We start from the raw sequence: 144,179 nt of genomic DNA, 5'->3' as shown, positions 1-144,179 counted from the left end.
CGAGCTTTTTCTCCCAGTCCAGCTCAATTTCTCCTCAAGCACAGAACTCAACCATTTGTGCGTGCAGTTAGCCAAACTTTTACAGGAGACTTTTGTTTAAAGAAGGGATGCTGTTTGGTGACTCGCACCGTCTCGAGTCACTTGTAATTTTCTGTTTTAAACTTGCCGTTTGGGGAGCACAACCCGTATCACAACATCTGTCCCCCTAATAAAACAACAGCTGAGGTTTAAAGATGCTGTCTGGTGTTTGTTTACTCTCCTAATGACTCCGCCAAGATCTCACACATGTCTTGAGCAGAATGTCAAATTACACAACTGGCAACCCATCAGCTATGGCGGGAAAAATAGGCTTCATTAACTTGTTTAGTACCATACATATAAAACCAGCAGGAAAAAACAACACATAACATTACATAAATGACTTCCAAAGGGCAAATGTGTGTGCAATGTTGAATAAAAAGTTTGGAATAACGTGTTCTAATGCACTTGTACTCATATCGACTCACCGCAGATCCAGGAGGAGACGGAGATGTGGAAAATGCGAGGCTGGGAGGTTGAAATGTCCCACCCCAAACATTTGTCCGATGGAGACAGTGTGAGGTTAGACACAAGAAATGGCAACCCTCTGCGCAAAGCCGCTTTGGAACTGGGTCTCGCGTTATATTGCCAATGTCTGGCAGTTCATTCTGTTGTCTTGCCTCTTTTGATTTACTGACAGGAGGCGAAATCACTGCCATCGACTCTCTGATCCACCCAGAGACCAAAGCAGAGCTTCAGAACACGATGACAGAGAGGCGCACTACTGGACTCGGAAACTGTACGAGTTTGAGGCCAAGGATCCTGACAGGTACACTGTAAATCAGTTATTAGCCTAAATAGTTTGGCTAGAAGTCAATGACTTCCCAATTTAAAACGTAGCTAAAGGAATGAAGATGTTTAAATTAGCCCCAATTCCACTGGCCAAAAAACATGTTTTTTGGTGGCGGTGGAACCTGCTCACCGAGCCGCGCTGTTGCGCGACAAAACGGGTCAAACAACCCGGCAAGCGACCTCGGTGATAATCGGCTCCGGTCGGCACCGCACCGATCGGCTTGCGATGGAATTGGGACACCCGGGACAACACCACCTTTTTTACCTGCCGCACTGTAGCACTTCATCATGCGATCTCAGCGTGATGACGTCAGCAGACACACAGCGGTGAAAGCGGAGGGGGTGCAGCTTGCCGGCGGGGGTGACATCCCGCTGGGTTTGGTGCGTGGAGACGGGACTCAGTGCCGATCGCTTCCGCGACGTCCCGCGCTCCAAAAAACATGGTGACATCCCCCTAATTTTAGTGGAACAGAGACTAAAGTCTCTCAAGGTCATTTTCACAGACAGTAACTATTCATTTACAGTAGTGCATTGCAAATGCTAACTATTAGCTTTTATCTTCCATTTTCACCCCACAGGTGGGGACACAGTGGTTTCAAGGAGCTTTATCCAGAGGAGTTTGAAAGTGACAGGTAAGCAGCTATTTATCTCCGTATGATACAAACACAGTAGCAGACTGAGATTTAATAATGACCAACAAAATAATTTCTCTGATGCTGCCAAACCTTTTGAAACACACATTAAGCAAATATTTAATGACAATAATTGGGATAAAGTAACATTTTTGTTACTTAGTGATTTAGTTTAGTGACTGTGCTATACCTTCAATCTCACAATCCCTTGCCAAAATCTAATTAGTTCATATTTTTGCTCTCCTTTTTTTTTTTAGTGACAAAAGCTCTGCCAAGAAGAAAGCCAAGCACCGAAAAATGAAAAAGTCCAAGTCTGACACAGAGGAAGGCTTCTCGAAGCGATCAAAGAAATCCTCCCGGAAGAAGAAAAAGAAAAAGAAGAAGCATGAGGGGGAAAAGCAAAGAAAGGCGGAGAGCTCGAGCAGCAGCGACGACGACAACAGCGCTGACAAAGTCAAGGCGAGGCGAAAGAAGAGCAAAGGTAGACACAAAACCAATAAATATGCAAGAGCCAGGAAGCGAGATGAAGGGAGCAGCTCGGAGGACAGTAATGATGAAGAGCGGCGGACCCGCAGTCACAAGAAGCGGAAGCTGGACTCCCGCAGAGACTCAGACTCCGGCTTGAGTCTGAAGAAGAGGAGGACAAACTGGAAAGCAGCGGGCGAGGAAAGTTCGCACGGCACTTCTGGAGACTAAACTATCCCGACGTGACGCGGCGGGCAGGAAAACCACCAGCTTCGCCTCCGTTGCCTCCGCACATCATCACAGGACTTTTGTCTGCAGGCCGGTCTGAGTCGCTCGGACTTCAAACCAGAGCTGCAAAACTGTCGATGGTGGTTTGCGTGGGCGAGTTCGTCCACCTCTACAAAGGCCCGGAGCCGCGCAGGAGTGCAGAGGGGATGTTGGCAGATCCTCCTGAACAGGAGCTCTGCTGGCAGCGCGCGCAATCATTTCATCAGTGACTTTTATCTTCCCTGGTTGCGTCAGAAAAGCAGAAACCAATGCTGTTGGTTTTTTAAAATTGTTATATTACATTTTTGTTTGAAATGAGGAAACACATTGTCAACATTATTTTTAACCGCATAATGACATGATGCTTTTTCTTTTTTCTTTTTTAACTATTTATATGCAGCCCATTGTGTTGCACCTTTTTGTAAAAAAACAACAACAAACAAAGAATATTTTTGGTGCTAGAAATTTTTTATGGATTTTTGTTTTTTTAAAGAACAACTCTGGTGTCACCTTGTGATATCAAGCCTTGGCGGCTCAATGAACAGTTGCAAGTAATATCTGTTGAGAAGTCGTGTTTTGTCATGAGTTGTAGGAATAATAAGTAGGATATAACATCAGTGTTATATTTGATAAGAGCAGAAGTGTACCGTTTCTCCTCATCACTGCACTCCACATTTAAAGTAAGATAAAAAACTGACCTCGTATATACAAACGTTTGAATGAATCTGTCAATTGTAAAGTTGCAGTTTCCTATACACAGCCAGTATTTTACCTCGGAGACTTTCTTTCCTTTTGACAGTGTTTTCCAGGCGGTGTTGGGGAGAAAAACGAAACATATTTTAAATAACACGTTGCACAAGTTTGTAACTTTGAACGAAATGGCCTCCTTTCTTTTGTTGACAATGTGAAATTTATCTTCTGCATCCTTTGATAACTTTCTACTGACGCAAATTTATTCCGATCCCGTCAACTTCAATGCGCCGGGTTTCATCTAAACAAGCTACACAATATCACCAGCCTTATCCTTCAAAAGAAATGAATAAATACATTTGGCCAATCAAAGCCTTCCATTTTATTTCCCAACACGCGCTCTAATAAGAAACTAAGAAGCGTTTTTCTCCCGAGTTCAGAGGCAAAAATGGCAACGCAATTAATAGAGTGGGGAAATTGAGATAAGCGAGTTAATAATTTAAATTTAAAGACTTGGAAATAACCCCGGGAATAAGAAGGAAAAAAAAAAATAGACATTTCCAATTTGAGGTCTTGTGGGGTTCCTTTGAGTTTTTTCCCCCCCTCCCTGTTTGTAAGGATCAAAGAAGTGGGGCCAGCACTGTCCTAGTTCACAGATGCAGCCTTATTATGATGCAGGAGACGCGGACATACCTTAACAAGCTGCTATTCATGATCAAAGAGAATAACGCTTGTGATGAAGCAGAGGTGCTCTCAGCCTGCGCGGCTGGTCAAAGAGGTCGAGGAGCAGCGGGTTTCCATCTGACGGAAGTCCTCATTACTGATGGGAGGTCGTGCGTCAGGTGAATTTTACTGCCTGAGGAGGGTTTAATGAAAAAAAATAAAAAGGTGCGGGTGGTAAGGGGGGGTGTCCGACATGAAACACAGCTCTAAAATTAAAAGAAATATACTCAACCCTGTGCTTTCATAAACATCACCATTCAAACATTATTAGCGTGACGGGCCGTGCCGCTGGTCTGCATCCTCTTGACACACTTGTCAGACCGATGCCGAGGTCTCACTGGAGACCTGCGTATTTATAGATGATGTGATGCTGAGGAACGGGTTGTTAAAACATTCTGAAGGGTGTGCGTGCATCCATGTGTGCATGTGTGTGCGTGTGTGTGTGTGTTTGAAGCCTGCAGCACTTTTCGGAGTCTGTGTCAATAGGCTAAGTGTTCTCTCCGAGCGGCGGCGAGTGGGCTGCGCCAAAGCTCGGCTGCAACGGCCCGAATCTTGGAGGCAGAAAAAAAAGGCACGTAAAAAAATTCCGCCGGTCAAATCAGTATTGATGGAAGCTTTTAAAGCAGATTTTCAAGACTAATAGGCTCCAGGCGGCAGGGCAACAGCCAGAATTGACATAATCCCAAAGGTTAATATATCCAAAGACACCTCATTCATAACAATTATCATAAGGCATTGCTATAAGTGTTGAATTGGTAAAATCTGTGTGCAACTAAGTGCAGCTATGCAAAAAATGAAAATGAAAGCCTGCAAAACATTCCTCATGCGTCTGTCTTTTGTTATAACAGTCGAAAAGCTTGTTTTAGCCTGAACAAAAGTTTGAAAACTAAAGTGCAAAAAGATGCTTGTCATTTTGCCCCTTTGACCCACTTAATGTTTCCATATCATCCATCCACCCATTTTCTGTTAGCGCTTCTCTTGCAGGCATAGTCACAGGGGGTGCTGGAGCCAATCCCAGCTGTCTTGGGGTCGAAGGCGGGGTTACACCCTGCACAAGTCCCCAGTTTATCACAGGGCCTTTTAAAAGAAAAATGTTCTTCACAAATTTACACATGCAAGCGCCTCACAGTCTGTATTTACTCTTACTGCTCACGATAAATATGAATAAACATAAGAGAATTATTTAAAAGCAATAGAGCTAAAAATCCTTATCAGTATCCTCCTTCATGATCCTATCAATTGGCGCTCCCTTCAGGGGGGCAAACACACTGAGCAGGTTCAAAGCTGTTGGAAAATTTGAATTTTTGGATCAAACACTTGCACATTGGACTCGGCGTGGGCTGTGTTATCATTTGCAGAGTCTGACAAACACCGGCGTCTGGTTCCACCACAGGTGGAATAATGTTTGCCGACAGCTTGGCACAGACGTTTTACACCTCATACCTGCTGAACGCCGTCCAGTTTGGACATCTGAAGCGCACCGAACCCATAAACAGACACACAGTGAAAGAAACTCATTTACACAAAGCACCTTTTTGTTATTTCGCAGCCACTCAAAGGTCCGGATGAAAAAGAGACACGATGCTCTTTTTCCGTGGCGGCTCAGTGGCTGGTCCCGGGTCTGGCTGAACACATGTTGTGTTGCACAATGGTTACTGAATGAGGTGCGCACAGATATCCCTCCTGCAGGGAGAAGTGGCACATATTCAAACTGTGAACCACCAGCCGAGGACGAGGACAATGAACAACAGTGGAAATATTAGTGCTGCAATAACTGGCAGCATTTAAACCCCCCCTCATGGCCCGGGACAAAACGATTGAGGCTTTTTGTGCTTTTGGGTGAAAATGTTCCACTTCACCCTGCCTTTAGCAGATTTAAGCAAGATTGGACAGTGTGATTATGTGTGTGTGCGCTCGGTGTGTTATCTCCTGGTTGTCCGCACAGCTCCGTCTCATCTCAGCTTGTCCTGACGAGATGTAATCAGAGACAGAGGGCAGGTTGTGTGGGGAAAAAAAGAAAAGAATCATGATTACAGATGCATTTTCTTTTATGACAGCACAGCGATGCGCTCTACTGCAGAACAAAACGGAATTATTAATTCAAATCAAGCAACTGGGACTCTTCTATGGCGGTACACACAAAACGTTCTCGTGTGACTGCCACACAATTTGTTTAGGAAAGCCTTTGAACAGTTCCATTTCAAAAGGGTTGAGAGATAGTAACATAAAAACTTGAATCCACAATGACTGCACATACCCATTTTTTTAAAAAACCTGTTTAAGGAGTGTGCTTGCGTTGACTGGTGAAGAATGTGGGAGTAAAGGCTTAGAGCTGGAAATTTAATAGCTTCGATTGTTTAAAAAAAAAAAAAAAAAAAAATCTAAATTAAAACCACTATTTACAAATTAACAAAGCAAAAACTAAGTAAACAAACAAAAAAAAAATACAAAGCTGATACCTGCTGGCACAATATGGCTGCCTGCCTTTCTGAATCAAATCAAACCCTGCCAATGCTAACACGACACACTGGTCCTTGGTCCTTTAAATGTGTCCGCAATAAGACGAAGAAGAAGAAGAAGAAAAAAAAAACAAAAACAAAAAAAAAAAACAGGTTACCTCAGCAACCTGGTCGTGCAATAGTCCGCAAAGTAACCGAAAACGGCACGTTGTCTCCCCCTGGTGGGAGTCCAAGGCAACGCGAGCCATGCTAATACAACAGCTGGCTACTTTCAAATTCAGCACCGCGTCTAGTTATCGCGTCCCTCGTCGACTGGCCCTCAGCACCGCCGCCGCCACCGCCACCACTCTGCTCCTCGCTGCTTTCGCAGAGGCCTTATAAATAGTCCTCCACAATCAAATATTTATCAGCTCAATTCCTGGGCCCTCCCTGAACCGTGGAGCCGCTCCCGAGGCGCAAGGGAAAGAAGAGGAAGAAGGAGAAGGAGACGCCGGCGGTACAGTTAACCCACACAAAAAAATTTAATACCCTTCGTGAGGGGAATAAATGGTCCAAACTTTGACATACTAAATAATGACAGGTGCAATGACACAGGTTTTTAATGTAAAAACTTGCGGCCAACACCCAAATGCTTTGTAAAAAGTCATGTGACATATGACTTACTTACTTACATAGTTAGTACACATACACCAATTTTTTTTTCATATACTTATATACGTTGTTTTTTTCCTTTGTTTTCGTTGATTTTTTTTTTGTTTATCTAGGCCAGCCAGATACAGTACCGATTAAAATACAGTAACATCTGGAACAATACCTATTCGACATTTGTTAAAGTCCAGTCTCTTCCCAGGAATCCACGCTGGGCTTCCAGGTCCGTCCTCTTTGACCCCTGACCCCGGACACTGGAAATCGCCACATGTAAAATCCTCCTTTTGTTTTCTCGTTTCGATATTATTGTATAGACTGGTGGTGATACATGTCCTTGTATCTCGTGTCTTCTGTGCAAAAGTTTTTGTTTTTTTGTCGTCGTTGGTTCATTTTTTTTGTTGTTGTTCTTGTTGTTGTCGTTTCGTTGTCTTTTTGGAAAAAAACAAAACAAAAAACAAACCTAAAACGTGACTGACGTGATGGGACACCTGGCTGTTTCACTTTACAGTTGATGATGACTTTTTTTTCTCCACGTTTTTTTTTTTTTTTTTTTAAACAACTAAACAGTCACATCCAAACGTCACACTCCCTTGGCATGTCACAGAAGGAAACGGAGAGGAGAGGAAAAACCCGAAAACGAACAAAACAAAAAAATCGGAACAAACGCTCGTCAATACCGGGGGGGGTTGTGAGGCGATGACAGAGAGGAAGGTTTGTGTGTCTACAGTGAGCAGCATCCTCCATTCGTACCACTTTGTTTTTTCTTGTTTTTTTTTCTCAGAATAAGGCACCGCTGCATAAAGAAACATGGCCGACAAACCTCTCTGGGAGAATGACGAGGAGGCAGGATGGAGACGCTGCATTATTTCCGGTGACTCAGCTCAAGTTCGCATTGTGTGCGTGTGTGTTTGTGTGCTGTTTGTTTGCGTGAGTAAATGTGCTTTGTGTTTTCGGCAGAGAAACAAACGTGCGCTTGTTGCGTGTGGACAGTTTCCCACTGGACACGTCTGTGTTTTCCACTTCTTCTAGTCTCGTCTCGTCTCGCCTTGCCTGGCCCCGCCCATCTCACCCCACACGCCCACCCACACACACCCACACCCACACACGCGCACGCTCGCTCCCTCAGACCGTGCTCTCCAGCATCCACTCGGTGCTGCTGAACGTGACCCTGCGGCTGGCGAGCGGCGACGGCTCCGTGTTGAGCTGGTTGGTGGACTTGTGCCACCTCGTCCTCGCCCTGCGCGGGTAACTGTGGCTCTGGAATATGGAGTAGTCGCCGCCGTCGAAGGAGAAGCGGTGACGAGTTCGCGCCAGCTCGTTGGGCAGCAGCCCCACGGCGGCCAGGGCGCCCCGCTTGTCCTTGAGCCGCGGCGCCTCGGTGGCGCCGGCCGTGGCGCCGATCAGACACAGCGACATGGTGGAGCCCATCAGGCTGCCGTCCGTCTGTGTGTCCTCGGAGGGCGGGCCGGAGCGCTGGCCGTCCAGACTGCTCCTCCGCTTCATTTTGTCCGCCCTCAGCGGAGGCAGCTCCACCTCCAGGACGGCGGCGGTGGTGGCGGCGGCGGCGGCTGCCACGGCCACTTCCTGCTTCTTCTTCTTCTCCCCGCCGCTTTCGCCGCCCTGCACCAGCGCCTTGCACTCCTTGGGGGGCGGGGCCTCGCCCTGGCCCTCGTCCGACGGCTGCTTGGAGGCGGAGCGATGCAGCCGCTGCTGGCTGCCGTTGACCTGGCAGTGAACGCCGGACTTAGCCTTGGCCTCCTCGGGGCCGCCGTAGGCCTTGTAGCGGATCATCAGGATGATGATGAACACCAGCACCGACGCCACGATGATGCCCCCGATGATGATGATCATGGTGCCGCCCAGGAAGGGGCTGGTGATGAAGCGGCACTGGCTGACCTCGCCGGCCGTGTGGAAGTGCACGCAGCCGACCACCCGCGTGGCCGTCAGCGAGTTGATGCCGTCGTCGTACACGGCCAGCACGCACAGGTCGTAGTCGCGGTCGGCCGCCAGGTCGTTGATCAGGAAGTTCTTGTTGGCGGACGGGATCATCCTGCGCCCAGAGAGGGAGAGGGAAAGAGAAAGAGAGAACAAGAGAGAGAGAGAGAGCGAGAAAGAAGAGGGGCGGAGATGCAGACGATTAATCAACAGGGACGCACGCCCGCGCGGTGCCGATTTGCATAAAGCTGTCTTGAAATTACGGAAAAAAAGGTGTCACGTGACAGAAAGACAGCAGGGGCCAACGCGGCTGCCGCGTTAAAAAAAATCACTCACTGTGGGGAAAAAACAGCGGAAAAAAACCCCAAAAGAAAGCGCAACATTGTATTAAAGTCGACTTGGAAGAGAATATTTCATGACGGAGCGGGGAGGGACGCTGTGTGCGAGACGACAGGGAGGAAGCGGGGAAGTTGATAAACAAAGCAGAGGCGGCTCGCTGTTTAAGAATATGCCACAACAGCTGCGGGGCTGCAGGACAAGTGACGCGCGGGCGAGCGCGAACAAACGAAGGTCACGTCGGGTTGGCGAGCGGCACATTAGACGACGCTAAACAAGGCGGGCTGGAGGCATTGTCTTCAGGTCAGCGCCGGCACTGTTGGTATAATTAGCAGCTATGTTGCTTTTCCCCAGGGGGAGCCCGCGATGGTTATCATTTGTAGGTAATAATGTAGCACCTAAAGACAAAACAACACTCTCAGCTCGGTGCCAAACTGGATGAGAAAATTACACAGGCGTCAAAGTCATTATATATGCGATACTAAGCGCAGAGTGGAAGAGAGACAGGAGCGGCCGGCCATCATTTTTCAATCAATTTGTGGCCGTGTGGATATTCCGACATTCCTGCTTTTACATGATCACAAACAGGTATTTCATTTAACACGATGCAGAAGGTGAGTTATCCAGCCAGGGTACTGGGCAGGCAAGTTAGTCAACAAATGTCACCTTATCGAAGTGGCACAATGATGTGCCAGCTGCTGTTAGAAGCCCCTAGCTAGCTAACATAGCTGTGAGATCACATCTCAATCATGGTTGACATTATGGTCAACGTGTGATTTGCAATAAAATAACAGTCAAGATTAGTGCGCTACTAGCATCTTTTCAGGAAAAAACCCTAGAGACTTTTCTGGGGTGTTGGGGAGGCTTGCAGCAGAGTTTAGTCTTGGCCCAATACAAAATCTTCATCAGCAGAAGAAAAGCAAAGATTAGAAAAATGTCTAAAGTGACCTTTTTGGGGAACCATGAAAGTTTTCAGTAATTGCAGGATTCATCTGCTTAACATTAAACTGAGTCGTTTTAACCTTTATCCTCCTTGAGCAGCTCTAGAACAATTCTAGGATGCTGTGAATCAACACATCTGACTTTAAGGTTGAGCTCAGGACTTAGAACTTTAGACGCTGGACACTAATGGTGAAATGTTGCTGATAGAGCACGTAACTCATTTGTGAGGTCTTCTTCCTTTGGTGCTTTCATACATTAAACCAAAGATGCGAATGCTCCCTCTGCCAGGGCAACCAGGCTTGATGTTAGACCAGTGCACCTAATCACACGGCATGTTTGGACCAATTAATCCAGACAGCTGCTAATGAAAACAGCAAAACACTTACTGTACATACTACAGTTAAGGAGTTCAGGCCCTTGGCATTTTGTGCAGTAACTTGGTAATAAAACAAACAAACAGGCATAGCTACAAGATAAAATAGACTTTCCATGGTTACAGTACAATACCGACGGTGAATGTGGATTTTAATTAATGGCGGGGATGGAAATTAACTTTCCTGGATAATCCCCCCCGATTGCACTCTCGGAGTTGTGTTTATTTCTCAGCATTCCTAATCATGTCGCGTCTTCGGGATTTGTCACCGTGACATTCTGTACCGGTGTGCCGCCGAGCAGATGGCGACTCCAGCTGCCTCACCTTTCTCATGTCTCTGCTCCCCTCCCCAACCGTCCCCACCCCACCACACACATGGCACGGTCTTACCTGTACACCAGAGTGTCGTCGGCGCTGCTGTTGTACTGGATCTGGTACATCCTGATGCCGGGGATGTGGCGCTCCGACGGCCAGCGGATGATGGCCGAGGACGAGTTGAGCCCGGTCACCACCACCCGCCGGCCCTGCTTGTCGTAGCCCTTGGTGTCGTTGGCCGACTTGGCCGAGGTGGTGATGTCGGACAGGCCCGGGTCCTCGCGCATGTGGCCCGTGTTGTTGACGAAGAGCGGCAGCGGGATCATGCTGACGTCGACGGCGGCCGTGGCGATGCCCGCCGCGTTGGACGCCACGCAGCTGAACGAGCCGCTGTCCTTCAGCGTGGTGATGAGGATGTCCAGCGTGCCGTTGTCGTACAGGACGGTGCGCGAGTTGTTGTGCACCAGCTTGCCGTCGGGCGAGCGCCAGTGGATGTCCGGGTCGGGGTCGCCCAGCGCCTTGCACTTGAGGGTGACGCCTTGGCCCTCCATCACGAAGGGCTTGGTGGAGACGTTCTTGGTGATGAGCGGCGGCTCGCAGATGAACTCCTCCTCCTGGATGGACCAGAAGTACTTGTCCGTGAGGTGCTCGGGCGAGGCGCACGTCTCCAGGTCGTCCTCGCGGGTCAGCCGGCGCAGCCACAGCAGCTCGCAGTTGCAGTGCAGCGGGTTCCCGCCGAAGCTGACGGCCAGCGTGGACAAGCCGGATCCCTTGGCCTCGGACGAGATCTGGGCGTGCTGGAAGAGGCTGTCGGGCGGCAGCTTCTGCAGCCGGTTGGAGGTCATGTCCAGGCGCACCAGCTTGGTGAGCAGCGTGAACGTGCCGGCCTCGATGTGGTCGATGAGGTTGTGGTCCAGCGTGAGCGTGTTGATGTTGGTCATCCTGGCGATGGCCTCCCAGGGCAGCCCGCGCAGGTTGTTGTTGGACAGGTCCAGGTCCTCAATGGTGGAGACAAACTCGTCGAAGGAGGTGGGCGCCACCAGGTGGATCTGGTTGTTCCCCAGGATGAGGTGCCGCAGATTGCCGAGGCCCTTGAAGTGGTCGGGCTTGATGGCCGTCAGCCGGTTGCCGTCCATGTGGAGCGCGCGCAGCGAGCGCAGGCCCAGGAAGGCGTGCGGCGCGATCTGGCTGATGGTGTTGCGCGACAGCGTGAGATGCACCAGGCTGGTCATGTTCAGGAAGTCCCTGCGGCGGACCACGGTGATGAAGTTGTCTGTGAGGCGCAGCTCCACGGTCTTGCGGTCGATGGTGGGCGGCACGAAGAGCAGGCCGGTCTTGGCGCAGAGCAGCGTCAGGGTCGGGGAGAGGTGCTGGCAGATGCAGCGGCCCGGGCAGCTGTAGCCCCTCACCAGGGCTGTACACAGCAGCACGCAGAGAACCAGCCGCTCCATCCTCGATTGGCGTCTGGGGGAGGGGGGGGGGTCCTGCGAGCAAGGCAGATGGAAGAAGAAGAAGACGATGAAGAAGAAGCAGAAGCAGAAGCAGAAGCAGAAGCAGAAGCAGAAGCAGAAGCAGAAGAAGAAGAAGAAGAAGAAGAAGATACAATTAACTTAGGAATAGTGAAACAGATCATTTCATCAGTAAATACTGAGCGGAGATGCCTGTGAGAACAGAGCGGCAAACATTCAGAGTCTAGCCGAGATTGGCAGCACTGCCACGAGGTATCAATCACAAAATGAAACAGAGCTTTTCTGAAGTAATGACACCTGGGATGATGAAAGGCTTCGCCAACCCTGCTGAGGAGCCGCGTCTCCACAGAATCTTAATGGAAATAATGGCACATTCACTGCACAAACAGGCCGCTAAAAGTCTCCCACCGTCAACCGGTCTTCGCCAAACGGTTTTCCCCCGCATGAGATAAATGCAGACGTTCTATTTGCGTTTCCCGTCAAAAGCCCCGTTTGCTTTTTCTTTCCATGAATTCCACACGGGCGGACTCCAACACGAAAAGGGCACTTGTCACCCGCGCTCGCACAATCGCTGTATTTTTTTTCTTCTGTTTTGTTGTTTTGTTCCACATGACCTTTTGCGTTGCACGATGCTTTCCACATGCTTCCGGGATGCGCCGTGAAATTAGACGGCAACTTGTCATGTTAATCAGGCGGAAGGGAGAGCAAAGGTGAAAATGGCACGAAGACGGCGGCAGCGGCGGCGAGGAGGCGACGGCTCTGTTTTCAAATTCATCCAATCCAATGGGGGCCGCAGGTGGAGGCGGTGGTGGTGTTGGTGTTTGGGGGGCGGGCCCTTACATTCACAATTAGGTGCATTGATTTATTGACTCAGCGCCCGAGAAAATGCCTTGCGGTGACATAAGTGAAAAGTGATCCTCGTGCTATAATAAGCGGACGAGACCTCCCCGGAGCAGCGATGGGGATGTGTTGACGCCACATTATCGGCGTTTTTTACCCTCTTTAGTGCTCGTCTTCCACTGCTAATACCTTAAGCTCGGCTGCTGATAACAAAAAAAAAAAAAAAGGTGACAAGTCACTGTGCCTGACAGCGGGGTGGAAGCCACGCAAGGATTGCCACGGCCCAGAATCTTGGGCGTCCCCACAGGGTGGCACTTGTGATTCCTGTCAGATGTGTCGACAGCCACTTCTCTCTCTCTCTCTCTCTCCCTCTCTCTCACTCTCTGTCTCTCTCTTCCTCCCTCCCTCCGTTTCCTCCCAGAAATTATTTTAATTCCAACAGTGCGAGCTGGCAGTGGATTCCGATCATAAATTGAGTCTGATTTCACAGTTTTTTTTTCAGTCCAATTTGTCAGGACTCATTTGAGAGGCCATTCTTCTAATTTTTGCCATGTTGAGGCCATGTTGTTCTCATCAATGGGACTCGCCCCTCATTTGGCCCCCAAAGCCCAAACCGCTGATTTTCTTTTAATACTAAACAATGAAACCCAAATTGGAATTAATTCACAAAAACGCGCAGAATATTTCCGTGCCTCATTTCACCCCGGCCAGATGAAAACAAAAGGGTGAGCTCTTATCTCACCCATCGCCACCACCACAAAAACACCTTGTTTTCGCATCTTTGGAAGAAAAAAAACAAACTTGTGGTTGATAAAAGCTGTAATGCGTGTTCAACATAGTGAGAGGACTGCGGAGACGAGAGTGCAGCGCTGTCATTTTACATCAACCTGCAGTGCATTTGCCAAAGAAAATAGCTCTTTCCAATGCACTCTCGCACGCACGCACACACACAGTCAAGTTGTCTACAACCTGACAGTCAGCAACAGCCTTGCACTTACCATGAAATGCTGCCGTCCCAATCAGAGCTCGCACTGTCGACTATTTATGTCCGTTATGCTGATTTTCTTTAGTTTTGCAGAAATGGTGTTTACACTTTATCCGCCTCTGCACACGCTGTGACCTTTCCCACTGGAAGAAAACCACCTTGACTGCTTAAATTGGAAGAAAACATTTCTCCTCCGCAAGTGATTAAACGAGTATATGCACAAAAGCAAAAAAAAAAAAAAAAAAAAAGCCGTCCCGGTGTGCAAAAACACACGCTTGTAGGTGCACAGTGCTGAGAAACTCTAAATCCCCAGAGAGAACTTATTTATTTAGCACCGCTTCTTTAATGTTGGCAGCGCAGTGTCTCTGCCTTGTCCAAACGAATTCCCATGATATCTTGTTTAAAAGGCGCTGGCACAACTAAAACAATGCAGCAGGGGAGAATGGTGCAGATCATACACCATACACTCTCCTATGGAAGAGCGGAAGACAGGACTTTCAAAGTGCTGAAGTCCTGGGCGGAGATTTAAGTGAATAAATTTAATTCTGCTGCCGTGCCCCCCCTCCCCAATTGCCCCCCTTTATTAAATTTCAATATGACTGTAACCTCTGGTTGATTGTGTTAGTTTTCAGTCGCTAAGTAGGCCACAAATCTCATGGTTTCTCGGAGAACCATCTGCGGCAGAGCATTTACTGACATACCGTCGAGGATGCTCTATTGATCTTTCAGCGTCTCGGGGAGGGGTGGGGAGGACTTTGTTGCTACGGCAACTTTGGTGTCGAATGTAGGTCTATGAATTGAATTAAGAAGATGTTGAGCTGCCTGAAAAGGCAGGGCCGCCATGCATCTTAATGGGCGGTGAAGAGGCAAAGACTGACATGATTTGATATACGAGTGGCCGAGTCAAATTAAAAGAAAAGGGCATTTCGCCGCCTCGCATTTCTATTTCTGCTTTATGGCTCTTTGGGCGTGGCCTGCCGAGGCAGTGCGCGGAGACAACAGGACACGAGGTGAGCGGGATTCAGGTTTCAGTCGAGAGTGAGTGAGAGGCACGAGCTCTCGCAGGGAGCGGCAGATGCATTTGGAATTAAAAGCAGCGTGCGTTTCCATCGTGGCACACACAGTAAATAGATATAAAACTCATTTACATAGTCCCAAAGGAACAATCACATGTACATATGTGCCATGAATATGGAGCGACTGACAAATTCCCTTTGAGACGTTGAGGAACTTTGTATGTAAACACCAACTATGTTGATCCCCATTTACTCCTGACTTTTAACGATTTTCATTTTGAAATTTGGAACCTCGCCACCCGGACGCGGATTCATGCCGTGCTCTAAACTCCACTGAGCTTCCTCTGACATCGTTGCTGTCGGCAAGTAACGAAGAATTAAAATGAGTCTGGATCGTACTTTTTTAACAAAATGGAAAAAGTGCAGGCCTTCAGAAAGTAAATCAGTGGGAAATGTTGCCGAGTTTGAGAGCAATTTGAGCAGATCGTAAAAAGAAATTCAAAGAAATTTCCAAGTTTTTAGCAGGAAAGTAAGAAGCAAATTATTGCCAGTTTTAGTCAAGGTAATAGAAACTTGGAAAACAAAAATAAAAAAAACAACTTTCAGAAGCATAAACAAGAAAAAGCACTTCATATCCAAGGCCAGCACTCCTGCTGATTGGACTGTCAAAAAGCCGCCTTAAAATTGCGCATTAGACTTAGTAAAGACGACTGAAATATGCAGCGGACAGCTAAGTAACGCTCCCCCTGGGCCCCAATGCTGACGCCTCTCCTCTGTATTAAAGGTGCATTTGAGTGGGTGGAAAATGAGCGAGGAGGGGGGTGGGGGAGGAAAAAAAGTGAATTTAAATGCGGGAGGTTGTGCGAGATAAAAAGCCGCATTTCCCGGCGGCTGCTCGAGAGGTCGGCGCTCGTGACTGGGTGTCAGAGGAAAGAGCTGCACGCCCATGTTTACTGAGACAGAGCCTTCAGTGTACAGCAATCACAACTTATTGAGTACGCCGAGTGCACGTAGCTGGATGCTGGTGGTGAAGGATGTTTTTAGGCCTGTTTAATCTACTCGCACGCACCGATCTGTCCTTCAACCCGGCGCGTGGGAGTTCTCTGTCGCAGCGGCGCATTCAGACCTTCACAGGACTGTTTATCTCCATCCAAGGTTGTCGATTGTTCTGCTTATTATTCTGTTGTGAGGCCTCTTGAAATAATAATGATGATAATAATTATTTAAAAAACAAAAACGACTGCTGGTAAAACATTAATGACATAACACAGAAAGTAATACGTTGAAGATAGATTAAGATAAATGAGGTGTGTGCTCGCTGATCTGTGCAAGGGAGGGTTGATCCACAGTGTGGCACCTTCCAAAAATGTCCCCAATCGGTCAAACTTCTTTCGCAGAAGGTGGAATAACATTGAGTAACTTGTTTGTTTGTGGTATTTTGCCCATTTCTCTGGCACTTCCTGTGTGAAGGACGCACCTGCCATGTTTCCCTGCAACTGCCTGCCACCCACATTTTTCATTTAAACAACGCTTAAAATTCATTTTCAACAAACAGCGTGAAACGATTTTCCATCAAAGGCGGAACAAACAGGTGTCGCCTCACGTGGCAAAAGATTTGAAGACTCACAGTCGGGACGCACGCCTGCAGGTGGAACTATAAAGTGGGAAAACAGTCAGCAAGAGGCAAAATAAGTAAAGAAAAACTATCACGGCTTCTGCAAGACAAAGCATCTCAAGGGGGTGAGGCTGTTGGCTGTTGATAATTAATTAAATGCCACTCAAGCGTCAGTGTTACCACTGTTTGATTGCCGGCTGACTTGGCTCTACAAACACACCCTCCTTCTAAATTTCTCAAGAGCTGTAGAAACGGAGGCAGCTCATCAGGACAGGTCGCAGACTGCTCGATTCTTCTGATTAAAAAAAGCAGGGTGAAAAGCAACATGAATGATTGAAGATGGAACTCATTGAAATGGAACCAAATTCTTTAAATATTAAGAAAACAGACTTTAAATGTGCCCTGTTATGAAAAACAGACACTTTTTGCCTTCACTGGCATACCAGCTAACGCACAGAAAAACAACAACTTGCATTTGTAGTTGTGTTGGCTTTTCCAGGTTACTGAGCTGAAATGGGCTGTTTTGGATTATGCTCGACTTCCTATTTCAGTGGACCAGATGATCAAAGTAACACCTCTGCAGGTTTTTTTTTTTTTTTTAAACTGTGGACGAGGCTTTCTTGCGCCCTGTCCCTGTGAGCTACCATCTACCCCACTAGCTAGCGCTAGCTAGTGAGCGGCTGGCCAATCACAAGGGAGCGTGCTGCTCCAGGGTGGAGCCACGGTTTGAACAGGTAGGGGAGGGTGGAAGAGAGGCAATCAAGACTCTTTAGGCTGAGAGAGAAAAACACTTGTTTTTTTGAAAGCCTGTACAGTTAAAACTAGGAGGTTTTTTTTTTGATCAAACAAACGTCGTTTATTGTTGGCAGTTGACCAGAATGAATGTATTCCATCAGGAAATGGCCTTAATCAGGCCCCTTTAACATATTCCGTCTTATACAAAACACTATCTCAAATACATGAATATATATTGTAGTGTGCAGCATCTCAGCGTACATAACCTTTGCACAACAAACACTGGATCATTAAATCACACCAACTTCACGTTAAATAATTGAAGCCCCGGCTGCACAAGCGCTGCGATGCTCCGTCTCTCACCAAACAACAGTCACATCACATTTATGTTCAGCCGCAGCTCAGCCCATGTTACGGACACGTGAGCACAGAACATCGCCCACACACAAACACACAAAGATGCAGGCTCTTATCGCACATTCATGAACGAACCGAGTGACAGACCTGCAGTTAAGGACAGGCACACGAACAAAACAACAATAAAAAAAATCCTTCTTCACTCAAAGTTTCTAAAAAATCATCACGGTGCTCCGTTCAATTCAAAGCAGGTCCGCTGGTGTCCTTTTAAACAATCAGGGAACACAACGTTGCGCGAGAGCGCGGCGCAGGTTCCACTGAGCGCTAAAATATTCCGTGTCAAACAGCCGGTGCTATTTTTGACCGCAAAACACTTTTTTACCGCTGCTGCAGGATTTTTCAACGCCGAGCGCCGGCTTTGAGAATTACACAGGACGAGCAGCTGCCAGGGCGATAAAGCAGCATCGCAAGGCCGCCCGGGATAAGTTATGATATCTGTGAGTTTAAGAGTCCAGCAAAATGAAACCCGCTTTGGTCCGTCACCTTCTCAGTGACACCGACATCCTGCCGGACGTTTTAATTAGGACCGTCGGCAATCCTCCGAGGTATTCTCATAATTAATTCATCAGACTTTAACAGAGGCTTGCATAAAAGGAGAAATGTAAATGACTGAAATGTATGTGTTGGTGTTTGCAATACGGGTGTCCTCCACTCTGATAGTGGGTATGAATGTCAAAAAGCAGGATACAAACTGATTATGTTCAACTTTGGAATCACTTTTTCAAACCATAGCTCATTTTTCATTGTACACCAAATGATGGTGTACAAAAACGTTCTTTACTGTGCAGCTGAGACCATCAGTGGGTAACCATTTTTTATGACGGCATTTTTTTTTAGTGTGGCTGTAGACATAAAATTAGGGCTTATTAAATGAGCCATCCTCGCACAGTAGCTCTCTGAGGAGATTAAGGCCCATTGCCAGACAAAACAAACCATTTGAATATTAATATTGGGCAGGAAAAAAAAAAAGATTTCTTCCCACATATTCATTTTAATTTTGCACATTTTTGCACATTTCACAAATGTTTCATCCAAAAGTGGAGCAGTTGCAACTTTTAAAAGAAGAAAACTTTTCTTTTGCCTGCTCTGTAGTTTTATTTGTCTCTATTGAAAGCCAACCCTGTTGCGGCTGCGTTGTTGTCACCGCTGAGGTGGGAGGGATATCAGTGCTTTTTGTGACATCATTGTGACTTCAATAGCAATGTTGCTGATTGTTTCCCCTTTAATTTGCCCTACATGGGACCATGAAGAAGAAAAATGTACTGAACTAAACGGGATTGACTTTAATTACAATAAGAACAATAAAAACAATCATTCAAAGCAGCATTGGTGCAACACTGACGCAGTTAAAACTTAGTTGAAGCATACTTTGGAGCGCCACCGACCACCAACCAGTCGATGCAAACAATCTCTCCTCAGAATAACAGCTGCCCCGAGGTGGCTGCACTGCGAGGATGTTTCCTGGAGACGACTTTGTCAGGACGGCATAAATGCCAATTAGACGGCAGGCGGTGAACTGCAGGCTGCCCTCGCGCAAATCTTGTCAGGACGGCGGCATAATTATTGACAGCTCAAGTTCATCGGAGTCGACTCGGTCTCCACACTGGAGGATGGCCCGACCGACGCTCGGCGCCCCCTGGGATTTATGGTCGCATCGCATCAAGGGGTGGAGGAGGTATCGTCATAAACAGGAGCGTCATTTGCATATTATAATTAGGTCTGCACGCCGGGACCTTCTCCTCAATTACATCCAATTTAAAACTTTCATTGAGGAAGAATTAGGAAGCACAAACTCTTGCAGCTCCATAAAGTTTAACTGCCGAAGAGGGTTTCCTCCACAACATAAACAAAACTGCTACTGCTTGAGTACAACCATGTGTGTCACGATCCCAATAGACAATTGTTACCCCATAACCAGTTTCTTGATTTGAAATGCTCCTCTCCCTTATCCAAAGTTTCAATTAAACATTCCAGCCAGTTTGTGGTTGGAACGTTTAGATTAATTAGAATGAGAAGAATAAAATTCAGTTCTATCGTCTGAGCTGAAAACGGTTCCTCTCTCCTTGACGTTTCCTGCTAATTGATGGCAAACAAGCGGTTTCTTGTAAACAAGGGGAAGGAGGAAACAATGCCGTAATCGATAACGGCCGCACCTCAGACGTTTACCTTGATGGCTGCCGGCGCCTAATGACCAGAGCCGTTCACTCTGCTGATTACTTCCAAGAAACCATCCGTCACTTGTCCCGTCCATGAGCTGTCAGCAGGTGGTAAAAAATGCCCGCACTAATTTCTGACGCTCCGGCTGAAGATGCAAATAATTCAAATGCGCAATCGATTGTGCATTTGCATAATGGCTTTATCATTTGGGGCTCGGTGTCACGGTCCGAGCCATCAATCTAGCGGAGATCACACCTGGTGCCGTACGGGGTCACCGCAGACTGACATCGGCCCGGAGGCGTGGTTCACCCTGCACAGGTCGCTGGTTAATGACAAGGCTGGCAAACCCACACGGGCCGCCTTATCTGGTACACCTGTTCAACTGTGCATTTGATGAAAATATCTTGTCGGCTAATCACATGGCAGCAGTCCAGCGCATTTAGGCGTGTAGACAGGACAGAATACTGATACTGAGCCTCAAAATTGGAGAAAAAAGGGATTCAAGTGACACTGTGTTTGTCGGTGCCAGACAGGCTTGTCAGAATTTAGAGTTTCATGCTCAGTCGTCTCCGGGGTTCACACAGAATGGAGAAATGGAGAAAATAGTCTGTGGGCTGCAGTTGTGGAAGAGGAGAATCATCAGACTCGTTCCAGTTATGACAGTAGTGGTAACAGTGACTAAAATCTCATTAAACTAACCGACTCTTTAATCCGGGGATTACTCAAGACTGTCTCCAGCCATTATCATCCAAAAGCAATTTAAATCATTGACAGATTTAAGGTAATACAATATTGGTAGTGGTAGTGGTGTGATTTCTTGTGGCCGTGTCTGCATGTTAGTGCATGATAATCTCCGCCTCCTCCCACCCAACGGAACAGCTGCCCTACCACCATGATAAACACCAACAAGAAGCTAGCCAGAAGCAACTGCCTCTACACTGGGCAAACACGCCACAACTTCAGAAAACACATGCAAACAGCACAAAGCATGTTTCAAATAGATGCGTTAGCAAGACGTATGCTAGATATAACCCTAAAACCGGACACTTGCCTTCTGTTACAACTGTCAGAGACAGACCTGACATACACAGAACTAAAATCCCGTAAAAGTGGTTTAGATTTGTTTCAACTTTGTTTGGATGAATAAAACTAAACAAAAAGTGCAAAGCCTCTTTGTTTTGCTCAGTAGCGGTGCAACAAAAAAAAAAAAAAAAAAAAAAAGAGCGTATTGTCCCTTTAAGTAGCAGCTGCAGAAGAGTACGCTGGGTGCTCCCCATGTCAGCTCCAAACAGCAAACAGTTCACACCAGAATTGGACAGGGGAAGAGGAGGAAAACCACTGCCTGGTTTAATGAGTCACAGCAGCTGTGGCAGCATTCAGATGGTTGAGTCAGAATTTGGCGTAAACAACGTTAAGGCATGAATCCGTCCAGCCTTGTGTTGAAGGTTCAGCCTGATGTTTGCTGCTGCTGCTGGTTTGATGATGAGCGGAATATTCTTTTTTGTCACACTTGTTCCAGCCGAATATCATTTTGGCCCTCGTTTAGACCAAGCCCGGTTTCAATGTAACATCCTCTATTGTTTCGGTATTCTGCTCAGGTCTTCTCCGGGTTTAGGGAGTGCCTTCACAGCGCCACACCAGGCCTGGCATAAGTACTGCAGCAGTCTCAGTCGTTTGAAAGAAGTTCAGAAAATGGTAATTTAAAAAAAATTCAAAAAAATTACCATTTTTATGTGCACATGACTTTCATCACAGTCAGTGTCAGCACTGCTGCAGACCACGTCCATCCCTTTTCTGGCCACGCTGATCCATCAACTGCTGGCTACCTCCACCTGGTTAACCACCACCATGTCACAGAGCTTGAAACATTAGAGTGACATGATGGTACTCAAACTAACTAAATCCAACAGAGACTTTAGCATGTAGTGGGACACATTTCTTGAGAAAAAAAAATGCTCCATAATGTAGATAGTGAGTGTAAATGTGCATATAAAGTGTATAACCACAGTTTCACAGTCACATATGGCATCACACCTACACTCTCCTCGGAGTCTCTGTTCTACTGAACCTGCCCTGGGCTGTGGGAAGAAGCCGAAGCCTCCCTGAGGGAATCATCACGGGAAGAACATGGAAATTGCCCACGGAGAGCCACTGACCCGACCAGGCATCCAACCCACCAGAAAGTACTGCAGCGCCGGGCCATAAACTTCTCCACTTCAGAATATCTCCCCATTAGTTTTTTACGCCTAATTATTCTTATGTCAGACTACTTATATAGTTAAAGGCGGAATTATTGTCGGGAGCCTTTGAAGTATGAAAAGCCATACGTTTTGCGCGCGCGCGCCACCCTCATTACCGCCGCGTCCGCTGAATTTTTCAGCAAGTGCGCTTATTATTAATCACGAATACCATGTGACGCTTAATGAAATGATTAGATACGCCGTTTCAGCCCATCCACTTTGTGCCCAAATTGCCTCGACGTCGACGACGCTGAAATAACAAAAAAGCTCTGATTGGATTCCATCCGTTAGCCGTCGGGATTAATAGAATAAACAGGCCAATTGGCTGCCCTTTGATTTACAATGGCCACTTGCCTGTTTTTGCATTTGCTGTGAGTTTGTCCCCCCCCCCTTTTTTTTCCCCCGCAGAGACCAAAAGCGAAGTTCACTCTCAAACAGTCCACACTGTATGGATTCGCGGAGGAATTATGATAAAGATGTTTAATAACGCCGGCGGTGAGCGGCGTTCTAATCTTTCCAGTGCAGGAAGAGGAGATTGCCACAGTTTAAAAAAAAGCTCCTATTCCAACCGTTATGAGTGAGGGGTAGAAAAAAAAAAAAAAAAAAAAAACATCAAACAAAAAAGAAATATAAAAGACTCTCTGCAGCTGAGAGTTACATTATTACACATCATAATACCTCCACTCCATATATACTCGGCGTGCTGCTGCTGCTGCTCTTTTCTTCTCCCAGCGATTCCACGGACACCTTTCCTGGGACCGCTAAAGCGCAGCCGGCTTATGTGTTAACGAAAAGAGAGGAAGCTCAGACGAGGAGGCCGCTGATGAAGCTGCAGGCGAAGCCACGCCAGGACAGAAATTGATTCCGAAAGACAACTGGGGCTTCGAGGGATTTCTGTTTTTCGGGTTTATTTATTTAGAGTCAAGAGTCGATGGCTTCCAAATGGCCCCTCCCTCCCACGCCGCTCCTATAAACACAACACTTTGCCTGCGCGTTTTCCTGCGAGCTCGCCTCGTTGTTTGTCACGTGCAAGTATTATTCAGTCCGCCGGGCCGACTGTTTCGTCTCCGTCCCTTCGACGGCGGTGCGCCGCGCTCAGAATGTTGAACTGTCGTCGCCTTGAGATGCCACTTTGTGCTGCTGTAATGCTGAAGAATCCAACACCACTGGTTTCAAATCCTGCCTCCCTGGGCACCCACACCGCATTGATCCTGCACACTTGCAGCCTCGCAGAGGTATTACGTGTATCTCTCCGCGGTGCTTCGTCTGCACAGTCGGAGCCGAGGCTGATTCTCAGCGCCGTGATAAAACGCATCAAACGAGCGAACCGTGACTTTTTCCCTGTTTGAATTGCTTGCTTTTGTTTTATTTTGGAACAAGCCCCCTGTCGCACACTTGAGGCTACGCGACCCCAGAAAGGTTCCGCGCACAAAAACACAGAAGAATGACTCTGAAAATCGAGACCATCTGCTCATCAGAATCAAAACCAACAATTTCCTTTTGAATGAATTAGACTCGCTGGCAACGTTTGGCGTTCGCTTGGCACGCAAAAGCACCAACTCGTTCTTTTATTGGTTTTTTTTGTTTGTTTTTTTTAAATTGGTAAAGCGTTAATTCGAATCAACACACCGTCCCCAAGTTCAGCCGCTCTGCTGTTATCACTGTGTAAAACTTCCAACGACAACAAAAAATAAGATTAATCCAACTCTTTGGTTTATGACCTCATACTCCAACAGACTTGTGACGTGTCCAACAGCCTCGGTTGAATTACGGGCTTTTTCTATTGGCGCTTTTGGCCGTGGCCAGTCAAACTTTGCCGCGCTGATTTATGTCGTCATTACCGGTTCAAATGCACAGCGGTACGCCGAGCCGCTGCCCTCGAGATGGACCGTCTCTGGAGCGCTGCCAGTGCACTCGAAAGCCTTCACGGGCGTTATGTCTTGGCGGCTGCGAGCCAACTGATGGACCCCCTCACCCTCCTCCTACTCCCACTCCGACATCAAAACTCACTTCAAGTGTGACGGAGGGAAACTGCCCTGCTCCTCCCTTCTGCACTTCTTTTGTTTCGCACTTTCAATGTTAACGTTTTCAAGTTTTTTAATTACCAGCGCGACTCGATTCGTGCTTTAAAAATATGTTCACGTCCCCCCTGCGCGTTGCGACGCTGTAATGAAATCAGTCAGATACGAAGATGAAGGAGTTTTTTTTTTCAGGAAATTGCCGCGTTTGACAAGTAATAAGGGGAAGTTTGCTAAGATGCAGAGAGGAAGAGAACAAACAAGCAAATTATAGATGAGGTTTATTTCCTTCTTCGGGTTAACCCTTACCTTATAGCAGGGAGCAAACCGTATCAAAAAAAGAGAGGAGAAGAAAAAAACATCTTATTTCTCTGGGCAATCTGGTAAACATTGGCAAGTTAAAATGTTAATCAGAGACGCAAAAAAAATAGGATGAAATCCTAAATACAATGCAGAATTTACTTCTTTTTTTTTTTTTTTTTTTTTTTTACAAAGTTCTGTATTGTTTTTGTTTTTTACATCTTCAGCTTTTTCCACTTTTTCAGAAAATGTGTGCGGCTATCCTGTCGTACACACATATAGTAAATGTTTGTATCCCCGTCTCCAGAAAAGCGAACGTTGAAACAAAGCGCCACTTTTGGCAGGGGGTTGATTTTGCTAGAGGTCGAAAACAGAGGAACAAATTTATTTTATTTTTTTTTGTAGCAGGACTAATCGCATGAGGTTTGTGTCCACCGCAGTTCAGGATGATAAGTAAATGTGAATGTAAGTTACATTTGGGAACTTAATTATCATTTCAGTCCATGTCGACGTGCTAAAGCGCTAACAAGCTCAAAGCAAAGCTAAAGATGCTGCTAGTTGTAGCACATTCCATCAACGTAAATATTCAGCGCGCAACTTCCACTTCCTGCAGCATCGCTTGATTAACAATTGAGATTCAAACACCGAAGGGAGGCACGTGAACAAGTAGGACTGCAGGGTAAAATTCACACTGCGCTAATTGATACTGCAGAACTCGCACAACCTCAGGTGGAGGCAGCTGTGACTGCACGTGATCCACTCCGAGCACATGAATAATGGAGAGCACGGCTTCAATTTGACACACCTCGCAGAAAAGCCTGCGCAAAGAGGGTTAAGGCAGAACTTTTGTCAGCTGTGTACAGTGGGTATTATATTCCTATATACACACACCACAAGGCATCTGAGCCTTGCTAATCCTGGGGATCAAATAAAGCACCTTACAGTGTTGATACACACACACGGACACACACTCACTCGCACACACATACGCAGGCACACACACACACAGACATACTGGCTAAAGGGCAGGGAATAAACATAAGGTGTGGCTTTACCTATAAATCCATATATTTATGAAAAAAATTGAAGCCCATGGTAGCATCGCTTATTTTTCAGTGCACCGTTTTTTGTGTGTGTGTGTGTGTAAAATCACTCTCAGAATTTATACTCGCATCAATGCAGATTTCAGTCTGGCTGCCCAGTCCTGTTTTACTTGCGTTTGGCCAAACTGAATTCTCCAACGTTCCATTTACCTTGGACATTTTTTCGAAAATGTGTTCCTTCAAATACTATTCCGTAAAAGTTCCACTTGATTTAGTTGCCAGAAGGCCAGGATTGTAGTTCTGGCTGGTTACGCACAATGGCCATTCTAGGCGAGGACTCAATTGCTGTGTTTAGCTGTCTGCTTTAGAGAGTAGCATTTGAAACCATTCCAGTAAAAAATAAAAATAAATAAATCTGTCTGTGTGGAAGGCTGTGGGAGGTTTGTGGAGCCCGTCCAGACGCACAACATGTTGCATTGTGCAACGGCTTTTTTTTCCCCTAAATCTTGACAACAGAGTCGGCATAACCCGTAAAGTCACTATGGAAGCAATAGTGGAAACCGTGCCAAGAAAGAAAAAGTTGGTCTATTAACATTCTATATTTTTTTTGCCAGAACATTCAAGATGTTCTGCACCTGACTTTAATTGCAGTCATGAACTGTCAGTGAACCTTGATAACTACTTCTGAACTTTTTTTTTTTTTTTTTTTAAGACATACTGACCTTTAAATTTCCTGAAAGAGACCGTAGATGTTAATTAGCCAACTCTGGTCCAACGGTTATGCTGTCGCTGACCCTGATGTATAAACTAATTAACCAAAACTAATGATGAACACTGAAAATGATGATGATGATGAAAACTATACATGGCTGCCACGTCATTAGCCTGGCAGTGCGCGGAGAGGAAGCCAACCGGACTCAACCAACAGTCGCATCAGCAGTTTGATCTGGACTGAAACAAGATGATTAGTTATGGAATCCAGTGCAATTTTAAGGCTGATTAAAAACGGTCTCGGCTTGAGGTTGGCATGATGGATGAGTGACGTCTCCAAAACCTCAGCAAACCCACTTCAAACCATTCAAGTAATTGTACTGCTGTGTCTTTTGTCCACCTCACTTACTGTAGATGGTGTGTCGTTCTAACAGCCTCACAACGGATTGCAATTACGTGAGCAAGTTAAATAATTGTGCAGGCCACTGTTCAAGTATGGGAAGATCTTTTTAATATTCTATAGCGAGAGTTCATTATGAGGGTTGCTCTCCCATAAATAATTTGCACGCAACCCCATCTTTTTTTGAGGTGGCATTATTAGAAATCGCTCTTTACTGTCCCTCTCTAGTTAATGACAAATTTTGATGAATTAGCTGCAGAACTGAATTGCAGTCCAAAAGCGACCAAGTTAGGAGCAAATTAGGCCTGAAAAATGAGGCCATTGCAGAACATTCAGTGGGATTGGGCCCAAAAAGTGGCTTTCCTTTTCTGGTGTTGTTCCCTTTTGGCCAGCGTGCGTTTGGTTCCAACACGAACGTCGACGCGGTCCCACATGGTCAAGGTTTCTCAGATGCGGGCAGCTGGATTTGATGTACGATCTGACAGCAGCCTGGGCAGCGCTGTAGGTCATCCGTCTGATCACCCACCCTTCTCGTGCAGACTTATTTTTCTCGGCGTCGCCCGCAGGTGTTTTTTCACTTTCGTCTTAATGAGTTGCAAAGACATGAGCTTGTATATATATATATATATATTTTTTTTCTCTTTAAAGCAAGATCACAACAATCGAGCCTCTCTTTGAAGGCTGCGGCGACGCGACTGGGGGAGAAATCTACTGCGTTTAGGCCCGGGAGTGATGAAGGTAAGGAGCCGTCCGGGATGCCCGCAAACGTCGCACTCAACAAATTCGCATTTGAGCGCCAACGAAAAGAAGCCGCACTCTCGGACAGATGCGCAACTTGCCCCGTGCTTATTATTGCACTTTAATGTGCCTCTGTTCGTGCCACTCGTCCATAACGCCACACTCAGGCAAGCTCATTGTGCTGCCAGGACCACTTAGAACATCCCTGCCTCATGCGCAGCTCCTCCTCCTCCTCCTCCTCACTCTCCTCTGCCTGTGAGCCAATGCAAATTACAGTAACAGCTTGGACGTGAGTATAATCTCAAGTGGTGTGAGCTGGGCTCCATGGCGAGGCATTGCAGGCAGATGGAAGCGGTGGCTCTGCCAGGTCTCTTTAGGGGCTCCCACTCCTTCTCAGCCACGCTAGACAATCGGGCGGGTGGGCGGTTGGGAGGGGGCCGCGGCTCAGAAGCAGCTACTCGCCTGCTACTAGCATGCGGGCTCACTCCCGTACGCTTTGCGGCTGGTGAAACGATACGGAAAGGAGGGGTGGAGGGGGCGAGGGCGCGGCGCTCCTGCCGCTGCCTTGTTTGGAGCGGCGTGCAGATGGACGCCGACGCCGGCCACATGGCACGGCGGGCCACTAGCAGAACAGAGGGCTCGCGGGTAATTGAAGAACGATGTTCCGACGTTGCAGATTGGCAGCGAGAGAGGAGGGGAGGGCCAGGTGAAGGACAGGCATGCGTCACGTTTAATTTGTGTCATTTCAAGTGCCCAGAGGACATTGGTGCGCGTAAGAGCGATTCCAGCTGACGCTCACTGAGACCGATAATATATGTCAATGACGTAAAGGTGGCCTTTAAGAGAATCATAATCATAATTGCGCGTTACTACAGTTACAAGGAATTATCTACGCATCCTGACCATAGCTGTATTTCCTGCCTACGTGTGTTCACAGTGATCATAGAGATCCCATATCCATCATGCTCAGTGTCCACCACGAGGCTGGGGGATCATGGCTAGAAAAATGGCACTGTCGACTCGCTGCTCGGCACTCGGTGTTGAGGGTTGGACTTGGGGAAGGTTGGGCCACCTAATGATTCCTGAGTGCTGCTCCGCTGCTGCTCACCGCTCCCTCAGGGGAGAAGGGTTAAATGCCAGGACAAATGTTGCATCCTCAGGGATGTGACGATCAGTAGGTCCTTAACTTTAACTAAATGTGCACTCAAAGTGAAACCAGATGCATTAAAAAAAAAGAAAAAAGAAAAAAAAAATTTTTTAAGAAAAAGGTGAGCTATAAAAGGTAAGCAATAAAAAAAGGACTGGAGTTAATGTAGGTAGAATCCAAATTGGATCGTTCATGTACAATAAAATAAGGAGTATTCAATACTTTCCTTCAGACTGGAATGGAATGGATTAGATTAGAACATAAAATCTTTATTGTCATTGTTGCTGTGAAATTTGACTGTGCTCTTTTTGAACATGGACCCCCTGGTAGCGGAAACACAGAGTGGTTTGCAAGCCATTGCATAGTTTCACGGGACACAACGACAACAAACTGAGTCAAAATTTAACTCAAAGCTGCAAAAGTGTTTAATCCGACGCGTGCAAACTTTATCTGAACACAGCTACTTCTATAAAGCAGCCAACCTTCCACTGCAGGCCTATTTCAGATGCCACGCAGCCTCCCCTGAAGTCAGCATTCGCACTCGCTCGCTGGTGTTTCTGTGCCGCAGGAGGGTGATTCTTTCCTGTTTGACATGGATGAGGAGACGCCGCTCAGATAATTTTATACACCAGCGAGGAGATTTGAGGTTTCAGTGTGCCACCAGCAACCTGCGCGAGCGCAGACTGCCGTGAGACATTAATCAAAGGCAGGCAATCACCCCCTGGGTTTTATCCTGGGAGAGGGGACACCAACAGGCAGGATAAAACCAGCCATCAAAGCCGACGTGCACCGTAATTTTAGAGGTATGTATAGCCTTGCGGAAGGAAGTCATATAAATGTACATATTTTTCTGTCTGCTTGTAATCTACTACAGTATGTGTCTGGGGACAAAACAATGTAATGGGAATGCGCCGCTAACAAAAACAGTTGCTGCGTCCTTGACGAAGGCAGAAAACGTGCAAGTCGCACAACCAGCGTAGCTTTCTAAATCACAGCGAGATTGTTAAAGGTTTGTGTTCTGTGGAGAAAAAATTATTTTCAGTATTCAAACAGGCTCTCTCAGAACAGGCACACGCCTCGCTGAACCTTCACACATCACCTCTAATGGAGACGTGTACCGGGGAAGCGCATGCGTTTGTCTCAGTTGACTCAGTCAAGGCAGGGAAGCTCACTTGTTATTTGGGAGCGATCCGTTTATAGAATGCGTGGCGAAGGTGTAAAACCTTCGACTCTGAAGGAGCTATTTGCAGAATTCGGCTTATTAAGCTGGTGGGGAAAACAAAAATTCTTGCCCAAAGTACTGACACAACGTGCATGTTGTTCTGCTGGTCCTTATTTACTGGCTGGACCAGTCGTGTGCTTATGTTAAAGCCTATCAGTCTGTTCTTGCTACGCCCTATTACTGGATGCAGTGGTCCCCTCCTTCAGACAGCTTTTACAAAAACAAAATTTAAGACTACGGTGCTAGCGAAATGCTAATCAAAACACAACCTGCTAAAGTGGTTGCCTAAACTACACAAAAAACATTGAAGTAAACCAAGTAAAATCTCTTCAGTACTTCTCTGTTCAATATTGTTCACAAAACGGCAAAGGTACCAAGTGCTGGGGACCAACTTTGATGCACTGTTGCACCGAAGAAAATGCTCTGATCCAATCTAATATTTGGTGCCAAATTCCGACGTCCAAGAAAGTAAATCTTAGCATCTGTGAGCCAAAAAAAAATTTGGCATACGTGTGTCAAGCTCTTAATTTGCTGGCAATTGGCTTTCTTATTTTAGAAGTGTGAACTAAAGACGTTCAAACTTATTTGCATTAGAGATAAAATTAGCGCCACGCCAAAAAAGTCGAAAGTGCGGCTCCACTTCATGAAGGTGGATGAAAATACGCCAAAGTTCCAACATTTGACCTGAGGATTTAACGGCAAAAGACGGAAACACAACAGGCTTCATTTTCGAGTAAATCCTGATTCGGACCACCAGTATAATGGAAAAAAAAAGCTTTGGGCGTTAATTCAAATGTATTTTGTTTGTTGTTCAAATTGGTTTTTCAAATATCTGGTATAAATAAAAATGATATCGTTCGGGTACTGTTTTCTTGTTTTTTTGTAATGCTACAGAGCTGCACAGGGTTTGTTTTGGTGTAAATGCAGTGCAAGCCTACAGTTTTCCGTGTCATTTTTTAAAAAAATTTTAATCTTTTTATTTTTTATGTACGTGGCTCCTTTAGCAGTTTGCATCTTTTTGGATTCTACTGTCTCAAGAAAGTAGGACAACGTCTATTTTCAACAGAACAAGCTCTTGGCTTTGCGCGTCTCTTATCCGATGCTCGGGGAGAGACACTCGTTAATGTTTGCAAACAACGCGCTATTCTCCAACACGGCTCCGCACGGAAAACCGAGCTCCCTTTTTTTTTCTTGTCACTAATAAGGATCCTCAGGGCGGGGAAGGCTGCACCTCCAAGTGTCATTAGCCATGCAACTGAATTTTTAATCGGGCCACGCCGCTCGGAGGAGCGCCTCGGAGGATTTCAGACAATGGCCTCCCAGCTGCACCGCGTACTTTGAGAAAACAAACAGTGCAAAGGAGGGAGGGGGGGGGGAGAGAAAAATATGATGTATAAAGAAATCAATAGAGTGAGTCAGCTGCGTGTCGAGATGAGGCTGTTTAAATGACTCAGACTGGAATGTGTCTGCCAGAACCTGAGAGCATCTGTAGCAACAAAACGATGTTTGAGTGAAACAGAGAGGCAGGAAAAGACGGAGGAGCGGCAAGACGCCGAGTGGCACAACTCCCCAGGAGCCGTACATCCTTTGTATCTGAGTTGCGCACGCACACACGCACGCGCACGAATGCTCGCGCACGCAGGTGCCTTTGATTTGACCACATCCCCCCCCCCCACTGTTGCGTGGAACAGCTTCAAATTCACAAAGACCTTGTTATTTTCGGAGAGGCGGATGACAGAGCGTGTTTCCAACCCCGCCTCCGGATGATTACAGCGCCGGTAACGAGAAAACCCGAGCGGCGGAGATGATATCGCAAGGAGGAGGCAGCGACGTGCGCCGCCGCCAAAGCCTCGGGAGCGGCACCGGCAGCAGCCCCGACGGACGCCGCCCGTCGTCGACTTCAACGTTTTCCCGGAAAGCGAGACTGCGAGGCTCAGATTACGTTGACGATGTGACGGTGATACACAAGGGAGGCGGGGTGGGAGCAGAGGGGGGTGGAATTTTTTTAGCACCTTGGGGTTAATAACTTGACCTCTGCCGCCTCCGCCGCCCTGATGCCTGATTAAAAACATGTATTTGCCGAACGCTTACAAAAAGCGGGGGGCGGCTTTCCAGGAATCCTTTGGTTAAAACAGGAACTGCTGTCCAATGTCACGTCCGAGATTAAAGGGACAGACCAACAAAAAACTGGTTATCTTTTATTGAAAAAAACAAAAAAAACAACCTTTGGTAGAACGTCCCTTTTAATCGCATTTGAAAGAATGACGCGATAAAGACTTCACTCAGTGAATCATCTCCGCCCAAGATGCTTTTATGCTGTGGCTGCCGGATGACTGTTTCACTCTCTCTCTCTCTCATGGACGATTCATGTAATTACGCCACTTTATTTAAAGGTAGGACTGGATGTCTCTGCCTCGCCGAGGACAAAATATGCAAACACATGCCTGACTCTGGGCTGTTTTACATGACGCGTGCTGCAGGGAGAGGCGGAACACCGAAGGGGACCCCACTTGTGTTCCATTCCGAGGCACAATCTGGCTTATTAGCATTGCCCGGCCATTCCCTTTGAACCGGGTGGGCGGGGGGGACAAGCGGGAGCCATCGTGGTTCTTTGTTCTCAGCATTGCGCGGAGGCCGCCTGACCGCAGGAAACCCCCGCGGGTCCTGTCCTTGGAGGGTCCGGCCTGGCAGAACAGCTTCAGCCTTTAACCCTTTCGGGTCGCTGTGCGCTGCCCGGCCCCGACTCCCTCCCATCGAGAAGAACCCAGACCTTTCCCCACAGAGGCCCGACATCAGCAAACTGCACTCCCGCTAGATGTGGTGCAGTGCAGTGACATTTTTCGGATGCAGACCGGCTACGAGCAGAGCAAAGCAGATGGATGTTGCCGAGGAAACAGGTAGCGAGTGCATTTCAAATGCACACAATTATTCTCGGCCGAGTGCCCTCCAAAGACGCGACACAGATCATTAACTCCATCCTCTGGTGGACTGGGTTTTAATTAATAGTTCCACGCCACCTATATAACACGCAGGCTGACACGTGAAAGTGGGTGTGCGGGGCCTTTTCACAGCGTTTTATGGCATATTCCACTTCTGTTATGTGCGGTTAATCAGACCATAACTCTGGATAGAACCTCTCTTGTGTCACACACGGGTCAACAAACAAACTTGCCGCAAAATGTCAGGAGAAATGTGTGCAACTTCTTGGTTATAAATCGTCCAACACCGGAGAGCCTGTTCATTTCCCCATTTGAGGGAGTATTTGTGGGTTGAGCAGTGGAGCTGAGTGAGCCGGTCGCCTCCTCGAGAAATTCGGCTGATCTTCTCAGCCAAAACCAACCGGCTTATTGTGCTACTGACTCTTAACGGGCCGTTTGAATGATTGGAGTCCGAGGGAACGACGCATATTGGCAGTTTAACGTTTCCTTTATTTGACAAACACGAGCCTCAGTGGTGTGTTGAGGTACCACACACAGGGAAAGAAAGCCTGGCACGTCCTCCACACACCAGGCTACACGCCCAAGCTGATCCCAGTGGAGGTTCGGACCGCTGGGGGGGGTCTTTGCGTCCCCTCCCCTTCCAAAATCCAGGGGTAGTCTCGGATAAAACCCTATTTTTAACATCTGAGTCCCAGACTGTGGAGATGTGGGATTTGCACTGGTTGCAGAATCTCATCTTAATATCTTGCTGCATTCAATCAGGCAACTGATCTTTAGCACCTTGCGCTACCCGAAGAGTCACAGCAACGGCAGGAACACTGAGCTGCTGCTCCCACAAATGAATGATCCCTACTTAGGCGCAACCGTTTTGAAGGGAAATGCACAGGCTTTTCCAGCAGTATAGGATTTTAATGCAACCTCAATGTGAACAGACATGTTAGCCGTGTCAGACTTAACTCACCTGCTGCACGGTGCATCTTGCTTTTGTCATCATTGTCATATCAACTTGCGCACTGCACAGCACACACATTGCAGAGGCCAGCATTCACTGCAACGAGTTCAGTTGGATTGCAATATGCACATCTCAAGGGGAACTGCCTGCTATCTCTCATGGAGAGTGAGATTAGTTAAGAGACCTTAACAATAAAAAAGTATTGTTTGTTTGAACAAAACAAAGAGCAGAAAACACATTTAGGGGGTATTGAAACATTCCCTGTAACTAAATTGTTTCAGTGTCAATATAGCAGCTGCAGCAGGGTGGGTTTCTCTCAATAAAACAATGCTTCTGGAATGGAAACGACCATTCTTGTTTGTCAATAGCTGCAGTCAGCTCACTTTCTGGGCTCTAGTAGACTACCAAGCAAAGGCATACTACGGTGTTATTAAGCATTTTGGCGCTCATCACAAGTCATATCGCCAATGTTCAATTTGCACTCATATCGCATGTTTTTCCCCAATATTGCGCAGCGCCACTCCGGTTTGACAGTCATCATCACCACGTGAAGGTGGAATGGCTGGTGAAGCACATGGTGCAAAACACATTAACGACTAACACTTCAATATAAAGACATCAGCAACAAAATCCAACCATCAACACTCACATGGACATCCGTGTCCACTTCCTGTTTACTTTTATGGCGAGCAACATCAGCGTTAGTATTGTGGGTCAATTCACACCAAAGTCAAATGTGGGCCACATTGGGATAATAATGTGAACAGCCACATATATTGACATGAATATTGAGATCCGGGAATGAAAAACGAGGGCGTCACGTTGTGAACGCAGCCTTGGTTTAGCAGGCGGCACAGACACCGTGAGGGACAGCTCCATTAGCGCTGAAAATTACTGGTGTGACTCAAGCAGGTCAAAATCACCTGACACGCTGGCAAGCACGGCTTCAGCTCCAGAATTTTGGGAGGCAGCGCGCAGTTTTAGACGCCAGTCAGAGCAACACGCATAAAGTTGTCATGTCCACTGAAAACGCATCGGGTTTGAGCACATTACTAAATCCAATCCAATTGTCAAATAAGGGACACGTAGATGGAGAAAGAGACAAAGTTTCCTCATAAGTCTGACAAGATAAACCTTTTTAAAATTACAGAGAATTGAATTTTAAGAAGCGGAGCTGTGATCATCAGACTTCACAAAGTAGGCAAGAATTGTGTCCGGCAGTTAAACTCGTGAATTGATTTAAAATTATTATTCATGCATACCAGAATCCCCATTAAAGAAAAGGAATATTTTAGCCGTATAATATGGTAATCAACCGGACTTTTTGTTTTTTTCCTGCGTTGGAAAGATGTTTCAGAAATGTGCAGTAAACCATGTTTTTAGGGTATTTTAACCCCAATGGTGGTGGTTTTCACACACACACACACACACACACACACTCACTCACACACACAAACTCACACAATTAAATATTTATACATTTATACTATGCATCAGTTTACATATTAATATTGCATCCTACACCACTGGACAATTTGCTCATTTCGCTTTTCGATGACGTCCCGAGAAACTTCATTAAACCTGGGCAGGTTCATCCGCACGGTGCTAAATCTTCCGAGGGTGTCAACAAGAGTGCGAGGACAAGGACGACACCGCCATACCTGAGGAGCTACCGCGCTCAACGTGAATGCTAAAGTGCCGCCCCACAAATTGCGCAGTTAGATGCGCATATTATCTATTATCAGCCATAAAGCCGCTGATGTATGCACATAAATTTACCACTAACATCCGTTGTGAAATATTTATCCGCCCCGCACTGGCAAACTATTTGTAAGCCTAGCAGACATGTCGTCTTTGACATGTTGTTTACGCAGTCTATTTCTTAGACAGACAGTCTGTGCATAATAACCATATGGTCTCCTCCCTCTGTTTAGCCTCTGTCTTTAGCTGCGCACCAAATGGAGTGTTGGGGAGGAGAGTGCACGAGCGTGCTAAGAGCATCTGGAAAACCTGACTCTGATCCCGTGTCTGCATAAATGTCTGGCTAATACATTCCATTCTGACGGCAATGGCCCCGCCCTCGTGGCTGTTCCGACAAACACTGCCCAAGAGGAGGAGAGGAAGAAATACATCTACCCAGATTGACCTATTTTCACTGGAGAACACCTGCAGTTCCTCAAGTGCTTCCTCAAAGGAGAGGAAAAAAATAATCCCAGCGGTGGATCTCCAATCAGCTGACACTGTTACCGCATTGTTTGCACCATTCAGTTGCAATACACTTGCGCGCACGTGTGCGAGAGGCGTGGCCAAAAGGACAGACTCACCAAGTTACCAGGTCCTGGTCTCCATAGCACGTTTCACATCAGCATCCAAGTCAGACGGCAGTCGAAGGAGTTGAGAGCTGCGGCCGGAAACTCCAGGCAGTGTCACAGGAGGGCGCCACCTAGAGGATGAGACGCGGCGTTAGCTGCTCAGTCAAACTCTCTGGCGGGAACTCCACTCCACTCCACTTTGGGGATGTTTATCGCCTCCTTCCAGGCGGCACTCTGGTCGAGGCGGCGACATTCCTCGACGCACGGAAGAAGAAGTCATACATTCATAATCTCGTTGAATGAACTTGCTCCCCCCCCCCCCGGCTTGGCAGCCTCGGGTGAGATATGAGCGCTGATCTGATTATGAAACAACAGGAAAGAGGCGTGAGCAGCAGGCGGAGGCACCGCGGAGAGAAAAAAAATAGGAAATAAATGAGAAAAGAAAAACAGAGCGGGAGATGCCACGACGATGAATGTGTGGCCTGCCATTAATATTTCACTGCATCATCGCAGCTAAAGGAGAACAAAGTGTAAAGGGGGCGCGGGGATGAAAAATTTAGCATATTTTGACACGGTTTCGGAATTTATCGTGGGCGAAAAAATACAAAGCGGGTCTCCCGCGCTTGCGATGAGATAAGTGTCTGGGGGGGGGGAAATAAAGCGTCCCAAGTAATAGCTGCTCGCGTCGATATACAGCTACCTGACTTATTTTTGTAGCTTTTTTTTTTTTTTTTTTTTGCTCCAACAGGAGAGAAGGTGACTTGCCAAGGTCGAGAGCCCTCAGTTTCTCACTTGTCTCGTAAAATTCAAAACAAGCTACATGATCCGAAGTGCCTGGAGGACAGCGGCACGCAACCCGGGAGAGATTAGCATATCGCTCGCGTTTTGTCTGCGGAGAGCCGTCATGCATTCAGAAACACCGTTCCCCACTCAGCCGCACTCACTCCCCCTCTCGCAGCCATACAGTACGCACATTTGTATGCAGAGCGGGGGCCTTCGGGCTTGTCACCTCCAGGTATTCATCCGGCCTATGAAGAATTTATGACGCAAGATTTTGCTTTTTGATATGTCACTCCGGCCCTTTCGCAACTCATCCCGCCGTCGCCGCAGCCGTGTCAAAGTTTAAGAAAAGAGGGGGATGGAAGCGGAGCGGGAGTGCCGCTGTCTTGAGTTTTCGGTCTGTCTTTTCACAGGAAGTCGTGCTGCACATATTAAACGCGCTCGCTGCTCTCACACCCCGGCCAGCGAAACAATGGGAGGTGCGACTCCAGCCGGCTGGGCGCTGCATTAAGCACATCTGATTCCTCGCGCAGCCCTCCGCCCACCCACAAGGGTCTGGAAATGGATTTTTTCTTTCAGTTTTATCTTGATTTCCAAGAGTCAGAATCATCACCTGGCCCAGCGTGATAAGGCCGAGGGCAGCCCGGGACAGGGCCGTCTCACTCAGTCTCCATTAAGGCTCACTTACGCCTCGTCAACCGATTGATTTTCCCCACTCCATTTTTCTCTGACTGCAACACAGTTGCACCTTCTATTTTTGCCTCTTTTTTTAATTAGAACAAAAAAAATAAATACACATACACACAGAGAGAGAGAGGGAAAGAAGCGGGAAGAAAAAAAAAATCCCCCAGCACCTTGAAACTTTTGCCAAAGGAAACGCTCCATCAAGTCATCATCCTTCACAGCGACTCCCCTCCATCCTCAAACGAGACGTAGAGTTCGGCGGGCGCTCCTCCTCCCGCGCTGCCAGCAGCTTTGTTACCTAAAATACTTGAACAGGGGCTTACGAGGCCTCCCTATTTACCTCGCTGTGATTGCATTCTGTCTGTCAATCCACGCTGAAAGGGCCGCTGTGGTTCCCTTCACACACGACGGCAGGGAGCCAGCTGAGGTTTTGGTTTCAGCCAAAAAAACAAAACCGACTCCTCCTTATTAAGAAAACAAATCAGAAAACTTTTTGTTTCAAACTGTAGCAGTTTGGGGATGGGAATGAAGATCCCGCTCCACTCGGGAACCGCTTGCGACGCGCTCGATCCGGTGACATCAATAGCCTTTAATGCTCAGCGATTCCCTTAATGATGCTTCGCCCCTGCATACACTGCAAAACTGTAACGTCGTGCTCCAGCAAGGGGCAAGTAAGCGGGTTCGATAGCGAAGGAGTCGAGGGAGCAATCGCGGCCGAGTTCCACGGTCTCCGAAGGCGGAAACGATCCAAAGTGTTGCTTAACTGTACGGAAAAAGTGATGCAAACGCTGCGACGCGCAACGTCGGCCGCGCCAGGAAACTGACACGATGAATCTCCTGATGTTGTTTCCATGGACAACCCACAGGGCTTTGTAATACTCATTCAATTAACTCCCTCAATGCCTTCAAAGAACTCCAAGCAGAAGAAAAGTCCAACTTTTACTTTTATATTAAACCTGACCAGGAATAGTGACTCAGCCATAAAGAAGAAGCAGAAAAAGCCTGTAAACAAAGGAGTAAATATGCTGTTTTTTTGAAGATGTGCAGTCTTTGTGGATAATTAGTTGAGCTAAGTCGATTCTTCAACCCAGGATTAAGTTAAAAAAGATTAGGATATGAGACCACAAGAAGGATTTCCTTGAGGACTTCCTGAAATAAAAACAACTCGTCGCCAAGTCAGCAAATAGCGGGGTATCGGAACAATGTTGATTTATCTGAGATTGGAATAACAGAATTCATTTTGCAGCGTGTTGTTTTCTTTTTCTTTTTACCCGAGCACCCAAGATAATAGAGTACATATAGGGAACAATGTCGAGGTTATCTGGAAGAGGGGAGATTATTTCTGTCTTCAATATCAGCTCCGCGGAAGCTGCGGAGGAAACCTGGGCGAGAGCCCCGCGGGCGTCTCATTACATCAAATCCTGCGGACCATCTACAGCGAGCCAAAAAAGAAAAGAAAAAAAAAAAGCCTCGGCGCCCCAATCAATCAATTATGGATTTGAGCGAGTGCATTCATATTGGATGGTGGTTCTCCTCTTCGTGCCATATTCCCCGAGAGCGGACAAAAAAAATGACGGCAATACCCGAGCAGAAAAAGTGGCCACCATCAGCTTAAAGTCGGAGCGGGTGGGCGAAAAAAGAGCAAAAAAATAAAACAGACATTAATACCGCAGAGGGAGCGCAAGGAGTTTTTTGTGTATTCATCTCAAACTTTAATTATTTTCAAATTAAGAAAAGCATGTCGAGGCTTCCGCTGGAATTGGATTTTTTTTTTTCCTGCAAGTTTCTGCCATTCCCCCCCCGCCACCCGTGCTGCAGTGATGACGACGCTAGAGATGAAGATAAAGCAGCCGCAGCTGTAACATGCCAGCCGAGATGTTCTCAATGTCGCCATGACTCAGCAGCGGAGAGTCGCAGGCTTTCGGCGAAGTAAAATAAAAATGAGTTTTAAAAAAAAAAGAAAAAAAAAAGAAAGAAGAGTCCTCACTGCAGGTACAGCGCGTCCTCGCCGTGGTCGCTCCTAAAAAAAGAAAACACTGACCGCTCGCCTCCTCCGACCGCGCCCCGCCGCGTAATTTACTCCCGGCATCAGCACTTTGGCAAGCGGGCTTGATTTATGGACGGGATCGCGCTCGCCACGTGGCAAGGAATCAATCAAGGCAGCTGCGGATATTCATGGCTTTTTTCTTCCTTTTTTTTTCGGCAGCCGCGTTGCCACATTCCAAACCCAATTACAGCGACGTAATGAGCTGCGCAAGCGGCGCCGGGTCCCCCGAAAATGTTGAACACGTCGGGAACATGCCCGCGAAGTGCGCGCGCCCTAATGAGTTTAAATACATCAAGAATATTCACGGGGTCAGTCGGTGCAGTTTGAGCAGCACCTGCGTCCCGGCGAGCTCAACCTCGGCCTTTTACGAGGGAAAAGACACAAACTGATTTGCGGAAAAATTGCTTGTAGGGGCGCTTTGCTTTTTATTAGCCTCCCAGCACCTTTGGCACGACAGGTCGGGGGGAAGATGAATGGTTCGTGTGCGCTCCCGAAGCTAATCGATACTCATGAATGTAGCACGGCTAGAGGGCAAAGTTGCCGAAAAAAGGAGGCCCGAGAAGCAAGCAAGCAAGCAAGCGGGCGGGCGGCAGCCTCGGCTGATAGAAAAAACACCTACAAGGGAAAAGAATTTGCCCGAGAACGTCAATCGGTCATTTTGACACGGCTTTAGCCGCGGCCGTGCATTACATTGCATTACAGGGGAAAGAAAAGGGTAATCTAGTGAGTGTGGCAAGTTCTGCTGAAAGTAAACTAACGTTTTGCATTAGCAAGAGCTCAGGTGGATGCAGTTCTGTCCAGGAGGCTATTTCACTGCAGATTATTCAGCTGAAACAAAGTGTTGACACCACTGTTCTGGATCTTTTCTTATGTTGTTCATCTGTTGCATATTTTTTCGGAATTGATTTGATTTTCTTGTCATATAGCGACCGCAAGATTACATTTTAAAGGTTAACTGTGTAATATTTTGAGAATTTTGAAGAAGAAAGAGAGAGTCTTTTATTCTGCGTGACCTTTGGTGGCCTGCGCTCACAAACCTGGATGCCTCATCCACTTTCTTCTTCATTGGTTTATGTGAGGACGCGAGTGTTAACCCTAAATACGAAACAAGCTATCAGGCGGGCAGGATTGTCCACACCTTAATAATATTGTGGCGCAAGACGGCAGCTAACTAGGAGCAAGACCCTTACATTTCCATTTTGAGTGAACTCCCCCTTTAACTTTGCTCGTTAAAACGCAAACACAAGATTGCACAGCACTACAGTAGACCCAGCTAGCGCCGCTAGCGCCTGGCTACAGTCACTCATGTTGATAATCACGTTGCTCGATGCAACGGTGGATAATGTGCTGCAAAGTGTTTCTCTGAAGTTTTTTTTTTTCTTTAAACCCCTCTTGCCACCCTCCTAACCCACCTAACGTCATCTCAGCATTAGCATCCGGAAGAATTAGACGGGCAATTTAACCGGTTCGTAATTTTGTCATCGTGCCAGCACGAGTCACATCAACGGAGCCCCGGAAAACACGACGAACGCGGTAACGAGAGATTGTTACCAACAGACTGTCTGGACCTGAAGCGATCGCTCGTCAAAACACTACTTTCATGTCGTGCGCAGGGGTTGCGTTCAAGATTTGCTCCGCCGACGTTAACGTAACCGACATCATTAACCCAGTTTGCGCGCGTTAGCATGAAGATTACAGGGGCTTAGCATGACACACACATTAGCGCAAAACGGGCCTTTGAGCGGGGTTTTAAGAGCAACGGAGCTCCTGCGATTAACTGAGCCTTTAAAAAAAAAAAGAAAAAACACTGACAACTCCAATTAAATCTTTGCACCTTTGCTTGCAATTTCCTCAGGATTAAGTGGACAGATTTGGAAGCTGAAGCAAAGGGAAGGAAAACGTTTGTAGCATTTGTCTTAGGATCGCCTCCCCGTCTCTAGCAAAGTGGGTGGACAAAACCGTTTTACAGAAGTCCCCCCAGCGTGAGCGCAATTTGCTAAATGAATGTGACAACTTGTCTGTAAACAAGAGCGGGACTCAGCCATGAATCACTCTGGCCGGCCAGATATTTTCCCTCGCTCACCATCTGCAAAATGATGTCGGAGTTTTTGCCCGAATGCTGCCAGATCTGTCACTTTTGACAAGTTGCGGAGGTGGCGGCGGCGCAGAAAAAAAACATTTAAAAAAAATCTAATAAAAACAACAACCCGAGACCCTTCTTTTGCTTCTGGATTTTTTTTTTTTTCGTCCGAGAGGAACGGCTCAATGGTTTCCCCCTCAGATCTTTATTCAAACGAATAAATACGGCTATGACCCGGCGGGCCCCGATGGCACAAGCTGTAGGACAACACGGGCGCTCGCAGAGCAGCTGGCGCAGCCGTTTCCCCAGTTCCGCCCAGATGTCGCCAAACAACAGATTAGGCCGTAACTTATGGAAAAATTCTAGGTTTGTGCCAAGACATTTGAAGGCAACGTGATGATCTGCGCCCAGTTGGCGCAACATCTGTAGTCATTAATTGCATGAATAGATTGTTCAAAATGACTCGTCCCCGAGGTTTGGACCGGGGCAGTTTCAGCATTATGAACATTGATGACGCCTTGAACACTCGGTCAGAACAGTTCAGCCGCACCTCTGACACCTTAAAAACTCCATCTGACGCCGAGGAAAACTGTGGCTCTGAGTTGACTCCAGTTTATTTTTTGGCTCTCAGCAAAAAAGTGTGATTTAATACAGCTTTCTTTATTCCCTTAAATTACTTTTCGATGGGTATCGAAAGGCGGTATGTTTTTTTTTTTCTCCACTAAATTTCTCTGCCCCTTCAAGAAAAATAGCTCTCAAGTATTCAGCTCACACCTGGTCCAACCATGCAGATGACACAGCGCTGGTGGGGTCCAAAAAAATCTCGCAAGCGGCCAAATTGAAGCAATGGAGGGGTCACGCGGCGGCGTCACGCGGCGGCGTCACGCAGTGGCGCTAGAAAGGTTTCCTCGGGTTAATTTGAAACAGAAGAGACGGGCCCGGACTTTAAAAGGCAAAGATAAAAGTTCCTCCGAAGATGAATTAGCTAAGCAGGTCTCATTTTACCGAGACCTGAGAGTTGAAACAGATGAGATTAAGATTCAAAAGAGTGAGTTTGAAGTCGGGTGTATTTTTCTTTTTACTCACAAATGAAATCAATTTTTAGGGAAGAACATTTCATCCTGTTTTCTAAAAGGCCCCATATTAGGAGACCCATTTTCACAGTTTTATTTCTCTTCCAGGACCTTTGTGGGCTATTACAGATCTCAAAGAAAAGGCACATTTAGCCTTCTGTTTAGTGTCCTCAGCCAGTGTCCTTAGCTTGTTTGGGAGTGGACGTAACCAACCAGTCTCTCGTGAGGACAGACATGTGGCTGGCAGTGCAGTCATTAACCGTGAGTGCCCTTTGTGACATCACCAAGGTCAAGATCAGACCAGCGTGAGAGTTCAGGGTAGATCAGCAAGGACAAGAGCTGAGTGACATTGAAGCTAACATTGAATTGCATTTCATAAAACCAGTCTGTCTGTGACTGAAAGATTTTTTTTTTCAGAGCTGCTTTCCACTTCACAACCGTGAAACTCAAGGTAACTCAACGAAAAAATAAAAAAGCTCACCCCGTCTTTCCTGCGTTGCTCTCTCGGAAACACACAAGTATATTTTTTATGTCGTTAAATAAGTCACACGAACCTTAAGAGAGAAAACTTTTTGGAGGGTTCTACAAAGGCTCGGCAAACGCCTTGGAAGTGGGAGAACCTCACCGGCCCTCCCGAGAAAGCCAATGCCGAGGAATTCGCCGGCCTCAAAGCATGAACTATTAATCACACTCGAAGAAGCAATGTGCTTAAAAGAGAAACCACCTCGGTGCCCTGCCAGGTTTTGAACCGCACAATCAAAAGGGAGCGCTCACCGCGGAAGTAACCAAAGTTAATTAGGAGGATGACTGTGGGGCGACTTCCTGCACTCCAAGGTAATCCCAAATTCCTTTTCGCTCCACCATCAACTATGTGTGTGTGTGTGTGTGTGTGTGTGTGTTATATCTTTTTTGTGGACAGAAATGAGATTTTAGATGAAAATGTTCAGCCTCTGGAGGCGGGCGCTTCCTGTCAGACAAAGACGCACAAACTCATCGGGAGTGGGAGTCGTTTCCGACGTTCCCTGAGTGTCAATAAATAAATCCATCTGAGTCTTCAATATTACGAGAGCATAAAATAATAACCTCGGAGGCCTACCTACTTGGAAAAGGCGTAACGGAAAACAACGCATGACGCGTGTTCCTGACGCCGGCTAGCACGCTCTTTCTCCAATGTTCTTCTCTGGGCGGAGGTTATGTGACAGAGTCCATAGAAAGTCTGTGAAAATCTGGCTGCGGCTCAGACGGACCGCTGCTTTCTTTCTCCTGGACTCATGGTTCAGTCTAGCCGGTGCAGTTGACAACTGTAAACATATGCGTGCTGCCGGCTCGCCTCAGCTGCCCATCTATAATGGATGTCGTATGGGGTAGGACAAGTCACCTCTAGTGGGATACTGTGACTCCATAAAATGTTAAAATAGTCCTCTCCAAACAGGCTTTGCATTTCCGTGAAGTACACCCAGGGCTGGAAATGGAAAAATGTCACACTCTCTGTCGGAGGCCCAGGGAGACGTCAGCCCCGCAGTGTGAAGAAACATCTCTCTAAAATATTTCTCACATTTTTTTCGATCGTCTTTCCTATCGGCCGGGGCCGTTCTTCAGGAATCCGTAAATCCGGACTACATCTCGGCTGCTTATTGATTACGATTCAGCCAGTTTTATGTATTGCGGATAACCTGAAGTACCCCAGAGGATTTAAAAAAAAAAAAAAAAAGAAAAAAAAATCATATCCCCAGGCTGCTACCACCTATGAATTTAAAATTGGGTTTTAAGACGTTCGGCGGTACATGGGGGGGATTTCCATGAGCTGCCATTGTTGCCGCCCTTGCTTCCGATTGCTCCTTCTGAACCCTATTCTGATCTGGGCGAGGCACCAGAGACCTGGCCCCGTGGTTGACACCCTCAGCGGGTCATCCATCTGGAAAGCCTCCAAAAAAAGGATAAAAAAAGAGAAACAACTTTATGCCCTTCAAAAAACGGTCCACGCCGGGATTTGTCTATCGCTTTAAGCAAGAACTCCACGGCGTTCTGCTGCCGAGTCTTCCTGTGGATTATAATTGCCCATCCCGCTGCCTTGATTCGTCACTTGGAATCAGCAAAAGAGCACTTCATTATTTATTTTGACGGCTTTAAAAAAGAGATAACGGCCGAGACATCTTTTAAAAAGGACGCTTTTGAAACGGACTACTTCAGATTAATCGCAGCGCTCTCAGATCCTCTGATCATACTTGCTATTTTTAGCTTCCGCCCACACCCACTGTATTGACTTGCACACAATCAGGGGTACTGTCGGCATGCTGATGCAAAAAAATACGGCACCGTCCAACTCAGTTATGCCATTTTGCAAACGCGATTTCTACTCCCCACTGAACACCCACTGGTTGTTTGCAGTTAGAAAAAAAGAAAAATCACATTATTACGAACAGGGAATCCTCTCAAATCAGCCGGCAGATTCATCTTAATAGCCATCTGGAGAAGTTCTGTCTTCAACATTAGGTGGTTTATTAAAATGATAATGGCCCTCAGATTGTTGAATTTCCACCCACCACGCTCCGTCAGTCTGGTTCAAAATAAAACTGCAGCCATTTTAGGAGTTTCCTGTTAGGATGCCGTGAGTCAGAATCCAAAGATTTTCGTCGAGGATTAGGAGGTGCGAACTGTCAACACAATCTCTTTAACAGCCTTTGAAAACGCTGATAAAAAATAGCCTTTTTTTAAGCCTGTGAAAGATGAATCATCGTTCTAATTACTTGTGACTTGTTATTTTTCCCCTCTTCAAAGCTTTCGGACGGGTTTCAAAACCCCAGGATGCAAAAACCTCGAAAGTTTGTTTCTGTTTTTGTGGAATGTTGCTGGTGTCAATCACTGCATCTTAATCACTCTGACCTCCTGTTTTGACCCCACCCTGAATAATTCACTTACACAGCCCTTTCAAGATAGTTTATTGACTCGTATTGGCTGTGTTAATGATTTCCATGTATTATTTACGCTGCGTTAGGGGCTTCCATTTACATTCAGGGTTATTGATTCAATACATGCAACACAAATCATTCCAAGTGTCATTAAGCTGGAGTACCAAGCTTGGTTCACAGTCTATATCACTGTGGAACTGTCCCAGTGGGTGACTGAGGCCACTTGAAGGCAAGCGTTGTTTTTCACACTGTTAAAGTTTCACATTATGCAGAATTCAGAGTCCCTCGCTGTCCGTTAACTCCCAGAGATGACAAACGTTAGTTCTCTACTTAATTTGCTTTACCTTGCAGAAGGTGTTTTAAAACACTTGCTTCTGGCAGTCAGCTCAGTGACTGAATGCTCAGTGAGTGTTTTGCTTGTGTGCCTCGTGGCCACCGTTTAAACATGCCGAAGGTCCAACAAAGCAACTAAATGTGCGGCTTTTGCGGCAGTTGGACTGTTGGAGTGTTTTTCTTTTATTCGATATTTAATCGCGCGCGGGTGCTCCACTGGAGCCCATAATGACAAATAAAGATGGGAAAATGGGTGTCGTATGGGACCTTTAATTATTTGGGTCATAAATCAATTATTATACACCTATAACCAAGATTGGATTTTTTTTTTTTTTTGCTAAATCGAAGGAGTTGAAATCAGCCCTGTCCTTCAAGGGAGAGTCTGAGGGCAGCGACTCAGCCTGATGATGATGATGATGATGATGATGATGAGTAAAATACGTGGATGAAGCCGTGGAGCGCCCCTGCACATGTCCCTTTCTGTAATGGCATTTACTTGATATATTAACGTGAACACGTCTGCCTCCTGAAGCTGAAACACTTGGGTTCGCTGTACCTGTACCAAAAGGTCAACTCGCTCCATGCTCAATTTATTTGCCCAAAATGAGACGACAGTCGGGAACAAGAATGGGGCTGCTACTTAATCAGAGTCCCAAGCCAAAATGTCTTTTTTGTTAATCAGTCACGGTAACCCTCCGCACAACTGTGTCTGGAATAAACAATTTGCCGCCATTGTTTGTTATGTTTTATTCCAGGCCAGAGCCTCTCAGACAGAGCCGAGTAATGCATGTGAGTGAATAAGTTATCCATTCGTATTCTTGGACGGCGCGCTTATTAAAAGTGAGCGGACTTGACCTCAATCTAAGTCGGGGGTTTGCGTGCTCTCGGGGAACAATTCAGCGGAGAAGAACTTCAAAATATTCTGCAGCCAGTTTCTATATTTAAACTGTGTGCAAACAAACAAGTTGTTTTTTTTTTGGGGGGGGGGGGGGGGGGGGGTGAGGAACTGAACTGCAGATTTATGCTGTGAAAATTTGGGCTTTCCATCTAAGGCTTTCTGCTCTAATTGTCCCATTTTTCTCCGGCAACGCTAATAAAAAAATAAATACTGCAGTTCCTGTGTGCGAACAGCTGTAGAATATAGCATAGAATAAATATTCCATTAGACGGAATATTTATAGCGAGAGGGACAAGCGGCCTCTTGGGTTTCACTGATGCGTATGTTCTCCTGGCAGCAGAGACAGAGAGAGGAGCCGCGGAGCTCCGACAGAAAGACGACAAACGCCAGCGTTGGTGATAATCTGCCTCCATATCTTCTTTAATGCTGCAATTTTGATCCGCAGGTAGTTTATTAACTTCAAACCATTGACAGAAAACAGAGACAAGCAGCGACTGAGGAGCCGGAGCCTCTCAGTCGTTCAGCTGAGGCCGGCTGGAGCGGCGCGGCCGATATCTGTTCAGTCTTCAGGTTTTATTTTGACAGCTATTAAACATTTCAACGTCAATACTGCTGCAGTGTCAATGCATTGCCGCTTTCAACAACAAAGCCAGCCAGAGTTACATGTTGCAGGGGATGTACGGCTTCACCAGGCCGGTCGACGCGCCGGCTGAAGGCAAGATTTCGGTTGTGTGATGTTCCCCAAAAGAGTTAGAGTTAAAATATTGACTTCTTGACACCGCTGTATCGATTGCTTTCCCCCACCCCTGCTTTAGAGCTGAAAGGGTCTGACAGCCGCGTGATGATTCTGTCTTTCTCCCTTTCCCTCTGATTGGCACATCGAATGAAATCTTTTATTTTCCCTGCCGGACTACTTGGCTCAAATTAGTATCGGCTCTTTACATAAAGCGAGAGTAATTTCCTCTAATTAATTTTGATCGTAACCCCTCTTAAGAGCCGACCGCTGCGGCAGAGACAGGTATTAAGCAAAAAATAAAAAAAAAAACTTCTTAACGGTTTGTTTGTATTGGAAATGGAACTGGAGGATCTATTTGGAAAGAGGGTCAAGCGTAAACGTTGACGACAACACTGAGGAGAATTGAGACCTGTCAAGATCTTGCATTGTAAGAACAGTGTGTATAAATATTATCGTGACACGTATTCTGCTTGGATGAGTTCTCGTTCACATGCAAGAAATGCATGCAGAGAAGCAGCTAACTACAAAGAAGAGCCACCCGAAGACATTGATTGCAGCCTGTATGTTGACGCCGATGCTCATGATGCTAATGACTGTATCGCAGGTTTGCACGATCACTCTGCAGAGGCGGAGTTCTTGGAAATGTACAAGAAGCACAAAGGGAGCGACTACTCCCCCAGCGAGAGGAAGTTGCATCATGGGATAGTAAACTGCTCGCTCCTTGCAAGCAAAAGAACAAAGGCCAGAAAAATCTCGCTGTCTGTCTGCTCTTCCACCGCTGACAGCTGCAGGTGGGGAGCGGCTTTCATAGTTTTTCCTGTCATGCGTTGGTGGTTTATTGTCAAATAAGAAACATACACATTTAAGGATGGATTCAACTGATATTAATCAATGAAAAAACATCAACAACAAACATCCATTATTCAAACAAAGCTTGCGGCGAGCACGTGCGGGAGAGGCGTCCGTCTGAGCGCCTGCGAGGATTCGCCGTCTTGCGCCATTTTCCAGTGTCATGATCACACGCCTGCGCGACCATGACTGAGGCCTCGGCCGCCGTGGACAGACAGCAGCGGAGATGGAGGTGTTAAAAACCTGGCGTGGAGAGATCACTCAGCCGTGTCTGGGTTAGTTTTTTTTTTTCCCCCTCCGGCGGTCGTCGCAGCGAACTCACGTCGGCGGGAGAAGAGAAGGAGGAGGAGGAAAAAAAGGAAAAGCCCCAGTTTCTTCCCGAGGAGAGACGTCCTTTAATGGAAACTACACAGGAAATGCAGGTTATCGTCTATGAGCCCCCCGACCCCTCCCATGTCTCTCTCAGGGGCCACGTTCCACCTTGTTATTTACGTGCAGCCGTAATAATCCTTCCTGTTCGCATTACGTGCATTACAGGACATTCGACGGCGCTCGCAGCCACGATGCAGGTGGAATGGACATGAATAAATTAAGCATTATGGCTGAATTCAAAGTCGACGTGTACTCTCTGACGCATGGGGCCCGGCCGACGAGGAATGCGGCAGAGGGATGTGTCCGGTCGGACGCGGGCGAGTGAGCGAGCGAGTGGGGGGGCGGGCGGGCGGGCGGTTTTAATGGTCGGCCATCAGGGAGCGGCTGCATAATTCATGAGCGCTCGGCATAGCGCTGCACAATCAGGGGAGTTTTATTTCAAACAAAGTAGTGGGGAGGGAGCAGGAGGTGGAGGTGGAGGTGGGGGAGGAGGGGGGGGGGGGGATGTTGACGACGGATGTTTGCTGTGAATTCCTGTTCCGCTTTGTATCCCAACTCCTCCCCACCCACTCTGCGTTTTCCTCGGCCTTGCGAGCCTCATCTGATCAATCACGGCGCCGACGCCGACGCCGTAATTGATGCCGCCACTTGTGCTCGTGCTTGAGAGAGCAGAGAGCGGCGCTTCATTCTGGCAACTCTTATCTCTCCCTCCTGCCCGGGACATCCCGCTAAGTCAGTCTCCAGAGATTCCCGAGTCTCGCTCAGCTCACTTCTCCGGGAAAGACTCGCAGCGTGAGCCATTAAAACTCGGCCCCTTCGTCTGCCGTCATACTCGCCTGTGCAACCCAAATTATAATCATATCAACGCATATAGCATCAAATAGATAGCGGCAGTCTTCTGCTGCACATCTTATGTGTCTGTTTGTGTCAACATCTTTCATCTGAGACTCTAGGACAAAAAAACTCGGTTCGGCAGATGTCCTTGTTGAGCAATGAATTCAATCAAGGGAGAAATGGCCTGAGATAAAGTGGGCGCTGAAAGCATTTATCAATAAGGAACAGGCTGTTTTCCTCATATCTAAAAAGATATATAAGTCTGTGTTGTGAATCATATACTTCAGTACTGCCTGCGCTACATTTTGAGCGAAGAGTCAAGTTTATCCACACTGAGAACTAAGCACAGATGCCAAGAAGCATTCAAGTCCTCAAATTTGGTACAAAATTAAGAGTTGTAAACTCCAGCTGGGAGTTGGAGTGGCGTGATTGTGTCAGTATGCTAGCTAACATTAGCTTGCCAATACCCAATACCGGCTATTCCTACCAACACTAGCATAATGTGGCGTGAGTTTGACTTATGGATGTAAATGTTCACCTTTACTAATGATCTTTACAAAGGCCCTCATAAAATTATATTCATTCTGTTATAACAGAAACATTTTCATTCTCAAATGTTCTATTGAAAACTCACCCGTGTTATTTCAACAACAGCGACTCAATTCCTGCAGAAAGTGCTGGGTGGAAAATAATACGAACCATATCGTCTGTATACTGCAAAACTGTAGATTGGGGGTGGGGGGGGGGGGGGAATACAACAACAGCAGCAGTATGCTAATCTTGTGATCTTCTGATAAAATCCAATTGTCAAAGAAAGTTACAAGGAAGATCAAGAGACAATAAGCTTGATCATATTCAACGCTCTCATTTGCATGATGAACAAGCCTACAAACCTGACTGAGGAAAACGTGTTTCATCTCAGGTGGTGTTGATTAAAATCAGAATCAACACATAGGGGCAACCTTTTCACACAGCTTAAAAAAACAAAAAACAAATCATCTTTTTTTATTTATTAATTTACTTTTTTCCCCTATTTTATTATTATTATTTTTTGAAGCGAGAGCGCTGAAATCCCAAGAGTGGAAAGAATCCCACTGGGCCCGTGCTGTGCGGATACACTAAGTGATTTAGCTAAACATGCCCATACAGCAGCTAGGCAAAGGCCCCCCCTCCTGCGCTGTAAATATCCAACTGTTTAAAAAAACGCTCTGGGCAGCTCTTCAACCCTGGATATTTGATCAGGACAGTATCCTCTGCGACGCAACAACCTAGGTTTTTATTTTTTTTTATTTTTTTATTTTTTTAAAAAGCCTGCACGGCGGCACGCCTGAGAGCAGCTGTCAGCTGGCTTTCTAATTCTGCAGGCACCTTCCTCAGAGGTGGGCCAACCAGAACCGAGCGCCGCACAGACATGCAGCTGAGGCAAAAAGTTATAAAGGGGGATTTATTCCTGTCAGAATTTTTTTTATTTTTTTTTGCCGCGGCGATATAACGAGCGCGAGCGCAGGAAGCCTGCTGATCCCCGGATAACGCGGGAGAATGTCAAGGAAAGCCTGCATGCGGCGGACAGATGTTCCCATACGTAGCGCCGCACTCCAGGAAAAACAAACAAACAAACAAACGGAAAAAAACAAACACGCACTATATATTTATGATGAGGCAACAACAAATCAGCGCGCTTTATGTCATATTTTATGAAAACACAAAGAAAGGGAGGGAGGGTGGGAGGGATGATGGTGGATTTGCATTATGACAAAGTCTCTCTCTCTCTCTCTCTCTCTCTTTGTTATTTATTTATTTATTTGCTTTCAACAAAGATCCAAGAGGATTACATCCCATTTGCAGCTTGTCTCCGGGATCAGGCGGCAATTTGCCGCTGCACGTGGGCAGCGAATGGGAGGCGTGTTTGCTCACCCCTCCATCATAATCTGCTGTTCATTAAAGAGATCTTCCCCCCTCCCTCTCCGCCCGTCCACCTTCTGCACCTTTTCTTTTTTCCAGCGGAGGGCCTAACTCTGACCGAGCACCTTAGCCGGCGCTCTTTAATGATGATTTATGGGCGGCGATCGCTAGGATGTTGTCAGATCAGAGTGCGGCCCGTGGGCGAGGGCCGGGCTGCTGATGCACCGACGGTAAATAAAAATTAAGAGATTTTTTTTTTTATGTTATTGAAAAGGCTTATTGGCTTATTAGTCTGTCGGGGGCTGGCGGAGAATTAATGACAAAAGGCACCGTGCGCTCTAACTTTGTTAAGATGAACTCGAAAAATGAGGCCCATTTTTTTTGCATTTAGTTTGATCTATTTCTTCATTTAGACAACGGTTTCGTTATTGTTGGGAAACAAACAGGGTGTCGCTGTTCACGCTTATGTTCAGCCTGCGCTAACAAGCACAAAATATTTGTTCCTATTTCCTCCTGTTCAAGCGTCTGACACTCCGCTACTGCTGTCGCTGCAGTAGCTAAGATTAACTTGCAAATCCCCTCAATCTTAAAATAAGATTTCACTGCGCTCGCGCGCGCGTGTGTGTGTGTGTGTGTGTGAAATCAAGCCGTTGTTCAACTTGCACTGCTTTGACACACCGCGTTGCCGCAACCGCCACTTCTCCGGCTGACACCGAATAAGGGGGTTGCAGCCTCCTCCTGTTTAATTACAGCGCCCTGAGAAAAAGCGGCAGATGACAACAAAAGACATCAAAACAGCAATTTGCGTGACGAGAGCCTAATTTTCAAGATGATTAAAAAATCCATACTTTGGGGCGTCTGTGTTTTTCGGCGCGCTGAGTGCGGCGGCTGTGAAACGGTTTATCCAGAGCTCTGCAATTTCACGAACTGATGGTGATCGTGTTGATCCTGCTGTTTGATGGAATATCATTAGCTGCAAAACATGCTTGAAGACGCCACGGAGGGAGCGGCGTTCAAAACAATCCTCGATGTCACGGCTAAATTAAAATTGCTCTGAAAAACACATTTGCTTTAGCCGCGTTGTTGCTTTGTTTGGTTAAAACACGATGCGTTCAACCTGGCAACCCCCAGATGCATCACTTCCTGTGACTGTTACCCCTTAGCGGATGCATCCATTTGGTATAAAGCACACTGAAAATAGTTTGGTAAGAAAGGGCCCAAGTTGGAACGTGACTGGATGGACCTTCTGTCCATCACAGCCAAGTGGCCTCATTAGCAATGCTGCTAGTTTTGCCGAGTTGTGAGGAGCAACTGGTCACGTCAGTGCCATGTTGAGACTGAAGGAGCCACAGTGTTCACTGCACTACGGCCAAATGCCCGTAAACGTGGGAGTATTTTCTCCACAGGTCCTGATAAACCACGTGCTACCACAGCATCAATGCTAATATCTTAGCAGCAGCAGCAAGGCTAGCAGCCACTTCCTGTGCCTTGTTCCAAGGCTGCTCGCAGCTTGTCGTGTCCCTGTTTGGCCTCTAATGAGCCTCATCAGTGTCTTCTTCAAAAGCTCTCCTGTCAAGTTTGTTGTATCGCATATTAAATTTGTGTTTTGTTTTTTTTTTCTTTTTTGGTCAAAGCCAAATATTCTTCAACTATGACAGCAAAATGTGCTGCTGCTCAGGTTTTCAGTTCGGGCAGGCGGAGCGGCTGTTAAAATCTGTACAAAAAAAAGCCATCAATTTTACTTCTAAGACAGTTTTTTTTCCCCTCCGCTGTTGTTTTATTCTCCAAACAACAAACTGACCTTAAATTTCCCCCAAGCCGCAGTCCCTGGTGACATATCACCGTGTCCGCAAATGTTTCTCCTCATTAAAAGCGACATCTTGTGTGGAGCTATTAATCATTATTTGCTCCTTTTTTTTTTTTTTTTTGCGCCTGGTTCTGAACGGCTTTCTGCAGAGAAAAGTAATCAAATGCTTTTTTCCTGAGCTCAAGTTCCCGACAAAGTCAACCTCAGCCGTCTTCCTCTCGGAAAAAAAAACAACAAGGGTAATAATTAATAACATGAAGACCGCATAATCGGCATAATGTGTTCCGTGTGATAATGTAATAACACACAAAACTGCTGCGCAACCCATTGGAAATTAATTAAAAATCCAACCCCCACGTTTTGTAAACAATCCATAAAAAAAAAGTAATCAGCCACATCTGACTATTACATTCATTCCACGCTTTTCCCGCCAGACTAAGAGGAGCTCGCATGCGTCGCAAGGTGAAAGGAACCACGGCGAAGTGATTTCTTTGCCTCTGAGGCTCCAGACTGCAGCCAAAATTTGGTCACAAATGGCGGCATTTTTTATTTTTTATTTTTTTTTGGGGGGGGGAGTGTGTGAGTTGGAATTTCACGCAGTCACATTGGTGCCAGTGTCTGATGTTCAAGGTTGCGTCTGTCACGTGTGTTCGGCTCAGCAGTTTGACTCACTTTGCCCCTCCCTCCCTGCTTTACTCTCTACCTTCAGCGTACACAGCGTTGAAGCTCCGCCGCGTCTGCACAAAGACAAAGCGCTCGAAGCTGTGTTGCCAGATATACGATAATTACTGCATTTAGACGAGTTCCGATCTCTGGCTGTGTTTCCCATTAGTATGCACTCATACACTCGACATTCTGTGATAACAATCACGTGTTATCAGTTGAATGTTCTGTTTGCCTTGATGAAGCATTTCTACATGCCAGCGCTTTTGTTTTGACAGCTAAAGAGATGCAGCTGACTGGGTGGGTCCGACAGTTTGGGTCAAAATATGATCGCTTTAATGCTACAACGTTCTTATTTTCCAAAGTTAGCCAGAACACACACAACCACTTGTTTTGAAATAAACACGAGGAGAGAAAGGGGGAACTTTTCAGTGCATTTCAAGATCTGTCTCTATTTATATGAGGAACCGGACTCGAGTCAAGTTGCGTGATGAATCTACAACAACTGTACTGCAACCATCCTCAATACCACCGGTTGTAAGAGAAGAGTTTTATACGACGTTTCTGTACAATTTCCGCAGATGTGATTTGATTTCTTATGCATTTGTCTTCACAAATACAAATAGCCCCACAAACAGAGGAGACTCAGTGATCACTCGTGTTGGTGGTGGTGGTGTCGCAGTCATTTATTATCCAGACCTCGTGTGGCACGGCTGCAGCCAATGTTTCCCGTCTCGTCGGAATGAACAATCCAGCCGCAAGTTGATGCTGTTTTGACTTTGCTGCTGTGCACGTCGCTAATTACAGCCAACTACACACCTCAGCATCACACTAGGGGTCTTGACACCACCCTGACAGCATATTGGATTCTGATGCACCACTGTTGGGGTCGGGGAGGAAAGAAATGATTAGTCCCGGAGCTGCTTTAACGCGCATCAGCACAAATGGGCGACTTCCCGTCCGATGAAAACACCCGTTCGGGAACTTAAAATCTGCGACTGTGATGGGGTTTTTTTGCGGGATGCTAATTAAGAAGTTGGAAAAAGCCTCAAGTCATTTTTTTTTTTTTTTCACTTTCATCACAGACTTCGACTCGCAAACGAGCGGAGCAGAAAAGAGACATTAGCGCCTGTCAGTAGTACAGACAACGTACATGGCGCAGGCCCCGGTTGTCTTCTGAGAAAAAAAAAAAAAAAAACACTTGACAAAAGACCACCCGGCTAATCCTCTCGCTCAGTCGCAATAATTTGATCGTGTCAGACGGAATTTGGCTGTGGCTCACGACGAACTTGTTTCATGTACCGGCGGCTGAGGAGACGATTTTGAGAACAAATAGAGACCACTGCGGCGGCTGCCGGGAACATCATCGACAGGCGCATCATAAACATTCGCCTGATAGGGATCCTGTTTGCTGCCAGGTGTGTCCTTGATGCCTCTGCAGCAATGAATCACGAAAACACTGACGACTCCTTTTCGGTGAACACCAGCGGTGACTGGCCAGTGAGTTTCAATCCATCTAGTAAATATATATATATATTTATATATATATATGTATGCTCATTCCGTGTTCACAGCAGCTGGAGGTGTTTTTTGTTGCTGTTCATCAGAGAGCTGAGCACCCCCCCCCCCCCTCCCTATTGAGATAAGAAATTAAATCTGCAGGAGGAGAGGATGCTGGCTTTGCTGCAGGGTGGCGGAGCAGCCTGATAATGGAGCCAACTCCCAGCGCGCAGCCCATGAGGCAAACAGCGGCGGCGCCAGCCCTGCCCGGCCTATGTGAGAGGATAACTAACAGTATCACTCTGCAGAAGCTCCTTCTCCCTCCCTCCCTCCCTCCCTCCCTCTATCTCTCTCTTTTTTTGCGGAACATGTGCTTAAATCTGTGTGTGACAGAAGGGGGATAAAAAGAGGTTGAAAAATGAAACAACCAAACAAAACGCACTGAAGTGCTGTCTCTGTTGGAGTTCATTTATGTCAGAGAAATAAACAAAAAACAAAAAAGGGGGTAAAACCTGCCTTGGTGAATCATTAAGTGAGAGGATGTGAGCAGATGCCGACCCCGCCGCATGAAAACCAAGGGATCCACAGAGTCGCTCTTTCCAGCATTCTGTCATTGAAACCTTTCGCTTCTCAGTCTGGAAGGGTCATCCATGTTGGTGTATTATTTTAAATGTGAAAAGCATTTTAATTCCATGTCGTTTTTTTTGTTGAGAACTTACCCCAAGACAGACGTCGCCTTGGCTGCTCCTCCGATGAAAAGCGCTTCACCTCAGACGGTCTGCGGAGAGAAGGGACACAGTCGCATTTCAGCGCGTGTGAAGGAACAACGTTGCACCGACTGCAGTAGTGCCACCATCATGGAAACGTTTCCAGGCTCTGGCAAGAGCAACAATCGTTTTCTCACATTGGAAAAAAAAAAAAAAAGGGAAATAAGTCAAACAGAAAATATATTATATTTCCTGCTCTGTGCACATTGTTAATAACGTTTATCTATAACCACTAATTATCTTTGGGACGAGCGCAGCCATTCCTCACCAGTGCACTTTGCTCCTCTTCCTTTTATTTTCCCCTTTTCCTCGTCGCATGTTGCAGGTGGAATAAATGAAAGGAATGTTTTCCGCTTAATGAATAGAGAAAATGCTTATTGAGGCAACTTTGTGCTGGGCGGTAAGTAATGGACTGTTGTTGCATTTAAACTACAACGATAAAACCCAGTTTCCATTAACCTCAGTGTGAAGTCGGAATATGTAGTGGAGAAATTACAAGTGACTAAAAGAATCCGATGCATGCATGTGTTTGAGGTGAGAAAAATGGAGAAATGAACTTCAGTTGAAGACATGAACTGTTAAATATATCAAAATATGTGTGCCATACTCATATAACAGATCAATTTTGAAACACAGACTTATCGTGCAATCACTTGCCGACACAAGAAGCCACTCGGCCAATCACATGGCAGCAAGTCAATGCACTTTGACATGTCGAGGTGGTGAAGATGACTTGCTGAAGTGTAATTAGGCTTCAGGATGGGGAAGAAAAGGCAAATAAGTCACTTTAAGCGCGGCATGGTTGATGGTGCCAGATGGGCTGGTCTGGGTATTTCACAACGACTCATCGACTGGGATTCCCATGCACAAGCTTCTCTAGGGTTTGCAGAGAATGGGCCCGGAAAGAGAAAAACATCTGTTGTTGATGCCAGCGGTCGGAGGAGACAAGGCAGACTGTTTTTTTTTAGGTGCAATAAATACTGATCCGCTGCATGGTTCGCATTTCTCTTGTTCAGGCAGACTAGCGGAGGGTGCTGGGCCCACGGCAGGCGTCAGAAAGTGTGAAGTGTGTGCACCAGCCAAAATAGTCTTTTGGCAAAGTTATATCTAAACGGGAGAGATCTAACATTGCAGGTGGAAAATGTGGCAAACATCAGCATTGACTTCAGTAAAACAGGGAGCACCATCATTTTTTCACTTTTGCCCCCTCCTCTACCTGCTCTTATCCCTTCTGATTGGCCACCTGCACGCGGCTAGTGCTAGCTAGCCAGCCGCATTAAACAAAAAAAAAAAAAAAAAAAGTCTGCAGAGGTGTTACTGTACCAATCAGATCAATTTGTTTCAAAACAAATTGAGCAAAAATCCAAACAAACTTTTAGAACATTAAAAAGCTGCTCATCTTAAAAAGCGCAAGATGTTATTTAAGAGACTGTGTTAATTGGCGTGCCAGTGAAGTGACAAGATATGCTAAAGAGCTGAAAAAAATAATAATATTTTTTTCATAAAAGGGCTCTTTTGAAGAATTTTGTCAATTCAGGTCACAGAGATAAATTCAACTACTTGGGAGTCACATTAGGAGTGTGTGCAATTGTCCAGAAAAGGGGATCCTCACCCCCCGCCCCCACTCTCTGAAGAAGCTTTTGGATTCGGTTCAGATCGTAAACAGTGTGCCAGGTTGGTTAACACAGGGTGGGAACAGGCACTGGAGTGGAGTGAGCTCTCGGCTCTCTGGAGGCCTCGGCTGCTACAAGGAGTATTAACTTTTAAGGCCGAAGGTCCTCTTTACATGGCACCTCAGACTGTTTAGCATGCTAGCAAGTGCCGGCCGGATCACTGCAGGGCAGGGCAGGGCAGAGCAGAGTCGCCTCTGGCTAAAGGTCTCGACTGCTTCAAAACTCCTGATTCGAGCCATCGATCAACAAAGGCATCACTTGAACTGGTGTTGACTTCAATAAAAAACAACCTAAAGTTATGGAGCGTGTTTATTTATTCATTTATTTATTTGTTTTTTTTATTTATTGGGTGTACTTGGACCGAGATGATCTGGTTTCACTTTAACGGGGGCTTCTTTATCATCAATGTTCAAATACAGTGGAGCGGGTGGAGGGAGGGAGGGCACAAAGAACACAACAAAAACGTCCAATCAAAGGTTTTTCTGTTGCAGCTTATATGATTTTTGTTTGATCTCACCTTCACAAGCTTTTAAAGATTAGCTGACAAGTTTCCTCTGGTAAACACAAAACTGTTGCGGGCAGAGTAGAATAAGTCCCCCCCTCTTAAGAGCTGCTTATAACAGATGAGGCAAATAGAAGGAGCCTTCGAGTGTTTGTCCGGGGGAAAACAGGTTCAGTATCGAACCAGCCAGTCCAGTATTAAATTGTTTATTCTGGTCATTTGTCGGAGGTACTGCAAATACCGCTGAGGTACATTATTAAACGTGAAACAACTTCCTGATAACCTAGAGTCATAAAAATGTGCAAAAGTTTCTTCGATGAGACTTGAGTTGACACTTCGATGTTTTGGGGGTTTCTAGTCATCTAATATCTGGAGTTTATCAGCCGGGATTAAGTCAACCATCAGCGTGTTTATCTGAGTTGTGTGAGAGTGAGTGGTCTTGTTAAAATACAAGATCCTATCCTATTTAATCATAATTACAATCTAAATTGCAATCGCATTCCCCAATTTTGAAATGCTCTTCAGGCGACAGCCAAGCAGATAATGAAGTTCTCCAACAGACGCAAACTAAGCGCGACATTTAATCGAGAAATGGCTCTTTTTGGGTCACTTCTGCCGCGCTGCAGGAATAGCCAGGTGTCACTGTTTGCAACAACAAGTGTCAAACGTTTCTTCCCGATGATGAAGACAATTTGGACCAGATCGATGTGCCTGTGAGTTCATATGGAACATTTCAGAAGGTTACAAGGGTTTGGAAACTCTGTTAGCGATTGCTTACTGGAAAAGTGCAGTCTGCATCGATCAGGGTCTAGAACCATCGATATTTAGAGATTAACGAGGTGCGGAGTAAAACTGTGAACAAAAAAAAAAAAGACAAATAATCGTCCAAATGCTGTAAAACTGAAAAGCAACATTGTAGAAATGATCGGCTCAGCGGATTAAAGGCCCAAAGTGGAAGATTTACAAGAATCAATTGGCATAAATGGCAACAATAAACAGCTGCTGCTCTTTCCTTTTCTAATAATAATCATTTCTATTAAATAAAGAGCAGATCCCCTGATAAGGAGACGGCCATATTGTGACACAAGCCGTCTACAGTGGCCAACAATGTGTCAAGACTTCATCTCCGACGTTTCAGCCGTTGTAAAGAATGCAGTGGGATGGAGCAAGATGTCAAAAGAAAGAAAAAAACCACAGGGGTTAACATCAGCCTGGCCTTTCCTTCGTGGAATGTGCTGATGAGAAGAACATGTTTGCGGAGTGACACCCGAGGCACCTGCTGTCTACAGGGTGGGTCATTCGGTACACCGGCTCTCTGACTAGTTTATTCTGACAGGTGATGTTAAAGTGACAGCACGGCCAACGGCAATAACACATGATAAAGAAGCAGCTCTTTGTAACGTGCTTTCATACCGCAAGAGACGCTGATTCCAAGTGGCACCTGCTGGGCTCTAGTGACTTTTTAAAGGTCCAGTTTGTAAAGTTTTATGATTTTTATATTGGTAATAGCTTAATATGCTGACCATAAATACATTATTAAATGTATACTCATAATACATTTATAAGAATATACATAGAGCAAGGGTCTTGCTCCCAGTTAGCTACCACCAGTTTCTAAGGAAGCCAGTGTGAACAGTGCAGTCTGCCTGATAGAGCGTTTTGTATTTCGGATGACTGCTCACTTCCTCAAATAAACCAACAATGAAGAAGGTGAACGAAGTATCAAGGTTTGTGTGCGCAGGCCACCGTAGTTCACTGGCAAGCTTGGGAGAGGACGGTTGAGCGAATGAGTGCCGCAATCTAAAAGGCAACCACCAGATGTTGCTGTTTCTCCTCAAAATCTCAAAGTCGTGAGGACTTGTGTAATGTATTTTATATTACACAAACTATGTAAATAACGTAATAGTGTCATTAATGTCACACACGGGAACCTTTCACATGTGTGAAAACGTAAAGGTTAGTCATCACACCAAGGCGTCGACATCAGACTTTCAGTCGTTGACGAAGACGCTCCGACGCCAACGTGAAACACTGTGAAGGTCGTCTGCCATGCTTTTCACGCTATGCTCTCACCTCTTCGTCACATGTGAAGCCGCACAGAGTTGTGCTATATTTGGAAATGCAAACCAGAACTACATGCTGCAGTATTTTTGGCCTTAAATTCTAATGAGGCAGCGCTGCCTTCCTTCCTTCCTCTCTCCCCGCCTCAAATCAGGCGACTCGAAACCGCAATCACATTAGGCGAGTCGTCTGTAGATGAAAGAAAGGAAAGCACTCGTCACTTTCCTTTTCTCCACCACCAGCACCACCACCACACGCACCTCTTCTGTTTTTCACCCCGGGAACAGCAGCGGGCGTGGAGCAGCCCTGATTCACCGCTGTCAGAATTAATTGCAGAGGCTGGATCTCGATTAGGATCTCGGCTCGTCTCCCTTTTTTGTTCCTTCGTCTCCCGCCAGCCCAAGCACCGACCGTGTGTGTTTGTCCGGGCGGGAAGCGCGGTATTTACCAGGCGAGCCCTCTCACCGAGGAGCATAAACAGCGAGCTACCCTCGAAGTCTGACAACGCATGACATCCTCCGCTCGACGTGTGTCTGAACTGCAGTCCGCTCGCTCCCTCAGCCTCGCACCCCAGACGAGTCATTAGACTTCACGTCCGGCTGCACCGGCTCAGGAAGCTCAGCCTTGGCTGCTCCGCGGTTACTCGGCGGTGATCGCACCTTCCGATGACGCAGAACAGCTTCCCTCATCAGAGTGTAACACACCTCCAACCTGACAGTCAACACCTGGGGGGGGGGGGGGGGGGGGGGGGACCAGGGGTTCGAAACGAGGGCTAATAGAACAAGCCGAGTATAGTGTTTGGCAAAAAAATGATCCTCCAAGCAATAATTTCTTTACACTTTATTTTGAAGGGTCGTCAGGAAGCCTAATGGAACATTTCCAACTGCCGATACAGGCAAATATTTATTTCACAAACCATGGGATATATTTCACATGTCCATCTAGAGCCGAGCTAACAGGAGCTCTTTCAAAATAGCACTGTGAGAGCGACAAACCTTTTGTCTGTCACCATCAAAATGAACTGCTCAGATTCCTAGACTGCCAGTTGGGCAGGTTGGCAGCAGCTCGACCATCAGAGGAAAAACAAGAGTCAGAATAGTTTTAAACTGCACTGAGCTCCGCACATTACTAAAGATGATCACTCACACATTTGAAAACACATTCGTTCACGGAACCATGAAAACACAAGAATGTTAAGCCGGAAAATCATATTATTATTTGTAATTAAAGATCTTGAGGGTTTTGTTTTAGGGATATATATTTTAAGTAGACATTAAAAGAATAATTATGGGATTATTAGATTAGAATTAATGTATTTTTACATGGCAGAAGCGCCAAGACTTCCAAAACAAAGGCAGAGCGGCAGGCCAGTCCTTCTTTTCCTCCTCTAGATGGAAACAAAAAGCTTTTTTATATTTTTAGCCGTGCCTCCACACACTGAGAGGGCATCACTGCCGTGACCAGCCGAGCTGCACTGCTGCATGTTTTTTCTTTTTTTCTGATTTTCCCTTTTGCACTGAACTAAAGTTATTACATTATTTATTCTGTCACCTTTAGCTTGTTGTAAACAGTCACATGAATAAATGATGAGCGCCTGATCGATGATTCCGGAACAGCTCAGCTGCAGATCTGGCCAGCCGACTGAGCCGAGCAGAGCAGGGATCCATTTCCGCCCCCAGTGGAATCCGGGGGTAAGACTCGCCTGCACGTCACGGCACGCCGCATTCTAATTGTCTTAATGCAATTATCTCGTGTTTTTTTGTGATCGCGGGGACGCCAGCGACGTAATTGCAATTGGAATGCGTTGAATTGCGTGGCCCGGGTGCGAGGACCCCTCAGCAGCCGTGGGCACCGCTCGACTGGCGCCGCCGCCGCCGCCGCCATGTGGCAAGCTGTGCTTTGCGCCACAGCGTTTCAACTAAACTGGTGCCAAGCCCGTCTTGCAGAGGAGAAAAGCCTTCTTGCCTTCGCCGAGAAATTCTGCCCGGCCGAGATTAAATCCCCCGACGTCGCGGCGCGGCAGGATTGCGGCCACCGCGGTTCATCGGCTTTCAGCTTCCCCCCGGCAGGCGTCGTGCCGCGACTGGTCAAGAATTGCGATCGAAAAAGTAAAATATGTCCTGCGACGTCAAAGGTTCCCATCAATTTCATAATCTAGTCATATATTTTTTTTTTTTTCTTTCACTCGCCTACTGGAGCGGAACGTTGATGAAAGGCAACATTATGTTGCTGTCGCGCTGCACACATCTCTTTCCACACGACGTGCCATCACTTGAGGTTCAATGGCCATCCTTCTCTGACCAGCGACACTGATGTGTGAAGCAATTTAACGCGTCCCGTCCATCTTGTGTCCGCGCTCCCTGAAGCATCCACCACTATGGAATTGATTAAAACACAGCGTGCAGGGGCACACACTCGAAGAGAGGCAGACACACTTGAACACACACACACACACACACACACACTCATCAGCATTGGCGGAGCTGCTCATGCCACTTCAGCTGTAATCTTACTCATTGTAACTGCATGCTAACTGTCTCTCCGTCTCCTCATCAAACTCCCACGCAGACGCATCAAACGCGCGAGCGCTTCAAGTTCGCCGGCCAGGCGGCGATTGGGCTCGCTGCGGGATTTTCGACTCGCTAATTAGTGTTACCTCCCTAATTAAACTCACTGGTGGTGGGGTGCAAGAGGGAGCGGGAGAGGGCTGCGGCACTCCAAAAACCAAAAGCGGTTTGGATCCTGGATGTCTTTGAAACATTAAACACAGTTCGAGTTGTTGTGCTCTTCGTTGTGGTGCACAATTGCTTGTCAACACACATTGTCAATCAGCCAATCACACGGCCGCAACTAAGTGCACTGAGACGCGTGGACGTGGTGAGAACGACATGCTGAAACTCAAACTGAGCAGCATCAGAATGTGGGGGAGAGGGATTTGGGTGACTGGTTTGGGTGTTTCACAAACTGCTGGTCTACTGGTCTTGCACAACGTTACAATCATCTTTCAGGTTGACAGAGAATGGCCCCATAAAGAGAAAATCCTGTAGGCAGCAGTTATGTGGAGGACAATGCTTTGCAGATGTCAGGGGTCAGAGGTCAGAATGGTCAGCGTGATTGGAGACCATAAAAAGCAAAAAGGAAACTCAATAACCACTGGTTACGACCAGGATCTGCAAAGGGACAACTCTGAATGGACAACATGTCCGACCTTGAAGCAGTGCAGTGTGCGACACATACACATGCACACACCACTTTTTACGGTACCAAGTACTGTGGTTGCGGTGGTTTACCTTATAAAGAGCCTGGTAAGTGTGTGTGGAGGGTCCATACCAATTTCTCTGTTAACCCTCAGTCTCAAAAACGTGTGTTCTCGCCAAGTTTTGTCACGATTCTCAATGTGTCAAGTTGAGGGACAAGAGTGAGGCTGTATTGGCCTCAATTGGAAGAATTCCTATGAGAACCCTTGGCAGTAAGTGTTTTCCCAGGAGGCCAATTTCCTTTGTGAATACAGATCTAAAAAAAAAAAAGTACTGTCATGTTAAGGATTATTTACTTCCATGTTGGAGGATGTTTATCTATTTTTTTTAGATTTAGTCTGTAGCCGTTCCGTCTGTCCATATATCACTATTGTTTAGTTTAGTGATGTTATTTTTCTTGTTGGTAATATTATTGTCAAGTTTCTTTCAGCCGGTCATGTTTCCACCGGCTTACGGTCTTGTGTCACCTCCCGAGGCCGTGCAGTCTGGTTATCTGGTTACATTAACGGGACGATGCTAATTAGCGGTTACAGCTGGTGTTTTGCTATAACTAGAGGCTGTGTTACGCGGTGACGTTCAGCTGAATATGTCCGTGGACAATTTCAAAAAGATGCCTAAAGCCACGCAACCGGCATTCAAACACAGCAGCAGATGGCACTGCTGCAGGTTCTGCTGTCAGAAAAGACGTTCCATCTTTTTAGGTCGACTTTTAATTTTCAACCACCAATAATGTGTGTGGCTTCTCCTTTTAATGGGGCGTCCCATTTCCAAGTCACAAGATAGTCCATAACACTTGGTTATGCCACTTAAATTGAGGGTTGGAGCTTGAGGGTTCAGGTGGGAAATGGGATTTGGCAGAACTGTCCAAGGCTGAGGCTGAGGTGGCGATTTAGAGATATTTTTAAGTGATCAAATATCAAAGATCCAAACCAGATAAAGTTAATATGATTAAAATGGTTCCTAAACCTGAGAGCCACATTAAATTGAATGAAATTGTAGCTTTTCATGTCATCGGATATGGATTTTTTTTATTTTTTTTATTATTTTTTTTTAATGGTACCCACTTTAGTGGTTTTCCGCAGGATTGCAGTCAAACCAGTGTTGTCATCTGCAGCCAACCTCAAGGACAGGCAGTAAGTTGTGAAGTGCTCGACACTTCACAGCTTCATGTTCTTCATGCCGGATGCAGGGATCTCGATGTGAGAGCCTGGATTACATCTCCTTGCGGATGTTACAGAAAAATTATTTTTCTCTCCACTGACCTTGCTCTTCTTTGTCCACAGATGGACTTTCTAAAGAAAAAGAAATCAAGTTTCATTCCAAGCGGAGATGGGGGGGGGGGGGTGAGGTGACAGGGCACATTTTGCCGTGCGGCTTGTTCTTCGACGTGTGTGACCGGAGGCCGGCAATGTTTTTCAGCCAGAACGCCCTCTAGAATTTTTAATGAAGAGTGAGAAGCGCGCTGCTGGGGGCTTTTTCTATGGCGCCATCTAAACAGTGTGTGAAAATTCCAGGCTCACGGCGCCACGTCCGCATCACCCCGCGTGACTCGCCACAAGGCTGGAATAACATTTGAAGGTTGGGATTCACGCGGCCGATGCATGGATGTGTTATAAGAACTGGATCCCAGACTGACAAAAGAGCAGCTCACTGTTTTGTTTTTTCCAGTGGCCACCGGAGGTACAGCAGCCAAAAAACCCATGCGGCCCAAGAAGCATTTTTCCGATAGACCACAATACAAAAATAAACTGCTGTAAAACCTCTGACCTGAAACATGTTTCATAATAAATCTTTCTATTGAAGATTTTTTAAATCATAGATCTTTCCCAAAAAATGTATCGAGGCCAGAAAATCCCCAGAAAAGAGTTTATTCCCAGTGTGACGTCACGCCGTGATTGGTGCTGCTGTGTCTCGGCTTGTTCTGATTGGCTGATGCGTCCCGGTGCGTCCATTGAGAGTTCACAAAGGCATGATGGGAAATGACACGACTACGGCGGCTCTATGGGGCCGCAAGAACACCAATAATTTTTTTCGCTGCGTGTGCTGGCCGAGCGACTCCATTGAAGTGAATGAGCCCCCATATATAACACGCTGGGTGGCTCAGGCCAGGGCCGCTAACAAGAAAACAAAGGAAAACGGGGGACATCTCTGTGAGTAAAACCGCTCGGGGGAAACCGGCACTGAGAGGGTACGTGTGTGTGTGAGCGAGCGAGCGAACAAACGCCGCCGCCGCCGCAAAACAAGAAGTGACAGGCGGCGGCGAGTGTTTACCTGCTGCCGACTCCGCAATTATCCCCCCGTCTCCCACCTCCGTCTGCCTGTCTGTCCGATGAGGGCGAAGGGAAATCACGCGCCATCAAAAGGGAAAGGAAAAGGGCAGATGCCCGGTGGCGAGCACGCCTCTGCACGGACAAGGCCAGGACGGCCGGCCGCATGTCTTTTGCACGCGGCCGATTTTCCATCTGAAACTCGAACAGCTGTGAAGCGGCGATTTCACAGACGGCATATGGCTCCCCGAGATTGCGCACGCAGTTGGCACGCCGGGCCGGCACCGGCTACCTCCGGGGCGGCGACGCGTGACCTCCGGAGATGAAAGGGCTCGAGTCTGAGGCGAGGCGAGGCGAGGCGAGGCGAGGCGACGCTAGCTTGCGTCGGTGGCGGGGGTGTGAAATAAATCAGACCTGATGTTTGACTAAATATTTACGGCAACCGGGCCCAAGAGATTCCCTTCGTCATGGGGGGGGGGGGATCTTTGCAGCGGTGCAGACAGTGACCACGGGGACACTGAGCAAGTTGCCTAAGAGAATCCCATCAAATAATATACGCTCTAATTATTGCTCTAGTTACGCAGCACACACACACACACACACACACACACGGATGCTCGCGCGCACAAAATAACACAGCTGTGAGTCTCGGCAATCCTAAAACACGTCCCACATACAGTAAATTCAATGAACCAAAGGGAAGCCCAGTAAGTCAGCGACGCACTGACTCATCTCATGTGAATAATTACTCAACGAGCGCGACACTTAGGCTCGCGTTACATGCACCTCGGAAGTGGCGGCCAGTGGTGTTGTCACGTTTGGGGACGGAAAAAGATTCCGCATGGAAGCAAAAAAAAAAAAAAAAGCAGAGTGGATCGTTGCCGCTGTGACCTGCAAATGGCCACGAGGTGACTGCGGGCTGTGTTTCGGGAGCTCCCGAAATCACCTAAATCACAGGAGGACTTACAAGCTCACAGCTGCGTCATATTTTCCGCAGCAACAAAAAGCGTACAAAGTCAGACCCCAATGTAAAGGCAGCTTAAATTGAGGTATCTCGGCTGTTATGTGCATTTCACTCATCCAGCACGAAGCCGTCCACTGTTGAATCATCCTTTTAACATAAATAGTTAAGCAAACAGCAAAGCAAATTGTCGGAGGTCCCGCTGGTAGCTATTAAAGCGACGCAACAAACCTTCATCTATCATCGAACGCCCGGGCGTTCAGCTTCTTGTTGTGCTGCCGGATGCCGTGTGGGGGGGGGGGTTTGATCTGCGGCATGTAGCGGCAGCGCAGCACGCACACCTGAAAAGGCTTCAGAGGGACTTTTGTGGGACGTGCGGTGGAAACCCTGCAACGCGCTAACGCGCGAGCTATTTGCTCCCAGGCGCTGAACCCGCACAACAACTAGACATAAAAGCATCGACAACGCACGTTGGGACTGACTTTCGCACAATTCATCTCGCTACGACTTTTCAGTGTCACAAGAAGAACAAGTGACTTTGTTGGGTTTGCAGGTTCTGTTGTTGAAGAGGGCGGCCGCGTTGTAGCGCTAACACAGGCTTTGCCGAGCTTCTTTTCCAAGGGGACGTCTGTGATGATGCTGTTTGGCCCCTGACCTCACAAAATCTGACTTCCAAGGTCCGACGGGTCACATCCTGAACTGTCGGCCGTGCGGGTCTTGTCCTGATGAGTCAGGTGGGATCTCGGGTCTCTTCGGGGTCCGACGATCTGATGCTCCGGTTGTAAGTTCCTTTGCAACCCATCCGTGACCTGAAGCCTCTGATGATGCCCGTACGGCTATTTATACACTTGGCCGCACTCAGCAGATTTACCGGCACCACATAAATAATCAGTGGGTGCTGGAGGAGGCTGTGCACGGAAACCGCCAAGCAATAGTGCAGGGACTCCTGCAGCGGCACAGAATGTTAACAGCTTCGCCGTTCTGACTCCGCTCCTCTTGTCACTTCTCATGATTTATGAGGAGAATCCATGATTAATAGGCTACCGCTGAATGCTGCCTGAGGACTGGCGTGCCGCTTCCTTCCCTCTGTTTTTCCTCAAATAGTAAAACTTGTGTTTTTCGACACGGCACGCGGCGCAGCAGACGGAAGGCTAACGCTACAGGCTAACAGCTTCGTCATGCACTCGCGGAAAACAAGCGATGAAATGTGGAGGGGGAACCTGAGTGCAGGGCTGCAATTAAGCGATGATTATTATTATGATCAGACTGTGATTGCAATTGCACAAATGTATTAATTTTGGGAGAATATTTGCGACTGAAGGGCGCATTTGATTTTTTTAATAAAGGCAGTACAGCCGCTGGGGTTGGGAGCCTGGGATCGGACCACTGACCCGTGGGACTGACACTAGTCACTGGCACTAAGCGTCCCAACTAAACAACAACAAGAATGCATCTCAGTGATTATTCTCCTCACCAAGTAGGAGCACTAAGAGCTGTGGATGAATTCACCCAGAAAAAAACATTGCAACAACAAAAGACTCAAGTTTGCAGTCGTGTTAGGATCCCTTTTTTTTTTTTTTTTTTACCCAAACTTGACACCGCGCAGTGAGGGTGCCGCCTCGAATCGCGTTAGCGCAGTCAAGTTTTTTTTACCAGAACCACAAAACTTGCACAAAGCGCAACGAACACAAAGCTTATTTAGTCTGCAACGCCCGCGCGGCAATAGAAATGCTTTTTCTTCCCTTTGTTACTGACAAGGTCTGTGCACATGAAGAATTGAAAAGCGAAGTCAAGGCTTCCGCGTCTCCAAGGAGCTGCTTCGCCTTGTTGCTCGCAGGCACGAAGAGGATTTTAAAAAAAAGGAAAACTCAAGGTTTGAAGCGTGCTTCACGGAGGCAGGTACGAGCTTATTAAATTAGCACGTTTTTTTTTTTTAGTTACCTGTTGTTATGGAACGAGACAGTAGGAAGCCACTGCGGTGATGAACACTCAATCCATCTGTTGTCAATTAAAGGTCAGAGCGAGTCCAGGTGACACGAGGCAAAAGGTTGCTTTCCCCCGGACACGTTTGTTTATGACAAGGCTCGCATGCTGACAGGGGCAATCGCAAGCTCGCTTTTAGACTTGTGGGAAATTTGGTGTGACAAATTAACTTGAATGGAATGTCTCCCTGGCGGCTGGCAGACAGAAGAGGAGAAAACCCTTTACAGCCGTGCTTTATTGTTCTTTTCATAGCTAAATATGGACCAGTTCCAATAAAAGCGCCTTCACTGAGGCGGCCGCCGTTATTTACAAACTTGCAGTCTTTGTCATAACTAGACTTCGGGCCAACCGGAGCTTTTAAAAATTGATCTTTGAGAACGCAGCCTCGGAATCTAAGAGGTCCAGCAATATCGTGAGAGTATCAGCTTCAGTTTTAAGAATGCACGAGCAACAATGAAAAGTGTCAAAACTGAGGTATTTCTAAGCATAATGAAAACTTAATATTAAAAACAGACAAACAAACAAATGAAACACGCACCAGGACATTTCAGGCCCTAATCTTTACTGCAGTGCAGGAGGGAAATCTGAGCTTGCCTGATGGCAGTTGCACATTATCAACTAATTATGATTATTATACCTGACTGGGGCCCTGCTATAAATAACTCACCATGATGATTTTGGCACCGTCGACCACATTGTGAAGGTGAGAAGGAGGGGAAAGATTGTGGAAGGCATTGAGAACTCGCCCTTAATACAGCAGAGGATCACACAGCTCTCGTACTGAAATATAAAAACGCATCTTCATTCAACATATCAGTTTTTACACAAGAGATGTTGAGATGTTTTTCTTGCTTTAGTAAAAGACCGAAAATCCAACATGGACGGATCAAATGTTCTCGTTTGAAGAGGTCAAACAGTCAGGAACGGAAAAAAAAACCCTCCCACTGATCAATAAAATCTTTATGTATGTCCAGTATATACAGTAGCACGATAAAACTAAGTAAGGCGAGCTGAACACAATGAAACTTTAATGAGCTCTGAGAAGAAAATGAGAGGCAGCAGCAGCAGCAGCAGCAGCAGCAGTGAGAATCAAACCGGCCGCGCTGATAAAGGGGCGAGGCGTTCACTCCCATCATTCCAGTGCGTAACTTTCAGCCTCTCGGGCGTGCCGCGGCGGAATGGCGCGGCGTAAAACAGCGTCGTTTTTATTGTGCGCGACACCTGAGAGTATTGATGTTAATAGTTCCCGAGAAAAGTGCCTCTTAAAAACAAAGAAAAAAGGTGTGTGTGTGTGGGGGGGGGGGTCTTTTTATAGCGCTCCTCCGGACCGCCGTGGTGGTCAGCCAGACTCCGGCGGCGTTGCTCAGTCACGCTGACAGAACGGCGCTCGCCGTTAAGACCAGAAGAGCCCTGTTATGAGCCACAGTTACAGCCTCATTTGAACCGAGGGTGGAAATGTGCAAGGGAGCCTTTGTTTGTTTAGCCCCAGAGTGCCGCTGCAAGTGTTAACTTTGTGTGTCCAATTTGCTCCAATATCCGCGGGGCCTCCCCTCCAATCCTCTCCAAACGCCGCAACATATGGGGGGGGGGGGACAAAAAGGCGCCCAGAAGTGGTCTTGACGATATCCAATTAGACAGCATCTCACCGGCCGCTTACGTGTCTTTTTTTTTTTTTTTCCGCCTTCACAGCGTCAGCGCTTTGCGTATAGCGGCGCTGCTGCGGCTAATAATAGCGACCTGCCAGTTGGCAGCCAAACAAGCCTGTGATCAGAACCAACGGTAAACCTCCCCCCCCCCCTTCTACCCACTGCAAAAAACTGACGTCTGCTACCCATTCATGCTGGGGTATTGACATCCGTGCTGATATTGAAAGGGATTAGATGACTTAAAGTCTGCGTGTTGTGCGCGCCTGCAGCAGTGTTCTACTTGGAGAGAACCTGATCGCACGCCGCCAGTCGGCTCCGGTTGAATAGCGACTTCCTCCTTTGCAGATAATCCCGCGGAAAAAGGCAACTCTTTAGTTGCTGACACCCTCAACACGGCTCTCTCTCTCTTTTTCCAATTCTCGTAATTCTGAAATGAGCCACTCTGGACCTACTTTGTGTCGCACGCTGGACCTCCAGCCACCCTTTAGCCCTCCCTGACGTGGCTCAGGCAAGAATCAAAGAAGAAGAACTCGATAATGCGCCGGCTTCCATTTTGTATCAATTCTGGCTGCGTTCGCTACAAGTCCCCGTCTGTCTTCGCTGCGAAAGCCGATTTTTAATTAAGATAAGTGGAGAAAGGTCAGGAGCATGTCTGTGTTATCCTACAAGGGTTCCTTTGTTAAAAGACAAACAACAACATCTCATGGCGGAGGCGGACAAGATCGAAAGCCAACGCTAAATCTGAGGGCCATCATAAAGTGGAAGCCGTTCAGGGCACGATTGCAGGAGGTGGAGAGCAAGTGGCCGCCGAGGAAGAGGAGGAAGAGGAGGGAGAGGAGGAGCGCAAATATGAGCAGAAATTCTAAAATGACATTATGGGCCGAAAGTTCTGCGCTCCTGCGAGGAGCCAGGCGGGCGGTGGGAAAAAAAAGACTGTTGGCCAAAGATTACTAAGAAGTGTCAATCAAAATGCTCTGCCCTCGGGGGGAGTCACCCCGCCCGCCTGCGGGTCTTCACTTTTCACTACGAATAGAGCGGCTAAATTGAGAAGTATATCAGGACTGGGATCTGATTTTATTTGCCGTTGGGGAGAGTGTTTTTGCAGGCGCAGACGCTAAATCCTTCATTGCTGCTTAAGAGTTCGGATTAAAAAAAAAAAAAAAAAAAGGAAAACAGCATGGAGAACTTCAGGGAGCTCGCGTGCAGCTGCGAGGCATCTGCGCCGCAAGCTGCAACTGTTCATTAGCCGCACGGGCAACAAAAATCGCATTGTCAAAACCGCCGACTTGTTTTAATTCATTACCGCCGACGTGGTTGGATAATAACTTTCACTTATTTCGTCCTCAAGGGGGAAGCCGACGTTTGACTAAACCAACGACGGGGGCCTGATTACTGGCGGCGCCTTATGGCCTCGTCAGTAGTTGTGCAAAAGCTTCTTTAGATGACTTTTTCTCCACCAAAGGATGATGTCAGTGGTTGCATCAGATCTGTGAAGCTTGAAGTGCATGATGGGTAAATCATGGGTAAAATCTGTGTTGAAGGAAGCTTTCTGAGCAGAGGCAACAAGGAGACAGGAAAATTGGAACCTAATCAGCCATCCATCCATTCATCCATCCATTTTCTATAGGCGACCATGCTATGTACATTTGGGGTGGGGTGTCATGAATGCAGGCCAGCAAGTAAGGAGAGAGGGGGGCCGGCCGTGCTTCAGCATGGTACGGAACAACTAGTGTGAGTGCAGCTACAGATGCAAGCCACCATCCACACTCACACCTCTGGACAAATTATAGTTGCTAATTAGCCTAACATGTCTCTTTGGACTGCGGGAGGAAGTCGGAATACCTGGAGAGAACTCACGCAGACACAGTGAGAACACTGCAACTCCACAGAGCGGGGGCCCTTGGGTTGGAATCGAACCGGTGACCTTCTGCCTGCGAGGTGATAGTGGTAAATAAACAGTGCAGCAGTCAGGACCTTTTCCAGTCAATATTTCTTAGCAGTACAGGCAGGAATTTTGTAGTATTTTGTTTTTTTGGACCAGACCTCAAAAACGGATATCACTTTCCATTTTTTAAGACCTTAATTCCCACATTCAGTAACGTAAAAAAAAACCGCTGAGCGTTTGACAAATTCGGTTCCCTCATTTGTTTTTTCTGTGGTGATTTAAATGAGAGCACCGCGAGCGTTCTTCTGTCTGTCTGATCAATAAACAGCTGCAAAACACGCAAATCTGCGTATTGAGCCTGCTCAGCAAAAGCAACGCGGCTCAATCAAAAAAAAAAAAAAAAAGGTTTGTTCCCTGAGAAGGAGCCCATTTGTCTTTGATTCAGCGGCGCGCCGCGTGCGCACCAGCAAGAAGTGGGCGCCTGAGGGCGAGTGCGGCTTCAAGCTCTGCAGGTAAAGAGGTGTTCGCATGCGTATGTGAAGAGCGGTGAGTACTTTTCAGTTTGTTCAGATGTCGGGATGCACATGTGATGGAGGACTAATGGGCTGCAAATGCGTCATCTCCTCTTTTCAGAGCGTCTCTTTGGGTTCAGCCGCCGCAGCCGCCTGAGAGGCTGTCTTAACGCCGCCTTCCCAAACAGCTGCACTGCACAGCAGATGCACTTCCAGGCATTTTTACAGCTGGGGTCATCGTCGTCTCCCTCCTTCTGTGCGCCGGCCTGTCCTTTACAAGGCTTTTATTCCACTTCCTTTCTTCTCTCCCCACGTGACAGTGCATAATATAAGAAGGATGTAACCTTGCAGCGGATTACCACTCAATTTAGCACCAGTGTTGACACCCCCAGTGCGTCGCTTTGCAATTTTTATGCAAGTGGGATATAAGCATATGGACGGATGGTGGATAATGGAGGGGACGCCAAATCAATGCGTTTTATGAATCAACAATGCAGATTTTTGCAACGTTTGTGAATATCTACTGCAGCTTTGGGAAAGAAAAATCAAAGCGCATTGTGGTAGAAACATAAACCCTTCAAAGAGACTCACGCGGAAACAATTAGAACTGCGGTGACGCAAATCTGAAAACCCACAGCCCTGTGTCATGCTGCGTTGACCACTGAGAATAAGGAATAAGACGAGCGTTTCCACAGAATCACTGTCATTGCTAATTGCTATTAGCTGTTGGAGTCGGCGAAGAGGAGGAGGAGGAGGAGGAGGAGCAGGAGCAGGGAAGACTTCCAGCGTCTTGCTGCACCGCGAGAGCGAGACGAGGGGGAGGAAGTGAAAAGAGTTTTTCATTTGTCAAGGTCAATTGTTGCACATTGATTTTGTTATGAAGGGGAAAACAGCTTGATAATAGGCTCGACTAATGGCTGCGTACAAAGCTATTGTTGGTTGGCACAACAGCCATTCCCCCTAATTAATTTTCAGAGTATTTATTGCGAAAACATTAAAAAATATAATCACAATTGTCATAACGTGAGATGAAATGTGTCTTTGCTGCACATATTCCGGAGAGCCGGTGTGCGGCTGCAAAGAACTTTTGCCTGCGCTTTGACGGCATCCATTATTTATGGCAGTGGCCTCTACATCATCTGGCTCGCAAAATTAATTAACGCTGCATGCCAGTTACTTTTCATGCTACTGAAGGCGTCTTGACCGGGCCAGAGGGAGCAAAAAAAACGAGCGTTCGGCGAGCGTGTTTATCATTTGTCATCGTTCACATTTAGGGTTGGGGGGAGGGGGGGGGGATCTAATTACGCAACCTAAGCCATGTTTTATCCCTTCTGGGGATAACCAGAGAAATAAGACTCAGCCGACGGAGTTAAAGCGAGATTTCAGATTGGTGTCACTGCAGCTAATCCCATTATGAGGGCAAATAGGAGCGGCGGTGAAAAGAACGGATATGTATACAGAGAAAATGGGATCAGCGCCGAGACTCAGCCGAGCGGGGCCGACGCGGCGGGTGAACTCACGCTTTAATGGATTAAACTTAGTCGAGCTGCAGTGATTAACCTGACCGCCTGCTCTCCCGGAGTCGCCGGCCCAGTCGACCTCCGAGGCCGAAGCCGAAGAGTGTTTAGCTCCCGGTCGGTCTGGCTGGAGGAGCGAGCTGCGGTCACGGCCACCAGACGATGTGAACCTCCGCACGTAGCCTGCACACTCCATCTGTGCGGCACAGATGACCGAGGGGGTCGGGGTGGGGGGAGGGGGTTGGTGTCTGACTCCGTATACAACCACAACCACGGCGTGACTCACAGAGCGAGGCCGGCTCAGGCACCGAGCTGTCGCCACGATGGGAGTCGACGCCCCGACCGCTGCATCGCGAGGGCGTCTGGCGGCGTGTAAATATAGGAGCCGTGTGACTTTCATCGAGGGGGTGGGGGGGAGAAGTGGAGGAGTGGGGGAGGAGGAGGAGGAAGAAGACGAGGATGAAGGGGAGAAAGAAGTGGGGGGGAGTAGGAGGAGGAAAAAGAGGAGAAAGAGGGGGGAGGGAGACAAAGAGGCAGAGGAAGAGGAATAAGAGGAGGAGGAAGAGGAAGATGAAAAGGAGGAAAAAGAGGAGAAAGAGGGAGAGGAAGACAAGGAGGCAGAGGAGGATTAGAAAGAAGGAGGAGAAAGAAGAGAAGTAGGAGCAGGAGTCGAGGGAGGAGGATGAAGAGAAGAGGCGGGGGGGAGGATGGCGGAGGAGGAGGAGGGAGGGAGGTGGGAGGAGGAGGAGGCGAGGCTGCCTTGACAAATGTGCGACGCACGCTCCTGTGACGGCGGCAGCGATCAGAGAGCAGCAGGCTGTCAGGGACTGATAACCCAGACAAGAGCAGTTTACCACAAACGCAGCGTCGCCAGGCCTAATCCACGCTTCAGCAGAGGCCTCCCTTCATACACTGCATTTGTAACCTACACCGACGCTTGACACTGGGCTTTGGTTGAGCAGATTGCCGGCCTGGGCTGGTGGGGGGAGCATCTCACACACACACACACACACACACACACACACACACAGAGACTCTGATAAGTGAATATGAGTCAAATCAGAGGGGCAAACACTGTAAAATGATGGCAGTCGACCTCCAGCAAGTGAAACTGAGAGCAAAGACTTGTTTTTTTTTGTTTTTTTTTTCCATTTTATTTTATTTTTTTTGCAGGGTATTCTCAGCCGCAGACGTCCACAAAAATACAGCGGAGGCACCAGTCAGACATCAAACATGAAGAACTCTGCACCGATTTGGAGGAGGCAGGTTGCAGCCCAAACAGAACAACATCCTCCAATAAAAATACGAGTGGCGGGGGAAAAAAAACGGAAGGCAGTGAGTCTGTCAATCTCAGGCGTAGGAGGGAGAAACAGGAAACGCGGCCCAGCGGAGGGGCTGCGAGGAGGCTGTGAGGGCGTCCGCCTCCTGCTTCGCCCTCCTGCAAAAATCCAAAAGAACACACACACACACACACGAAAAATCCGATTCCACATCCAACGGTTTTCCGCGGCCGTAATTGACTTTGCACAGGTCAGCGGTCTGCGCCGCTGTTTTCTTCCGCCAATGAAGGAGAAAGTGCACGCGGCTTCTTCTTCCTCCTCCTCCTCCTCCTCCTCGTCCTCCTCCGGAGACCGCGCGCACGTACGGCCGCGTTAAGGAACGCTCCAGTGCTTCCTTTCAACTCAGACATCGCCGTGGGAATTATCTGGCGCGGCCGGGAGAAAGCGCAGCGTTGGGTTGTGTAAAAAAACTTCCACAAAATGAATAACACTTGGACTCGAACGAGCGGCGGAGGAGTGTATTTTTTTCTTCATTTGTTTATTTATTTATTTATTTTTAAATAAATTGATGAACGGCGCAGCGAGGCTGCAGCTGCCAAAAAAAAAATACAAAAAAAAAGAAAAAGCAAACGAACAATGAAAATGAGGTTCAAGCGATTAATTACCCGCGCTCAGACATTTCTCCGAGCGTCTGCAAATTAGATTTCGCAGCCGTCGGGGTAGAAAAGGGAAGCGCAAAAAAAATGGCAACGGGCGAGGCTGCAGAACATATGGCCGGGAGTGGCGCAGCCAGGAAAAACGTTGTTTTCCAGTGAATTGAAAAGGAAACGTGCGCGAGCGGCAATCTGCAGCCTTTAGACGCTCCATTAGTCAATCACGGCTTCCGACCGGTGAGGGAGGCCTGAGCGCGCCGAGCCGAGGGTGACAGTTAATGTGATTAACCGAGACATCCGGCCGAGGCCCCCACAAGCTCGCGGTGCTGCAGTTTCTGCGGCCAACGTGTGGAGTCGGAATGGTGACCTACTTGATTGCCCCTCCTCCCCCCAACACCACCGCTGACATACGGAGCTGCTCGCAAACACGTCTCTGCGCGGCGTGCCGGAGACGTGAGTGGCGCGCGGCGCTCGGCAGCGATAATATCAACAACCCAACACAAAAGGGAGCTCGGCGATCCTGAGGGCAGGAAGGAAGCGGCTCTGGAAGATGAAAGAATGAATGTTTCATCGCATATACGCGTCGGAGAGCTTCCCAAAGAGGAGAGAAGGCCTTTCTCGGAGGGCATTCAAGGAGTCAGCCCTTGATGATGTCACAAAGGACGCAACACGCTGGTGACAGCACCGCCATATATGTTTTCTTGCAAACATTTTAAGCTAATACTGCTAATACAGAGTGTTGTTTTGGGTTAGGAGGCTGTAACAGAGGGCTCAATATTGTGTTTGCCAGAGGACTGTTTTTTAATGATGCAAAGGTGGAATCTGGAGGCCGGGAATCTGGAATCTGACTGGAGACTGGAAGCTGGGAAGAAAAATATAGAAGTGAGAACGGCGAGGCGCTTTAAGCTCAAGATTAACAAGGAAATTAAACCTGAAAAGCTGATTAGCCAAAGTGTTAAAGTTAAACGGCGCCGCCAAAGCGATTGAGATCTCGATCGGTTATCTAACGCTGAACCGCAGACAGCGTCCTTGTCCCAGCTCGACAAATTGTCTAGACTGCTCCCTCTTTTATTTCTAATAGAAAAGGAAACGGCACTTTGCCTGCGTCGGAGAGCGGGGACTCAGAATTCTTGAGATTGCGGCTGTAAATTTAAATTAAAAAAATTCACAAAGTTAACAAGGGAAAAAAAATAACGACTCAGAAAGGCACCTTGACTGTATTCTCACTTCTTCTTCTTCTTTTTTTTCCCCTCAAAGAAGCACATCTTCACTTCTTCATGGCTGGGTCAATAGTTGAATCCCACTTAATGTGTGTTTTACCTGCAGCCGCTTGGCTCATAAAATCCTTAACGGCAGCCTTTTTGAAATACAGACAAACAAATTGGATAATACGACCGTGTGCCCACCAATTAGAATCCCTTCCTGAAGGCACCTTGTCTGTGGGCAGATGAATAACACCGTGCTGATCACAAAGATAACCCAAGCGGCTGAGCAGAGCTGAGGTGCGGCGCGAATAAAAAACAGCTGCACATCTCCCTAAAACTTAATTGGCTTAAACTGGTCCTGAGGTTGCCCGAATTATTAAGTCTGGCTGCTTTGTGCTTCGGCCCCCTCGTTGGCCTGCAGTTTCCCAATGTGTCGCATCATTAAACCTTGGTTGGTAATGATTTAGTTGTTGTTTTATCTTATGTCTTCAGCTGTTTTTTTTGTTTGTTTTTGTTTTTGTTTTTTTTGCTAGATGTGGAGAAAGCTCAAAATAACATGAAACAGCACAGCTGCGTGGAAACATCACGCCGCAGGAAGAATAAAAAAAAACTTCCCAAAGGACGCTCGCTTGCATATCACCGTGAAACTTATATTGGCTGCATCGCAACAACTGTATTATCTGGAAGGAACCACAGGGTTCCGTCTTTGTGAACACTACAGAGGTGCGTTTCAAGTCTGCAGAGAGTTCCGTCCTCGAAAACACTGTCGGTGTGGCTGAGGAGGAATTTGCTCAAAGCAACATGGAAAAACAGAAAAAAAAGAAAGAAAAAATGAAAAAAACGTCTCTTCAAAAGTGCAGGAAGCACAGCGAGAGGTTCAGATGCGCCGCTGGGATCGTGACGATATTACCAAATTTAGAACACATCTTTTCTTTTCTTTTTTCTTGCAGGAAGAAAACAGATGTTTACTTGAGGGAGGAAAAGGGGTGAAAATGCCTGGATTAAAGTTTACGAGTGACGCGAGTTTTAAACGAACAGTTTCAACAGGCCCGGACAAACAGTTTGGTGTCAAACCATTAATAATTGAGCCAGTTCAACAGTCTAGAAATACAAAAACTCATCCACGTGTCGGGGGCAATGACGGGGAAACCCCGAGTCTTTTCACTGACTACTCATGGCAAAAAGAGGCAGCAACTTGTTATATTTACACAAATGTAGTTAGCATAACAGTCACACAACAGTGATATGTCATCCGCTCACTTCGCAGCTAGCTAGCGAGCTAACTAGCTAGTTGGGAGCAGGGACGAGTCCATGAAGGATTCAATAGAGACAAGGAATCACGATTCTCAAGTCAGGAAAATGATTCTCATTTCAAATGATTTGTTCAGGACATGCACCTCACTCGCAGGTAGAGGTGGAGCGCTTATCGTTTTCACACAACACCACATTTTGTTTCATTTTCATTGTTTTTTTTTATTGGCTGTTTGAAAGTAGCTAAAATTTTTCTTCATAACGCAGCTGACAGAGAGAAGGATCACTCAGGTTGTGTGAAGCGTTGCGCAACACCGCAACATTATTATTTCAACTTTAGAGAGGGGTTTCGTAAACGCTGAAATAAATACTGTAGAACGCGTTCAGAGGTGGGAAAAGAGAGATGCTGAAACAGAAAATCGTTTTTCACCTTCATCTGAATAACAAATGGCCAGTGAATAATTTGGTGAATGACTGTCAAAAGTGACACTGTTACTAACGCAGCATAATAGTAGCGTTACACTTTGAGCCAATACATCTGTAGAAAAAAAAAAATCTTCCTAAAAAGAGAATTTTAAATGTACCTTAGAGTTTCCTTCACCACACGAAAGCAGCAACAACAAAAAAAAGCTGAACTAAGGGCTGAAGGTTTGGACTCCTGTGAGGTCAATTTCCGAATTGTTATTGCAACTTTACTTGCAGCCATCTCTGGACCGTCTCTGGAGTGTCCTGCGTACAGAACTTAGGAACAAAACTTGAAAGCCCTTCTCACATTAAACCTCCACGTGCGCTCAGGGAGCAGGAATTGAGCCGGATTGCTTGCTGGAGTAAAATAAAAAAAAATAAAAAAAACACGAATGATGCAAAAGTGTGAAACCAAAGACTTCCTCTGACCTGTGGGATGAGCCGAGCTGCACGCAGGGCCTAGTTTGTTGTCTTAGCTGCTCCATAATTGGGCGTTTGCCGCTGCACTAAGTTCTCCAGTCTGATAAATAATTGGGTAATTTAAAGTGACTCCATGCTTAACGGATCTTCAGCGTTCCCTCGCAAGGAGATTGGCTTCCTGGTGTTATCATCCTGGATTTTTTTTTTTTTTCAATATTCTCTCCAGAAGTGCGTGAAGCTTTGAGCACGCAAGCCTGATTTTTAAGCTTAACCCGGGGGCACAAACACATCCCCACCCACAACACTGCTGCACCTACACAGCCAGGACAAATGCCTCAACACTCTTCACGCGGCTCCGGCGTGAAATGCAAATCGAGCGTCAGGAAAAGCCGCGCTCCTATTAAAAAAATCGCTTATAAACAAAACAAAAAACCTTGCTTGATGGCGCGCCTGAAACGCTGTGTAAGTGAAGCCTCATTAGGAAGAAAAGAAGTGTCAATCCTCATCCAAGGCCATGAGGGTGATCAAAAGATGTCTATGTAGTTTAGATATTAAGCTGGAAAAGAAAAAAAATCCTCAGGAGACCGGATCCTCGGCTCGCTTTGAATTCATGTTTCAGCCTCCGTCGTGCCTCTCTAAAGAAACAGGGGGGGAAAAAGGAAAAAGGCAGGAGAGTTGGCATTGAGCTGCCAGGAAATCAAGACTCGCCTTTGGATTCAGGCATAGCGGATGAGATGGCCCGGAAAAAAAAGGGGCGGAAAAAGGAAACAATCACATTTGTCAGCCCCTGCTGAAAAATCGATAAAAGCCAATGCATATGGGAACATTTGCAGGGGACGTAACGGGCCCATTTTCCGTGTGTGAGAAAAGCAAAGTGCACGTTTAGCACTAATGGAAATACTGTATGTAACTATTTAAAACGCACAGCAGGGAACACAGGGAAAAACATGTCGAGAATAAACACCTTCATCCGCCGTGGCCCACAAACATCCACCCATCATCGGGAGTAGAATAACGCAACATGTTGTCTACCTGGGTGTACAGCATCTGGACGACACGGCGGCCCCATTTGATGCGAAACCTCGACGTTAACACATTATTTTTTTGACAAATAAAACCCTCCCTCGCCTCAGGGAAAGTTCATGTGAGTGGGTATGAGGCCAGCGTCTGGGGCAATCTTGGAGAGGGATACTATTTCAAATGTGAACGAGAACTTAAGAGTTAAGAAGATGTTGGTGAGAGATGTCAAAGACTTTCGACACACAGCTCACTGTGTTGCAGTCTCGTTGATCCGTTCAAACGATTCTGGCAGGACCTTTGGTTCAATACGTGCCGCTAACGCTGCAATCTCAGGACAATTTGGACTGGCACCTTTTCTAAAACTTGGGTGACAACACAGGAGCAGTGAGGAGGGACGTTGCAGTTCAACGCTACTGTTGGCATTGACTGAGTGGAAGTTCTTTCATCTGTCAAACTCCAGAACGGTCACATGGATTGGAAAATGTCACCAGAGCCTCCAGTGGCAAAACGGTGAGCAGTGAATGGGAAAAAAGGATCACTTCTGTCAGAATCATCAGTTTGAGCAAAATGCTAAAGTGATTGTCGTATTTTAAATGGAGGAGCTCAACAAGAATTTTGTGATCATGTTTTCGTTGCTGCAGCTCCACACTGCTGCAGTCACCTACCGTTCATTTCACCATCCTATCAGTCAACCTGGCCATAAGCTCAGCGGCTGCAACCACGGTGGTGCGGGGTCAAATGCAGATTATACGTTGAAGCACGGCAAATTAGGCTCCGAGTCTGATTGAATGGATCCCCTCTTCATGCTCCCCCCGTTGTCACGGAGTGAAATGGATGGAAGTGGAGTTAAAAAACAAGCAACCGAGACAAATAACAGCCTGTCGGGGGGGCAGGGGGGGGAGAAAAAAAAATTGTTCCACGCGTTTCGGGGCGAGAGCAGCAATTTTAAAATTCTCAACATGCTTCTAATTAATGGCGCGGTGGCAATGGATGGTAGATGGCAGAAGAGCGACAACAACGTATCCAACAAAGGAGGGTCTGATGGGAATGCTGTAGCTGCAGGGAGTGGACTGCCAGCCAGGGGTCTGATTAATGAGGGCCCCACCATCCAGGGGTGGTTTTATTCGCGGCCGTGCAGCTCTCCCCCGAGCGCATCAAAAGTAGATTACTCCTCGACAAATTCACTTAATATAAATCAAACAGGAGACACGATCTCCCCCCGGAATGTCCTTTCCCCTCGTCCAAAATGGGAAAGTAAAAATATGGGAGAAACGTAGAAGTTGCCCCGTAAATCACTGCGTTACGGATGGTTTGCGAGACGCCTCGGCAGGTAGTTTGCCAGCGAGTTCAGTGAGGAAAAGATCGTGTTCATGCAGTATTCATGCAGTAGGACAGAATACTTTCCTACGGTTGGGCGACACAGTCCGCGCAATGTATTAAAGTCAAGTTAAGGTGCCCAGGAAGCATGTAGCTCTAAAGCATGGACTTGCTGCTCACTGAAAGGCTCAATACTGCAGGTAACACATTCAAATTTGGCGGCAGGGTGTTTGCAGCCAAAGGGGGCGCTCCTGGAGTATCCTCCTTGTGCTGGTCAAAAGAGAAATGCGGGCTTACCCTAATCCTCCATCTTGAAACAGACTAAGAATTAACCGACCACATCTGCCAGAACATCTAAAATCCAAAATTCGAGCAGGCCAGTACTATGTAAAGCGTTCCAAACACGCCGCGTGACTAAAAATGGAAAGGCAAATGCACAGTGCTCATAAAGGCGGCGCATTCATCCATCTCTCGCAGGAAGCCAAGAAAGGAAGGGGAGCGGTCCATCAAACACGCTGAGAATGACGCGCACGTCGCCACTCAATATATTGCACGAGATGGAAAAGGCTGCCCGTCGCAGAGTCCCTGACGACGGGGGCCACATTTTTAATCCTGGAACCGCTGTTTGCGATGCAATATTAATCTCATATGAATGCCGGGGCTGTAAAGAGCGTTAAATGACCACTCCGCCGGGCCGTGCATCAATATGAGATGAAATCTGTGGCACCGTCATTTGTTTCGCGACTGCGCAGCTGTCGGTGTTGACAGCCGTGTTGGTAATTAGATTTGAAGGGTCTGGAATTTGGTTATGATTCACTAAAGGAATGACAATGAATAAAGCGCTGATGAATGCACTCATGCTCTCGGTTCAGTTGTTCGAAACTACATCAACTCTGGTAAAGGGTTGCGGGCCATTATTCAATTTTCACCCTTTATCCTTTGGCTGTAATTAACACAATATTTATTTTTTTCCTAGAACTGTTTTATCTCCTATCTAAAAAAAGAAAGAAAAAAGTGCTCCTGAGCTACAGGATGTATGTAGTTGAAAAAAAATTTCCGGACACCCATAAAATTTGACTCAATCCCAAGAATTGTCATTAAATATTTGCAAGATTATTTATTTATTTATTTATTTATTTATTTATTTATTTATTTATTTTGGGTCGGGGGGGGGGGGGGTTAATGTTTGTGACTGTGCCAAAATAAACTGCACCTGGACACTTAAGACAACACAGTACATCACAAATGCATATGTCCACAAACTTTTTTCCATCACTGTACTTTGGCTGTTGAAGTAAAGCGAAGTAAATGGATTTGTGGTAGTCTTGCGTGTTTACAAGTGAATGTTTTCGGGGGTTAATGTTCATTGTGCCGTAACAGGATTATTCAAAACATCCTTCCTGCAAAACACGATTGCTCATTAAAGAAAAGAAGAAAAAAAAAAAAGAACAGAGTGATTTTCTGCTCGAAAACAGAGCCGATGCAAAAATGCCTCCCGAGGCTCATCAACCTGGTTTAAATTTTACAATAGGACTACGTAATTACTCCTATTAAAGGTAAATAAAAATGTTTCAATAACTCTGAAGTGATGTAAGCAGCAGTGTTCCCAAAGTCTGAATTTCAACAGGACATCAGAACCACACCAAAACATTCACTCCTAGACAAGAACCATGCATGTGCATTTGTTTCTCAGTATTATCAATTCCAGCAGCATGTGAACCAAGGACAGACCCACAACGGGCCTGTTCCATATGTCACCCTAACTGACCTGTACTCACACCGCCACCTCCCCAACCTCCTTTGTATACATCATCATGTTGTAACGCGACGCGTGCATTGATTTATGTTACGATAAAGCGCAGTTTGCACGCGGGCCGCGGCATAATAGGGAGTGTGGGGGGGGGGGGGGACCGACCGTCATGTTTGCCGACTTTATCCAGTGTTTTTCTTTCAAAGGCGTCGTCGTCGTTTCAAATGACTCCCGAGGAGCCAAGGTTGCATCGGCCACGGGTCACGTTCACGTTGCGTTACGGCGTGCCTGTGAATGAGCAAAGGAAAACAGTTGGCTTACAGCTCGAGGACGGTACAATGCCCTCACACCGCTTTGCATTCAAATGGGGGAATGGGACCTAACCTGCACAAAAAGCCACAGTGGGTATTGTGGCAAAGAAAGAAAGAAAGAAAGAAACACAACGTTGACCTCGCCGCATCGAGACAAACTGCACTGTCTTTGTCGCCGCTTGGAATGCTTGGGCCGCAATGGGGTTTGACTGGGTGGAAATCTATCCTCTGTGAAACTCCACAATGGTTACGTGGATTAGAAAATGTCGCCAGAGACTACAGCGACATTTTGGCTCAGCCGTCCGTCGCCTTTGAAACACTGTGTCGAGCAAATACACGACTGGGAGAGTCTTGCAGGCACGGCTGTTCCAAGCTCAACGCTACACGGAATTCATAACTGCAGTGCCGGGCATTCACCAGTTAATTCACAGCTTAAAATGCCGTCCCCACTCATCAGCCCTTCTTGTCTTGCGTTCCTGCCTGCTTTGTCGACGGGGTAATTGTCTCAATTGAACATCATCGGGGCCTACTGGCATTGTTCTCCCCAATAAAGGCCTCCCGCTGCCTTCTAACAAATGTTGTGAGGCACATGCAGGAAATGTTAAGCCGGTACCGGGGGAGCATAAAACAGGAAACAATGTCATTGACTCTGCCATTTGTGTGACAGAATGACTTCTGGCGAATGCTGATAAATGGGGCACTATTACACATTGAGGACTGGAGGATCAGTGGAAATTCAGACGTGACTCACTGTTGGGAGCCAGTGATTGTGGCAGAGCGACTACACTGGTGGCATCACAACCAACAGGAAACAGAGGTGGAGAACAAGAACTTCCTGTTAGGCATCCAGCATGCTTTATAAACTCCTTGGGTGTCTGCTTTTTGGTTCCTTAAAACGTATTTTGGAATAAATCAGAAACGCACGCTGCTCTCAAATTCTGCCGTGCCGCGTTCTATTTCTGTTTATTGGGACTCAAAAGAAAAATGAGTATCGAAAAGAGTTTTTTTTTGTTTTTTTTTAAGCCAAGAAAATGTCTGTAAAACTTACTTCAGGAAGTGTTCCATATGTATGAACATTAGAGGTCCTTTTTGTTGTTGACGCTTCATTTCTCCCCTCAGATGTTATTTTGAATTATTCATAGATGCTAAAAGGATTTGCTAAAAACCAAGTGTTAGGCCTCCTAAATATATGGTCGTCCGTTCTTGTTATGTTCTGAGCTCAAGGTATCGCTGCGACTTGCGTACGATCGCTTTACACCCCTCTGAATATTCACAGCTCTGTGGATAAAGTGCTAATCTCTGACTCTAGTGGGCGGTCAAAGGCGTCGCCGCCACCTTAGCGGGCGTCCATACTTTATTTGTTCTGCATCCAGCCCTGAGTGCTGCCCTGCAACAGTGGTCACAGAAGACGTGGAGGGAGAAGTGGACTCCCAATCAGATTAAAAGGCTCTCAAGGTTGACACACAGCGACCACGATCAACACCAGATCCTTTTCAAATAGGACTTTCACCTTAAGTGACTAATCCTGATCCTCTTTTTCTGGATTCACCCAGGAACCTGTGCTTTCTTTCACTTTGCGGTCAAGATGGCGACCTTGTATTCAAGGACAACTTCGGATGACATTTTTGGCAAATAAATATATGTTTGTTTTAAACTTAATTCACTTGTATTTGAGCTTTCCTCTCCATCCCCACTTGCACCGTGCTGAATGTTGTTGTCACAGGGATTTTTCTCCTGCAGCGCTCAGACTGCGGATCAAGCTTCCTCCTGATATACCCACGATCACTGAGTTGGTTCTTAATAAACCCGAAAGCAAGAAATAATTGCTTTAATACCTACCTGTGCTGTGACATTTCACAATGGTATTTAATAGCTAGTCATGTTCTGACATTTTACTCATGTCTCTTATTTGACTTTAATGTGATTTTACTGTATATACAGGTATATATATATATATATATATATATATATATATATATATATATATATATATATATATATATTTATATATATATATATATACATATATATATATATATATATATATATATATACATACATATATATTGACCTCATCGGCTTTATATATATATATTAAAAAAATCTACATTGATAAACTTGCATACTTGTCTTTCAGTATCAAGACCACATAAGGATTTTCCAATCAGTCAGAATTTTAGTCCATCAGTGATGCATTAAACATTACTCAGTCATTTAAAAAGTAGTTTTCAAATTAAATTTCAGATTATTGTCAAAGCAAATTAAAAACTGGCTTCAGCCAGAGAGGGATTAATAACACTCTTCTATATAGGCACTTTGGTGACAATCAAAGCAAGCAATAGAGAAATAACATTAATTAAACGACTGTTTAAATGCAGCGCTGGATCAACCGTTTCTACTCTAAAATCAAACACTCAGTTTGTGGCCTTTTGTGTTGATGACTCATGAATGCAAATGCCACTTTTGCAGTAAACCTTATTAATTCTATTGTTGGTGCAAGGAGTTTACAGACAGCAGCAGCAAAAGTTGTTTTGTTTTTTTCCCCCCACTTTGGCACACAACATTAAACTTTCGCAGACATTTCCCTGCAGACGGGACGCCGACTTGAAAGCAACGCAAGTTAAGTGACAACTGCTACATCTCCGGCTCGCAAACGTTCAAGCGCCTGTCCCTCTGTCAGCCGCGGCGGCGTCACGGGCCTAGGTAAAGAATTCATGCCATGATCCCTCCTCCAGCTGAGAGATTTGGTTTGATGGCGATGCGAGACGTTGCCCCACTTTCTGCGCAGCCCTCCTGGGAACGGTCCTCACTCTTCCCTCCTCGCCGAGTCGAAAACAGAGAGCCGGGCACAGCGAAACAACTGCACTAAATACAGCCCCGTAGTTACCATAGAAACCAGCGCTGATGCATCTGACTAGTCCTACTGTATTTCATTTTGCACTTGACCCAGAAAAACACAGGGAGGTTGATGTTACTTTTTTTTTCTCCCCCCGCCCCCCGGTTAAACTTTTTATGTGAATAAACATGTAATATGACACTTGGAAACAAAAAGCTGCTCAATAATTTAGGGAAATGACAAATATGCAATGAGAGGCAGGGACGTGGGGGGGTGGGGAGGTGAGGGGGGGGGGAGGCAAGGCAAAGAAAATGCAGGCTGATACCGCAAAATACGCCAAAGGCAAAGTAAATTCACAGTGACAGCAAAATCGAGTTATTCGACAATAACTGTAGCGGACCGGGCGGAGCGCCTGAAATATATCCCTCCCTTACCTGCGCTGACACCATTCCTAAGATAAAGGACAATGCGACAGTGTTCCCTTTTTTGTTGTAAGGAGAGCTGGAGCAACGCTGTTATTAAAGTTATATAACACAAGGTGCTGCAATGCATCACATAAGCATTGTTTTGAGAATGGCACTGCCCGGCTCCCTTTGAATTCAATCTGATCCCACAACTGTCTTCAGAAATTTAAAGACATTTGAAGTTCAGGGGGTTGGAAGACTCAGGAGAGACTGTTCAGTTTTCAGAGAGCTCAGCGCTGGAATTAAGTTTCATCACATTTCTTTTTTTTCTTTTTTTCCTTTTCTTGATTCCGTAAAAAAAAAAAAAAAAAATCCATACTGTCCAAGATTCTCGCCAAGTGAAGTCATTTTATGCTATACTGCCCGCTCCACTGGGACATCATTATAGTGTCCAAAATAGGTCAGTGGCAGCGCATTACACCACAGAGAGGCTTTGTCCCTCCGAACACAATGACTTTTACATTATTAACACCATTTCTAACAATAACTTGACTGAGTCTTTATTCACGGCACTGGCGCAGGACCAAAATAGCATCACAACTGGCCACGAGGACTTAAAGACTGATAGCAGTGATGTAACTTGGGACCAGCCGAACGAGAGGTTTGGGTTAGAAGCTGGAAGGATGAGAGCATGTGGTGGAGTGCTCCACTCCAGCGCACGTCACGACTTTCAGAGCCACGCGCACGAAAAACGCATTCAAGCGCCTGGCCAGTCCAGCCAATAGTAAGGTTGCTGTGCCAAGCAACGCAACGACTACCGCCGCTGGAAGCAGCTAACTGGGCGTCACAGCATACGAAAAGGAACAAGGAGTAAAAGCAAGCAGCAAAACGCACCTGTGCCATTGTGGACGTGCTCTATTTGAAGCCTTTGTTTGCTGAACAAAATCAAAATGTCAGCGCAACGAGTGAAATATTCATAAACCTCTCGAATAAGCCAACCGGAAAAAAGAACTGTCAACACAGCGCGAACCAAGTCGCCACCGTCACAAGCATTTATTGAGACACACAATTCCATCACCATTCAAACCATGTGATCAAAACACCCGCTACCTGCGCATGGGTTGACGGACTGCCACCCGCGACTTCACCTCATCACAACGGAAAGGAGGCGAATGCTAATGAGTCACTCGCAACATATTGACAGGAATTGCTAACTCGCTTTCGGCTGGTAATAGGACGTCAGCCGGTTAATGATGACCGCTTACGGAGGTGTTGAACTGAACTGAAGTGGAATGAATCAGGATCCTTTAACGTCAGCACCACAAATACAAGGAAGAAGAAAAGAACTCCTGCCGGTGCACAGAGAACCTACTCACACAGCATACACACCTCGTCACACAACATGTTGTTATGTGCTTGTGGATTCAGAATGACTTCATTGACTGTTGCTGTGCTGGTGTTGCAATGACAAAATATTATAACTATTAAATCAGACTTGATGGATCCATTTACAATCCGAGAACACGAGTGTGAATCTGCCTGGGCCACTTTTCCTTGAAGCAAATGATCTATCAAAACAAGACTGTATTTTACCAGGCGGCAGTTCATCTATTCAAAGCTTAAAAATAAACATCCAATTTTCCCTTTAGCAAAGAAAGCTAAAAGAGCAAGTGCACCTTATACATATTTATTCAGCAGTGTCTGCTTTCATGCTGTGCTTCTCCCATTGGGTGCACAGACCCTCCAGTCTGGGACCAGTGTGCTGCTCTAACCTTTAGCATCGGCGCATCTCAAGAGCGGCTCTCACGGAGCACCTTTCACCAACACCTTGCAAACCTCCTTCCTCGTATTTTCGCAGCCAGTCCAGCTGCAGTTAGGAGGCAAAACAGAAATCGCTGAACCCATTTTCTCTATATATCTAATTTATTTCCCCCCCTGCACAACAACGGGCTGACACTGGGGTTAGCAATGGGGCAGACACAAATGTCTTTCATGGTCATTTAAATGTCACCGGCATGGAGGAGTGCTGCAGTTCTATAGGGTCGCAGCGGTCCTCTGCAGTCGGCACCAGGCGGTATTATGTTTCACTGCTGGAAGCGTCTATTAACTGGCAGCAACACGGCCACTGCGCTTCCTCCTGGGTGGTCGGCGAGAGAGTGCCTTCAAAAGCAGTTTGCACGCGTGAAAGGGACGTGTTGGCGCTAATAAGCCTTTTGCAGTGAAGGGTGGTACGCAAATCTGACATGGCGGGCACTTTTTATGTAAGGTTTCAAATGCCAAAGGATGTTGAAAGAAAACGAAAGGAATAGAGGGGGAAAAATATACATCAGAACCTGCCACCTCAATGTCCCAGAGAACCTTGAGCAGCAGTGAAGTCGTGGGAAAATAAAAAACGAGATACTTTGAGTGCATTTTTTAGTGTTTTTCCATAAAATCAAAAGACAAAGACGAACGGCAATGAAAGAAAAGCCAATCGATGGTGAATGGCCGTTACCATCAGAGGGCGGCACAGTCAGCTGATTCACCTGTTTAGTTTTTTACGTGAGCTCTTCTTCCTGACCTTGGAAGGAAGGGCATCTCAGAGTCAATATTGAAGCAAAATGATTGTACAGATCTCCAGAGATTATTCTTAAGGATGAAAACTAAAAAAGATCTCATCCGACGTTAGTGTCCTCGCAGCAGCGCCCCCTTGAGGCCACGGAAAAAAACCCAGGGCTGCCAGTCTCGAGGTGGACACTATCACTAGACTACATCTCAAGCTTTGGCACTGTTGAAATCCTTCGCTGGTCGCAGAATAACAGAGAGGACAAGAAGTAGATTAAATTAGAGTTGATATAATCCCTGTAATGGCAGTCCTTGAGAAATGATTAATGGTAATTTTATGAGCCGATCAGATAAGAAATTCAAATAGGACTGTGTGTGAGAGAGAGAATGTGTGTGTGTGTGTGTGTGTGTGTGTGTGTGTGTGTGTGTGTGTGTGTGTGTGTGTTGAGTCTAAGTGGATGAGAGGAACGATGCTGAGATTTTATAAATATAAACCGAGTATTAGTTCCTTTGTAAATGACTTTGTGGAGTTGAAAATGTAAAAATGTGGCAAAAGACACTGAACATCACGAGGGACAATTAGGAAAACGCTCCCAGTTTCATTAAGCAAAGTTGAGCTGTGACAACAAAAGCAGGATATAAACGTTGAGGCTAGTTATTGCGTTGCTAATTATCCAAAACATCGCATACTGCATACTATCCATCACCAAACTTCAATGTAATAGATTTGAAGTAAAACAGAATTTGCTCAACAAAAGGTCGTCTGCACTTGAAACTACAGATTGCATGATTAATTACCACACATTTAGCCCTCTGTTTACAGCCTCACGCAGAAATGCTAGGTTTGAGCGTCCCAATAAAACTGCTGCCTTGTAAAAGTTAGCCTGAATGACTAGTAGAGGCTGCACTGCTGTGTCGTGCAGTTAGTCACGCCCGGGCTTTCCGGGGAGGCAGCTGAAACCCTCAACAGGAGATCAACTGGAAAAACAGTGACATTTTGATCGGCACAACAGTCGACGCAGAGAGCCGTCACTGAACCTCGAAGTTCTGTGTCTGAGCTTGGCCCATAGTCACTTAAACCCTCATGAATTAATCACTTGTCTGAAATGATGCGTTTCTAATCCAGTGTCTCTGCGTCCCGCTTCTGGGGACTTTCAGGTCTCAACACACCGCCAAGCTCCAACACACCTGCTCTTAAAGGAACGGCTCATTATCAGGTTTCGGCGGAATTTGATGACAAACTGATAACTCGATCCGAGTCTGCTGAGAACCTTTAAAACATGCGCGGCGGGGGGGCAAGACGGCCTGATAAGGGTTGAGACGTTCATTACGGCTCAACCCCTGACAACCTTATAGACGGCAAGCTCGCCTCATTATCTCGCTGGGCTGAACCTACAGGCTGAGATGCAGCGGACGGCTTCAAAGCGTGGCGCTCGGGCAAATCCGCACCCGTGTTGGACTTAATTTATGTTATCACTTATCAAGGCGAATCCCGGAGACTGCGACACCGCACGTCTACGTTCATCAGCTGATCTGGACCGGAGACAACTGAGAGAGAAAGAGGGGAAAGACTCATCCAAGTGAGGGAAGATGCGACTGAAAGGCAAGCAAACTGGAGAGAAGTCATCTTCGAGATAACGGACGTCCCACTCTCGACCTGCCGACAAACCAGCCAGGCAGCCAATCAGGTAACGGCAGTGGCGGGACCTAAACATACAGCAGAGTCATTACAACTCTCAGGTTCAACGAAATCTGCCTGAGGCCTTCAGAACCAACATTGCTGCCTCCTGTCTGCTGTCAGTGAACAGACTGCAGTCAGTTGCGATAGCCAATCCAATCTTGAGACTGCGATGCCGGACGGTGAACTGCAATTGGATAAGCACTTGTGAGAGCCGGAAAGACTTAATTAACCCCAGAGATCCAATGGGATGAGGATAAATTGTTGAATCATCTGCAATGTATAATGTAAATAACAGCATTGTACAAATTTTTTTTTGATGTTGCATATTCTCAAAAACACATACAGATAATCTGTTTACTTTTACTTTCAGTGAATAGTTTGTTTCATTATTGTCTCATTGGTGTCTTACATGAAACAGCAACAACGCTGTCGGACTGGACCCAATAAAAATGTGTTTATTTGTTTTAACAGTGCTAGCGCTGTTATGAGTTGGATTAAATCAGGTAGGACTAATTACGACGTCGCTGATGGCGTAGACATGAAATGCACGGCCAGATGACGGACAGAGACAGACAGTGCTCTGCGCTCGATGGCCATCTGCATGCGTAGCCCAGACAGACTGGGACCGGGTGTGAAAGTTGCCCTCGAGTGCAACAATCCCGCAATTTCCAAAGCGAGGGCGAGTCTCCCGAGCCTCGTGCAGCTTCATCCAGCGTGTGAAACGATAAGATATACTGCCCACGTAATGATTGCCGCTTCAGAAGATCCTTGGGCACGGCAAAAGACGGTGATTGTTGGCCCCCGGTGCACAGCATATGGGCTCGCAGCAGACATCATTAGCACGGCTGATTAACTGGCCAGGTTAAGTGTCTTGCACTCGAGGGCTAGCGATACCATCCGTCTCTGGGGGATGAAGTCACCTGGTGCTGCGACTGATTTTATTTATTTATTTTTTTTCCGTCTCTGAAAGGCGGCGGGCCAGCAGGATGCCAGCTTTCACAGCGGGCAACACGCCGCACGCACGCCGCATTTGTGGTCACACGGTTGAATGTGAGAAACAATGAGGAAGCCAGCTAACATGCCTCAACCCGCCCCCCCGCTTCGCTCCGGGGGGAACCACGACAGGGCCTTGATGACGAGATGAGTCACAACAAAGCGACGGAGGGAGGTGATTCCTCCTGGATGGAAAGGCGCACATCTCACGCTCACATTTAATGAGAGCATGTTGGTGGTGACGGCAGTGGTGGTGGTTCGGGAGATGGGGGGGTGGGGGGGGGTCTTTGAGGGGTTGGCAGAGTAAAAATAGGGCGGCGGCCCCAGACCATTAAAGCTACTTTAAGAAAATCTGTTTTTAATCTCTAGTTCAAAGACATCTCCCTCACTGACAGCGAGGGATCTCTTCTCCTCGCGCAGTTTGTTCCCATTTAGGAGCCTCTGAGACGCCGCGCACATCTTCTGACAGATGGCACTTTACATTATGTTTGGATTAGTGACTAATGAGGAATATTACCACTGTCGTCATCCTACGCTTTATAATTGCCACTAAAAAAAAATATATGTGCGCGTTCGAAACTGCCTTTTCGCACTTGCCACCAGTCATTACTGGTCACGTTTGCTGCTGGCATTTTAAAGATGTCTAAATGTTGCTCTAAGGGGTAAAGACCAGTAAAGACAATTATCACCCACATAACCAAACAAACAAGACATCGTTAGTGTCAGACGATAGTCGAATTATAGCTAGTTAGTGTATATACTTCATGTCACCAGAACGCTAATATTGCCAAACAATTATGCACATGGATGACAGTCCCGACATTAGTCAGTACGGTGCACTTATCATGTGGCGAGCTACTCTTGACGGGCTAGCTCCAGATCGCGCAATACGTTTTGCACTTGCCACAAGTTATGACAGCTTTGGCATTACCTGCTGCTGTTCCACAGTAAAGACGGCAATTTATCACCCAGAAACGCACACAACACAACATTACTACCTGATTATAGGCTTCTACAGCTAGGAAGCAGTAGCTAATTACAGCTACAGCTGGAGATATAGCTATAGCTATACAGCTAAAGCTAGCGGATACTTTATTTTGACTTTATTTTGCATGTAGCACTACATACCCAACGGACATTCCTGGCAGTAAATATCTGACAACATAAAATACATACATGGTGTAAATACACATTGGTGCCGAAAGCAACAACATGCTGACAGGTCATTATTATCCCCTGCAGCCATTTCCACAACGTCAACATGTAACATTTCATATCACTCTGGATTTTTAGGCCTTCTTGTGTAAATTTTTTCACACACATCTCCGTGTGAAAGCAGCTATACCCTCTGAAGTTCACCCACTGATACTCTCAAAAGTCTTTAAACCACCCCGAGTCAGCAGAGTGCGCCGCGTTCACGGGTGAGAGGTCCCAGATTCCATCTCCATTCTCTTCAGGCGGCGTTCAGATTTGGCGGAGCAGCACCAGCCAAAGAAAGGGGGAGCTTCTCTTCTCTTGCAGTTCCTCTGGGGTTCGTTTCAACCATTTTTTTTCTTATTTTTTCTTTTTCTAGAAAGGTGAGGTTCCAACTGGAAAACTCCCCTAATCCCTTTCTGCCTGCCGGTCAGACGGTTGCCAGTTTTGACTATGTGAAAGACTCACGTCATGCTGCTGTTGATGGAAGAGTGGCACGAGTTTGAGCTTTGGAGGGGCCGAACTCTGCTCCCCTACTCCTGGCCGTTCACCCTCTGACACACAACATGCTCTGCATTCACGCCCAACTCTATGTAGAGGGGGGTGGATGTATAATAGCATGCATTTATTCAGCCACTGACAGCGCCTTGTCCTTCAGGGTTCGCAATGCGAGAGAGACCTTCTATTTGAGTCTTTTAGACAGTAATTGAATAACTTTCCATCAGATCTTTTTCCCTACAACATCATTCTTATGTATCCTAATAGTGGATTATCACATTATGTGGATTTTTTTTTGAGTGGTCTGGCTGTCATGCGAAAAGAAGAAGAAGAAGAAAGTCTCGTAGGATATATTGGACCTAAAACAAGCTGGAAGAATTTTCTATTCACAACGACGCCTAAGGTTCATGAGGTTCTGGCCCCTCTTACCCATTTAAAATCCAAACTATGACACAGCTGAAATATCGTGTGCTAAATGCATTTTCTCACAGGCCCGGGCTAATTCTGAAGCGCCATTATTGCTCAAGCGTCTGACGGCTAACGCTGCTTCCACCGTGGCAGCTGAGAGCTATGACCCCGGCATACAGAGGAGACGGCTAGAACTCCGGCTCTCTGCACCTTCATTCTCGAGCCACAGCTGGTGCGAGATCTCCGCACCCTTCTGCATGCTAATTTGCACGGACCCGAGGTCCTTGAGCGCCGCGCAATTAATAATGGATACAGTGCGACTGCACGGCAGCAGCCGGGGCCGCGGCCGGCGGTGGAGCAGCGAAACCCGCGACACGCAGTCTGGAAAGCGGCCCATTCTTTGATCTTAAATGTTGTGTGTTCAAATTAACTGGGACAATTAGAAGTCCGCGTCAGATGGATCCTCCCTTGCGGTTTCCGGCAGCGATGCGGGAAATCTGTGAAATCTGATCGTGGGAGTCGAGAGCTCTCGCACCTGCGGGCCGACCCCCTGCGAAGGGGATTTTTTTTTTTCCCGCCGCCAAGTCGCTGAGGAGGTTTACGGCGATAAATATTAGCAAGTGATGTTGGCTCAAATTGAATTACGACTCGCCCGGGATTGTTTGTTCGGCGCAAATGCGGGAGGATTAGCGTGGCAGCAGCGCGGGTTGCCAGAGCTCGGCTCCGCGCGGAGGACTCGTCGCGTTATTGTCACGCTGTTTTGACAAATATTAGGCGGTAAAGCAGCCGTCACTCGGCATTGGAGACTGCGAGGCGTGGCTCCGAACACGAATTTGCTATCTGCAAGTCCGTGAACAGGACTTTTTTCTTTTTTAAGGCAGGTGCGAAAGACGTGCGAGTTGCGCTTAATCCTTCCTCTTCTAATTCCTCCACATCGTCGTCCTATAAGCTGAGCAGACGCGTCTTTAAATTCGCTGCAGTCGGATCAAAGTAAAACAAGGGGCTGTGAAAGTACCGCGTGCGCCTCCGGTGGAACAAACACATTAACCTTAGCTGGCTGGCATCAGATTTGCTGAGGGGCGTCGTTTCAACTTTAATGCTAAAAGAAAAAACTAAACAAAAAGATGACTTATAACCTCGTCACTGATTTAGTTTGACATGGAGAATTTTGTAGCTCCGTCAGTGATTGAAAGCCGTGTTGAACACGTTAGCTATCAATGTGGTTCCATGAGGAAAATGAGTTTGCTTAACACAAATCAGTTAATTAATTAGTTAATCAGTGAGTTAATCTTGCATGATTCTTACTTTTAATATATTCGATGAGGTTGCAGGAGTCTCGGCTTTAGGAAGTGAGTTTTGGAGTGTTGGAGCAGCGATAGAGAAAATGCCCCTGGATTTGTGTTTCCTCCAGATGTCTCTCTCTCTCTCTCTCTCTCTCTCTCACTCTCTCTCTCTCTCTCTCTCACACACACACAGTGAATCATTGATTTGAAACGTTCCATCTGTCAAGTCAAGTTAGTTAACGTTCAGAACTCAAACCAAATCTTAACCTCCCTTCAAAGACTCTGCACCTGTACAACACAAAATGGACTTTTGTGTATTTGCTGTAGAAGGTTTCATAAAGACAGCTGCGGGGGGGGGGGGTAAAAAAGCCTTCACTTGCCTCCTGCGCCCAATAGACCCGGGGATCGGTTTCACAGCTGCACCGTCGGCTGCTGTGAAGAGTCTCCAGCGCTGCAGAAAAAAAAGGCCCTTCCGCTGCCTTAAATCACATCCGGCGCTGCCATTAAAAGTAGGTTTAAGAGTTCTTTAGTGCCGTGTGAACTACTTTCAAAATGGACGCACGGCTCAGATGTAACGCTAAAAAAAGACGTTAAGGGGGAAGTGGCGGATGAAGAAATCCCCGCCTGGATTACCGAAGGGCACGTTTATTGGCACTTTGCCGGTGACGTTATGTGATAGTCGGGCGCCGATATGCACCATTTGCTCTAATGGCGTTGAAGTCTTAATTTTCTGAGGCCCGGAAATAGAAAGCCGACTGTTCTCCCGGCAACCCCGGAGAAAATCAGGGCCTCAATTTGCTCCAGAACGCCAAGAGAAGTGCCTGACGTGCAAGTGCAAGAGGGTCTGCGGTTCCAGGAGCCCGTATGTCCTCCTGATCTGTTCTGGTCCTGGTTACCATGGGAGCCGGGGGAACAGGGAAAGGAGTGAGGCCGTGCTGAAGGATGGGACACGCGGGAGATTCTCCCTTGTGTGCGGATACGAGACTCGCGGGTTGATTTACCGACCAAAACAAGAGTCCCCTTCAGTAAGCCTCGACGCCGCCGTGCAAACAGGACACTTCACCCCGTGGCGGCCGTCTCATCTCCTGAAGGTAATAGCTCAGAAAATCTGGACGTCTTTAAAAGGTTACGGGGGCTACGAGGCCGTCGCGCAGTCCTTATCCCGCTGACTTTGCCTTTGCAATCTAAAAGGGGGGGGGGGGCGCTATTACTTTTTCCATCAGACCATAAGATGGTAAAGCTAACTTGCGCGTGTCCGACATTATCCCATGTCAATCCCCGAGCGCGGCTCCTGTCATTTTCCTGAGCATTTACCAGCTGCGGAACTGTTGCCTCCGCGCCATCGACTGTGACATCTCGGGGCCCTGGCTTGCACTCGCACATTTCCTTGTGGCAGCTCTTGCACACTTATGACTTCAGCTACAAAAGAGTCTTTTGAATGAGACGGACGACGAAGGTACAGTATACCGCCCCGGTAAAGAAAACGGCGGAGAAAATAACCGCGCCACGAGAACATGTGATCAATAGTTGGTGTACACGACTTACCTCGCTAAGCCGGCTTATACTTTAGCTCATAGCACTTCTAAGCTTCTTAACGAGTAAGCCCAAACTGAGCTAATTATTCATGGACAGCCTCGGTCTGAGGCTACAGTGCCAGAGATGAATACCCACAAAAATCCTGCATTCTGCACCGGAGCGTACGGCAATGATATAATTATCCATTTGAAGACAGGAGTTTTATACTTGCCCAGCCAGCTAGACTTGCTTTTGCTGCAGAAGATCGAGCGGGAAGCTACCTTTTTCACAGGGCTAACATTAGTGTAATATTAATAGTAAATGAAGCGAGCTCTGCTCCTTCTGTATATTTTTATTCATTCAAATAAGTAATTATAACAGCAGGCGAACTGAAAGTGTGTCGCAGATATGACATCTTGATAGCTTAAATTAAAACAGTAAGTCAGACGGGGATTTTATTTCTCTCTCTCTCTCTCTCTCTCTCTTTCTATCTCTTTTTTTTTTTAATCCGAATTTCACGACAAGGTTTAGACCTGGGAGATTCAAAGGCTGGCTCACGCTGGTTTCTGTTTAATGTTTTTTCATCTCAGTTTGCCTCCTCCCCCTTGTGCCTTTGTCATTTTAATTTCTCTGCTTCAAAGTCTAGCCCTTTGTGTTTGCTGTTGGGCTGCTCGCGACTATACCAGAGAAGCAAAATATGACGCGCTGGTACATATAATATCTTTCCACCACACATCACCGGCCCTAGCGTAATTTTTCTGACTAATTCAGTGAGATTCAGTTTTCTCAGTGTGTGCGTTGTGTTTATGTGCTGTGAGCTGTTTGCAGTTGCGTCTGAACAAAAATAATGAGTAGTGTTGTATTTGCATACAATTAGCATTGATTTTTAATAATATTTATTATGTTCAAACCCCTCTAAACTTTGCTAATCCGGGCATTTCTTTATTGATTTTCACATGTTTTTACAGATTGCCAGCGGAGATGTTGCATACTTCCTTTTAACAGTGACAGGGGGAAAAAATAGAAACAGTTCCATCTGGAATCAATAATGCACAAGGTGAAAAGGTATTACCCATTTCTGTGATCTGTTCGAATTTAATGACTTGATTTAGAAACGATGTAAAAGTCAAAAGCAAGAATGCAAAATGCATTATTTCCTCAAGGCTTTCGCATACAAAGCTGAATGAACTTCAGCTCCACTTGCATCGTAACGGGAGGCCTGGAACTGCATTTCGAGACACAACAACTGAATTAATTAAATTAATGATCTTGTGCACTTTAAAGGGAGCACATCGCCCGACGGACCCGAAGCGGACTGAAAGCGCTGCCGTCTTCCGTCAGATCATGAAGCGGCACGAGACGCACTCGGACTACTCACGATTCATCGCCAACACGTGGAAGTGCAGAGAATTCCCGCTGTGAGCTCATCAAACACAGGGTCGTCAGAAGCTGAAGAACTAGCCTTTATTTTCTGCAGAGTGCAAGGTCCACAAGTAATTAGCATTAGCTCTGCAGAAGCAGTAACCTTGCGAAGGCAGCTGTACAGCTGAGACTGGAGGCCAGGAATTATGCATATTCCCCTTTAAAGCAAAAAATAAATAAAAAATAAAAAATCCATTTGATTCGTTCTTAGCTGTTGAAATATGACTGGAACCATTTCTGTTCATGAAGTAGGAAGGTGATAGCTCTATATATTAGTCCCACATCTAGTGGCGAAATGACTAATTTATCAACAGAATGTACTGCTCGCTGCTTTGGAATCCATCATAAAGTGAATGATTTAACAGAAAAAAAGCTGTTTAGTAAAGGGACGTTTAGTTTTGTTTTGTTTTTTAACATAGAACTAAAATGGTACTCAAAGGGCCTTCATTTGTGCGTATGATTTTAGTATTTGTTATACCAGCTATTTTGTTCCAAGAACGTACGCCCGCCACTCTTTAGTCTACCTCGGGGTCCCACCCACTGCTCGGTCTGGCTGTTTACGTGTCACAACACACACCTTATCAACGCTCGTGGCTGCCGTGCTTGACAGCTGAAGAGAGCCAGGGCTCTTTCGGGTAAAAAAGCCGAGGAGTGGCTGGCTGCGGGGGGGGGGGGGGGGGGGGGGTGCAAATACGTTGCCACGACACAATCTGGTGATCTGTTTGTACGTTGACAAGCGTGGCCAGTCTCCCAGTAACACGGCTGAAAACGCCTTCAATCACAGCCGGAAGTATTTGACTCAGCAGAGGTGGCAGAAATGGCTTCGGAAAACACATCGATCGTCATACGTCTGCGTAAATTGCGCAGCATGTTGCCGTCTTGATCTTTTTACTGAAGCCCGGCATCAGGACGTGTGAAGCGATTGTTTCTTAAACAGTGGTTGGGTTACTTTGTTTCTTGCCGCAACGTTTAATTTTGTTCTCTTTGGGGTTTGTATCTGTAGAACCACAGGGGTTATTATATATGCACATGTGCAAATTCATATCAACAAGGTTTTGTTGTACTCGGGGAGGACACACAAGCAAGTTGAAATAATCTTCTTTTTCATTCTTTTTTTTAGGGGGGTTTTACAAAAAAGGTAAAAGTCTGAACTATCAATGGAATCATCGGCTGTGTTTGTTTTTGAGTTTCTGTTAATGATATTCAGTTCATTTGTGAAATGTAAAACATGTTTTTATCCACCGTCAATCATCCAACCATCCATCCATCCATCCATCATCAAACATCCAGCCATCCATCCATCCACCATCACGCATCCATCCATCTTCTATCACCACTTATCCTGCACTGTGGTCACACCTGGACATTGGCCTCTCACTGATTTCAAATGGAGAATAATCACCGAACAAAATATTATTTTTGTTGGCAATGGCCAAATATTTGCCCAAGCGCAGCTAAAAACGACTTCATCAACATCTAATTACAGACCTGTCACGCAGTACTGTAAAAGAACACGTGGAGTCAATGAGAGTAGCACTCAGCAAATTTCAAAGGTCGAATGTAATCAGTGGCCAGAGCAACATGGACTAATGCTGAAGCCAACAACCGAGACCTCAAATGAAGCTGTTTCAACATCAGGTTGTCGCTTTATTCACGGTTGCGGTCGCACAATAAGCAGTTCCGGTGTGAGCTCCTCGCTCTCCTGTGATCTCCTCGACGACTCTGAATCCCGTCCAGCGGGAGTCTTCCGTCACGCCGCAGCCGCCTCGTGCATCTATGCGACGCGAATAATAAATAATCCAAATAACTTTGCAGCACAATCGGCCGCAGCGTTGCCATTGGCTGTCGTGTTGCGTTTGCGCGTCCGTTATGACACGCACTGCAGCAAACCACCTGCAACGGCACTGACTGACGCAACCGGGCTACGGACTCATTAGCCTTGTAATTGCACTTATTAGCCTACAAAAAAAAAAGGAAATCAGCGCCTTCACCTCAGACATTCACATCTGACAGCATAAAGCCGCAGCAGCAGCATCTTAATGATCACCGCCCACCTCACCTAACACACATCCAAGTGAAATTGTTTTTCTGAACACTTTTGAATGTTGTTAACTTATTTGTTTGGTTTGTTTTTTTTAACCCTTGTTAGAATTACAGTGGAGCAACAACAACAACAACAACAACAACAACAACAACAACAACAACAACAACTAAAAAGATAAGGCGGGACAAAAGCAACAGCGGATACGAGCGCCGCATATCAATACAGGCGGGCGCAGGATTTATCCAGCTGAGCCACAAGGACACCAGAAACACCTCGGCGGTTTTGAAAGATGGTTGCTGCCAGGGCAACGCAGCGAGAAACACGGGGCGCGCATCGTCAGGAAGCCCGCAGTGGCAAGAAGGGAGGAAAAAAGCTTCCAGCCGCCTGCTGCCACAGGGATGAAATTTAATTAATGTTTCTGGCAACTGGCTGGAGAGGGGGGTCTCATTAAGGGAGGCTACTCAAAGCTTCTCCATTTCACTGAAAGGCACCCTTTTTTTTTTTTATTTGCAGAAGTGAAAAGCGCTCAGGTCAGATATCTATTTATTTATTTTTTTTGCATTTCAGCAGAGGCAAGATAACACTTGCATATTGAATACTTCTATTTTCATTTTATCTTTTTTTTAAAGTGCAGTATATTCAATAGATTTTTTTATTTAATTTTTTTTATCACAGACGACATCACGGACGGCTGCAGAATGCGCGACGGATTCAGCTGTCTAATGCAATGAAGTCTCCTCCCAGAAGCAACTCCAGTGACAGCCAGATGCTAAGTGTCTTGCTTGCTCAGCAGTCTAATCTAAAAATTACTGACATGTCAGAATTCAAAGACAGCCGCCGCGCTAAAGAGCAGGAACACGACAGTCCACAAAATTAACCGCTTGGAGGGGCGTCATCATCTGGCGCGCGTGGTTCTTACAGCAGAGGAAAATATTTTCTTTTTCATTAATTTAGTTTGAAAACAGCACAAGGAAAATTGCAACTGCAGCGGAAAGAAAGAAGGACTATTGCTTAATTGACTGTAAAGCTTTTGTCCCTGTAGGGAGATTCAGGCGTCCAGCAAGCGGCAGACAAGAGTTGAAATTTTGAAGCTGTACTCAAGTTCCTCTGTGTGTCCATGACCTGTTTGCCCTTAACGCAAAATAAATAAAGCAGCATAAATTTGTCCATTAAGGCAGCTTGAGTGGCCACAGGCAGTGCAGTGATAATTAATAATTTACAATTACAGTCAGCGGAGCACACTCAGCTTTTAACACTCGGTTTGACTTTCAGCGAGTACCGACCGGTGCTGCCACAAGTTTCTTCTTATTTTTGACGCTGGTTAGTGAGTCTTTGTCACATCATGCCACCGCCAAGATACAAGGATGTGACGTCATAACAGCCGCACAATTTCAATTTGGTTTTAACTGAAGCTTTGGAGATTGACAAGCTACGACACCACTCTCAATGTGCCTTTGTGCACCGAAAAAACAAAGCTAAACTACCGTAAGGAAAATTAAACACGATGCCAGCCCAGCTTTCCCCTCATTCCCTGGTTTTCAAATGTCGTTTAGCCACAATCATGCCCCGCTCTCCTGTGATTGGTCGTTTTCCAACAGCTAGCAATTGTCCCCAGTGAGGTTGCCTGCTCTGTTTTTGAGTGTGCAAAACAAACAAGTGATATTTTTTTCGAGAGTAAACTCATTTGTGCGTTGTTGCTTCCTTACTTAAGAGACACAGCGCAAGACTTCTTTTCATTTGTTTTATAATAGTGTGGCACATTACCATCACACCCCACCCACATGACAGAGATACGTAGCGTTCCGCTAACGCTGGGATTACGCGTTACCAAATGGAATACATTACTGCTAAGCTTACATGATTCTTTGATATGAGAAGATGGCTGTAACAAGGCCGTAAAGCGTCTCTTCCAAATACCAGCAGTGTGTCTTAACCATGCAGATACACAGCGCACGTTTATCTCGGAGCAACTCGGAAGGTAAAGCGCTGGCACAGCGCACGTGATAATCTTACACGTGTCTTGGCGCCGAGGCGATGCCCTCTGACAGGAGTCGAGAAACACCCTGGTTAAGGAGGCGGCTGAGCCGTGCACCAGATGCCGCGCGTTAAACGCGCTTTGTGTTTGTTTTCAAAGCTGCCGCTAATTCCGCTCACTTTGAGGCAGCCGACAGGGTTTTCGTCCTTGGATGGGCGGTTTCAGGTTTGAAAGCGTTGAGTTTCGTTTAAAGTGAAAGCAAAAGTTTGTTTTGTTGCCCATCTTGACTCTGAGGGATGGCTGACGACTAGTGCTGCGCCAACACTCTCTAGCCGAGTCGAGTGCCAAAAAAAACAACCACACAAAATTGCCCATCGAAGTTAACACCCCGAAACAAACTCCCGTGGACCTGCAATTAAAAAAAAACACACACACACACACACACACACACACCTCGTGCGAAGACACCCGGGAACTCCTCCGCCGCCCCTGATTGACTCTCAACCTTGCGCGCCTCGTGTCTTAACGGAACACAATGTTCTCTGCCGCCCTGGCGTTAACGATCAAACGTTATTAAAGCATTCAGCGCCTTTTTACGTAACAGCTCCACATTTAGAACGGCGTCACGACGGCGGCATTAGCGAGGCGAAAAACGCACACAGAAGCACATCTTGTCATTAATTTTCAAAGCCACGCCGGAACCACTGTTTGCGATGAGCGCGAGCGAGCGGCCCTGAAAACACGGTCGGCGGCAACAATCGCCGAAGCGCACGCGCCGAGCGCCTCATCACAGGCACTCAATCAACTTCTCCTCCCCAACTGTGGATCAAAGGGGTATCCATCTGCTATCACTGAGCTAATGCCATACGCGCTTTCAGACAGAGGATTTCTAATACCTTATCTCCGTTTCATCCTGAACCGCCGCTTTATTTCCTCGGAGACGGGCTCCCACAAAGAGGCTCCCAATCATCCGGTGCGCGCCGGGGTGCAGAGGGCAACCGTTTAAAGCCCCCTCCCCCATCTGCCGTAGTCACCGGCAACTTTCTTCAAATTAGTCTGCATAGTCGACGGCAGTTTTTGCGGACGGAGGGTGGGGCCGAGGCCACGTCGAGTCAATAATTGTTATTTCTGAGATTAAAATCTTACCTCGGCGCGGAGCTCGAGTGTGGAACTCCTGACAAATGCCACTTGCTTTTGTTCGGGGGGGATAAATACGACAGAGAGGCGGCGCGAGCGAGACGCTGCCTAAATTAACATTGCAACAATGGGGCGGGGTGTTATCTTCGACACATAGGTGAGATCGGTGAAAGATTTTCCTGAGCGGCGAACATTTCAGAGGTTCTTCACCGTGTCGTAAAAAAAGGCATTCTGTTTAAAAGATTAGAGGACAAAGCTCCTCCGTCAGAATTTAGGTAAACATGGCAGCACTATCTAAACTGATGTCTTTGCCAGCTGTAGCTGTATATATAGATCAATGCACCATCCACTAACAAAGATGATTAAATATTTGTCACTTTGGACCAATGCTAGGGGCACTTGGTAGTTTACACGTCCTAATGTTGACTGAACTATCTATTGATTTGTTGAAATGCAAATGTTCCCTTTTAAATAGTAATGGGACTGATTAGCAGCAGGCCAAAAGGTCCCTGTGATCTACCCAGTGGAAAGGAGACCTTGCTTTTTTCAATTAGTACAGTCACCAGAATTGCACTAAGCAGGGTGCACACCCCCGTCGAGGTCCAACAGCCCTTTTATTAAAGCACTAAAGCCGGCAGCTCGTGACACTGACATCGGCTTTCCCACTTGGCTCCATTGAAATTGAAAATCAGTTCACTACAAGTCATTACGGTCACACATAAACCAGTGCAGGATGAGGAAGGGATTGGCATTAGCGAGGGGTCTGTGCCACTGCACACCAAGTTTTCTGATTTGTCTCTTTTATTTCATTCGCTGATTTTAATGTGGGTACATGTTGTTCTAAGAATATTTTGATCACTAAAATTATTCATTTAAATGTATCAATTATTATTAATAATTATCATGAATAATTCTGACTTTATTATGGAGGATCAGGACTAAAAACTGCACACTCGCAGAAGCGTTCTGCAAATCCCTGATCTTGTTATGAATCCACATCAACTCATTCTTACTGTTACTACCAGAACCAGAACTCATTTAAATGGCACGTTAGAGAGCTGAAAAGAGAGCCCGCCTCTCCCTCGAGACTGAAACTTTCCAGCGGGTCTCTCTTGGCCTTTGCACGCGGCCTTTCTGCAAAGTTTGGTCGAAATCCATTTATTTGATTCCCCGTAATCCTGCTGGCAAACAAACAAACCAACCAACAAATGTGCACGGGTGAAAACGCGACCTCCTTTACTGAGGCAATAATCAATAAGTAAAGTGAAAGCACATGAAGCGGTAAAGTGTCCTGGAGGATCGCGAGATAAGCACTCACCCTGAAGAACGGCGGCGCTGAACCCGCCCGAGTGCTGAATCAAGGCCGACCTTTTTAAGTTCATGCAAACGATTCAATTCCTTCCTTTACTTTAAAAAAAAATAATAAAGTGGGTAAAAGGTATTAAAAACCAAGGTCAAGGGCCAACACCTTTATGAAAAGTCAAAGGCACAGCACACCTCCTCCCACCTCGCCGCTGTTAAATGGCACATGAAGCTCTTGCCCGGATGAGCCCCGAGTCTTTAACCATCCATCCATCCATCCTTCCGCGAGGAGGCCGACACGCTTTCAAGGTCTGTCTCACGCCGCCGGTCTTGGCCGCCATTGAACGAGGCACTTTTGGTCGATAGACACGCCGGTCAGCACCGCAGCCAGACGCACGAGCCAGTCGTCATCCGTCGGGTCGCCGCATGAGAAGGCGCGCTCTGTCAGCCTGATCAAATCGCCTCATCGAACCGGAGTTCGTCAAAGTACATTACCAATCGCCGGCTTGTCTCCGCGAAAAGGGCAAAAAGCTCCTGTCCCCGCTGAAAGACGCTCAATCGCTGAAAGCGCCACAATTAAACTGCAAGACTTTGATGTCATTTTGCGTAAACGCGACGCACAGCTGACCTTCTGCGGGCGGCCGTCTTCCTCGTCGCTGACACGTGTTTTGGCCGCCGTGCCCCGATGCGTCTTGACAGGGAGGCTCGCTGAGGGGCGGGGGAGGTGGGGAGGACTCTAATGTCACTGCCGTCTTTCCCTCAACAGTCGCCGGTTTTGAGACGGTTTAGCTTCTGTTGTGCCACGTCCGATCTTGTGCGAGTCAATGTCACCGACCTGCCCGCAGTGCACGGAGCCCTCCGGACAACTGCGCACGTCACGGGAGATCCGGTGCGGAGCGTGGAATGCCAAACCGCTCGTCCCTTGGCTGATTTGCCTTACGTAAGTTGAAAAAACACGAAGAGTAAAATAAAAAATAAAATCATAGGGTTGCAAAATTGGACTCTGAAGAGAGATTTGCAATTTTAAGCCCGCTGTTTACTGGGTAGAGTATTAAATTTATAAGGGCGAGCAAAAACATGTGTTCTTCTGGAAGAAAATCCCCATTTCTTTTTAAAAGATTTACCACCCCGGCATTACAATTTGCATGTCGTGCATTTATCCGACAACTTTCACGGGAGCCACCCGAGCCGCACGGTGCGGTCTGCATAATTGAGACAACAGCGGCGGCGTTGGCAGCAAACTGTTTGTACTTGCAGATTTTCGCTGACCTGTAGAGTCTGAAGTGGTGCACTGGATCAACACAGTGATGCATTCCTTTAAACAGACATCCATGTATGCATCAGCGAGCGGGGTGACATGCTCCGCTAGCCACAGTGACCGCGGCGCATACAGCGACATTTCCACTGGCGGTTTTTTTTCAACGTTATCCGTGTCTTGAAAAGACTCCCAACAAGCCTGGAGGCTCGAGTTAGACAAGGGAGAAACCTGGACATGACACGACGTGACGCTGCCTCCCTCAGACTGTCATCCATAGCCCAAAGTAGCAGTGTTTCCTGCATGCAAGCTAAAAATAAAAAAAAAAAGACAATCATTACCAAACCCAATTCACCTTAAGAGTGAAAACGGGAGGAAACTTTGACTTGCTGCTGCTGTTGGAATGCCAATGAACACAGATACTTTGATTCACATTTCCAAGCTAAGGCCACACCAAGTTAGACACAAAATTTCCGACCACTCGATGAGCGTACAGCAGCAGCAGCAGCAGCAGGGCAGCCGGCAGTGTTGGAGATGGCAGAAGTCAGAGGAACTGGATCCCAACCAATCAGCATGAGAGAAGGCAGCACATCCGAGTGCGCGCGTGCACACAGACGCACAAAGGCATGCCCACACGCACACGCACCACTACGGGGGAAGAGAAACAGCGAGTGCGCAGCATACCAAATGTAACCACGCCCAGCTGAGACCCCCCAAACTGAAGAATCATTTTCCCACGGGGAAGGAACTGATGCGGCATGACCTTGAAGGTGCATCACGAGCCACTGCACCCTCCAAACCCTTTGTGCAAGTGGATTCTAAATACTGCTGAAATCTGGCAACATCAATCACTGGCGCATCAATCGCTGTGAGAGGCTTTGCCACCAAGACCAAAAGCACCAAACAGTCGCGATCAAAACCACGCCGACGACGACCTGGAGAACCGGATCTGAGGCAGACGGCCGAACGCTGTCGGGTCAGAATCCGCGGCTTCTCTTCCTGTCATACTTTAATGCAGCCGACGCTTTTTAAGCCTATTAGAGAAGCAGCCAGCTGGATGGTCAAAGCTGCGGTCACCCACCTGCAGGAGCCCTGCACCATCGCTAATGCTGTATATGGACGTACGGCTGATGCATTATTGGGACGGAAGCATTTCTGACGGAGAGGGCGCAGAGACGGAGCACGAAACAGACGCACGTCGCAATATAGACGCTGCAGTAGGAGGAGTGTAGAAATGTTGGGAATGTTGTCGGACTGCATGAGAGCGTCCTTGAGCAGATAAGGACACAGGTGGCTGCTGTTAGACAGCGATAAAGCCGGTGCTGTCAACATGTGCTGTTTTTGTATTTATTCTTAAACAAGAAAAATAGCCTGAAAAATGTGAATGTCGCTAATATAGCTGAACTCTAAACAGACACAAATAAAAGATACCAAATTCACAATTGGGTGCATGTGGAGTCGTCACAAGGCAAAACACAAACAATGAAATGACGCATTTGAGGGGCGTCAAGTTCAGCCACAGTGTAACTGTGCAAAAATTAAGCCAGTGTTAATTAAGCCAGTGTTGCGATTAATGCACAAAGAAAACAAACAAACAAACAACAAAACAATACCCAATGAAATTGTAAAACAACAACGTATATGATCAGCGCTTGCTTTCTTTTTCGCACAGAAGTTCCCGCTGTAATCTCCGTCGCTCGCCGTGCTTCACTTCCTGTGACAGAAAAATGTAAAAATAGAGTTGTTATATAAGCGCAAGTATTGTTCATAATTAGTTATGATATACTGGGAGGGCCCTGGGATAAAGCACCAGGTATTTTTCTTTCCCTCTCCCATGTTGGTGGTGGGGTGGGGGGGGGGTCTCATAGGTAATGGGGTCTGAATTGCCTCGGGGTTGGAAAAACACAGAAGATTAAAGACACAAACCAGCAGATGCACCACGATACTGTCACTCGCAGGACAAGCAAGTCCCCCTTAAAAGTGCCTATATAATGAGCTTATAGAAGGCTAATGTATTCATTGTGTGTGCATGGAAACACAATGCACTGTGCGATTTATACAGCGGGCAACAGCGGAGGAGGCAGGGGACGCAAAAAAACAAAACAAAACAGCAACAACAACGAGCAAATAAAAATCAATCCCGCACAAGCACAGCCATAAATACCAGCAAAATGAAGTATTGCAGAAATTAACTTGTTACCGGAGACGGCACACTGGCAACGGCTCCTGTAATTAACAGCCGAGCAACGAGCGAACCCCAGAAAGAAATATCCAGCAAACGATCTGAGAGGGAGATCTCTCGGAATCCAGCTACGGCGTCAGCAAGAAATCCACCCAGCTTAAGTGTCCTCCTGCTCATGCATGTGTAATAATGTGCTGATCAATGTGCTGCACTGCTACTTCAGAAGAGCCGCGGCCAAAAACAAACAAGGCCCGCAACCGAGCCTTCATCACACTGGCCTGCTACATGATTTTACCGACACAATTCAAAGAGACGTCAATCGTTTTAACCTTCACACTTGCATTTTTCTTTTCCCTGAATTTGTTGCTCATGAAAATCGGTCGAACATTTCTCCCCTTGGGGGACGCTGCTCCTGCTCTCAGGAGAAAAAATGGCCATTGGAAATTATCCAGAGCAAAGGCAGAAAAAGAGACAGTCGAGGCTGGAAATGATCAAGAAGCCAGAGCGTTTTAGATAAATGATAAAAAAAAAAAAGAAAAAGAAAAAAAAGAATCCCACCTGCTCCAAAGCAGAGTTTGCTCCATGGATTTGAGCCAAACATGTGGAAACACATTGGCAGCTGTTTTCTTTGAGGCCTTGCGAGCGGTGAAATTTCTGCGACTGGTCAGCCTCATTACACAGCAATCAATAAAAGCCTCTCCATTTCAACAATGAAATCTTCCCTCATGGAAACGAAGGGACAAGAAGACAGAGGAGACAGAGGAGACAGAGGAGACTCAGATTCCCCCAAAAGCAGGAGGATCAAAAGCCCTGATTAGGAGGGCCATAAGATTTAGATTAAGCATCGAAAAGATTGAGCTTCACGCAATTAGACAGTGGAAGAAGCGACTGCGGTGATAAAATGTTTTTTCACAACCATCTTTGAAAAACATGTATAAAAAACCAGAGAGAGGAAAGTCTCATCCTTATGGAAAACGTGAGAGGATTTTCTTCGCAGGCTCCATGTTTTAAAAGCAGCCGTGCGCCAGACAATCAAACCGAACAGGAAAAAAAAAAACAATGTGAAGGTTGAAGCTTTTAACCGTTAACTCCACTAGAATAGTTAATGCCTCGGGAGATCTTGTGGCCATTAACAGGAGGCAGACTTGGACGTCTCCGACAAGGCTGCCGCAGCCCAACCAGCTTACGACTTTCTGACAAACAAGTCAATAAGCGAGGACGGAATGATTTTCCGTCACAGTGGCACACGGCGGTTGGACGCAGCCTCTCAGAATCAAGACGCCGAACTGCAGATTAAACACCCGGCGTCGTCTTTTTTCACCCGGGTGCTTCTCCGGCCGACGGCTGGGGGTGCGGAGAGGAAGGACCTGGAGATGGAGGTGCTGCGCAATCAGAGAAGCTTCCTAATGCATTGTTTAATGGCACTGTGGGGAAGATAATGTTTGGTGCACGTTTGAAATTCTTTACGAGAGAACATGCCCCCACCCACCACCACCACCACCACCAACCCCTTCTTAATTGGCTTTCTCTCAAAGAGCCAAGGGGAAATGCTGCCCTGGCAGGGAGATATTGATCAATATGACCAAATGCGGCTCCCTGAAAGCCTGATCTGAATCAATGTCACCTTCAGATAAACACTGGACGACGAGAGGCTGCGGCGAGCGGCGCCGCTGGACGCCTTCTCCTCTGTATTCGGTCTGCCGTTTCCTCTTTGATTCCGTTTTTCTTACAAAAAAAGAAAAAGCAAGAGAAACACACACACACACACACACACACACACACTCAGTTAAAAGCTGCCACCGCGCTGGCGGGGGGTGCTGCTCAGACGTGGCCGGAGAGGGAGACAGGTGCCAGCAGCGATATTCCCGTCCCAGCCGACTGACTGACTGGCTGGCTGCACATCTCAGACTCAGACTGTCTGAAATCACCCACTCGTTCCCCTACTTCCTATATAGGGGGAGTTATAGGTAGCTAACTATATAGTGCACTCATTAGCCAAATTAAAAACAACACTTTTGGAGGCTACCCTAGTGCAGTCGCATTATTAAAATGTTCCGTTGGCAGGTGGTGGTAAATATATTATCCAGAATTATATGTATAAATTAATTTACACATATAAGCATAAAAAAAACAACAACAACACACGCCTTTTCTTGCCATGTGTAGTTTGTAGATTGAGTGGACTATATAGATGTCTACTCGGGATTCGGGCACCACTCTAAAATGACGTATACAGTGCACTATATAGTGAGTAGAGGGGTGAGTTCGGACACAGCCTTATAGTTCCTTTTATACCTATTACCAAAATTGCACAGCAGTGCGTATTGGCCAACGGAATTTCATGCATTGGCCTACAGAGACCAACTATCTACACATACATATAATATATATATATATATGTATATATATATATATATATATATATATATATATATATATATATATATACATATATATACACATATATATATATATTTGTGCAAAAAGACAATTGATGCACATAAACTATTCTCAGCATGAACACCACCTTCTCCGCAGCAGGTCACTGACGAGTGTTTTGGAAAGAGGGACAGCCTCGCCGCTGGATGTGGGATATCGTGCAACGCACCGCCAACATTGCACGACGGATCGGGGCTCTGTGATCCATACAGATCTAATGGAAATTCCATATCCGCCCCCTCCCGTCCCTCACTCCACGCCAGAGGAAGCTAGTGTCTGTGAAGCGACTCTTTGGCCTTTTCCCTTTTCCACGCTAAGACGTTTATTGTACCTTTTCGGTCACAGGCGCCGTCGCTACGCTCCAGATGATGCGACTCTCATCACGGGGCGCCGAGCAGGTCGCTCTTTAAGCGGCCTGCACTTATTGGCGTCGCACCCACCCGCTTTATCAGTCATTGTCAAGACCAAACAACAGACACTTAGCGGCGGTGAACGGGCGGGCGGGCGGGCAGCGCTACCCCGAACGCGGAGCGGCGCTCTGTGACAGTAAATGACAGCTTTCCTTATTTAGATGCATTACTCAGACGTGACAAGCTAAAAGTGTCAGAAGAGGCGCGGAACCGTTGCGCTAGCGGCAAGTAGGAATGTGTTAGCTTCTTGTCAGTGCAAACCACACCACGAAAAAGCAAAATAAAAGGTCCAGATTGCAGTTTCCAGACAGATTTCTGATAGATTTTAAAGTCTGATACCTGGCTTGCTTTAATTTATTTACCAAATATTTTTGTGTGTGCTGCACAGACAGCGGTATCCTAGCCGAATCGATACAAGCAACAGTGTCCTTCACTTCTGGTACATAATGAGGCTCATTAGCCGACTCGGTACACCATGCTGCCTGTGTTGCTGCCAGCATGCCACCAGCAAATCTAAACTCTGGGAAGGTAACGAGTCCAAAGACAAGGACGACACAAGTCACACACCGTCGCCTCGAAACGAGCAAAGTGCCGTTAGCGCCAGACCGGCGTGTCTTCGGCTTGCGCGCGCAAGGGTGCGATACACTGGTTTTCTCCCATGCATGCACGCAACTAGCCGGCACTAATCACTGCATTTAAGCCAATTACACTCCCGAGTGAATCAACAACATACTGCATGTTTATTTAGGTTTGTATCCCATGAACTCTGCTGCACAGACAATCGGTCGCTATTTCTTGCTAATGTGCTCCTGCTGCAATTTGCAATTTCACAACCTACAGATGCCCCATACATCATTCATATCCGTTTCCTCCAGCGTTGAGTGCCATCATTGCATCATTGCTCTTTTTTTGTTTTGTTTTTGTTTTTGGCACAACACATTGAAGCACTCACGGCACACGTTTGATTGCCTCGGTGCTTTGTTGGGCGACTCCTCTTTGGCGACGAGTAATTACACGATTCCTCAAACTTTTCCATGCATCTTGAACACTAAGTAATTGACTTGCCCTAGGAGAAACATCCATCTCATTGTGCTGACTGATAAAGAAGAAGAAGAACAAAAAAAAAAACCTTAATTGCTGCTTGAGCTCTGCCGCCTGTTACTGGCGTTCCGCGCAGCCCGGAATTCCGAAGATAAGCGAGGCGACGGCGGCCCAAGTATTTAAGGGGGACATAGGAATGCGAGCAGCAAAGAAGGAGCCGCTTGGGCTGATGCAGGTGTTGGGCCTGGAAGTAATCAATCATCCGGAGGCTGTGCAGCTCTGCAGGGAGCACAGCAGCTCACCATCCTGGGCCTCTGCATCGGCAGCAACCGTCTTCCCTTCCAAACATGGCAGACGGATTTAATCAGGCTGCTGTGTGGGCTTGTGTTTTAACACTATTGAAATAACGCCGTCTGCAAGACAATTAGTCGCTTACTATGCCTACCTTGCCTTGGCACTCGTACGCAAATCACACACAAAATTTCTCTCAAATGAATGCCGCCGTATTTTCCGAGGCAAACAGTCAACCGCAGGCTGCGCGACACTCAGGTTCATCGTTAAGCACTTCCTGGTTGAGGTCGAGCAGGTGGGAAGGGATTCAGCACCATTACGACTTGTTTGTGCAAAATAAACAAATGAAGCTGAAGACTGTTAGCGGAACGGCGGCACCCTGTAATGCAAATTCAGTGATACTGGGTCACATGTGCAAGTCGCTCTCTCACTCAGAAACCTTCTAATGTTCAATTTCAAGAGCTGCAGGCAGAATTTCGAGGATCCGAACATTGGGAAACTCCAACTCCTCATTGCTTGATTGTCGACTGTAACGCAGAGCATCGGCCTGGTTTTCACCTGAATGTAAATGAAATGTAGTAATGAACATGAAGTGTGAAACTGTGCTGACTAACATGACTGTCAGTTGCAAAACCAAAACAAAATACATGGTTTCCATGGGAACTTACAAGACAAAGGTGAATTCTGTGTTATTGTTGGTAGTGTTGTTGTTGTTGTTGTTGTTGTTTTCTTTTATCAAACAAGGCTGGAATGTTTTGATGACCCCGACTGACAACTCATATCTATTGTTTTGGTCCTGTTGGGTATTTTGCTTTTAGCATTTCCACGAACCTTGGATGGAATACTCCAAAATGCACGTGCACGTTTACGTGCACGTAAACTTTCGGCACTGACTTGGAAAAGTCAAACCTTAACTAAGATCATATTCACATTTTGGACCTACTCAATTAAATAGCGCAGTCAGTCATCACACTTGCCTGAGTTTCTCAGGGTCTTTTATGAATTTGAGGAGAACATTTTTATTTTATGGATAAAACATTTAACCGATTGGCTGTGAAAACGATGAAAAAAAGAAGCGAGCACCCTCGTTAATTGCAGCCTCTTTGCAGACCAAAACAGTCAGAGCTGGAGAGGAATACATAAATGAGTCTCGAACAGACAACCAAAACGGATTTGAGCGCGTGTACGGATCAATACCAGGTGCTCCTCTTTCCTCCCTGCGGTGGGCAATAACCCTGCACTGGACCTGATTTCATCATGCCGGCACATGACATCGGCAACCGTGAGGCGGCTGCTGTAACACAATGCAAGAGGGCGCCGAGGCAGAGAGGCCCCATTAATCCAGGGCCTACAGTCTGCAGCCCTGGAAAGCTGACACCTCTGCACACCAGCCACCGTCACTTCCCTTCCTCGCGCATAACTTGCTGAGGTATGATTTCGCCCTCCCGCCCATCCCTGCATCGCTCGCCCTGCAGTGGAATCGTTGAAAACACGGAGGCGTCGGCGATAACGCACGGCCGTTTCGAGCGGCCGTAATCCCCAATTTCATTAGGGCAAACGTGTGATATCAAGTGCCCAGCGCGCAGACGCCCCGAGACCCACTAATGCGCCAAACACCTGATAATCACTTCCTGCAACCATAAAAACAAGACACGAAAAACACGTCCACGTCCTCTGCTGATTTGAATTACCTCTGCGACGCGGCTAAGTGACTTGAAAACATCACGTCGCCCAGCGTTATCCAATCTTAGCAGGAGTTTCTTTCCACTCCTGCGGATACAACAGAAGCTAACGTCGCTGGTTAGTCGAGGCCCCTGAGCAAAGAGCAAAGGAGATCGACGTGACATGTGCAGGAAGGTTTGTGGGTTTATTTTTTTTTTCTCTTTTCTTCCTCGCTCCGAGATAGAAGGAGGCGTCCGTCGGAATACGGAGCGACGCCGAGAGCCCGCGACCACCTCCGTTTTCCCGTCGCGCGCTCTAACGTCAGCAGACAGCTTGCGAGGAAACGGCCGCGCAGACGTGCGAAACCCAGAGTCCCGAGGCTCACCAGGGGGAGGGAAAGCAGGGTGCGTACAGTCGCTCAGTAGCTGGTGCCTCGCTGCAGCAACCCCCTCGGTGCACGGCCTGGCGTAGCAGCACCTAAATCTTCCTCCCGGGGGAGTTGGTGGGGGGTTTGGGGGGTCTCGGGAAGGAATTACGCGGATAAAGCCCAGCAACATGAGGGATGCTCGCTTTGACTTCAGTGTAAGCATATTGACTTCTCACCCCACCTCAATTTAATAGATTTACGGCCCTGCCAGGTCTGCCGCCGCCACGGCGATACCACCCCCACCCCTCCTCCCATCCGCCGTCTGACCTCGGCGGGCCCCCCCCCCTCTAAACCACGTGCCTCATTTAGTCACAAACTTATTTGGAAAAATAATAGATAAAAACATGCAGAGTTGAAGACGGGGGAAAGGCTCAGCCCGCTGATGAGGGGGAGGCTAAAAAAAAGAAGAAGAAGAAAAAATTTCCGGCTGCCAATGTAATCTGGAGCATCCTGTCTCACAAAGCCTGCGAGATTGTTATCACGCTGCATCCGTGTTCCTCTGCATCCCGCCATCGTCTCTAAACCTTCTTAGCCGATTGTCCAAGACACACACACACACACACACACACACACTCACACGCACACACACGCACACAAAAAAAACAACCCAAAGGCGACGGCGGAGCAATCTGCCGAGGCCAGGCTGCCCTCCCCACAAGAACAGTGGTGCTGCTTTGCTCTTTAAAAATCAGCTCAAAGGGCGGCAGAGAGGGAGAGGGAGAGGGGGGGGGGGGGTCAGCACTAACAACTTATTGCTGCGGGGGGATGCGTGGCCGAGCTGCCCGCTGCTCCCACAGACACCCTGTGCAATAAACGCCTTGATGAGGAGGATCTCACTGATCCTGCTAATGATGGTGAAGAGTCCTGGACTGGCCGATGTGACGGCGCAGACACGCCCGGGTCACATGCACTCAGTGTAGATGGATGGATAGATAGATGGATAGATAGATAGATAGATAGGTAGATAGATGGACAGATAGATAGATAGATAGATAGATAGATAGATAGACAGATACATAGATAGGCCTCTTGTTCCACATTGTGTTTTGCAGCATATTATTTGCATGCTCTTCTGCACTTGGTGCCAGGTGCAGGTGTTGCCTCGGGCTCCACCGCGGACCGACTTACTTACCAGAAGTGGGACTAATAGCGCAGCAGATGCCCGAAGGTTGACGCGGCCGCACATGATCCGCGCGCTCACGTCAACAATGAGTCCCAAGCCGGTGACGAGGACTCGACTTTAATTCCAAATTCTCGCGTTGAAAGAGTCTCGTGGCGCTGGCGTGAGACAGAGACAGAGGCTGGGAATAAAACTGAAAAGAAATGAAAATCCGAAAGACGCTGTGAAGCGACAATCAGCCGCTCAAGTGTCATCAGATGATGATGGTGATGGTGGTGGGGGTGGTGGGGCGGTCGGCTCTACATCCAGGTTACAACTTAAAAAAAAAAAAAATCCCAGTAGGATCCTATTGCGAGGTGGGAAAAGATGGAATTCCAAATCCACCACCTCCCCTGCACAAGGAGGGAAGGAAGAAGAAAAAAAAATCCCAAACACTCAGCAGAGTCCGAGGCTCATGTCCGAGTCGTGTTCGCAGGCTTTGATTTCTCCTTCTCCTTCTCCTTCTCCTTCTCCTTCTCTGGAAATAAAACCGCTGCGTGCTCCCACCGAGTCCCACGCCTGACGGGGGTCTACAGTGACGCGCAAACACGGAGGATTAAAGATGTACAATACGGCTCGTTACGGGCTGCTGAGAAGGGAGGCAGATCGTGTCTGAGCCGTGAAGAACTGCAGTCTGGGGCTCTTGTCCAAGCAGGCGGACTGAGCTCTTGGAAGGAGCGGAAGCCTCTGGCGGCGGATTCTGGCGTCAAGTTCGCGCCCGGAAGAAAAAAAGAAGAAGAAGAAGAAGAAAAAAACCTAAGCCGGTATAATAACAGTCATAGTTGCACTAATGATGGTGAAGACAACGGCAACGATAACCACGAAGGTCGGGAGGGAAAAGTCAACATCCGAGCGGCGGCGGCAGCGGCAGCAGCAGCGAGGCGCACTTATCACGACCGCTTCCCGCGCGCGTCCCCTCTTCCATCATCCGTCAATCCGTGCGTGTTGATAACTTCCCCTCCGGAAAAGCGCATTGAAGGAATCCCACCCGTGCACCGGCACCTGCTTACCGGGCTTCTTCCTCTCTCTCACTCTCTCTCTCTCTCTCTCTCTCTCTCTCTCTCTCTCTCACTCTCTCCAAACCCCCGTCCCCCCCCCCCGCCCCCCTTTTCTCCTCGATCTCCTCCTTCAACCAACAACCACGCGTGCCCGTGCGGTGCGTGCGATCACTTGAGTTCTCGTGCACCGTCCGGCTGCGGCTCCTTCTTTCCACAAACCGAGGCGCTCCAGCGTCTGTCCGGACGGGGACGATGAGGCAGCGGCAGCAAAGGGAGAAGAGAGGAGGTCGTACGTACGCACACACATACACACATACACACATACACACACGCACACACACAAAAAAAAAAACAAAAAACCTTGCAGCGTCCCGGAGAATCAGAATCAGAAGCCTCCTCCTTTGCGGACGTCCATCAGCGCGAGATGCAGACGCAAACGAAGGCGCGCTGTCACGCCATGATGTCTGGAAGCGGGAGCGGGAGCCAAGTGGCCACCGGACTGATGTCTTTGTATCACAGGAAACGGCTGACACCTTTCATGGGCAGCGCGGCACTGCAGCAGCGTGATGTCACGTTGGGCTGCATCCGCCGAGCTGTTTGCGCCAAAAATAATAATGGGGGGGGGAAATGTGTTTTCTTTTCTTTCCTTTTAACTCAGAGAGGAGGAGGAGGAGGAGGCGGTGGAGGTGGAGAGAGATAAGCAGGGTATTAGGGAGGCGCGGCGAGGGTGTTTGTGATGATACCCTGAGATGGGAAGATACTGCATCAGCAGGGAGAGAGGGAGGGAGGGATGGAGGGAGGGAGGGAGGTGGGGTGTCGGGTCATGCTGCACCCAAAAAGGAGGGGAGGGAAATCACATTCGCACCCCTGTAGGCGCGAGGTGTGTTTACTGCCTCGATCCGAACCCTGTAATTATTCCGAGAGATTCCTGTTCGTAATTCATCATCATCATCTCGGTCACTTCTCTGTGGCTACATCTCAACCAGGAACAAATAATAATAATAATAATAATAATAATAATAATAATAATAATAATAATAATAAATAAAAGAATAAATACCTTGGCCACCCATAAGATCAGACAGCACCTCATTATTCTTTTCCCACTGTGCGAGCCAAGAGCAACTCCTGCTTGGCTTGTGATCAGAAGCAAAAATTCATAAGATGATATTAAAATAGAAAAAAAAAACCCAAAGGAGACATATTGGGAAAAAGGAGAAAATGCATAAAGCAGACATAAGCATCCTCCCGTTATGACAACGGGTAATCACCCCCCACTCCCCGCCAGGCCGCCACCCATCTCAGAATGGCAGATGAAAGCTGAAGAAAGCCAATCCTTTGTCATAATGTGCAATATGCCCCCAAAAGAAGAGGATAACGTGTCTTTATTTGAGCGTGTCTCCCTCCAAGTGTATTGTCTTCCAGCGCGGGGGCCGTAGAACACATGTTTGGGGGCGGGGGGTGGAGGTGGGGTGGAATTATGGTTGGATGGGAGGGGAAATCCGGTCAAATCCGATTGATTTGGGCTGCATGGGAGCGGCGCGAAGACTCGCACAGTGGCCTGGAATGCTGAATATGTATCAGGGGAGAGAAATATGCACAGAATCCAGAGTGGAAAGTCTGAAATGGCATGGATTTGGATTATGCATGTGGAATAAGTAATTCTCTATACATGACAGCGTTGCGATGTTTAAGAAAAATGCAGCGAGCAACCAAATGTGACTGTGGAACGTTTGCGGGTACGATCTCCTTCCTCCAGCTTATGCTGTCAAATGTAGCCCTCATCTCGATCACTGTGGTTTCAGGTTTCACACCGTCATTGTGTCAGCACTACAACGTGACAGGTGTCACATTAGCTCGCGATTGGGAGCGCTTGCACGGCAGCGGGCGGCAGCCTGCTGTAATTAAAGGGCAGTTCATATTGGGTGGACCACCTCGGGGCCATTTTTAAATGGATCCCTGAGATGTGACGTGCGCTCGTTCCGGGGGACTCGCGCACTCGCCAGAGCCAAAGTGCCGTTTCGCAGAACAATATGTGCACCTGCTTAATTAACTGCGGCTCAGTGATTTCAGGTTCGAGATCCAAACACCCCCCTTTTCACGCGCTTTAGTTGCTTTTAAAGTGGGCCGAGACCGTTCGTAGAATAGATCAATTTTCTCTACGTCAGCTTCAATGGACATGTGTGTTTGTCCAGCCGGAGAATCCATCGAAACCTCTAATCCAAATGCTGATGTAAGGTTGAAAAAAAGAACCATAAAAGGCAGACTCTCCTCTATTTAAGTCCCGCTGCACGCCGCGTGGCAAAGTTCGCTGGCTGTAATGCACTGCAAAAGTGATTGATTAGCATGATACTGAGAAATTGTCCGTTAAACCACCCATACTCTCCAAAGGGATGAAATTACCACGCACTCGCCTTTGAAAGCATAATAAGCGATTAGGTCAGGGTGTTGTATCCACTCTGAAAAGGCAACGTGCCATTCGCTAAAGTGCCAAAACATAAGAGGGTCGGCACTCAGATCCCAGTCAATAAAAAAAAAAAAAAAAAAAAAAAAAAAAAAAAATCCAATTGTTTACAGTACTTAAAAACCCAGGAAAACAAAACAAAACAGTGAATTTCGGTAAATTTCACCTCATTTGAGTCCTGTGCCAGCAAGTCGCACTTGATAAAGTGACGTCTGTGACGGGGCACAGGTGCCCTCATTGCGGTTTTAACAAATTGAGTCAATTTCCATTAAGGACAGTGAAATTCCCAATTTTTGTCCTCCCCCCAGCTGGACCCAGAGGGGCCATAAACGCGACGGCCCATCAATTCTGCGACAGCGAACGCCTCCGCGCGTCTGCGCGTACTTTGAATTGGGATTAGAATTAGCGCGGTGACAGAGTCAATAAAGTCCTGTCTGCGAGGACCGGCGACATCATTACGGCGCAGCGGCTCCATGGTGGATATGAGCAGCCTTGTTTACAGCGTTGCATCAGTCCGACCCCTCTCTGGCGGCGCAGATTGGCTCCTCTTAATGCATCTCAAACTCCATCCTGCCATCAAATGCCGAAGCGCTGCGATGTGATTTCTGCTGCTCGCTCTTCTAATTGCCTTATCAGCGGCGTCTGTGAACAGGTACGTTGGGGCCTGTGAACGTTTCAAAAGAGCTCTGCCAGCATGGGACACGTTGCACACGTTGTACAGAACGTGCTTTGACTGACTGCGACGCTTTACAGAAGTGTGCGCAAGTGTTTTTTTTTTCCTCCCAGTGCCAGAAGGACACCGTTAAAGACCTTTGCATATGGTAACGAGCGCAGGAAACCACAGGTGTCCCCCGTTAGCAGCCGCCGGCCACCCGTGGGGTCACGCTAATGGTAGGCGTGTGCCACCAACCCATGCACCACGCTGGCCACCGGAAAACTCTGCAGTTCTTCTTTCTGCAGAGTTTTCACCTTGGTCTGCTCCACTGAGGAAACTAGAGCTCATTGGGAGGCGCGCGGATGTTGCACGTGTCCTTGTGTTGCAGGAAATCTTAAAGATAGACACGGCCATCTGGGCAAGTGTGAAGAAACAAGCTCACGCACAAGTGGTCCGTTTAGTTTGGCATCATGCGTGGGAAAAAAAAAAAGAATGGTCCGGATATGACTAGACGTCACTATTTCTGCAAGGTTACACATTGAAGACACACGCGCAGTGCTTATATTTTACTTGCAACTATAGCTTAGTCGCAGTCACGTGATCCAGATGATGCGAAGAAATCAGTCGGAGGGCATGAACACTGATTTGAAGCCTCAGATGGGCCGACACACAGTAGTAACCAGCAAAAGACGACATGGACATGTTGGATACCTTCCCTACACCTTACGGAAAAAAGATTTTTTTCTAATGAGTTGAGCAATTTACCCGCCGTGGAGGCGATCGATATCGCAAATTAACTGGTCCTGCAGACCTCCGACTACACGGCCAGTCAAAATGAAGGCTTACAAGAGTCTTCAGGCTTACAACTGTTTTAAATAGCAAAGTGATGAACAGTCCACAGTGAAACAGGTAATGTTAGCAAAGCCATAAACAAAGACACTTAAAATGTTAACTTTCGTTAACAATGCAAAATGCAAGCTCCAGAACAAACACTAGTGGCTGAGGTGTCATTGCCACGTTATATTTCAAAAACTGTACCATGCTGCCACGAAACATTGGTAAATACTAGACTAGGCTTACATTTCACACATACATGAACGTTGTCTGTCCCCTGATTTTCTTGATTTACGTGATTTTCGTTTGACAAAACAGCACTAAACTTGGCCATTGTTACTGCGTTTAGAATCACGTCCTGACAACCCCCCCCCCCCAGTGACCTAATGCCATCTGAAAATCACCAAGAAGGTTTTTGTGTAGCACTCAGGTAGCTGCTTGAAAAGTTAACAGAAGCCGGCATGCCAAATTGAACATTTGGTAAATCCACCGGGTTTATTTCACCGTCTGGGAAAGAGCAGTGCGCCTTCTTTCTGTGCCTTTTATTCCCACGATAAAGGTACTTCATTATGTCGGCGTTGAACCTTCCACATGTTGGAGAGTGGAGTCGACTGCTACACTGGTTACACCGTGATGGCTTTTTTTTTTTTGTGTGTGTGAGGAGCCTGGGAAAGATAGGCGTACCCCTCATGATGTCACAGAGTTCTGATTTCTAGAATTGACTGTGTTGGCACATATGTAGGTGATGGGAAGAGCCGGAAAAAGTATAGTACTAATGTTTCAGAAATGCTTGTTCCAAATAAGTATATAATTCGGGGGCTTTAACTGCTGCAGCAACATCTTGTAAATCTCCTGAGCAGCAACATTTATTCACGAGCTTGCAAATGCGACTTCTTTACTGGCTTTTCCAATGATTTTCAAGGGCAGCTTGCAGAAATCACTTCCCATGTATTCCGACCATAAAACAAAACAACACAAAACAATGATTGGGTCCTCATGACCCAGCCAGACTGAAAACTACTGTTTGTTGGTTTTGTTTTGTTTTTTCCCTCAAGATTCTAAATTCCAAGTCTCAGTGATGCAGCTGCAAGTCCTGGTTTGTGTGTTGACATTCAGGGATGAAACATCCAAACTGCTACCTTTGTCAAACTAATGAAATGCAAAGTTTCTAAACCAGGAGACACCTTTTCAACTGACAGATAGTTTCTCTCTCTGCGTGTGTATTTCTGTGTGTGTCTCCATGAAGACACCTTATAAACCATTTGTGACAGCCTCCCCCTTAATGGAGCCCCAGCAGTGATGCAGTGTTTCAAAGAGCACTCTGTTTCACTTTCCACAGGGGCGTGAAATCAGCCATCACATCTGTTGTTTTACACTTAATGAAGCTGCGGATGCCCTCAGCCTTCAAGAGACTGCTTTGTCTGTGCGGCACACGGCCATTTATAAATACAGCTGCATGCCTTTGTTGTAGCCTGTAAATTGTAACACGGCGCAAGATGAAGGCTGACGGGGGTTTTGACATCAAAGTCGCATCTGCTCCTTTGCAGAAATAGCGTGAATTCTGAACTGAGCCTGATCCAAAAGAAAATTTCAGGGGAGCTGCAAAGTTTCTGTGACAGATGTGTTTTTTCCTCAGCACACGATGCATGCCACTTTCTCAGCAGGAATCCTTCAAAGTAAACTTATACATCACACTGGATGATGTTTCCATTAAGAAAAAAAAAAACTGTTTTTTTAAGGAATATAATCTGGGACAGAGGGATTGATGCTATCAGCGCATGCTGTGACATATTAATTTCGGGATCTAATAAACTGATAAATCTGAATAAAAAAAACAAAATCTCAAATGATTGACAGGAGTGTTTTTTATACATATATATATATATATATATATATATATGCTTTAAGAATGTCTTTATGAACTTTTCTCGTCACTTAAGGACATAGAAGATGAAGATATGGACTTTTTTTTAGCAAACATTTGAAACAGCTGCCTTTTTGTTTTGTTTTTGGGTAAGTGAAAAGAGAAGTTATCTATTGTTTAAAACAAGCAACACAGTAACAAGTCAGTATTCAGTTTGATGCAATACACTATGAAAGTTCTCAATAGGATTTTGCTGAATTTTTTGGGGGGGGATTAAAAAAAACTCGAAGAGGGAATCGTCAATTTAATGCCATTGTCCGCGCTGTTGAAGAGACCCCTGAACATTTCTAATGATAGATAATAATACTAATCATAATCATCTTTTATATCCATCTGTTTTTTTTCCGCACTCAGTGCCATGGGGGTCCTGGAGCCCATCCGAACTTTCCAGGGGAAAGATCAAGTGGACGAATCACCACATAGAGAGACAAACATCCACGGTCAACAAGCCTGTCTTTGGACTCTGATAGGAAGGCAGACAGCCTGAGCAGAACCAGACCCACCCTGACACATGGAGAATGTGCAAAAGCCCCACGCATGGGAATCGAACCCACAATCTCCTTGCTGTGAAGCAACAGAGGTGATGAGAACCACTCAAGCACGATGTAAATGGTTTTTAGAATGCAATGCAATTATGTGAACATCTGTCGGTTTTTATTTTGAGTGTAAAGGCAGGTGGGGCAGATGGGGGTCAGGAAGTGATTCAAAATGGATAAATGCTAAAATGCCCAAGTTGTTATTGGGCCTGATGCTGGTTACAACTGTACAAACCAATCAAGTCAGGGGTGAGGGGGTGACTTTCGATTTCCGAGAGGTGTAATTCACAAAGGTGAAAAAAAATTTACAAAGAAACGGCGGACAGGAAGGATTAAAAAAAAAAAAATCTAATCTTTGACTTTTTAAGTGTCTCTGTTTCTAGCTTTGCTGGCATTACTGTGTTCTGCTGTCACTGTGGGCTGTTCATCACTTTGCTATTGTGAGCCTGAAGACTTTTGTACCTTTATTTAACTGGCCGCGTAGTCGGAGGTCTGCAGGACCAGGTCATTTGTGATACCGATCGCCTCCCCGGCAGGTAAATCACTCAACTCATTAGATAAAATCTTTTTTCCGTAATGTGTAGGGAAGGTATCCATCATGTCTACTCATCTTCTGATAGTAACCACTGTGTGTAGGTCCATCTGAGGCTTTGGCACACGCTCTTGTGTCTATTCCAATTGGCGCTCTTCTCTTCCTGCCTTCCATCTAATTTCTGAGCATCATCTGGATCATGTGACCGTTGCTAAGCTATAGTTGAAGGGCATTGATTGTCCAGTTTGGGTTAAGTGTATGGGCAATGCTTTCACTGTGTCAGGTATACAGTGCCTGAATCTTGCAGGTAACGAGAGAACTCGCTTGAACAGAAATCAAAGGTCGTTCAACTACAACAAGTACCTGAAGTGCACAGTCAACAGCAGTTTCAAGAGGTATAAAGAATACCTTCTGGGCAACGTTCAAATGGTCATTTGATGTATTTAAACACATATAATACATATATATATATATATATATATATATATATATATATATATATATATATATATATTAAATATTAGCTGCAGCAAAGAGCAATGATTCAAATATTATATTGACTTTGGATATTAATAGATACGCTGGTCCCTGCTTTCAAGTACTTCTAGAATGCAATCTGCCGAGGCCCTAATGCACCCGAGAGGTATTCCTACCCAGGAAGTCAGGCCATATGAAGCACATTTGATCCGGCCCGCGTGTCCACCAAAGGTATTCGGAGTGAAAGCTCCAAACGCTCGCTGGGCCTTGCTGCCCGAAAGCCGTAACGCTTGGCGTGCGGCCTATAGAGACGTAGCACTTTAGGATCCGCGCACAAAAACCGCATCTCCGCCGTTCTGCCGAGAGCAATTCAAAACCCAATATTTCATCGAGTGTTTGTGCAAGCGTTCAAACAGAATTAATCCAACAAGAATCCACCGGCAGAAGGTTCACAGCAGAACATTGCCATTTTTTTCCCCCTTCTTATTCTCCGACTGTATGCTTTTCTCCCGGCCCTCCCCAAAACAATCTATTTTTGTATTATCCGCTAATTTTGTCCCAAATTGATCCAAAGTGGTTTTGTCTGTGAGGTGAGGAGGCAGGAGGAGGAGAAAAAGATGAGATTTGCAGAGGTCTGACGAAGGAAGGCAAAAAAAAAATAATAAAGAAATAAATAAAGAATCACAGCAGCACATTTTTCAAGGTACCATGGCAACGGAACATTCAAAAAAAAAATTTAAGTTTGATGAGAACAGCAGGCAGAGAGAGGCTGATTACAAGGGAGACAATTTGTTACTCCTTTGGCAAGAGCTGTGGAGACTGATTGCGCACACACCCTTCCTCCACCTCACGCACACACACACACACACACACACATACACACACACGACGTGTCACATTCTTTATGTTGGGCTGCTGTGAAAAATCATCTCCTTTCTGCCCTGTCACGGCCCCTCAGCCGGAGGACACGGCGACTGCGGTCGCGGCATCTCGATGTCGAGATTACGGGCTCAGTGACGCCGTCGCTGTCGCCGCAACAAGTCCTGCTCGGCCGCTCAAGTGTTGGCATAGTGACGCGAGACGGGCACGACTTTCCCCGGCGATGAGCGCCAGACAAGCGGTGGGCGGCCGCTTTCTCTCGACTTCCCCCCCTTTTTTTTTCCCTCTCTTTCTTCCTGTTTTTTTCTTCTCTTTTTACTTAAATCGGAGAAACTCCGCTGGAAATCACCAGGGAGGAAGCGGCAATCAGCGCAGTGGCTGCAGCTGTCTATCTCAGGCCGCTGTATTCCCAATCTCTTTCCCTCCCCGCAGTGGGCAAACAGCCCTGACAAACACGATCGCTCACAGCACAGAGTCACACGGTATCTGACATAGACACAAGGGGGCGGGGGGGGGGCAGGTCTGCGCGCAAAGATTCACGTTTTTCCAGCCGTGACGGCAGGCGCACGGGAGACGCGCGGGCGTTCATTTGCGGCAAACCTCAAAGAGAATAGCTGATGCCCCGGCGCTACTTCAATAAATATTTATGTCTTTTTGTTGACAGGAAAAGTTAATACTTGTCACATCATTTTTTTATTTTTTTTTGTAGCCATAAATGTATCAAGTCTCAGCAGCTGGGAAGTTCGTCATTCTGCTCTCCAAACGTTTCCTTATTATTACGCCCGGGCATCATCTTGAATTATCAGTGTTTGTTAACAGCGGCTTGAAAACTAAGTGAATCCTTTCCTGCGAGGCAGGTGTTGGCTCTGAAACCCCCTCGTGGCTGCATTGCTTTTGTTCCAAACTCGTGGATGCTAAAACAAAGCAGGAAGCTTTGAAAAAAAAAATTGTGAGTCTGTTTATGCTCTTTTCTGGAAACCATCAATCGTGGCCAGGAACTAAAAAGAACAAGCTCCTTTTTTCTTTTTTTTTTCTTTTTGTGCAGGGAGCTGTCAAGCGAAGGATAAATATGCTGTTTTATGTAGACCTGGAGAGTTTTTCAGAATACAAAGGCTGCACCACTGCAGTCCAGGCTGAAAAATAAAAATCTGAGAACGAGCCTAACGTGGGAAATTATAACATTAGCCCAGTCTTATTCCAAACGAAATGGTCTCAAATTTCAAAAGCATCACACATGAAAGCTACAATCACAAAATCATTAGTCAGTGCAGGATTGTGAATGAAGAGAAGAAAATGGAACTGCGGGGAAAGCTCAGCGGTTCCATGTTAGACATGGTGTTGCATGGTGTTGCTCTCTGCCTACGAATTTGAATCTTTCTCACAAGGATTTGGACATCAGTTATCATTGGCTTCCAATAAGGAGGACATTTAGACATTAAGCACATTAGAACATTTTTGCATAAAGATTTCTTTATGGCTTGCTCATCAGCTAAAGTTTACTGTGGCAAGTGAAAATAGCGCGAGCTACCAACTGAATAATAGCAACTATAAGCCTAACATATTATGGCCCTGTTGTTCAACTTCAAACTATTTCCATTAGCAAGTGCTCAGCTCACTGACAGGCTACTTTCATTGGTAACTGGAGGCCACTGTCTAACGTCACCCGCCCAACTAGCCGTGCTGCTGCTAGCTGCTGGCCTGTAAGCACGCCGTTGTGGTATATTAGCTCATGCAGAAAGCTTAAAAGGCAGCTTCTGCGTTTTGTTTTTTTTTAACGTGGGATTGGACAGTGGCTATTCTCGGGAGGGGCTTAGCTAAAGGTCAGTTGCAGCAAAGTAAGCCCCTTTACCTCATGACCTCTGTAGATTTACAATGTGTTTTACTTGCTATTGAAGTGCTCCTCAGCACAGCCGTAACTTAAGACATTACCTGCCATATCAGAGGGCCGTAATTGCCCCATTCGCAACTGGCTTCTTTTTTTTTCAACGCACCTGTCCCCCTGCGAACCGGAGGACAGCCGACCTTGCAGGACGACAAGAAAGACACATCGCTCGATGAGACTGGGGGCTGCAATTGTGCGAGGTCTGCGGGTCTCAAGGCTCCAAGCCACACGCGCTGCGCCGTTAAATGGATGAGCGATGAGCTCCGCTCAATGTGTGGGCCAGAGGCCACCGAGGCCGAGATAAAAGGTGGACGACCGGCTAAAACACACAGCGGATGGGCGCCGGTGGCGGCAGCGGGGAGCGCGGCAGTATCCCTGCTCTGATGGAGTTTGTTATCAGCGGAGGCAGGCGGGCTAAATCAGCGGTCGAGAAAAAGGTTAGCGCTCCTGGTCCGGCGCTTCGCCCCTGACGGCAGGCGGGTGAATGTCAGAGCGGCTGGAATCATGGAGGGGTCGAGGTGGGGGGGGAGCTGCAGGCGGACGGTGAGTCAGGCCCCCGGTGACAACCGCTGATTTATGCATTGTTTGTGTTCAATGGCGCGACGCCGCGTTAAATTGAACAGCTCAGAGATGAGCAATGTGTTACGCACAGAGTTCGCCCGGCGCCATCCGCCGCACTTTTATGTCGTGTCGGCGGAGCGAGTGTGACTGGTCAGCGGCAGGGAAGCAAAGGCTGCCTTTATATTGAGTAGGGATGCACCGATACCACCTGTTTTTTGGGTTTTTTTACAAAACGAGTACAATACCAGTACTTGCATTTCAGTACTCACCAATACCGAGTACTAACAATAAGGCCATTACATTCTGAATTACTGTGATTTCTTTTTTCTACAGATGTTTTCTAGAACATGGTAACTGTCACAAGTTCCACTGCAGTGTAAAGACAAAATTGTCGTATACATAAATATACAGCGGGAATCGTCATTGTGGTTGAGTACGAGTAGAGTACTCAACCGCGGTATCAGTACCCATATTCGATACTGGTTTCGGTATTGGTGCATTCCTAATTTTGAGAGAGGTGCAGCACGGAGCTAGCATCAACAGACAATTGCACTGTACTTCACACTCTCCCAGGCACCTATGGAAAAGAGCAATCACTCGGCCTAAGTGGAGATGAATGATTCCATGCCTGATATCCACCATAAGAATTAAAGATGGAGAAGATTAGAAAAGTAAAGATAACGACAATCTTTTTAATATCAAGGTCCCATATTTCACCCGCCTCCTCAGGTCTGCGTGTGGCAGCTGTGTGTCATTATGGCCCTGCAAAAAACTTCATTGATTCATTCAAAAAACTGATGTATCTTTTTTTGCATGTTAAGGCCATGTGGAAAACAGGTCCGTCTCACAGGAAGGAAAGAGCACCTGGCTGTGGGTGGGGTCACTCCCCTCGAGACTGACGAGCTTTGTGACATCACAAAGCTCGTCAACAGCAGGTAATTCTGGCATGCGCTTCTCAAATAGAGGAGGAATCAAAACAAGCAAAGGATGTATTTTTTCACCAGCCACAAACAGAGGCAGATTTTAAAGTGCTTTGGCAGAATTTTGGACCTTAATTCTAATCCACCATTAGCAGACTAATAATATCATATTATGTTTTATTTTAAGCTCAGAACGATCTACTTCCCAAGTTAAATCCCACGTTATTGTGTTTATTCCAAAATGCTGCTCTGCACATTTTCAGCTGTGGTCAGCGCAGACGTCCTCTCAGTTCAGGAACTTCATAAAAGTTTTGCATCCAGAGAGACACCCAGCGAGCATTCAACTCAATTCTAAACCAGTTTCTCCTCTGATTCGGCTCTCTGGAACACTCTCTTGCCTTTTAGAATTCACAGCCCACTTCTCCATCTGTTGTCAACTCAGGTCTCCGCAGAGAAATTAAATTGTGAATACACAATGTCTTGGTTCCACTTGGCACTTTTACTTTAGTCCCAAGTCCCAGATCAGTAGACGTGGGACTTGGCCATAATTGAGACTGTGCAGTCTTCCATTAGTACGGGGTTCCAACAGGGATGCCGCCTGCTCAGGCTTCTCAGCGTTCCGTGCCTGCCGCAAAAAAAAAAAAAACAACAAACAAAAAAACCCCGATCCCAACACAGGAAAGCTTGTTTAATGTTATTGGTTTCTCGCTTTTCTCTCTCACCGGGGAATTCTGTTGTTTGCGGATCTTGCAAGTATCGCAAAATAAAGGTTTCGGAGAGAGCAGCTGTTCAGGCGGCATCCCTAATTTGGATTGGAAAATTGAATGTGACGTACTCACAGGCTGACTGTGGCTGCTCAACATAGACGACGGCCTCTTCCCTGCGAAGCCCTCGGTTGGAGAATAGCGCTTGAGGTTAAACAGCTGCTGTTGCTCCTTCAGTGCCCGAGTCAAGTGCGCACACAGGAAGGAAGGCAGAGAAAGGGGGAGCGGGGTTGGGGGAGGTGGAGTCCGGCCGTGGGCAAGTAGCAGCTCTGCGACTTCAGTAGACAACAAAGTCTCTTTCGGCCCCTCAGGACGCAGCTCCTGGTTTTTCCTTCCCTCTTCTGCAACCGGCGTCTGAACCTGACAAGCGATCTGGGCAGTTTGCTGCGATCCCGCATTAATTTCCCCCGGGCTTGATTATTGAATATTCAGAGTGCATTGTTTTGTGGCAGCTGCTGCAGATGAAACATCTGAGGTTCTATTCGACCAGTATCAACTGGAACACAAAACAGCAAAATTGATTTTTCCTCCTTCTGTAGCAACACTGCTGCAATGGCTGCAACACAAGCGTGAAGGGCCAATGACTGCCACAGTTGTTGACAAAATTCAGGGCAACTTAAGTGTTCAAAAATATCACGGGAACGACCGGATCGTCCACACCCAACGGTACAACAATCTCTGTCCTGCCAGAACACTTTGGCTGGAGAAATCTTGCACTACAGCTGGATCGTTCATCTCACTCATCTGTGCCGCCATCCTCCAATCGACTTAATTTGCTATGGATTATGCAATCAATCAGATTCCATTATGAATAAAAAGGCTGGAGGTAGGAGACGAGATGAGATGAAGTCGTGATTAAAATGAGAAGTGACTGTTGCAGAAAAAAAAAAAAAACAAACCTGTAGATGACCGGGAAGAAGAGGAAGGAGAAGCCACTGCAAGGCGTAAACACTTTTAGCTGTCACTAAAGAGATTAGCACGGTAGCAACTGGTTTATCACAACCGGATATCATTTTCATGGAATAACAACAGTAACAAGAACTGCAACAACACTGAAGGCACTTCTCAGTTGACAAATCTGACTGAACTAACCTTTCGTCAATGAATTTCAAGTGGCTCGTTGCAAAAGCTTCCCATGGGCTCTCTATGAGACAAATGTGTGAAAACAATCCAGAGGAGTTTGGCCTTTCGAGATTACCTTGGGACACATTTTGCATTAAAACTAGTAGGTCCTTCCAAGAGGTCAGCTGATAACAATAAAATATGACAGAAAATCAGCTAATGGCTAATTATAAAAAACAAAGTGTTGCAGTCAGTCCTTCTCGAGAAAAAAAAAATGTAATCACTTAAAATATTCCCACAACTTTAAACTAAATGGGGGAAAAAAATTGCACTACATTTCTTTCCGGATGGTTTAGGTTGGATTGTTAATGCCCATTTCAGGCAGGTCGCTTCTGTTTATGCTTTTGTTTTTCCACCGCCTGTCTGCATCTGCCTTTAAAAACGAACCATATGCGACATCTGCATTCACACCCATGAACGCCACACATGTATAGACGTGATTTAGCAACAAACAAAGCACAAATTAAAACAACAACAACAACAACTACAATAAAATAAAATAGCCATCCAGCTGCAGACCTGAAGCAGCGTCCCTGGTGCAATGGCTGCAGTGAGTGGTTCCAGTGAAGAAGGAAATCATAATTAAGCTCCAGCCTTACCAATCGATTTCGGAGCTATTATTTGTGTCAATTCTTAGCCCGGATTGTTCCACAGCGGGGTTTAAGTGGAACACCGAGTGTCGCCTGTGTTCTGTGGTCAGGTAAAGAGAATCAGCACAGGTGTGCGTTCATCACGTTTTCTGTGGTGCTTGGCTCATGAAGATCAGAAAGATAGAATTAGCATTTTGAGGCCATGGAGGGCAAGTTGAGCTCATATGCAGCAGCGATCTGCGTTATCGGCGACGTGCGACAACTCTTGTCGGAGATGTGAGAGGGAAAATTAGAAATGTGTCACTTGCACCATGTCGTGCGAATGCAGAACAGGAAAGGTTCAGGTTAGTCTTAAAGGGGTAAAGTGGGAATTCATCACTGTCAGATATGAGGTCAAAAGAACATAGTGGTGTTATTTCTAGTGGTAAAGTGTCACATCACAAATCACATGATGCCCTCTCCATCTGTTGATACCGAGGCCTTTTTATCCTTTTGTTTACATAGCCGGACTGGCTGCTCGTGCGTGTTTGCAAACGCCAATGCCCCACCTCCCATCCATCGGAGCCGCTGCCCTACCATCGAAAGAAAATTACAGGAAAACGCACAGCCACCGCAAACAACACGTGAGCGAACTGTTACAATGTCGTAGGGGGACAGCTATCCAGCTATCAGTGACAGACCAGCATCAGACACAGAAGTATGCTAAAATATGCAAGTTTAGTTTTACTTCAGCTAGCTTTGGATTCATTAAATTAAGCAAAAAAGTCATACGTTTCAGACACAGGTCCGTCACTAACAGGGGTCCCATTGGAAACACAACATGGTAATAGAGTTCTGGTAACAGAAGGCAACCCCCCAGATTTAGGTTTAGCCAACGCTAGAATTGATTCGCAGCATTTTACATGTTAGATCCAACATAATTTTAGCTATCGTTAGCATAACCAGTTGGTTCACTCAACCTTCACTCAGTTGGGTCATTATATATTTTACTGATCACTAAACATTTTCTGTGTGAAAAGAGTGTGATTTGTGTTGGTTAAAAAAAAGTGTTAAAAAAAATGCACATTGCCACTTTAAAGGAAAGTTAACTTCAGCCTATAGTGTTTGCGTGGCTGATGTTTAGGAGGGGGGGGGGGGGGGTGGAGGGGAGGGGAACCAGACTGTGTAAAAGGCCGAGTGAAGTCAGACTCAGGCTTGTTAGTGTCTTCAAAGTTTACGCTCACAAGCGTAAGCTGCCAGCATCAGGCACGACAGGGGACGGTCGCGTCGTGTTAAATCCCTCTTTGATTCAACAACATAGGGTCCTTTCTTGAGCAATTAACTCTGTCCATGAGCGCTTTAAAACAGTGTGAAATCTCTTTAAAAGACCGTGACAGCGTTTCAACTGCCGGACAATATGCATTAAAAGCCGCGCTGACATGAAAAAAGGGCAGCCATGATTAAAAACGGAACGCTTTAAACCTCGAATGAGACGTTTGAAAGAGGAAGCTGTGTACGTATCAGACCTAGATCTCTCCAATTAGTATCATACATGTCAGATTTTTGAATGCCTGGTATTGATAAACACAAGAGAGACTGGGCTGATGAAGTGCTGCATCTGTTTTTTTCTTTTTTCTTCTCTCTGTTTTGCTGTGCCTCCACTGAGCTCTCATTAATTCTCAGACTGGAACAATACGCCACATTTGATTTGCTCGACTCCCCACCTGTCAGTGATACAGGGTGATGATAATGACTGTTCTTTTCTTTCAGCGACTAAATATTGTCTGTCTGACGGTTCATTTTGTTTTTGCAATCAAGACATCTTGAAACAATTTCAGCGAGCATAAAATGCTGCCACCTGAACGCTCTAATCAAACGTCTAAAACTTAAAGTTAACAAACGTGTGTCCCTAAACCATCCCACTTAGATAGTGTCAGAAATTTACTAAGGGAATTTTTGGCATACAACGTTAAATTGCTTGTTAACAGGGATAGCTCATCAGCCAATTACACGGTAGCAATGAAATGCATTTAGTCTTGTTCTACGACTACTTGCTGGGTTGCAAAGTAAGCATCAGGATGGGATTCAAGAGACTTTTAGCGCGGCTGTGGTTGTTGTGCCAGACAGGGTGTAGGTGGAGGTGTACTGGAGTGTTTTATAAACAAACTAAAAAAGAGAGGGCGGCAGCTCGGTGGAGGAAAATACCTTGTTGATGTCAGGGGCCAGAGATCAGAATGGGCAGACTGGTTGGAGATCGTAGAAAGGCTACAGGGACTCAAGTAAGCACTGGTGACAACCAAGACCTGCAGAATACCATCTCTGTACGCACAACACGACCAACATTCAACCAGTGTGTACACATAAACTTGAACCCACCGGCCACTTTATAGGATACAGTACGAGCAAAGTGTATTTATTACAGTGGCCAGTGAGCGTATGTAATGCTTTGAATGAGATTTTTTTTTTTTGCATTTAAAGTGATTTTAAATCCCGCAGGACCATCGGCTTTCTCAAAACTTTCAACGCATTTCTCTATTCATTTCTCTGCCATGCGTGTCAATGTATGTAATAGAGGAAAAGCACAGCGTCCCATTTCTACGTTGCAAACAAGCCGCCACAAACAAGTCACCCTTTTGTTCTGTAAGCGAGCCTGTTCCTACTCCCAGGCTGCACCTGTGAGGTGCTGGCGGCTGCGGCTCCTGAGACCTACTCATCAATCAAACATGATAACTCTGAGAAGTGGGAGACCCTTGCGAACTCTTACCTTGGTAAGAACAAATTCTTTTTTTTTCTTTTTTTTTGCTCCCAGCCTCACACAAAAGATGTTTACTTGAAGAAACAAAAAAGAGGTGGAAAAAAAAATACACAGCACGTAGGCTGAGACCGAGAGATCTGAGGGTGAAACACAAGCAACAGACTGTCAAACATGTCTGCTGTGAATCCGTGAGAGTGATGAAGAGTTTAGCGGCTCTGGCTGCTCGCAAAAGCCACTCAGCACACGCAGACGTTTCAGCTTTGCACGTCTTGCCCAGACGCCATCGTGCTCCTTTCATCTTCACCTGCAGACACGCTAGCCGCTGTCCACACCTTCACACGGTGCAAATGCTTGCATCTCTCACATCCTCCTGCAGTTTGCCAGGTTCACGTGAATCTTATCATCAAACATCCAAAACAAACGGTTTGGATTGCGTGGGCTTGTTTTTTTTTGGAGAAATCATCCCTTCAATCAGCTGAAACTGAAGTGAAGGGCTTGTGTTTCCAATTTTATACATTTTGTCCATCTCTGGGGAAAAAAACCCCAAGGGTACTGAATTGAGGCGGTTTGTTTTTTGTTTTTTTTGACGACTACAACGTCTGTTCCCTCTCAACAAGAAGGTTCCTGTTTTCAGAATTGTGTTGAAAACATATTTGCTTGCTTAAGGATTTAACAGTGGGAAAAGAGGAACATGACACATGAAGCAGTAGTATTGGAGGCAACGCCCGGCTGTGAAGCAATACAAACAAAATGTGAAAAACAACTCCATTTAAGAACACAGCGTGCCGACTGGGAGTGCCTGTGGTCACTGAGAAGTGTCAACAGCCACATGTGGACGTGTGCACAAAGAACGATTAAAAAGCTTTTTTAAGGCCCAGTGTGTAAAATTTGGCTTAATTTGTCATTTTTATATCCGTAAAAGCTTCACATACAGCCCATAAATACATAAACAAAAGTGTTTATTCAGAGTACAATCAAAGGAATTTGGTTTTCTTACCTTTGGAACGGTCCTTATATGAATATAAGAATAAGCATAGTGCAAGGGTCTAGCTCCCAGTTAGCTGTCATATTGCAGGGGATGGACAATCCAGTCCGCCTGACAGCATATTTCAGGTGAACTCTCGCATCTTCAAATAAACCAATGAGGAAGAAGTTGGACGAAGTATGAGATCACAGTCCATGGTATTTCCCTGGCAAGCCCGGGAGGGGAGGGGTAGGGTGAGAGTGTGAGCACTGCAATCCAATGTGCAACCGTTTGTTGTCGCTGTTTCTCCTTAAAAATCTCCAAATATTACAGAATTCACCTTTAACTGCGAGGAGACCTGCATCCGAATTCAAACCAAACTCAGGAATCTTTTCACAATTGCAGGTTCGATTCTCGGGCCTGGGCCTTCCTGTGTGCAGTCTGTTTGTTCTTCCTGTGTGGATTTCTTCCTGTCTGGTACTCAGACTTCCTCCAGCAGTCCAAGACATGCACGTGAGGAGAATTGGGAACTCTAAATTATTCCTTGGAGTGAGTGCGAGTACGAGTGCGGTTGTTTGTTACAGGTTGTAACCCTGCCTTCGACCAGACATAGCCGGGAAAGGCCACAGCAACACCCCCCGCGACCTTGAGCGGAGGAGAAGCAGGTATAGAAAATGGATGATTGGAAGTTTTACGAGTTGCCAAAGAGAATCTAGTTTTTTAAGTCACGGAGTCAGTCAGCCGGAGTGTGAAATCCATATGTATGCAGAAGCTCCTGAGCAACAGAGTGATTCGTTTAGTGAGTGGGGTCGGGCTACTGTGAGCGACTGAGTGATTCGTTCATTTACAGCTCAGCCACATAGCAGGGAGGGAAAGCAGGAGTCTTGAGGGTTTTTTTTGTTTGTCCATGTATTTTTAATAATAAAGGGAGTCCAGATTGCAATACCTTGGAAAAACAATGCATATTTTAAATTTCAAAATATATTTATATGTCGACTACTATTTGAAATTCGACACAACGGCTCATAAAGTTAAAAAAAAAACCTCCAACTTATTTATTTTTTTTAGCTGTCGTCTTAAGCCCCAAATGTTCTGCATGATTCAAGCTCACCTGGGTAACTGAGACACATGATGTAATCACTGCAGCTGGTCAAAAGGGATTCCTGATTTAGGAATAAACTATAGGAATGAGCTATATTTGACACCCTTTGTTGTACTTTAAAGTTCAGGTTTTCATTTACAGATTATTGCGTTTTGTCAACCATGACATGTACCATCGGCTAACGAGCTTTAAACATCAGCACTGAGAATTGACGAACCCATCAAGGTCGTTTGCGACTGTGTAGTTCTCTCTCCAACAGTTTTAACTTTTCATGAACAGCAAAACTTTTCACTTATTTTCTCTCAGGATATAAGATGAAACATCATGCAGTTTCTCAAAAGAAGGCAAATAACAAGCGACCCAAGATGAAATGCTCGGAGATTTAATCCAAGCTCAACAACTTATTATCTGATTTGTGGAGAAGAAGAAGATGAAAAAAAACCCTTACAAGCTTGTCCTCTTGCTAATTGATTTCCGCTCCGACAGTTTTGGAAACATGCGAGCCTCCTGGCAGCAGCACCAACTCTGAGCACTCAGCGCTGAACAAGTCACGCTGATTTTTTGGGGAGATAGCGAGCGAGCAAGAGGCAACCGTCGCTGGAGCTGAGCCAGGGTTGGTCTTATTGAAGTGGGAGACAGGGTGTAAATTGTCTGTGTTCAATTTAGCCTTTTCATCATGCCCAAATCCTAAAGCTAAGTGATTTCTCAATTTGCGGAGTGGCTGCAGGCAGTGTAAATGAAGCCGTGTCAGGTCCAATAGCCCATTTGAATTGCCATTTCATTTAGCCAGTGACCAGTCTGAACTGGCCAATTCCACCTGCACGTCAGCAAAACGCTTTAATCTTTGCTGATTATTTGCATACTCCCTCTGCCTCAACCCTGAAGTTGGATCTAATATCGTAATAAATCACACCTACTGGCAATAACGTCCAACCTGCTGCAGTGTTTCAGTGAACTCGGCCGTGCAACAGTTTAATGGGATAAAATGTGGCCAAAAAAAAACAACATTAAAAATCAGAAAGCATTGAAAAAATGTTATTTTCAGTTCATTTATCACTGCATTGTTTACTCTTTAACTACTTGCATAACAATAACTCTGACATTACAACATCAAGGAATTATTTTGGAGGTTTAAAAGCAGTCGAGCCGCCCATTTTCAGGAAACTAATTAAATTGAAGGTTGCCGTTTGAATAAGTAATTTCAATTATATGCACAAAAAAAGAAAAAGAGTGAAAACAGTCCGATGCCATTCAGACGTTCGAGTTTCGGGAGAGTCTACATCGAGGTAATTCTGTGTGAAGTAGAGCATAATCACTTTCAATTTGCAATTCACAGTTGTTGGTTTTTTGGGGTGTTTTTTTTTTTAATCGAGCGTGATTCTGAGGAGAAGGCGGCGAGCTCTGACACGGCTCCCTCCTTCAGCCGCGGCTCAGATCTCGGAATAAAGCGCGCCGAGGAAAAACATGGGCGCATCCTGGCTGTGAGCGAGGACGCTAAATCTAATTTGTCTGAGATAATCTGCGAAAGCTTTAACCCCTCTTGATTTCATGTCTGCTCCTTGAAAAGATTTTCATTTCCCACCTCTCTGGAAAACAAACATTGCTTTATTTATTATTTACACCCTGTAAATAACAACTCCTTTGAGTCAATTTCTACCTTTTGATCACGTGTTTATTCTCTGCTCATGTGTTTATTCTCTGCTCATGTGTTTATTCTCTGCTCACGTGTTTATTCTCTGCTCAAAAACACCAGGGTTGTCTCCCTGGTGTTTTTCTGAAAAATGTAGTTTAAACTTGTGACTCCTAATGACAATAGGAGATGGCAACTAGGAAGAAACAACAACAACAACAACAACAACAACAACAGGAAAAAAATGGTCAATGGTTAATGGACTGCACTTATATAGCACTTTCCAGAACCTTCACGATACCCCCAAGTGCTTTTCAATGGCCTCTCATTCACCCATTCAATCACACACTCACACACCAATGGGTGGCTGTTGCCATCCAAGGTGCTGCCAGTCCCATTGGGAGCAATTTTAGGGTCCAGTGTCTTGCCCAAGGACACTTCAAACATGTGGACAGTTGGAGCCGGGATTTTGGGAACCGCCAACCCTTCGATCGCCAATTCGCGGCCCGCTCTGCTGCACTAGTACTAGTAATGCACTAGTAACTGCACTGACGCTAACCTTAAAATAACTACTCTAACCTACCTAACCCTTTTCTCAAATCGAGTGAAGACCAGAATGTCATTCTTCCTCAGTCATTTCATAATTTGCATGTGTATGTTGGAGTGTTTCACCTACAGCTCTGCAGTGGAAACGGTACCATGTTCCATTCAAGATCACCACACTGCACACTGTTTTTATGTCCCCATCTTTGTCAAACCATCTCCACAGGACATAAAAGCGGAGGTGATTTGCACGACGTTGCTTCTGCCATTCGAGGCAAACATGAAACGCAGAGTCTGAAACCGAAAAGAATATTACCGGGCCGGATTTGTCCGCACTTGAACCGCGGGGCACGCGTGAGAGCTGTAACTCGAAACGAGTATAGCGGCAAAATCAGGTATGTTACGTAAAAAAACAGGAGCCCACGGTGGAGCAGGAGCGGAAACATCTGCCAGGGCATCTGAAAGGTTTTACCGTCCATCCCGCCGAGGTCTGGGAAGGGGAGGGGGGTAGGAAGGGAGAACGGCGCTATGGAATTTGTTAGCTGTGAAAGGTGCTCCAGGTGACCTTCCCTGGGTTCTATTCCTGTCAGGTAATGACTGTCATTATTGAACGCCGTCGCATGGCATGGCACCGCGTCCACGGCGGCGGCTTCTTCCCCCCTCAGACGGAGACATTTACACAACAAGAGGCGGTCGGCGGCGATCACAGGGAATCTGACTGGCGTCCGGCGGAATAGCTGACGGATTGTCTGCTGCCCCCGCACCCCTCCCCCTCCCTCCCACCCACCCACCCACCAGCCACGCATTCCTTATTTAGAGAGGAGGCGGAGGCGCCGCCCGATCACCGTGTGCCTCCGCGCCTCCGGCTCCCCCTTGATTGCCTGACATTCTTTATCAACAGTCAAGTAATTCAGTTACCGTGGCAACAGTTTCCTGCTGACACACACACACACAACTCAGGTGCCAACCTTGAAAGTTTAAGAGTGCCGCTCGCAAGCCAGACTTGCAACGTTTTTTTTGTTTCTCTTTTTTATCGTTTCAGAGAGGCCTCGGTCGCCGCCCCCTGTGTAATTTGGCGGGGGTTTTTTAAGCTCTTATTTCCATTTGCCTCTTCCCAAATTGTCAGAACAACAACAGCAGCAGCAGCGAGAGCTGCTCATCATCAGCACAATGCCATTTGTCGCAATGTTTCATCCCACTTGTGTTTTCTTTCTGAAACCGAGCGGCGCCGCGTCCCTTTGTCGCGAATTGTGATTCTGGTCATCAGCTGTCTGGAGAAAAACAATTCATTTGTCTTTATTTATGACTGAAAAAAAAAATCATCTGGCAATCATATTTGGCATATGTTCTCGGCTGATAATGGGTTTTTTTGCATTTGCTGGTAAGTGCTTGTGTTTTGTTTTTCAGTCATTAATGAGTGTTTTGCTGTTTGCTGTCCCAGAGGTTTTTTTTTTTGTTTGATTTTTTTTTTGTCAAAACAGCAACTATTTATGCATTGGATTAGTCTAATGTGCGTGTAATACGGAACATTATCTTAATAAAACTCCGATCATACATGTACGTCTATTGCCAAATTGGCAGCATCAACTCATCCGTGAAGCCGTTGAAAAAATAATAATGATCAGTTTGTTGGTAAACATTTGTTTCCAAATGCATCACGAAAGGCTCGCCCCAGCAGCCGCAGCAGCAGCAGCGGCCGAAGCAGGAACATTAGAACATCGGGTTCGCCGTCCACACGCCCGGGGTCCTGTCATGTACGCTTTCATCTGGCATCTGAGCGCTTCTCTCAAAGGTTAGCGTCGGCCGACTATTATAGGGGGAGACAAACTTGCCCAAGGAAAGAAAACATTCCAACATCAAAAAATGGCTCACATGGCCGGCTGCACGGCGCCAGTCAAAGGCCCTTCTGACGTTCGCCCATGTGCACAATGTCGAACAGTCGAGGGCAACTGTCAAAATAGAGAAAACGCGGGGAGACACGCAGCCGTATTTTATTTTTTTTTCGCTGCTCGGAATTGCCAAAACAACTCCAGCTATTGCGGGATGTTTTGGCTCATTTTTTTTTAAAAACTTCCTTCACTGACAGGAAGGGAGGAAAAATGACTTTAATGACTCTTCCTGGACAGTGACAGCCAGTGCAGTCGGCTGCTTCCTATGAACATCTGAGCTAGTTTCAAATAAAAAGCAGATTCTTGATCTGATAACGTCACTCGTGGATGGATGGATTATTGCTGACAAAAGCATAAAAAAATGTCTACTCCATTAAAAAAAGGAGTAAGTGGGAAGATTGTTGTGTTACTTCCGCTCAGTTCTGTAAGTGAGAAAATGTCAATGTAATTGGCCAGTAACGACTGGACAATGATGGTGTAGGACTTTCGTTCTCATCATTTGTTTAATTAGAAATAAAATAAATACGTTTAAATAAAATAATGCGTATATAATGAAAAACAGGGGGAAAAAATATGAAACACAAATGCAGCCAGAATCAGATTTGACAAATTTGAAGGCAAATGTCACTCTTGGCTTCCTTTCAGCAGGCTAATAGCAGGAAACCGGTGGAGCGATGGCTGTGTAGCCACCTGAAAGTCATCTGAAAGTTTTAGATCGCTCAAATGAAATTGTTTTGTTCAGGTTCAGGAATTGCAAAGCCTTCAATGTTTTACTATCTAGAATATCACAATATTTTCCCAAGATGTTGGTAAAATCCCAATGATAGAGCAGCCTGACATTGTAGCTAATTATTGATTGCGCACCTGGAATGCAAATCTACACCTTATCTGAGACGGAATCCAGTGGACTGAGCTCGTTTGTGACAGTCAAGGTCATTAGGGTGTCAATATCACGTCACAGGAGGCATTTAGAAAACCACTTAGACCTGGTAAGACAGCAAGTTATCGTGCTTGACAATCTGCTGGAAGATATGTGAAGCACAGACATCAAAGGAAACTGACGTCAGAGACAGTTGACCTGACACGCTTGATTACCAAATTTCTTTTGGATTCATGTCACGTTTACATCCGGAAAGCAGCCCACGCCCAATCTGGACCAATCAGCTCTGTTACTGCCAGCTAAGGCAGGTAGCAACGTCTAAAAAAAAAAAAAAATAAAAATCCAAAGCTAGTCATCAGTAAAAGTGAAACACGGCACAGTACAACAGCAGTTTATCTTCGCCTGAATCAAAGTAAGTTTAGAATTGCGGTAAGATATAAGCACATCACGACACGTAGGGTCTCCACATCTTACTTCGGTTGTTGATACTTTTTGTCATTTCCCTGCTTATTATAGGTTAAGTGTGTAATATTTTGAGACTTTGAAGAAGAAACAGCGACATCAGGTGACTACATTTTAGATGGCAGCGTCTGTCCCCAACTTTCTTAAAAATACGGTGTTGCAAGATCCGTGCTACATGTATGTTCTTACATATACATAATAGAAAGGGTAGGAAAACCAAATTACTATTGTCCTGCGATTATACACTTTTATGTATGTATTTATGGGCAGCATATTAAGCTTTTACCAATCTCAAAAAAATCTCAAAAAAAGCAAATCAAGCCAAGTATTACACAATGGACCTTCAAGTCTTCTGCTGGAAATGTTTCAACTTGCCTTTTCCTCATCCTCTCATCTTCCACTGTGGAACGTGTGAAGTGTGTGTCTCATCAAATCGCTCTGCGCAACAGTCGAAAGAAACAATGCAAGACTAGACAAAGACAAAAGGATCCCATGTCCTTGGATGGGGGGATGAGTTCTGAGAGAAGAAGGAAAATGTTCGTGACCGCAAACACTATGACCTTTCTACCACTAGCAGCGTCAAGCTGTAAATGGGGACGCCACTGAAACGCTGTTCATGTTGACATCCTGTTCAAGATTTTTTTTTCATCAGAACACCGACATCAGTCGGGGTGTGCAGTGCAAAATGAGACTTTTGATGAGGACAGCATTCAGCGGCATCTTAATGACTTTCATCTGAGGGTGAATGCCATCCAGTTCTAATAGCAGCACCCACGCTAATCTCTTCAGCAGCAGCAGCCTTTGCTTGCAACTCGTTAAAACTTCTTCTCGTCGGCCTCCGGTTTCGTTTCTCCGGTCTCCTCTCACCCTCGAACCTTGCGACACTTTCTACCGTAAACAAAAGAGATCGTCTTTGGAATCCGATGACACTTTTTTTGAAGGCCAAATTGAGAGCGCAGTGCGTTCGAGGATGGCAAGACGAGGAAGCAGGGCTGGGAGAGTCAAACACTATTGAACGAACCAGTTGTGGAGCAGGGTTTTTAAAAAAAAAAAGACTATTACGCTATTACGAAAAGTCAATAGCCACCAGCAGAGAGCGGCGACGCTGAATACAAAGCAGAAAAATTCATGTTTTTGTGTTTTTTTCTCTCCGTTTCCATGCTGACAATCGGGCTTCAGATCAGGAGTCCTCAGATCGGGAAACGTTATTCGGTTTCCCACTGGCTCAGTCATCACCCTCCGCTCCGCTCTACGAGCCGCTGGTCTGAGCGGTGGGCGTGGTCCCGCCATCCATCAGCTTTAACGTGCGCCACGTTCAGGGGCACGCGTCTCTATTCGTGGCTAATGTGACCTTTCTATCAATTTGAACCAATCTGGCCACTCGCTGACCTCGGCTATCACAGAGGCTTTTCACTGAATTGCTTCTTTGCCCTGCTCCTTTGTCTTTAACCCCAGGAGATGGACTTTGATCAACTGTTTGAAATTGCGGCACATCAGCAGGTTTTTTTTTCTCCCCCATCCACTGTACAGAATTCAATATCACGTTAAACAAAAAAAAAAAAAATTCTTCCTCGCGATCAATTTTATGGATGAGGCTTGTTTATTTGGAAAATAGTAAAAAAATAATGTTTGTCATTTTTATATGTGTGTGTATACGTGTACATATATATATATATATATATATATATATATATATATATATATATATATAATATATATGCGTGTGTGTGTAAATACTGTTTATATACATATATACACATATATACACACATGCATAAATACATACATATGTGCATATGTACATATATACACACATATAAATATGTATACATATATATATATATATATATATTTATAGAGTATATTCATATATATGTATATAGATAAATGTATCTTTGTAATAAATTTTATAAATGAATAAAATTAAAATGTATTGAGAGTGGAGGGGAATATTTCCACCATGCCAACATGACAAAACACCTCACTCGCTGCCACATGACTGACATACACGATGTACACGCTGCACATTCGATTAGCGAGGACTGTGACTGATGCATTGCCGCAGGAAGATATACAACATCCCCGGGTCAGTGTGTGAATACAGAGTGGATTACGAGCGCCGTGAAAGGTGGTAAATATGAGGCGGAGGTGGGTCACCGCGAGGGGAGGGTCGAGAAAACGCCCTTCAGACCCTCGGAAATATGATTCCCACTCCGGGGGAGATTTGTCAGGGCAGCATTAATTGGGGCCGTGGTGACAAGCGCAAACATGCTGAAACAAGCATCTCTCGGCCCGCAGGAGCAATACCAATATTTCATCCTGATCTCTTTCCGATAGGTAGACGCCACCGCAAACATGGACACACCTGATTTACCACTGCTCAAAAGTGTAATTGTGAGCCTGGACAAATAAAATCCCTGCCATCATTCGCTCCATGAGCGTTTCATGGGTAACGATTGGCGGGAGGGAATCTTAATTTTTCATTTCATTTTCCCCATCTTCTTCTTTTTTTAATCCATCCGGGACGTCACATTGATTGTTGCGAGTGTAATCAGCAGTCTTGGCAGCGTGATTAATAAAGACAAACATTGATGCCTCGCAGCAGAGCCGTCTTCATTGCATCCGAGCCGAAGGGGAAACAAAAGACGCCTCAG

The 144,179-nt window shown here is 46.5% G+C and overlaps 2 protein-coding genes and 1 long non-coding RNA gene across 3 annotated transcripts in view; 1 reads left to right on the top strand and 2 right to left on the bottom strand.

The window, feature by feature from the left end:
* The window catches only part of nkapd1 (NKAP domain containing 1), a 3,740-nt gene extending 444 nt beyond the window's left edge, over positions 1–3,296 (top strand). Inside the window, exons 2-5 of the mRNA XM_076036385.1 lie at positions 512–600; positions 719–847; positions 1,449–1,502; positions 1,760–3,296. Coding sequence (XP_075892500.1) covers positions 512–600; positions 719–847; positions 1,449–1,502; positions 1,760–2,198 — 711 coding nt within the window. The 3' untranslated portion in view covers positions 2,199–3,296. The remainder of the gene's footprint in view (positions 1–511; positions 601–718; positions 848–1,448; positions 1,503–1,759) is intronic.
* Positions 3,297–6,603: 3,307 nt separating this feature from the next.
* On the bottom strand, positions 6,604–12,120 carry lrfn1 (leucine rich repeat and fibronectin type III domain containing 1). Its single transcript, XM_076036368.1, has 2 exons — positions 10,731–12,120; positions 6,604–8,804 (listed from the first exon to the last, which is right to left on the bottom strand). The coding sequence occupies exons 1-2, from the start codon at positions 12,104–12,106 to the stop codon at positions 7,877–7,879; spliced, it is 2,304 nt and encodes a 767-aa protein (XP_075892483.1). The 5' UTR covers positions 12,107–12,120; the 3' UTR covers positions 6,604–7,876.
* A 23,802-nt stretch (positions 12,121–35,922) lies between these two features.
* On the bottom strand, positions 35,923–117,196 carry LOC142895390 (uncharacterized). The gene is made up of 3 exons (XR_012928210.1): positions 116,157–117,196; positions 56,098–56,156; positions 35,923–36,042 (listed from the first exon to the last, which is right to left on the bottom strand). It is a non-coding gene; the product is annotated as an uncharacterized LOC142895390 (long non-coding RNA).
* Between the last annotated feature and the right edge of the window lie 26,983 nt (positions 117,197–144,179).

Source organism: Nelusetta ayraudi, unplaced genomic scaffold (genome assembly GCF_046127955.1).
Source record: "Nelusetta ayraudi isolate G7.1 ecotype Tasmania unplaced genomic scaffold, CSIRO-AGI_Nayr_v1 ptg000048l, whole genome shotgun sequence".
Taxonomy (NCBI): Eukaryota; Metazoa; Chordata; class Actinopteri; order Tetraodontiformes; family Monacanthidae; genus Nelusetta; species Nelusetta ayraudi.
Note: the sequence above shows the minus strand (reverse complement) of the source record. Positions and strands in the feature narration are given on the sequence as shown.

Bases quoted from the DNA above. Each gene is read 5' to 3' on its own strand.
- lrfn1 (XM_076036368.1), bottom strand. From the start codon at position 12,106: ATGGAGCGGCTGGTTCTCTGCGTGCTGCTGTGTACAGCCCTGGTGAGG. The intron at 8,805-10,730 runs GTAAGACCGTGC...CTCTGGGCGCAG, and splicing joins GACGACACTCTGGTGTACAG to GATGATCCCGTCCGCCAACA.